Raw genomic sequence first — 144,179 nt, 5'->3', positions numbered from 1 at the left:
CATTGCACCTTTTTTTTCTCTAAGATGCCAATTTCAGTGACGGGGCTGGATGTTGAAGGACACAGCTGAAGATTGAAGCAGGGACATTTTGGAAGCCTTGCATCCATAGGAGGCTAGTGTACAGAGACCAGTGGAGGACCAGAGTAATATGGCCATGGAAGGGCCCAGGACAGTGAGTATGGTGGACTCTTTTATTACATAATGAACTGTTTCCCGCATGGAAATCAGCAGCTAAATCTCCATGGTTCAGTATGGCCAGTCACTATAGATTTTCTGCAGCTTTCTTGGAATTTGCTGCAGTAATGACTCCCTGCATATGTGGTACATGAGGACGCACCAGTATAGCATATAGAGGACAATATACAAATGCACTGAGAGCTGCACTATAATACATTGCAATCTATCTATAAAGTAAATAAATTCTATAAAAAGTCCAACTTTCTGAGACTTCCATGCCCACAGATACTGACAATGCTCAGAAAAACCGAGTCAGAAGTGAAAAATGAAACCCTGGAAACATCTAAATCGGAAACATGATTGATACAGGCCGGTTATCCATTAGGCGGTAATACAATGTTTGCTCTGCACCAGTCCTATGTAGATGACTTGAAGTGTTTGTACCTATGTGGCGCTGTGTGCGAAGGACCCATAAATCTTGGCAGTCAGATGCATTAAATCAACAGTAATGTCCTGTGGAAGGAGGCAGTAATAAAACCATCAGCCATCCCCCTGTCTGCACAGCCAGTTAATGCATCATATGGCGGCAGCGTAGCTTTGCCCTGTCTGCTCATCTCCCAGTTTAGTGGCAGCAGATCATTTATTTACAGCACAACAAGCCATTGCTATACTCAAGTAGTTAAAGAGTCACAGGGGAAGGTGAAAGATTACAACCCAACAGTATAGAGAGACCAACCACTAGACCGCCATATGCAGATGCAACCGTATAGAGAATTGATAAATGAAGGCACAAATGAACGCTCTACCAATGAAGGCGTCATAGTTGGGGAGGATTGAGGTAACAGATTGCCAGTGCCGACAAATTTGAGTACATACAGTCCTATGAAAAAGTTTGGGCACCCCTATTAATCTTAATCATTTTTTGTTCTAAATATTTTGGTGTTTGCAACAGCCATTTCAGTTTGATATATCTAATAACTGATGGACACAGTAATATTTCAGGATTGAAATGAGGTTTATTGTACTAACAGAAAATGCGCAATATGCATTAAACCAAAATTTGACCGGTGCAAAAGTATGGGCACCCTTATCATTTTATTGATTTGAATTCCCCTAACTACTTTTTACTGACTTACTGAAGCACAAAATTGGTTTTGTAACCTCAGTGAGCTTTGAACTTCATAGCCAGATGTATCCAATCATAAGAAAAGGTATTTAAGGTGGCCAATTGCAAGTTGATCTCCTATTTGAATCTCCTCTGAAGAGTGGCATCATGGGCTACTCAAAACAACTCTCAAATGATCTGAAAACAAAGATTGTTCAACATAGTTGTTCAGGGGAAGGATACAAAAAGTTGTCTCAGAGATTTAACCTGTCAGTATCCACTGTGAGGAACATAGTAAGGAAATGGAAGACCACAGGGACAGTTCTTGTTAAGCCCAGAAGTGGCAGGCCAAGAAAAATATCAGAAAGGCAGAGAAGAAGAATGGTGAGAACAGTCAAGGACAATCCACAGACCACCTCCAAAGAGCTGCAGCATCATCTTGCTGCTAATGGTGTCACTGTGCATCGGTCAACTATACAGAGCACTTTGCACAAATAGAAGCTGTATGGGAGAGTGATGAGAAAGAAGCCGTTTCTGCACGTACGCCACAAATAGAGTTGCCTGAGGTATGAAAAAGCACATTTGGACAAGGCAGCTTCATTTTGGAAACAAAAATTGAGTTGTTTGGTTATAAAAAAAAGGCGCTATGCATGGCGTCCAAAAAGAAACAGCATTCCAAGAAAAACACATGCTACCCACTGTAAAATTTGGTGGAGGTTCCATCATGCTTTGGGGCTGTGTGGCCAATGCCAGCATCGGGAATCTTGTTAAAGTTGAGAGTCGCATGGATTCCACTCAGTATCAGCAGATTCTTGAGAATAATGTTCAAGAATCAGTGACGAAGTTGAAGTTACGCCGGGGATGGATATTTCAGCAAGACAATGATCCAAAACACCGCTCCAAATCCTCAGGCATTCATGCAGAGGAACAATTACAATGTTCTGGAATGGCCATCCCAGTCCCCAGACCTGAATATCATTGAACATCTGTGGGATGATTTGAAGCGGGCTGTCCATGCTCGGCGACCATCTAACTTAACTGAACTTGAATTGTTTGTCCAAAATACCTTTATCCAGGATCCAGGAACTGATTAAAAGCTACAGGAAGCGACTAGAGGCTGTTATCTTTGCAAAAGGAGGATCTACTAAATATTAATGTCACTTTTCTGTTGAGGTGCCCATACTTTTGCACCGGTCAAATTTTGGTTTAATGCATATTGCGCATTTTCTGTTAGTACAATAAACCTCATTTCAATCCTGAAATATTACTGTGTCCATCAGTTATTAGATATATCAAACTGAAATGGCTGTTGCAAATACCAAAATATTTAGAACTAAAAATGATTGAGATTAATAGGGGTGCCCAAACTTTTTCATAGGACTGTATATCAACATAACAACCCATTATAGGGGCACACAGCACACCATTGGTTAGGATTGATCTGGTATGACCCAGTAGCAGAGAGACACAAGGGGCAGTGGTCAGCCATACCTGCACTCATTAGGGTGGCTGGTCAATAGCATCATGGGGTGGATTCATTTAGGGGTTTCTATTCCTTACACCACCCTATGACACTGGCCAGGGGGTTAGTTCAGCATGTCGTGCCTGATAAAGATGAGTGAACCCGTGTTTATGAATTTTTAAAAAAATTCAGGCTCAGTTGAACCTGAAAATTGTGGGTTCACCACATACGATTTACTATTCTGGGGAGCCCCCGGAGTATAAGAAGTGGAGGTCCAGGGAAGCTCCATAGTAAACACTCTTATTCACCTTCTCTCTCCTCTCCTCGGCTCCATCGTTGTGTCCAGCTCTCCATTGAGGCCTTCTTCTGTAAATTTCCAGCCTGGTGGGTGATATGGACTCTGGAGGACTTCTAAGGCCTATAGTTGTGTCTTTATGGTCACGTGGGGTGAGCTGACATCAATATGCACCCAAAAGTTTGTGACAACACCCAGGAGTCAGGAAGAAGCTGGAAGAAGAGCAAAGTGGACCACAATGGAGAAGTAAAGGACAGTGAGCATCATTGCTTATTATGTAGCCTCCGCTTACATCTGAAAAGACCACAGGGGACAACAAAAGCTCCTCTGCGGGGACCAAACAAGATCGGTCTGAAACAAAACAGGTAGGAGAACCTACTGACTATTCATAAGACAAATTTATCGATTTTTGCCCATACTCGAGGACGTCTACATGATGGGCTAATCTTATAAGACTCGTTTTGCGAATATTCACAAGGTTTGATTGGAAATTCTGTCCGAAACTGAATTGTGAGGTGAAGTCATTTACGAAACTGCCATAAAAGGTTATCCATGGAGACAACCTATATCCCCGGCAGTGGGGAGAGCTGTGACTAAACAAACACGGCCATGCTCATCCCATCTTGCTCCTCCTTTGAAGAGTGGTGGCTCCCGTTCTCCTCTCTAGGCAATGGTTCAGTAACTGTAGGATTATACATAAGGGATGAGTATAGCCATATTTGTTTAGTTCAGTTGCAGTTCTCCCGACCACTAGGTTGATTTTTTGTTTCCCCCGGATTAACTGGTTGTGCCATTGCAGCTCAGTCCCATTCACTTAAATGGAGCCAAGCTGCAGTACCAGACACAACCTGCGGACAGATGTGGTGCTGTTTATGAAAGCATCTCCTTCCTAGTCTCTTTTCCCAAACTTGCCTGAGTCTGAGTCACTTCAAATGTCAAACCCTGTGGATCAATTCTAGCTTGATACAGTATTGGCCCCATTCTAAATCTATTTTTTCTGCACAGGAGAACTTTGTGGTGCGGGAGACGCTTTCTAAAAGTGATCAATAAACAGAAAAAACAGCTTCAAAAATCTATGTGGGCACTTAATGCATCAAAGTCAACAAGCCGGGCTGATGTGTGCACTGACATGTGGCAGAACGAATAAATCTCCCAGAGATTTCTGAACAAATGTCACTTTCTACTTTGACTATTGTATAGTTTAGAAAGGTAACCACTCATTTACTGTAAAGGGCTGAGCCAAGATTAACACTTATCTCTGAGGCCTCGGACTCCCTAACATTGGGACTCTAGGGCATACTATGATCCCCATTTAAAAAGAGCAGCACCTGGGCATGGAGATGCATGATAATCATGGTGGTACGTCATGGTGCGTGATGGTGCCTGGTGGTGCATGATGGTACCTGGTGGTGCATGGTGATTCATTATGGTGCATGGTGGTGCGTGATCATGCATGATGGTGCATGGTGGTGCATGATGGTGCGTGGTGGTTCATGATGGTTCATGATGGTGCATGGTGGTACATGATGGTGCGTGGTGGTTCATGATGGTGCATGGTGGTTCATGATGGTTCATGATGGTGCATGGTGGTACATGATGGTGCGTGGTGGTTCATGATGGTGCATGGTGGTGCGTGGTGGTGCATGGTGGTGCGTGATCATGCATGATGGTTCATGATGGTGCATGGTGGTGCGTGATCATGCATGATGGTACATGATGGTGCGTGGTGATACATGCTGTTGCATGTTGCTGCATAGTGGTACGTGATGTGCATGTGGTGTATGTCGGTGCATACTGATGCCTGGTGGTGCATGGTGGTACATGGTGGTACATGGTGGTTCATGATGGTACATGGTGGTCGTTATAGTGCCTAGTAATCAGCTGTGCACCAGTGTCCTCATCACATGACCATGGACCGTAAATCACATGACCATGGTCAGAGTTTTATCCTCTAGAAGTAACAGAATTAATGACAACAAGCCGAAATCTAGAAAACCCTGAGGAATTGATACAGAAAGTATATTGGAAAATTGTATATCTTTTTATTGTACATTTGTTTGTCAATATTGGTCTGAAAGTGGCCAACCCCTTTAATAATTCAGGCGCATCTTGTGCCAGCGGAGTCATAGATTAGGGCTGGCCCAGGAATTATCAGTGTTAATAAATTCCCACCGATGTGCCAACGCCAGTCAGTGTCAGGATTACAGATCCATGGCAGATTTCCCCCAGATTCTGTCTCCCATTGTTTTCAAAGGAGGCAGAGATCACAGCAGAATGGTGAAACAATAAGTGTCCTGCTCGATCTCGCTGCGGATTTCACAGTGCGAGACTCCCTGCTGACTGGGTCTATGCATCCTATCATGGGTAGCCTGCGGGCGTAAAAAGGCGGAAATTCATCTCCATTTTCTGCCACGTGAACTTACCTGCTCAGACCCCAGAATATAATAATTTGGAGGCCCAGGGGAGGTGAGGCTAAATAGCAAATACGTAAAGGGGCTCTATCATTAGGAAAAGTCATTTTTAACTAATCACATACTTGCATAGGCTTTAGAAAGGCTATTCCACACCTACCTTTAGTATGTAAATTGCCTCAGTGGTTTTTGAACGAGACCGTTTTTTATTCATATGCTAATTAGCTTGCAGACAGCACAGGAAGTTCCCAGCAGCACTCGTCTCTACTATTCTCTCCTATCTGTGTGTGCAAACAGGAAGCAGGAAGTCAGCAGCAGCCTGTGCTGTACACATACATAGGAAGGAATAGGCAGAGGCTCATTCAAAAACTACTGAGGCGATTTACATACAAAAAGTAGGTGTGGAATAGCCTTTCTAAAGTCTATGCAAGGATGTGATTAGTTAAAAATTACTTTCCCAGTGATAGAGCCCCTTTAAACTCAGGGTCCTATAGGAACTGTATGTTGTAGTTTAGGAGGTACCTGAAGTAAAGAATCCATTGTCTGTCCTAGTTCTATACCCAAGTTCCATTGGTGCCCCCTGTAGACAGCATCTAGGACTGCACTAATCCTGACCCCTCTCTTTGCACCTTTTGTCTTCCCCTACTTTTCAGAGGTGCCATTGATCCTAATAGAGGATCCGTCACCTCTCCTGACCTACCTCTTTTCCCTTTTTCCTCTGTTATTCCTCTGAGAAATGTAGGAATTCATCAACAACTGGGTGTTATCATTTGGCGGGGTGTCCCTGCCCAATCTGACACACTGACCAATCAGTGCTGACTATGTCATATAGGACACACCCCTTTAATAGGGTATAATGGTAACTCCCCTGGAAATTTATTTCTAACTATCCAGGAGGAATAACAGAGGAACAGAGTTATAAGTAATGCTGCTCCATAATGGTTATCTCCTGGGGAATCCTATTAATATTATAAATGTGAAAGTTTGTGAGTTTGGATGTTTGTGGCTTTGTGTGTTCGGATGTTTGTTAGTCAATCACGCAAAAACCGCTCCACCGATTTGGCTGAAATTTTCTACAAACATAGTTAATACACCCCATTGCGCAATAGGCTACTTTTCGTCACAATAGCGCACATACGTTTTTCCCAGGACCCCCACAAACCCCAAACTCACACCACCATCTCTGCAATCTCACACACTTTGGACCATAGCAAGCCCCAAAATTCATATTGCCCTCTGCAGCCTCGCCCCTAACCCCACACAATCACATATACATAGACTTTACCACTTTGCCCCTCACCTTAACGATACTCCAGGAGGCTCTCTTTAACGCTCCGGAGCAGCCATGTTTGCCAACCCCCACCGCTCTGACAATCCGTGACACCGCCCACCCATGTCAATACCTCTAGGCGGTCTAATAAATGCAAAAAAAAAAGTTTAAAACAAGTAAAAAAATATTAAAAACAAAAAAAAAAGGATTAAAAATTCAAATCACCCCCCTTTCCCTAGAACACATATAAAAGTAGTTAAAAACTGTGAAACACATACATGTTAGGTATCCCCGCGTCCAAAATCGCCCACTCTACAAAGCTATACAAATATTTTTCCTGTATGGTAAACGCCGTAGCAGGAAAAATGGTCAAAAGTGCCAAACCGCCGTTTTTTCACTCTTTTGATTCTGATAAAAATTTTAATAAAAAGTGATCAAAGCAATAACATTTCCTGAAAATGGTAGAACTACAAAGTACACCCAGTCCCGCAAAAAAAGACGCCCTATACATCCCCGTACACGGACGTATAAAAAAGTTACGGCTGTCGGAATATGGCGACTTTTCAAAAAAAAAATTTTTTAACAGTTTTGGATTTGTTTTTAAGGAGTCAAAATGTAATTAAAACCATATAAATTTGGTATCCCCGGAATCGTAACGAAACACAGAATACAGGGGACATGTCATTTTGGTTGTACAGTGAACGCCGTAAAACCAAAGCCCGTAAGAAAGTCGCAGAAATGCATTTTTTCTTGAAATCCACCCCATTTTGAATTTTTTCCCTGCTTCCCAGTACATTATATAGAATAAATAATGGTGGCATCAAGAAGAAAAATTTGTCCCGCAAAAATTAAGACCTCATATGACTCTGGGAGCGGAGAAATAAAAAAGTTATGGGGTTTAGAAGGAGGGGAGTCAAAAACGAAAATCAAAAAATGCCATCGGCGGGAAAGGGTTAACTTCAAATACCTCTGTCCCAAAGTCACTATGTAAATTTTCTCACAACACCGTATATATAGCAGCTCAAATACAAAGTAACTTCAACACAAAAGTCTCACGTATTGTCTGAATTACAGCAACAACAAGATACAAACTTACATTTCATATCCCATACCTTATACACAGTACGAAAACCTTACCCGCGCCTGTATATACCCACTTCTACAATCACCGCAGACGAAGTCGCGGGTACCAGCTAGTATAACTATATAGTAGAACAGCCATGTCAGGAGAGGTGATGGTCCCTTTTAAATCTGCCCCTTTTAGGTTCATTCTATATATTACCTCCCCCATAAAATCGGAGGCAGACACTGCTGCAGGGTGTTTGTTTTATTGGCTCATTTTCTGCCACTTGGACGCTCTCATTGCGCCCTCTCGTCCCGACTGTGTCATTTTCTCGCCTCCATTGACCATTTATTCTTCACAGAGCAACGTGCAGCGAGAGACAAGGGAGGGCGGCCCCATAAATAAAGGCAGAGAACACGGCTTTGATGAGATATCGATTGATTGAGAAGTGGAAGGGGGTTGGTCCGCGATACTGCCGGTGAATTACAGCGACGGCCTCCAGCATTACTTCATCCACCTCACAATTAAATTATCACTGCCAAAGTGGCCGCGAGCGTATTAACCCCTTCCTGCGGACAGATCACTACTACATCAGCTCGTATCAGGAGACTATGGGAGGAAAGTTTGAGCCTTGTCCTACACATGTCTATGTATGAGATACCTGCATCCACCTATAGTCCCATAAGGCTACAGGCACACGACACATAAAAGACCGTTTTTAACCCCTTAGCTGATGGAAGTTGCGCCTCATTTACGATGCTGTGTACCCTCTGTCGGGCCTTGTGGGGGGGGGGGTTGCAGGTATCTGTGGCACTTGGTTGATATGATGGATTCAGATGGCATATTCTCTTTAGGCTGGGGCACCACATGGCAAATCCTGTCCACATATAGCAAAAAAATATGCGCAGCTGATGCACTACGATTTCCGAGACCATCGCAGTTTTGAAAATCGCAGCATGTCAATTATAACTACGGAAGCGCCGGCGGTTTCCCTATAGGTATAATGGAAGCAGAAAGTCTGTAGTCTCTCTGTGAAAAGCGCTGCGGGAACAACCGCAACGAGTTTCTGCTGCGTTTTGCGTTGCAGCCCACTATGTGGGACCTTAGCCTTAAAGGGGATTTTCTGGGACTTGTAAATTGATGATCTATCCTTAGGACAGACCATCAATTGAAGGCTTGACACATAAATCCCCGCTGGATTAGCTGTTTGAAGCGGCAGTGGAGATCCTTAAGTTCTGTTTCATTGGTCACATGGCCTGATCGCAGTTCAGTCTCATTCAAGTGAATGGGCTGAGCTGTGATAACAAGCACGACTGCCATACAAAAGTACAGCGCTGTGCTTGGTAAGTACCGAGGATGTAATACTTACAGGAGCGATACAACCTCTTTAAATGGTTGGTCGGTCATGGGACTTGGTGTCCTGACGATTTTTATTGACCGATCCTAAGGACAGGTCTTCAATTATAAAGCCTGGAAAACTCCTTTAAGACAAGAGAGGGGTCCCTGGACGATCCTAATAGGGGGTCTCCTATTACCGTTAAACCCCTCTGTAGAGAGGAGAAACCTGCCACCACTAAGGGGCGCTCACTACACACTGATTTATGCTGCTGCTTGCAGACAGAACTGCAGTCAATCTGTCTTGGGGTTATGTTCTGTAATTCTGACTGTCTATGTAGTTGAGCAAACCCTAGGCCTATCACAATACGTTTCAGGGTAAATGAAACCCGTTTCTTTTACACTATCTTCGATCACAGCTTAAAGTCTTCCATTTCCCTGCAGCACCACTACAGGTGAAACGAAGTATTACATGAGACACATAGTCATCAGTGGTTTGCCTGTGTAATGCGGGGTCCTCCAGAGATAGAAGTGCTCTTTCCAATGCTCTCTACTCCAGATAATGATTGTGATCTTCCACCAGAGACTTCCATCTATTATTCAGACTTTCCTAATTGGGTGTTTATGAATGGGTTTTCTAAATCAGTCAATCCCCTTTAAAATTCTCCTCCGCTGCCCTACAGGCATCCTCGGCGTAATAAAGGGTCACCAATGGTACTTCAGATATAAACTAAATACACTCTTCAAGGTGTTAGGAGACATCCATCAATATTGTAATCTTCCTGGATGAAGTGATGATCTCTGTCCTGGAGCCAAAGCAAAAATCATTATTAGGCTCAACTGCAAATGTAATATCTGTCAATAAGGAAATTTGCTAAATTTTGTTGTTCTACTAAGGCGTCTGTTACCACCTGATAATACAAAGAGTCAGTATACCGATACTGGAAATATGTACAAAAAGAAGCACAATCTTTCCCCCTGCCCTTCACAAAGCCTAATGCCACCACCAGGGGGAGCTTATTGAAGATTTATAAATCTGCCCTTAAATAGGTTTTAGGTCAATAAAGCTGACAAGCAGGGCAGAAAAATATTTCTATTGGTCGCTCTACAGTAAATATAGGAACAATATGCAGAGGTCTGTCTGTGGGGAGAGTGACTGAACATGTGTGTCCACCAATGACTGAGCATGTGTATCCACCAGTGGCTGAGTATGTGTGTCCACCAGTGGCTGAGCATGTGTATCCACCAGTGGCTGAGCATGTGTGTCCACCAGTGACTGAGCATTTGTGTCTAACAATGACTGAGCATGTGTGTCCCCCAGTGACTGAGCATGTGTATCCACTAATGACTGAGTATGTGTTTACACCAATGACTGAGCATCTGTGTCCACCAATAACTGAACATGTATGTCTACCAGTGACTGAGCATGTGTGTCCACCAATGACTGAGCATGTGTGTCCACCAGTGACTGAGCATGTGTATCCACTAATGACTGAGTATGTGTTTACACCAATGACTGAGCATGTGTGTCTACCAGTGACTGAGCATGTGTGTCCACCAATGACTGAACATGTATGTCTACCAGTGACTGAGCATGTGTGTCCACCAATGACTGAGCATGTGTGTCCACCAATGACTGAGCATGTGTGTCTACCAGTGACTGAGCATGTGTGTCCACCAGTGGCTGAGCATGTGTGTCTACCAGTGACTGAGCATGTGTGTCCACCAATGACTGAGCATGTGTGTCCACCAGTGACTGAGCATTTGTGTCTAACAATGACTGAGCATGTGTGTCCCCCAGTGACTGAGCATGTGTATCCACTAATGACTGAGTATGTGTTTACACCAATGACTGAGCATCTGTGTCCACCAATAACTGAACATGTATGTCTACCAGTGACTGAGCATGTGTGTCCACCAATGACTGAGCATGTGTGTCCACCAGTGACTGAGCATGTGTATCCACTAATGACTGAGTATGTGTTTACACCAATGACTGAGCATCTGTGTCCACCAATGACTGAACATGTATGTCTACCAGTGACTGAGCATGTGTGTCCACCAATGACTGAGCATGTGTGTCCACCAATGACTGAGCATGTGTGTCTACCAGTGACTGAGCATGTGTGTCCACCAATGACTGAGCATGTGTGTCTACCAGTGACTGAGCATGTGTGTCCACCAATGACTGAGCATGTGTGTCCACCAATGACTGCGCATGTGTGTCCACCAATGACTGAGCATGTGTGTCCCCCAGTGACTGAGCATGTGTATCCACTAATGACTGAGTATGTGTTTACACCAATGACTGAGCATCTGTGTCCACCAATAACTGAACATGTATGTCTACCAGTGACTGAGCATGTGTGTCCACCAATGACTGAGCATGTGTGTCCACCAGTGACTGTGCATGTGTATCCACTAATGACTGAGTATGTGTTTACACCAATGACTGAGCATCTGTGTCCACCAATAACTGAACATGTATGTCTACCAGTGACTGAGCATTTGTGTCCACCAGTGACTGTGCATGTGTGTCCACCAGTGACTGTGCATGTGTGTCCACCAGTGACTGAGCATTTGTGTCCACCAGTGACTGAGCATGTGAATCCACCAGTGACTGAGCATGTGTGTCCTCCAGTGACTGAGCATGTGTGTCCACCAGTGACTGAGCATGTGTGTCCACCAGTGACTGAGTATGTGTATCCACCAGTGACTGAGCATGTGTGTCCACCAGTGACTGTGCATGTGTGTCCACCAGTGACTGAGTATGTGTATCCACCAGTGACTGAGCATGTGTGTCCACCAGTGACTGAGCATGTGTGTCCACCAGTGACTGTGCATGTGTGTCCACCAGTGACTGAGTATGTGTATCCACCAGTGACTGAGCATGTGCATCCACCAATGACTGATCATGTGTGTCCACCAGTGACTGAGCATTTCTGTCCACCAGTGACTGAGCATGTGTATCCACCAGTGACTGAGCATGTGTGTCCCCCAATGACTGAGCATTTGTGTCCAACAATGACTGAGGATGTGTGTCCCCCAGTGACTGAGCATGTGTGTCCACCAATGACTATGTGTATCCACCAGTGACTACATAATGACTACTACCAAAAAAAAAAAAAAAAGCTTAACGGCTGTACAATTATAGGAGGAATGCTGTATCCTATCTATCCTATAGATAACATGATTAACGGGGGTTACCAGATTAGAAACAAGGTTCTTTTTTTAAACTTCCACCTATGTGTACAGACCATGTCCAGTATTACAGCTCAGCCCCAGTAAAGTAAAGTAAATTGGATTGCACATCCAGACACCCTTCAATCAGCAATTTACACCCTATCAGGGTAATTTCTTGAGTACCCCTTTAAGCAATTCCCTAACAAACTTCATGTATATACATAATATATAAATATAATATTTTGCATATTTAATACATAATGTTTTGGATTTTTTTGCATTTCCCGTAAAGTCTTGTCTTTCTATTTCACAATCTTATTGTTATAGATTTTTCTTCCAGATTACGTTAATAGAACAAGCAGATATCATTTTTTTGATCCACTTCCTCTGCCGTTCCCTCGAGTCCAGAACTGACCATACAAGTTTACTTGGCTTAAAGCCCACAAATCCTGGTTAAGTCCTTCAGGCCGAGTTGCTTGACCCAGTGTCTGAGTTTATCAAATCCATCTCATTAAATGCATCGCCCCTCACGTCTCCTGCACGCACGGCCTTCAAGTTATTGATCGTGCCCCCCAGCAATACAGATGCCTGGAGTTTTTCCCAAGCTTTCTGATGCCTCTAGCTTTAATCTGTAGTCCTATAGCTCTATGGCGGTAGAGCCTGAAAGAAAGCATCATCGGGATGAAAGAAGCGTAATAAAAGAATGGTGAATGCTAATATATCATTATGTATATACGATGAGGAGGGCGGGTTTTATTGTATTTATTGAAGTTCAGTTAATTCATAGGTCAGGTGAAGATAACATACTTTGCAATACACTTTAGATAAGAAAATTGCCCATTTTTATATACATTTGTCTTCTTCTGCCATTGATCAAATCAATGCAATAGAAGTCTATGGAGAGGAGAAGGGAAGAGAAGGAGAGCTCTTCAAACAGAGAGACTTCAGCAATATAGAGACAGTTCTTTCACAACACAGCTGGGTTGTCAGGAATTACTGTGGAGCCTTCTCCTAACAGAACTCATTACTAATATTAGTTTGTTCCACTATCACGCCGCAACAGCCAAACGGATTTCAATGAAATTTCTCACATACCTAGACTGTCACCCAGAAAAGAACATAGGTGCCTCAGAATCCATGTATATTGCCAGGTTTGCCGACCGTGGGCACCAAATTCGCAGTCCGTGTAGGCTGAAGGACCTCACATGACGTCACCATGTCAGGCGCGGGGCTCTGATTTGACCAGGCCACTGCGGGGGCAGAGCTATACAGTCACAAGCCAGCCGCACACTGACATGAACAACATGGCGTCGTGCATGCCGACAGCCGAAAGCCGCCGGAGCCCGGCGCACGGCGTGGACTGGTGAGTCCACCGGCGCCACGGGGGTCGGAAGGGGTAGATAGAAGGGTGGGGAGGGTGTGTACACGTAGGAACAGAGTGGTATAGGTGGTGTGAGAAGGGGGGGAGGGGCCCGGAGTTGCAGGCTAGGGAGGAAGGCAGGAGCAAGTGGGTAGGGAAAAAAGTGGAGAGTCCAGGGGTGAGAGGAGCGGTAGTGGGCCGGCAGGGCGCAAGGTCGAGGTCCATTGGCGCACTGATGTTGCACGGGCCCGCTGCGCCCACACAGTAAATGCAGGGCGGCACTACAGGTGGGGCACACAGACAGTCAGGGACCGCAGACGAAGTCGCGGGTATAGCTAGTGACTCATATAATGCTACAGACAGCCTTAAATCTCTGTCGCTCCTTCTCCTCCTTCCCCCTCTCCTCTCCATAGAGCCCATTGTAAACTGATTGTTTTTTTTGTACAGCATACAGGACAAAACCACTCAGATAAGACGTAAAGACAGGAATAATACACCTGCATTATAAAGTAATGAAAAAATGAATCAAAGTTTAATTAATCTTTAACAGCATTTAGTGATATGCTTTACAACATAGGAATAGCCAAAGGCAGCAACAGACTGGAGCCATTGACTCATTGGAACTGACTGTTCAGAGTGGGGAGTAGATGAGCTGGGACATCATCTATTGTCAGTAGTGGATGGTCAATGCTGTTATCTATGGATGTGTTATCTTCCATTGTGAATTGATATGGTCTAATATAAATGAGCTAACTGCTGCAAAGTGTCAGTTTATTTGGATCTTTATTGGCCAGTGTAAAAAATTGTAGGATTTGTAGGGCTCTGGAGGCTTGTTTAAGAATACCGCAGACTTCCTATAGGCAGAGTAACTGTAGTCAGAGAGCTTCCTTAGACGTGCCCTGTCCTCCCTTCTACCTCCAACCTTTCATGAGGCCTCGACAAAGTAAATTTTGCGTACATAATAGCCAATAACCTGTGATTTTGGATGGAAAGGGCAACGGAAAAAACAACTGACCTTCCTGTACTGAAACCTTTTTGGACAAATGGGGTCAGTGTCCCTTTAAATGTTTTAGTATAATGGATGTGTGATAGTCAAAGAAGAAATTAATGGGTTCATACAGCATGGAGCATAAATGTCTTAGCACCAGCTGCTCTACACCCAATGTTATCACAGACAGCAACACCGCCGCCTGTGCCAGACATGCCATTCTACACACTGGCACTTGGAGGTCACTAGGGATCTACAAGAGAAAACAGAGATGGCATTTCATCAAAATGGAGCCAGAATCTCAGAGAGTCCTACGTGGTGAGCTCTAGATCTGGCCTTCTAGAAATCATCAGCAAATAGCTGTAGTTTAGTGGAGATTGTATAGCCAAAGCGTACCGCTGACTACTGACTAACCTGACCCTGCACACCTGCTGAGGATGTGTAGAATTATCTATCTATCTATCTATCTATCTATCTATCTATCTATTCCATATCTATCTATCTATCTATCTATCTATCCATCTACTATCTATCTATCTATCTATCTATCTATCTATCTATCTCATAACTATCTATTAATTATCTATCTATCTATCTATCTATCTATCTATCTATTCCCTATCTATCTATCTATCTATCTATCTCATAACTATCTATCTATTATCTATCTATCTATCTATCTATCTATCCATCTACTATCTATCTATCTATCTATCTATCTATCTATCTATTCCCTATCTATCTATCTATCTATCTATCTATCTATCTATCTATTCCCTATCTATCTATCTATCTATCTATCTCATAACTATCTATCTATTATCTATCTATCTATCTATCTATCTATCCATCTACTATCTATCTACTATCTATCCATCTACTATCTATCTATCTATCTATCTATCTATCTATCTATCTATTCCCTATCTATCTATCTATCTATCTATCTATCTATCTATCTATCTATCTATTCCCTATCAAATCAAATCAAATCAAATAAAAAAATGCTTTATTGGCACGTCCGAATAGGTATTTGGCATTGCCAAAGCTAGTAAAGTGGGTGGGTGGGGGGGGGAGTTGGGTTGGGTGGGTGGTGGGTATGGGGGGGGGGGTTCGGTTATAACAGTCCATGGAGTCTCATCTTCCTCTTCGTTGGTGACTGCTATATGGGGAGGTGGGGGTGGGGGTGGGTGGGGCGGGTGTTTTGGGATAAATATAACAGTCCATGGAGTCTCATCTTCCTCTTGTTTGGTGACAGCTGGACACGTATTGGGCAGCGATCTCCACAGTGGCCTCTTCTTCTCCCAGTAGGATGTAGAGTTTCCTCTTCTCGTCTGCAGATATGAAGTCTGGGATGTGGGCAGAGAGTCTTTGGTAGTAGACGGCCCTCATAGCTGAGTATTTGGTGCAGTGTAGCAGGAAGTGGGTCTCGTCTTCTTGGGCCCTCTGGTCACAGTGCTGGCACAGTCTCTTCTCCCGTGGCTTGTACGTCTGTCTGTATCGCCCCGTCTCTATCTCTAGGTTGTGGGCGCTCAGTCTGTATCGGCTCAGGGTCTGTCTGTGCTTGGGGTGGCGTATTCTCTCCAGGTAGGTGGCCATGGTGTAGTCCCTTTGTAGGGATTGGTACACGGTGAGTTTCTTGGAGTTATTTATTTCGTTTCTCCATTCTTCAATGTACCGCTCTCTGTTTGCCTCTGTGGTCGCCTTTATTTCGGCCTTGGTTATCATCTGTTGGAGTTTTTGGTTTGGTGGTTGGCTGCTGTTTGGTTGTTGAATGTCTGGTTTGCTCAGGTGGCTTAGCCATGCTTGGTGGTGGTAGGAGTCAGGCTTGCTCCCCTGGATGTGTGCCTGGAAAGCTAGCGCCCTCTTCTGTATGGTGAGCCATAGGGGGAGTCTGCCTAGCTCTGCCCTGCAGGCTATGTTGGTGGTGTTGCGATGGACATGTAGCAGGTATTTGCAGAACTCCAGGTGGAAGTTCTCTGTTGGGCTGGAGTCCCACCTTGACTGGTCTGGGTAGGTGGCTGGGCCCCAAACCTCACTGCCATAGAGAAGGATCGGGGAGATGACAGCGTCAAATATCTTCATCCAGACCCTCACCGGTGGTTTGAGGTGGTACAGTTGTCTTCTGATGGCGTAGAAGGTTCTATCTATCTATCTATCTATCTATCTATCTATCTATCTATCTCATAACTATCTATCTATCTATCTATCTATTATCTATCTATCTATCTATCTATCTATCTATTCCATATCTATCTATCTATCTATCTATCTATCTATCTATCCATCTACTATCTATCTATCTATCTATCTATCTATCTATCTATCTATCTATCCATTCCCTATCTATCTATCTATCTATCTCCTATCTATCTATCTATCTATCTATCTATCTATCTATCTATCTATCTATCTATCTATCTATCTATCTATCCATCCATCCACCCACCCACCCACCCACCCACCCACCCACCTATCTATCTATCTATCTATCTATCTATCTATCTATCTATCTATCTATCTTTTCCATCTCTCTCTCTCTCTCTCCCTATCCATTTATCTCTCCACTATTTGCCTATATAGCTATTTACTGTATCTATCTCTAGATCACTTTCTCATCCCGCTCTCTTTCCTCTCAGTTTCATACTATTGTTCTGGATACTCCATTATATGTATCTCATATAGAAGCCGGGATCAGCACTCAATGAACATCTCTTCCCACCTGATCATTGCCTTTCCATATGTTCCCCCATCAGAACTGCTCTCTAATAGCCAGAGTATATTATTAACGAAAAAAAAAGCAACATGTACAGTGGCAGATGTTACATGACCCTGTATTACATGGCCCCCATTGTTGTGAATGTGCCCCACACTGATGTCTGGGTGTAGAGAACCTGCAATGATCAGCTGATGCCCAGTGCAGGTTCATTCAGTTTTCAGCCCCATAGTAGAGTACAGGCTGCCATGTACAGTGACCTGCATTCTGCTTATGAGAAATATGTAAGCCTCTGTAGTTTCTCAAGGGACTATACTGATATTAATACATTTGTGGTAAGGAATTGTTACTTAAGCAATTTTCTTACATAGTCTTATAGGATGGCAGCCCCAATCTCATACCTTACAGTATAATTTCTAAGCACAGGTCTCCGAAGACTGGCAAGCAATACATGGTCAGCACAAAAGGTTGCGTTCAAAGAGAAGACAATCCATCCTATTAACGGGGGAGTATAATGAACTTAAGGTTATTGTCCTTGTCCCCTCATCATTGGTCTACCAGAATAAAGATGTCTACACGGTACATTAACTAAACATCACCGCACAACCCCCATACTCCAGACAGCCAGCACAGACATCTCCATCCAACCAGAGCGGGGACCCGCAGGACATCACTTAACTTGGAGCATCCTGCGGAGACTTACTAAATAATGCAAGAGAATCTGAAGGAATGGGCTAACTGGCCCGCTGTAGACGGCCCTGGTGACTACCATCACACATTATATTAGAAAGGTTAATTCATGTACATACAGTGCAGGGGTATATTACCAGGCATGATAAACCAATGTAGGCACCACGAGTAGTCATATAAGTAGAATGCAAGTAACATGCCCCAAAACGTTACGTGTATAAACATGGGGATAAAATGTTCCAAATCCAATAACAAAGCAGGAAAGAAAAATCATAAAAAAATATTATTGTCGGCCGCAAAATCATGGGCGCAAAATAATGCGGCGTATACGCTCATAACTCCCATTGAAATAAATGGGATCTTTTTGAGCGCGCAATCTGCTGACACGTGTATACGTGCCAGATTGCGCTCCACTTTACTACATGTGAACGCACCCTTAAAGGGATTTACAAATATACATGACCTATCCTAAGGATGAAGCATTAACATCAGATTGGAGGGAGTCTGACACCCATCAGTTAGTTGTTCCCAGCAACTCATACACAGTGAATGGAGCAGGAAGCAGACAGCGCTGTTCTCTGTGTAGTGGCCAGATCAGGTATTACAGATCAGTTCCTATTTACCTGAATAGGAGGTAAGCTGCAATGACTCAGCTCAGCCGTGCCAGTCTCATATACTCTACGATGTCTATGGCACTGGCACTTTGGTGGCAATCTTTATAATAGACAATATGAAGGCATCTCAAGTGGAAGCACTTGGCTTGAGCTGGGCACACTGTCAAGGTGTTGTTGGCCCCATATCTGAACTGAGTATTAAACATCTAAGTTCACACTGCTGTTATCGAAGTCCATTGCTCTGATCTGTGATTGGATCAGAGCAACGGACTGAAATACCTACAGAAGGACTGATGCACTCACTGTAATGTAAAAATTATGACAAAAGCTTTCTTTCAGGCAGCACAGACATCTCCATCCTGCAGGTACAACTTCTGTTGTATTTTTTACATTACAGTGAACGTATATGGAAGGCGCTCTGTCTGCATCACACATTCTGTCTACACTTCAGTCTGTTGTTCTCACCCTATGATGGATCAGAGCAATGAACTTCGATGACAGCAGTGTGACCTACGCTTAGCATCACCTTTATGGTAAGTTTTCGGAGGGTGATTTCAGCTCTGAAGTCTGCAGAATTGTGAACGCAGCTGTAATTTGGAATCCATACAAGATAAATAATGCCATGTATTGAGGATTTTCCCATTCAAAACAAGTTGTTTCATATATAGAGATGAGAGAACAGTGTTCTATCGAACACATGTTTGATCGGATATCAGGCTGTTCGATGTGTTCAAATCGAATCGAACATCACGTGGCAAACTCCAAAAAAATTCCCCACACATTCAGCTCTACTTCATCGGGCTAATAGAATGCATTGGCCAATCAGCGCTGGCCAATGCATTCTATTAGCGTGAGCTGAGTTTGCACAGGGGTTCTAGTGCACCCTCGGCTCTGCTACATCAGATGTACATCATCTGATGTAGCAGAGCTGAGTGTGCATCAGATGTGTAGTTGAGCAGAACTGGCTCAGCACTGCTAAGTCTCTGCATTCGCATAGGAATGCATTCGCCAGCCTTCGGCCAATCAGCGTTGGCTCTGCCGGAGGAGGCGGAGTCTAAGGTCGGACCTGAATGGAGACTGGTGTGGAGCGATCTTAGACTCCGCCTCCTCCAGCAGAGCCAGCGCTGATTGGTCGAATTCCGTACTCTGGCCAATCAGCACTGGCCAATGCATTTCTATGGGGAAAAGTTAGCTTGCGAAAATCGCAAACTGACAGGGATTTCCATGAAATAAAGTGACTTTTATGCCCCCAGACATGCTTCCCCTGCTGTCCCAGTGTCATTCCAGGGTGTTGGTATCATTTCCTGGGGTGTCATAGTGGATTTGGTGACCCTCCAGACACGGATTAGGGTTTCCCCCTTAACGAGTATATGTTCCCTATAGACTATAATGGGGTTCGAAACCCATTCGAACACTCGAACAGTGAGCGGCTGTTCGAATCGAATTTCGAACCTCGAACATTTTAGTGTTCGCTCATCTCTACTCATATACATAGGATAGGGGATAACTTGCAGATTGTTGGGGGTCCGACCACATGTGAACACGCCCTTTAAATGCCTCATTTTGGTAAAGAAAAACTTTCAATATACTTTGACAATAAAAACCTCTCTCCTTTATTCTATGCACATGGGTATACACTTACCAGACAGGTGAGGTCTACAGAGAGGTCTGAATCTCTGCCTGTGTGCCTACGGGAATAGGGTTTAGGTAGAAACGAAAATGTTTAACTCCTTGAGGGCCAAGTCAAATTTCGCCTCAAGAACCAGAACATATTTTATTCCTTTATTTGACATTTCTTTTTGTTCAATGTAGCTGTATAAGGTTTTGCTTTTCTGCAGGTTGTCATTACTTGCTACATTTACATTACCATTTCATTTACATTAATATTTATTTTGGTATAAATGTAGAAAAAAAGCAATTCTGCAGGAAAATCATTTTTCTCAGTGGCATACTGTTTCCTGATTCTATAGAGGTGTTAGGTGTTCTAAATGACATAAGGTAGATAGGGGCCCTATTATAGATACTGCAATGGGAGCCAGTAACACCCTAACCATGGAGAATACAGAACCCATGGAGTGCTTCAATGGACCCTGAGCAGGTATGGGCTCCTAATGCATCACAGGGATTGCCTTGACGAGATCAAAGGTAGGAGTCCCCTCATTGTCTCCCTTGTTGCAAGCAGTGTTGGTAGAAGTAATTAGAGGGTTAAATAGCAGAAATCAGAGGTTCCGCTAATCTCCACCATTAGCACGCGCCCGCAGATGTGTCCACTATGGACCGCCTATATGGCTAAAGAATCTGAATTGTATAAAATTATTAGAAAACTTTACGATTTACGTTTTCCCTATTCTATGACTTCACTTTCATTTACTCTCTGTATGGCAACATTGTAATATATATAGTAACATTGTATATCACATCATTATCTTTTCTTCTATTTTTTGTCTCCTTTTCTCAGAGGTCACAGAGTATATTATGACCTTTTATGTGTATTATTTTTGTGCTATATTATCTCCATATTGTGACATCACCGTCCATATAGAATTTCTGAGCTATATCATCACTTTGCTATGTAAATTCTGTCTATTACCTTTACTCATTATATCTGTGCTGTAAACTCCTTGCCTGCATTATCCCTGTACTGTGACATCACTTTACTTTTTATCTATGTACCATGACATCATTATATGTATCATCCCTGTACTGTGACATCACTGTGTTTATTAGCCATGCACTAAGTCATCACTGTGTGTATTATCCCTGTACTGTGACATCACTTTGTATATTACCCTGTACTGTGACATCACTGTGTTTATTATCCCTGTACTATGACATCACTATGTGCATTATCCCTGTACTGTGACATCACTGTGTGTATTATCCCTGTACTGTGACATCACTGTGTGTATTATCCCTGTACTGTGACATCACTGTGTTTATTATCCCTGTACTATGACATCACTATGTGCATTATCCCTGTACTGTGACATCACTATGTATATTATCCCTGTACTATGACATCACTATGTGCATTATCCCTGTACTGTGACATCACTGTGTGTATTATCCCTGTACTATAACATCACTGTGTGCATTATCCCTGTACTGTGACATCACTATGTATATTATCCCTGTACTGTGACATCACTGTGTGCATATGTCCCGGATCCAGGATCATGTCCCGCAGTTCCAGTCGGCAGGATGTATGTCTCAGCTTCAACTCATCTGCGTCCAGAGGACGCAGATGAGTTGAATACAGTGTTGGAGGAAGCAAGAGCTGTTACAGCTCCTGCTTCTCCACTGTGCTCCGGCTAGGGGCGCGATATGATGACGTCACTCACCTCATACCCGCAGCTTTCCAGAACAGACTGAGACTACAGACAGGAGATCGAGGAAAGGTGAGTATCCGTGTTTTTATGTTAAACTTTGACGACAAATGGAGGAGGAACAGTAAATTAGGGGCAGAGATGGAAGGGGAATGTTATACTGGGGGCAGAGATGGAGGGAGGACATGAAACTGGGGGCAGATGAAGGGGGATATAAAACTGGGGGAGATGAAACTGGGGGCAGATGAATGGGGATTTGAAACTGGGGAGAAATGGAGGGGGGAGTTGAAACTTGGGGTAGAGATGGAGGGGGGACATGAAACTGTGGTAGATGAAGGGGGTCACTTAAACTAGGGACAACTGGAGGGGGCATTAAACCATGGGAGTAGCTGGAGGGATCCTGTATGCCTCTAGTTGCCCCAATTTATTGTTCCACTTCAGCTGCCATTAATTTTTTGTCCACCTCCAACTACCCCCATTGTTTAATGTCCCCCTCCAGTTGCTCCAGTTTCATGTCCCCTCTAGTTTCCCCCAATTTAAACTGGGGCACCAGGAGAGAGACTTAATACTGTGGGGCAGTTGGAAGGGAACATTATAATGTGGGAACATATAATGTACGGGTTGAGGATTATACTGTGAGGGGGCACATGAAAAATGAATGAGAATGGATAAAGTCAATGTAAAAGTGGGCGGGGCTATGCGCGTTGCACATTTTGTCCCTTTTTCTGTTTTTCAAAAGGTGGGAGGTATGCTGTGTGTATTATCCCTGTACTGTGACATCACTGTGTGTATTATCCCTGTACTGTGACATCACTATGTGTATTATCTCTATACTGTGACATCACTGTGTGTATTATCCCTGTACTGTGACATTACTGTGTGTATTATCCCTGTACTGTGACATCACTGTGTGTATTATCCCTGTACTGTGACATCACTGTGTGTATTATCCCTGTACTGTGACATCACTGTGTGTATTATCTCTGTACTGTGGCATCACTGTGTATATTATCCCTGTACTGTGACATCACTGTGTATATTATCCCTGTACTGTGACATCACTGTGTATATTATCCCTGTACTGTGACATCACTGTGTGTATTATCCCTGTACTGTGACATCACTGTGTGTATTATTCCCGTACTGTGACATCACTGTGTGTATTATCTCTGTACTGTGACATCACTGTGTGTATTATACCTGTACTGTGACATCACTGTGTGTATTATCCCTGTACTGTGATGTCACTGTGTGTATTATTCCCTATACTGTTACATCACTGTGTATATTATCCCTGTACTGTGACATCACTGCGTGTATTATACCTGTACTGTGACATCACTGTGTATATTATCCCTGTACTGTGACATCACTGCGTGTATTATACCTGTACTGTGACATCACGTTGTGTATTACCCCTGTACTGTTTCATCACGTTGTGTATTATCCCTGCAATGTGACGTCACAATGTGTATTATCCCTCTACACAAGCGACACTATAATAGATCTCCTGTTCTGACCTTGCGGGTGCAGATAGTCATGTAATGTCGGGTTCCTTTACAAGTTTTTGCTATGGAACCCCTTGGTTACTCATTCTATAAGGATGCTTATGACCTTATCAGATACCTCTATTGCACCATTGCTCCTTGGCTATCCTTGGTCTATTGAGCCCTCCCTCATACATTCCTTCATCCTATGCCCCCCCCCCATTCCTTCCATGTATTACATAGCCACAGCTCTGAGCTGCTGATGAAATACTCTCAGCAGTTTTCGTGCCTGTCTAACAGATTGGCTCTGAGTGTTACACCAAAGACCATCCATATTTATTAGCTACCTTTCCCGCTCTGCCTCCCTCCCACTCCCCCCATCCCTCTTCTGCTCTCCCTCCCTCCCTCCTTCCCAGCAGTGCTGATGCTCAGAGATCCTCGCAGGATAGGACGCATGTGTATGCGTTCTGCAGCAGCCTGATGAAGCACAGGTGCCCCCACAATCCTACGTCTACGCCTGGAGGTAGCATGCACAGCTAGTATATCTGCTATCCTCCCTGAGGATCAGCGCCCTAGCATCTTAAGAAGGAACCTTATTCTCTACAAGTATTTATGCCCTGGTACCCCATTATCTTGGGTAGCACTGGAAGGCAGCCCTGGAGAAGAGACTACTTCATAGGGGGGAGGGGAGGAGAAGGTGCACCCCATTTCTTGAAGATGAGGGGGGCAGCTACTGGTCTTATCCTCCCAATGTCAAGCCTCCCCCCTGTCTGTCACTCTGCACCCGCCATGGATTACCTGACCCCTTTGGATGGATAATTGACGGCTTTGACACTTCTCATCTGGGTCCCCCTCAGTTAGACTTGGATCCAGTAGACAGGGAATTGAATAGACATCTTTGACTGGAGATCAGACAAGATTGGGGGGTATTTAGCCCCCTTCCATCACAGACCTGCACCCTCTTCAAGCTAACATGGGATGTAACATGTGTGTGGTTCGGAAACCAGAGGAGCATTACAAAGTGATGCTGCAGGTAAGAAACGGCAATTACGTAGGTCGTTAAATGGTTAAAGGCGGCAATTAGGAAAGGGTTAACAGAGGTGTTAGAGGCACACGAATGGGGATGGATAGAGCAGAGAGCAAAGGGTGTGCGGAGGGGATGGAGGAAAGGTGCAGGCATGGCGAGGGCAATAACATAGTAAGACAATGGGGTAAACTAAAAGCTGGAAATATGGATGGCTTCGGATGATACAGGTGTGGAAGAGGGGTGTGGTGCGGAGTGCAACGTGTGCTATATAGGGGATTGGGGTATGTACCCTTATCAATGGGATGCAGTTAATAGAGGCACTGTGATATAAGGTTAGGTATGATATCGTATAGATATCATATGTGTGAGAGGTATAGAATGCGTATATCAAGCTGCAAGACATTTACATGGAAATATATGCAGTATATGGTATATATTATAGCTATAGACTATTCTGTCATGATGTGTCCACACGCTTACACGCATACAGGTTTCCACGCTAGCATGCATGCATACACGTGCGACAAAAAACACTCACGTGTCACGCAGAACCACTCACCTTATGAAGGAGATGGGCTTACATATAGAAGGAAATCTTGTCTTATTGTCCCTTAAGCATATATAGTGTTTCAGCTACTGTATAATACATATATATATTGTGTGTGTGTATTCCGTCAGATACAGAGAGCATCCTATAGGCATTAAGTACATGTTTGTATGAAATCTGTATTCCATATTGTACCTGTTATATGATCCTATACATGTAGAGGGCCATGGAGGGTTATCTGAATTTGGGTACGGGTGCATTACAACAGTGATGAAAGTATTAAATATGGAGGGGAAGGGGGTAAATTCACCAGTTAATTAATTTAGTGGGTGGTCTCAAGTTGGAATAGAAACTATAATAATATCTTCAGCCATTGAGGATGTCACCCTGTTATATCCATGGGTATTGATGTTTCAATGGAACATATCAGGTTTATAAAATGACCAATGCTAGTGTCCCCAATACTATGCTGCCCTTGGGAGAAACAATTGACTATTCTAAAATCCATCTATCTATCTATCTATCTATCTATCTATCTATCTATCTATCTATCTATCTATCTATCTATCCATCTACATATCTATCTATCTACATATCTATCTATCTATCTATCTATCTATCTATCTATCTATCTATCTATCTATCTATCTATCTATCTATCTATCCATCCATTCATCTATTAACAATGAGTGGTTCGTACCTGGACAATCTCACACTCTACAAAGGCCTCCAATCTCCATTCCATATGGATGCACTGCAAACTTTAACCCCCCCCCCCCCATGTAGATGTGTCCATACATTTCCCATTGGATCAGCCCCTTATCAGTAGGTTCCCTCTCAGTATAAGGCATGTGTATGCCTCTGTTATCCATTGTGCCTCATTTTCTGTTCTCTTTATCTGACCTTTCTCCTCCACACTCCTACCCTTTCTTAGAAGTATATTCCTCCTTGGTTCAATGTATTACTCTAAGACTCTACCCACACCCCATTGTCATTTTTCTAATATATCCATCCATATCCTTGGTTATATTTCACCTTTCATCCTCTTCTATCCTATTTCCATTGGTTATGTTTTTATAGCCATTGTTCTATGATCCCAATTCTGTCTATCTATCTATCTATCTATCTATCTATCTATCTATCTATCTATCTATCTGTCTGCCATATTTATCTATACCATATGTCATACCCAATATCTATCTATCTATCTATCTATCTATCTATCTATCATCTCTCATATTTATCTATCCAATGTATTATACTCAATATCTTTCTGTTTCTCTATCTGATATTTATCTATATATCATACTCTATATTTATCTGTCTCTCTATGTGATATCTATCTCTATATTATCTATCTATCTATCTATCTATCTATCTATCTATCTATCTATCTATCTATCTGTCCATCCATCTTTCTCTTCCTATCTCTCTAGCCCATATCTATCCATCCTCTCCTTCACCCCCAGCCACAATCCACTCTTTGTACTTTCTTGTGTTTGTTGCGCCTCCACTTTTTGCATTTCCTTTGTTTTTGCTCCTCTTCTTCGCCTTCATCTCTCCCAGTCTCTTCTTTGAGCCTGCTTGTGAGGTTTTTCCTGGCAGGGAGAAGAGGGTTTTATTATCCAGTTAAAGCCACCTTAAATCTTCTCTGAGATTTCGCTGGCAACAGCCCATAATAATGAATCTTGTGATTCGGATCCCGGAGCTCTGTGTGACTGGAATAGAAAGCTAGATCAAGGCAACTTGTGAGGAGGATAAGAGGGAACCTGGAGAGGATGGCTGAAGTATGATGGAGTATTGTTACCCTTCTGGACTGACAATCATACCCCTGTATATACCAGTTGCCACAATGTAATACACATATAGAATATACTATACATCTATGCTCTCTCTCTCAATGTGGCCACTTCCATTCTGACTGATCTATATGTCTAGTCCTGATACAACTTGACCTGAAAGTACCGATCCATGGCCATGGTTTCCAGTGTGACATGTTGCTGCTATGACAACAGTAATTCCACCTTATCAAGTCACGCTCTTGTATGATCGCTGGTAAGGAGCCGGCCCATACGGTTATCACAGCGATATCCGACCAAGCTGCCAAAGGTCTGCATGCTATGACTTAAAGGGGTATTCCCAACTTGGCAATGGCACAGACGCCTGACATCTATCACACATTTATGGGATATCCTGTATCTTTCCCTACCATATACAGATATTTGCAAGCAACCAAGACAATATACAAGAAAGCGACGTTAGTAGAGATCTGAGATCAATTGATTGATAATGTAATAGATTTCCTAAAGAAATTGCATAACAGACTCGGCTCTGCTACATCTGGATAGGAGGCGGTAGATGAATCTTGTAGACATTGGTAGCAGATGTGTCAAGACCATGTCAGGCAGACAACAAGCAGGACCTATTGTTTAGCCATTCCTGTTGACTACATAGAGGTCTGAGTCCATTACTAAAGGGAACCAATAGGAGATTCTGAGTAACCAGAGTAACCAGGACGCTCATATTGTGGTTACAAAGAGTGTCTCTCTCTCTGGAGGACCTGTCCTGTCCTTTCTTATATAGACAGCCCATGAATATGAATGCGTTTGGGTCCACGTATCAGGCTTCCGTCTTCTGCAGGCAGAAGACGGAAACCTGTCAGACCGAGTCCGGCCGTGAGCGCCGGGGAGTGTTTTATGCTCTCCGTGGCGAAACCGTTTTTTTTTTTAAACCGGACACAAAGTCCTGCATGTCCGACTCTGTGTCCGGTTAAAAAAAAAAACGGTTTCACTGTGGAGAGCACAAAACGCTCATGGGTGCTCACGGCCGGACATTTTTCAAACCCATTCAAATGAATGGGTTTAAAACATGACTGCTGGTTTCCGTTTCCTGTCCAGTTTCGTGCAGGAAACGGAAACCTGCATAACGGAGACCCCGGGCGCAAATGTGAACGATCCCTTAGTCTCCCCTGTGGTGGTGCTGAAGGAAAATTGAACACTTGCTGTCAGAATTCCCCACAGATTACAGGTGACCACTGGAGGGAGGCACTTTGTGATCAACTTGTCAATGGGTTATAGGGACTGTCTGAAGCGGAGAACCCCTTTAATGTTTAATTTCCTAAAATTCAAACTATGAATATGATAGCTTTAAGGGGTTTTCTACAAAGCTCCTCTTAAAGGGAATGCATCCCCATTTTTTTAGTTACTTAAACACGATACTGTAGGTGACATGTCCATGCCGCAGCTCAGTCCCATTCTTTTTAATAGATTGGAGCTGTGGCATTGCCATGTGACCAATGGACAAGAGGTCATTTCCTGAAGAAGTGAACAACCATGTTTTCAAAGTCCTGCATGACCCCTTTAACAGCATTTAGTGATATGCTTTACAGTATAGTCATGGCTATAGTCAGCAATAGTCTGGAGCTGACTCACTGAGGTCTATGGAGAGTTTTATAGACATGTCCTATACAGGGAGTGGAGTAGTTGAGCTGTAACATCATCTATAGTAAAAAGATGTTTTCTTGTATTGTAATACTGTCTGTGATATAAACGAGGTGATTTCTGCAAAGAAAACAGAATTGGCAAGTGCTGGTCTATTATTAGGCTTAGTGGTCAGAAGTGTATTGATCAGGATTTTAGTACTTTTTGAACTATAGATAACATTAAAATTTTAATCAAAAATTATTAAAACCATATTTATCATGAAAAGTTGGTCTTTTTCTGGTGACATATTTCCTTTAAGAAAACCACATTAGTGATCATCTCCTGGGACTTCTGATGTCATCAGCTTCTTCTAGTGTTCTTCAGTCATAAAGAATAATGTAGTAGTACGTGCTGGCTAATGAAATGAATAGTGGGCCATGTATAGCCCGAACAGGCTTGGCCTGCTAAAGTTGGAGCCACTCTGGTAAATTGTTGGGGGAGACGCCCTTTATGACATCCATGTGCCCTAATGTCTTTATGACACGTCCCTTTAAGAAAGCTTCTCTTCTGGAAGTCTGAGGCATTATGATGGAAAAAAAAATGATATTGGTTGTACAGAATGTGAACTTAATGGAGCAAGAGGTTCCTGAGATTGACTTAATAGAGGCCATTTAACACGAGTCTATGCCTATTGTCTTAAATATTTGCGAATCCAAGGCCGGCGATTATAGACGGTAGGATCAATTTGCTCGCTTCGAGTTTTGCTGCTAATCGGACCTGAGAATCAATGGAAAGATGGCTTTTAATGATTTTCTGGAAATATTTTTACAATTATACCAGTCATATATCATCACATGGATATGGACTATAGGGAAGGCCCCACTGTATCCCTTCATCCATATGTTAGTATCCATAGTATCCCCTGTACTGGAAAGCCCTGTATGGTACTGCTACCATAGAAACTGCTTACAGACACAATGGGGGGTAAAACGCTTCTCCTCGGGGGAGTGAGAATTAAAAAAAAGAGCAAAACTTTTATCTCAACTTTTTATCTTGAGTGGATGGATTGTAGATAGAAGAATCTAATCTTTGATGAAGCACATAGAAGAGAAGGGGCACATCGCAAAGATCAAATTCAGCCCCCATTATAATGACTTTCTTTTACAACTTTGTTTCCAACGTCAGATCTCCTCCATGTCCCTTGGGTGAACCATTACAGTTCTTCCCATTGGCGTTGAGATATGGTTGACTTCTCTGGAGAGGACATATCATGGCCTCATTGCTCGATTTAAGGGGGTGGTCTCATGAAAGGCAACCCCTTTAATCTGCATGTAGGTTACCTAGGCTTACTCCCCCAATAAAGTAAATAAAATACCCGCAGATTAAAGGGATTGCCTTTGATGAGACCACCCCCTTAAATTAAGCAATAAAGAGAATGTTGTATTACAGGTGGAGGTGGTCCATTGCAAAGTCCAACCAGGCCCACCAGAGCAAGAGCTGATGTTTATTAAAGGGGCTTTCCAGGCTTAACAATTAAAGACCTATCCTTAGGATAGACATCAATAGAAGATCAGTGAGGATTTTACACCTGGTCCCTCGCTGATCAGCAGTTTGATAAGACTGTGACTTTCAGAAGAAACTGTTTTACACTATGCAAAGCACATTGCGGTACATTTTACAGTCACTGTGTTTACTATCATAGCTTAGTCACATTCACTTGAATGGGACAGAGCTGCAAACAGGTCATGTGACTGAGGAATGTGACATCACTTGGCCCATGAAGCAAAAGCGGCGCTCAACTGCTACCTATGTAGATAGGGTAGGTCCTCGATTGGTAAAGCCTGGAAACATGTTTAATGGCTCCCCTGCCTGGCTCCTAAAACAGGAGCCTCAAAGAGGAGACCCCATCTATGACATCCATATGCTGTAATATTGTATATGGAAAAAGGTTACCGAGATGGTGCGACCCCTTTACCGAATTTAGCCTACATTACATTTACATGCATTTACATGAAGCCAAGCAATGCCAAACCCTAAAACACAATAGAATATGGAACAGGAAAACAAATGAAATTCTGTGGATTCTGGACTCAGTTTGATGTTATTATCTGTAATTTGGCTCCTAAGCTTTCAGCTTGTCCTTCGGTTTTATAGAAAATCCCATTGCAGAACCCAGGGAGCTGTCCGCAGTGCTGAACGCTATAACAATAGGGCTGGCCGCACACCGCTCCACAAACTCTCCTCTCCCGTCATCTTTTGCTTAGCAACAGCTGAGAATCCTGCAGGAGTCAAGGAGTTAACTTCCTAATACCCTGCCGAGGACGCACCGCTGTTGCTATTTTAAGTGTAAAACAATAACTCAATTCTTTAATTAAGAGGTGAGCTAATTTTATTATCGCCATCTCCCCGCAGGCCGATCACCTCTGTAATGCTTAAGGTGGTTCATGGAGATAGGAGAACTGCCTTGGTATAGACTTCATACCCTGGGAGCAAACGTAGCTCTATGGATGCTAATGGCTTGTGTTAGTAATAAGGAGGGGGGAATATTGTTGTAGCATGGGTCTTGTTATCTCAACATATACACATTCGATTCTCGGAAGAATCTCATCCCCCACCTGAGTCGGTGTTTTGACAGCCAGGGTTAAATGCTGATGGCACGCCAACACATTACTGACTGTCATTGATGGCGTGTGAGTGACGGGGGGAGAGCATGCACCGATAACAGTACAATCAGCAAGGCACGCACAGCTCACAACTCAAGAGGTTCCCAATCTCCAACAGTAATGTCAGCAATGCAATGGCAACAATGTGTTAGAATAGAGTTCTTCATGTTCTCATGTGGATTTCATATAGATGCAGTATACAGAGCCTCTCAGCGCTAGGTGTCTGTTCTCCACCAAATGGTCTACTGCAAGAGTGGGTAGTAGCTAAGGAAGACACTGGCAGAAAATGGGCTCCCAATATTGGGTGCCAGAGAGGGCGCCACTTTCGTTACTGCAAGCTTGTAAAGTTACAGGGGTTACGACACAATGATGTGACACAGGTGTCTGCAATGTTATAGCCCCTTTAAAGGGGTTGTCCCAACACAACAAATTATTACCTATCCACAGGGCAGGTGAGAAATGATAAGTGATCATTGGGGGTCCCACTGACCATGAGAACTGGGGTCTCTGTAACTCATTTGGATGGAACTGGGCACACATGCATACCACCAATCCACTTCATTATCTATTAGTACATTACTCCGCTATCTTTGTCAGTCCCGTGAACAGAGTGGAACAGAGTCATACATGCATGACTATGACTCCATCCTAAATCAGGAACATGGCTCCACTGTGTTAGTGATCAGTGGGACCCATGTGCATGGCTGAGTCTTTGTCTCAGGTGCAGGAAAGTCTGGCTATACTGTAGTACTATGTCATCTTCACTGGTGTCAACCACAAATTTTGGAGATTAAACTAAAAATATTGCTAAGGATAAATCATCGATATCAGATAAGTGAGGTTCAGACACCCAACACCCATACTGATCAGCTGTTCTCAGCAGTTGATACAAAAAGAATGGAATCAGAAGCAGACCTCGCTGTTCTATGTGTAGAGGCCAAATTGAGTAACTGCAGCTGATCTGCAATATCCTGGTCTGACCACACACACACAACGACTCACTGACAGTCAGGCAAATCCATTTATATAGAGTATATGCTTCATATTCATGCCCTGAACTGCAGCAATGAGTTCCAGGAAGATCATCTCACAGATACTCTTTCTTAAAGGGGGCTTGCTAAACCAAGTAAAAGTCCGCTAAGTGCTGCAGCCCTTTGTTATCACGATGAGGAGGATTGGACCTGTATTAATCCTATATAGCACATCATAGCCATGATTTATTATATGTGCGGTACCCTTATAACTCTGGGAGGGTTTTGATATTAATTTTACATTACTAGACAAATACTGTATATTGCATGGACTATTGAGTTGCTATGTGATAGAGCACTGAGATGCCAGATCTGAGTATAATGTAGTTATATGACCCCTGTATTTGTGCTTGTGTCTTGGAAATGAATGCTATATAAGGTGGATGAGTATTTGCTCTGCATAGATATGAAGACCGTCCATGTGGGCATCCCCCTCCCAGTAACACTTACTGGCAGGAAGGTCTGTGCAGGATGCTGCTGCCTTCACTCGCTTACATGTAACAGTACAGCTTCATTGCTATTGATTTCTTCCGCCTTCCCTGCAGAGGTTGTTGTGGACATTCCTATTTCTTTGTAGACTTGTACGCAGACTTGTGATTCTCCCTTCTCCTGCAAACTGTCTTGGATGTACTTTCTTCCCTTTGTGATCTGCATTTCCTGAAAACTTGGACGCTCCCTCTCTTTCTGCTCTCTGATCTGCCACTTATAACCTCCTGCCCTCCCTATTGCAATCTCTAAGGCTATATGCACATGAACAGGTACATGTGCAGGTCCATGAGAAAACAGCATGTATAGCACATGGATGATGTCTGTCTGTCACCCTTGACCTCCACAGACCCCTAGATTTCATTAATGAGCATTGGCCACAAAATGGTCAGGAATAGGGGAATATGGTCTTTTGTGGGTTTTGCTCAGGTACACAGATCCCTACACGACCCATATCGCATGGGCGTGTAAATGGGGAGATACAAAATAATATATCAGAGCATTAGCTGTTAAAAACATGGATAACACACTGATATGGGGGGGAGGGGGAGCATAGAGAGCTCACAGAGCGGGCATCAGCACACTGTCATATCTTTATCAGGTTTAGCAGGACAGCCAGCTAGAAGAAGGAGTTACACACACTCTGCAGCAACAATATGATAGGAATTTTTTTATAATAAAGAAAATGCTTTACTTTCATCTTTAAGAAATAAATCTATAATAAACAGTCTAACTATTAGGCATAATAAAGGCAAAGTTAAAGGAATTTTCCAGGACCTGAAGACAATAGATACCAATGCACAAAGAAGGTCATCAGTATCGTATCCGACAACCGGACCCCACACTGATCAGCTGATTTATCTGAAAACACCTTGTGGATAGGTCATCAATATCTATTACCTTCAGGTCCTGGGCAACCCCTTTAAGGTGTGTGATAGGAAGGAAAGCACTTTACTATGCTTACAGGCATGGATGGGCAGGCTGTCTGCATAATTTGTGTCCTGTAGATGAGGAAAGTCTCTTTAAGCAGATGGCGCTATACAGGCACCGATACAGATCGGACTATGTTAGGCTGCTGTATCTTGAAATGCTTCATGTTATTAGTCAATAATAACCAATAAAATTGGACAATATTTTAGACATACTTGAGTTTCACCCTTCTACCGTTATTATATTGCATAAACAGCATCTTCATTCCACCTACTTAGCATATTAATAACATAACAATCACAATTTTAATTGAAAATCATCATCCATATCCACTATAGAAAGATCCCTCTAAGACCACATATGATCCCTGCAAGGCTCAGGGTCAGAAATCAATTAAAATGTTCTTTGAAAACAGTAAATATCAAAAGAAATCTGAAAAGACCCCCGAAAGACCAGGAAATATTGATATGTTAAATTGATCACACATATGTCAATCAAAGGTCAAGCAGAGGGTCAGATCATTGGATCGACTCACCTGAGCTCAGGCTTGGATCTCTCAAAAACATGACATGACAATGTTCTCCTGCTGTGTTATAGCGGCCTCATCTATGTGGATCCATACAGCAGATATCATTCATGTGCCTTGTGGATAGACCTCTGGTTAGTGTAAGTGCTTTATGTGATGGTATCAGTATAAACATATGTATGATGTACAGTATATAATCTAGGTCTACGTTATACTGTATGCATTGTACTGGGTAATAACAGAGGGCTGCCTGCATAGAACCGGGATGATAGTAATGAGAAAGACTGAGTATGACAGATAGACGCAGTGTCATTATCCTTGTCCTTACTAGACTGCAGGATGGAGTGGATGGAAGATGTCTACATTATACCTTGTAGCCCGGGACTGTGCCCAGTCTTCAGCCATTCATCATGACTGAAACCAATTTAGAATATTCAGCCATTGTAATGCAATCCTATAGAGCTAATGTAACCAAAGTAGAATGTATCTGTTATTGCCTTCTAAGTACGTTTTAACATGCTACATGGGCATCTTTAAGACATGTGCACAGATCCTGTATGAAGATGCATGGAGTCTTCCAGCTCCATACTAAGAAGTTGTAGGCAGTCCATCTGGGTATGACCATAGTGTACCGCCACACAACTCTCCATAATATGCTATCTGATGGAACATACCATATAAATCAGTAGAAGTAAAACCTGTATGTATATATTCATGATATTGAACATACAGATGTAGCACTGGCAATGCGATCTCACAACGTGCTCCTGATCCCTGACATTCAGTGTACTTGTAAGGGTGGTCTGATCATTGCAAATAGCTGTATCTATGGATTTATACCTACCTAGAACAGCAGATCTGGTGCCTTGCAAAAGCTGCGATATGCCAGTGCTCTAGATATTACTAGAGGAGATATCACCATTTGCAAACACAAAATGCTGCATATAAAGATCTTATTCCCGACTGTGTCTTGCACTGCTGATATCTCCAGAACTGTGAGCATATGAAAGGAATAATAGCTTTTATGTGGCACCAGAACCAATGTGTTGGGTGTTATAAAAACTAAGATTTATTTGGAAGAACTCTACCAACCTCAGTCTCCTACAGTATAAGGAAATTGTGAAATGAACCTTCCGTAACATAACAAACATGCCATTGATGACTGCTGCATCTGGATACAGAGGAATGGTATGGCCCAATGATTCTAGTGGCTGCCATATTACAGCACCGTACAAGTAATATAAGAGATTATTCTAACCTGACAGATTTTGATATGGGTATGCAAGAAAGACCAAAGATCCCATCAATACCAAGTACGCAATGTAATCTTATATCTAAGGAAAATTTTCCAGTTTAGTCCATGGTTCAGATCTTAAGATTTAAAGTGTCCCTTTTTAGGCACTGCAACCTCTGACCTCCTTGTAGCTATTCCCCTATTCATTGGTATTAACACCCTCCTGACCTATTATATACTATTACATCACAGATAGGAGGGTGCTGTACTATTATGGCATTGCGAAGGCATTTGAGAAGGCGGTGCCCATTGATGATGGCATCAACTCAAACATTTGTAATATACAGCTGTTTAACCCCTTAGATGCTGCAGTCAATAATGACCACAGCCTAAGTATGGTGGTCCTACATAGAGGGGGGATGGAACAATAGCATTAGGAAGGTCAGCAGAGGTGCACTGCACAATAATACAATTCAAGAAACATCTAGAAGACTTCTGAAGCACTGTAGCCTTCTCATATCATATAGCCTGCACATAATAGAACATTGAAGACATTTACTAGGCTAGAAGGTCTAACCTTTTCTTACCAGAAACAGCGCCACCCTTGTTTACAGCCTGGTATTGTAGCATTCACATGAACAGGGAAAGGTTGCAATACCAGATACAGTCTATGGATAGAAAATGGCGCTGTTTCTGACAATAGAGAAGATAATTGAGTTGAATAGTGCTGGTTGCTTAGGAATGGTGGGGATAAAGAAAAAAAATTCCAACTGTGGCAAAATCAGTGGAGGGACAACTATTAAAGGATGCAAAGATCTGGAATTGATAGAGGTGAAAGGTCATCTGTAACCTCCATCCCCTTGTAGCAGAACTTTTTCTGCCCTTAGCTCTACAAGTTCTTGATACATGTGTTAAAATATACAATTCTATATGTTCTACTATCACTTAATAAGGAAAATGGTCTCCTAGGTTTTTACTCACATTAGGAATATAAATCGCACAGGTTATCGGGTTATGGCTTCCACCTATAAAGCAATAGCAGGCAGCTTGTGGTTGTACTACATGGAGGCTTCCTTAGGTATAGCATGCTGTGAAGTGTGAAACTGGGTGAGAAATGATGCTATAACACATTTTACCCTCTTAGCCACTCCATTGCACAGCGTAGACCTAACCTTAAGCTGTCCAGACTGATGACTGCTTTACTATGGGAAATATTCAATCACCAGCTGAATGTGTATAGCATTGTCAAGTCAGTTATACCCTATGTAAGTGTGATGTACAGGGTGCTAAGTATAGGGTATGCAGGGTACTGATAAAAGACTCCCTACGTCATGTTTAGGGGCTAGCTTTGACATATACAGTATGGCAGGGAATCTCCCAATGTATGCACCTGAACATAAAGCCCGTATGCAAAAAAAATATACCACACAATATGTTATTCCAGTTATCGATTCTTGCAACTATACAGAAATGGGAAAAATCTATACCTTCCCCAGATCATACATGTTTGGTCAATAACTGTTCCTCTTGACATATATATATATATATATATACTGTATACTATATATACTGTATATATATACTGTATATATATATATATATATATATATATATATATATATATATATATATATATATATGATAGATTGGACTGGTTGTGGGGTCTGAAGAGACCCCAGAGTATAATAATTTCACTTTCAACGAACTCAAAAGAGTTGAACCCAATGAACCCAAGATAACACAAAACAAATGTTCAGAGATCCGGCCATCTGTATAGGGCTAGAGGTATTGAGAAAGCACATGGAAAGCACACCAAGGATCAATCTAAGGCTATGGAAGAAGACATCATCCTAAAAATGGCCCTAACAGGTTCCAGTATGACTTACCATTGGAAAATATCCCATCATGATGGTATTAAGAAGTTTATTAAATGAAAACTGTCACATAGAACATATCCGATCCATCCAATGGCAGGACATGTAATGGGTCCTGTGACACCAAATTTCCATAGCTAATCATCTGGAAATGGTCTGGCCAGAGATAGAAGTAATGAAGGTCTCGCCTCTGTCTGGATGTTAGACAAGGAAACTGTAGGAGCTGCTTGTGCTTGTCGGTGGGTCAGATGATCCTCTCTACTGGTGGTTGGTCAAAGCAATTTGGAGCCTGTTCACCATGCGTGTGCCCTCAAGTAACTATTGCCCCTAATACCTAACAACTAGATCAGAACAGCCTAGATGGCGTATAATCCATCAAAGCTACCATCTTGCACACCCTACCAAAGTCTCAATGACTCTACAAGAGGTACACTACCCAAAGGTATTCTCTGAGAGCCTTTTTACAGATCAACAGGGGAAGCACTTTTACGCCCTCTTGTGGCAAGACCCAGTGTTTCCTCAGACCACACCTGTTATCAGTTACATATCTGCCTGAGACATAACTACATGGCAAGTTTTATAACAATCCAACATTTTTTTTTGTGAGTGTATATTCATTTAAACTTCATCTTTTTCTGGGATTAGGAGTCCAGTGGGCGGTCCTAATCAGTGATCAACATACAGAGATCACTGTCAATGATTGTGTGACCCGCCCACTGGACTCCTAAGGAAGTTCATGGATTCAAGTGAACAAAAATACAATCTATCCTGAATGTAATATATCAATCTTCTCAGCTCGTCCTTCTCTATAACATACTATACCTAGATTTACAATGTGACAGATTCCTTATAAAGAAATAATACAAGTGTCTTTGATGTGTGGATTTGACCTCTTCGCTGTGGTTCTGTGTACGTGCCTTTGCTGCTACATGCTATTCTCTGTCCTCCCATATTCTCGGCATGTCCTCGGTGACGTCGGTGTGATGCTATGCAGAGGTTAATTGTTTCCATAATTATTTGTAGCCCGTAAAGCGGCTTTTCATCTCAGAAGGAGCCATGCTTTTGTTTAGTTGTCTAAGTGTCTTCATTAGCAATAAAAATCCCGGCTTTCCACCACACGCCACCATTCTGTGCTCTACCCCCCTAATGTTTCCATTATTGAGCCCTTACCCCCTTCACTTGTTCCCACCTCTCCCCCCTGTCTGTCCTCTCCGTCTTTCCTTCCCCCCATTCCCTCCCTCTCTGCAGTGACACAGAGCTCTGCATTTTAAGCTGCAAAACTACCGCACTCCTGCTGCCCTTTGCAGGTTAATATCCGTCTTTATGTATTCTAACTCATTTTGCCCGAAATAGCAAGCGTCTTATGGAAAAATCAAGACTGTAAATCATGGAAAGTCCAGGCAATTTTCTCTTAACAAAATGCAGTGACACAGAAAACAGGTTTCAGCCCAGAACTCCCATCTCTACCTCAACACCTTGACAACCAATTCGTTGTGGCTTATTTGGATGCTGTAATGACCCCAGAGATCTACACAGCTACCCCCCCCCCCCCCCATGTAGACTAGAGGTCTTTAGCAAGTCATGGGTTAAATTCTTCCCTTCGGTTCCACAATGTAGCAATTGTAGATTAATAGTGATACAAGCATAAAATGTGACATAGGGCCATATATCATGTCTATGGTCACGAGCAATACCTGTGAATAATAGATGGGCCAATGAACAATGCACAGGGACCTATTGAAGTCACAGAGTAATACTTAAAGAGGTTGCAAAGGATGAAAAACATGGCTGTGTCCTACCAAAAATAGCTTCTCCTTGGGTTGGGTCTGATGTTAAAATGAATGTATCTAGGTGCAATGCAACATGTGGACAGGTGTGGCGCCATTTTCAAAATAAACAAGGCATTTATTTATTTTTTAAGTCCTGAACAGCTCCTTTAAGACATACAGCAGAGCTTTGTATATCTCTGTTCCTGATGGTTACCTATTGCAGTAACTTCTATGGAGGACCCTGGTGATGGTACCACCATACCCTGCCTTTAGTCTTTACTTCCCATCCTCCTTTATTTTAGATATGTGTTGTCTGATTTGAGGCTCTGGTTCATTTCTTTCTTCTTCTTTATGGTCCTACCGTTGGGTTTAATGAGCCCCCGGTCTATCATCATCTCCAGCTGTTACATATTACAAGCCAAGACCATAGAAGTATCTCCTTGTTAATCCCCATTTCCATCTGGGCTTTTCTAATTTATTGTGGAATAATCTCTAGTGGTCTCTGAATTGTGTATCTCCAGCTGTTGCAAAACTACTACTCCAAGCATGGTATGGTAGAAGTTGTAGCTGGAGAGTACCAGATTGGACACCATTGACCTACGACATGTGGACTTTCCTTCAGGCTTGCCATGCACAATAGGTAACTGATGACTAAATGGGGAGAGGGAAGAAATCTGCTGCCAGTAGAGATGAGCGAACAGTGTTCTATCGAACTCATGTTCGATCGGATATTAGGCTGTTCGGCATGTTCGAATCGAATCGAACACCGCGTGGTAAAGTGCGCCATTACTCGATTCCCCTCCCACCTTCCCTGGCGCCTTTTTTGCTCCAATAACAGCGCAGGGTAGGTGGGACAGGAACTACGACACCGGTGACGTTGAAAAAAGTAGGCAAAACCCATTGGCTGCCGAAAACATGTGACCTCTAATTTAAAAGAACAGCGCCGCCCAGCTTCGCGTCATTCTGAGCTTGCAATTCACCGAGGACGGAGGTTTCCGTCCAGCTAGCTAGGGCTTAGATTCTGGGTAGGCAGGGACAGGCTAGGATAGGAAGGAGAAGACAACCAACAGCTCTTGTAAGAGCTAAATTCCAGGGAGAAGCTTGTCAGTGTAACGTGGCACTGACGGGCTCAATCGCCGCAACCCAGCTTTCCCAGGATCCTGAATGGAATACACTGTCAGTGTATTCCCGTATACCCGATATATACCCCGATACCCGTTCCAACGGTGTGCCCCCCCACCTTCACCCCAGAAATACCCTGCAAGTCCCCTAGCAATAGAATTGGGGCTATATACACCCACAATTTTTACTACTGGTATACAGTGCCATTGTCTGACTGGGAATTCAAAGAATATATTGGGAATACAAATACCCTCATTTCTTGCTACTGCCATATAGTGCCAGTTTCTGACTGGTAATTCAAAGAATATATTGGGGTTACGTGCACCCACAATTTTTACTACTGGTATACAGTGCCATTGTCTGACTGGGAATTCAAAGAGTATATTGGGAATACAAATACCCTCATTTCTTGCTACTGCCATATAGTGCCAGTTTCTGACTGGGAATTCAAAGAATATATTGGGGTTACGTGCACCCACAATTTTTACTACTGGTATACAGTGCCATTGTCTGACTGGGAATTCAAAGAATATATTGGGGTTATAAATACCCTCATTTCTTGCTACTGCCATATAGTGCCAGTTTCTGACTGGGAATTCAAAGAATATATTGGGGTTACGTGCACCCACAATTTTTACTACTGGTATACAGTGCCATTGTCTGACTGGGAATTCAAAGAATATATTGGGAATACAAATACCCTCATTTCTTGCTACTGCCATATAGTGCCAGTTTCTGACTGGGAATTCAAAGAATATATTGGGGTTACGTGCACCCACAATTTTTACTACTGGTATACAGTGCCATTGTCTGACTGGGAATTCAAAGAATATATTGGGGTTATAAATACCCTCATTTCTTGCTACTGCCATATAGTGCCAGTTTCTGACTGGTAATTCAAAGAATATATTGGGGTTACGTGCACCCACAATTTTTACTACTGGTATACAGTGCCATTGTCTGACTGGGAATTCAAAGAGTATATTGGGAATACAAATACCCTCATTTCTTGCTACTGCCATATAGTGCCAGTTTCTGACTGGGAATTCAAAGAATATATTGGGGTTACGTGCACCCACAATTTTTACTACTGGTATACAGTGCCATTGTCTGACTGGGAATTCAAAGAATATATTGGGGTTATAAATACCCTCATTTCTTGCTACTGCCATATAGTGCCAGTTTCTGACTGGGAATTCAAAGAATATATTGGGGTTACGTGCACCCACAATTTTTACTACTGGTATACAGTGCCATTGTCTGACTGGGAATTCAAAGAGTATATTGGGAATACAAATACCCTCATTTCTTGCTACTGCCATATAGTGCCAGTGTCTGACTGGGAATTCAAAGAATATATTGGGGTTACGTGCACCCACAATTTTTACTACTGGTATACAGTGCCATTGTCTGACTGGGAATTCAAAGAATATATTGGGGTTATAAATACCCTCATTTCTTGCTACTGCCATATAGTGCCAGTTTCTGACTGGGAATTCAAAGAATATATTGGGGTTACGTGCACCCACAATTTTTACTACTGGTATACAGTGCCATTGTCTGACTGGGAATTCAAAGAGTATATTGGGAATACAAATACCCTCATTTCTTGCTACTGCCATATAGTGCCAGTGTCTGACTGGGAATTCAAAGAATATATTGGGGTTACGTGCACCCACAATTTTTACTACTGGTATACAGTGCCATTGTCTGACTGGGAATTCAAAGAGTATATTGGGAATACAAATACCCTCATTTCTTGCTACTGCCATATAGTGCCAGTGTCTGACTGGGAATTCAAAGAATATATTGGGGTTACGTGCACCCACAATTTTTACTACTGGTATACAGTGCCATTGTCTGACTGGGAATTCAAAGAGTATATTGGGAATACAAATACCCTCATTTCTTGCTACTGCCATATAGTGCCAGTGTCTGACTGGGAATTCAAAGAATATATTGGGGTTACGTGCACCCACAATTTTTACTACTGGTATACAGTGCCATTGTCTGACTGGGAATTCAAAGAATATATTGGGGTTATAAATACCCTCATTTCTTGCTACTGCCATATAGTGCCAGTTTCTGACTGGGAATTCAAAGAATATATTGGGGTTACGTGCACCCACAATTTTTACTACTGGTATACAGTGCCATTGTCTGACTGGGAATTCAAAGAGTATATTGGGAATACAAATACCCTCATTTCTTGCTACTGCCATATAGTGCCAGTGTCTGACTGGGAATTCAAAGAATATATTGGGGTTACGTGCACCCACAATTTTTACTACTGGTATACAGTGCCATTGTCTGACTGGGAATTCAAAGAATATATTGGGGTTATAAATACCCTCATTTCTTGCTACTGCCATATAGTGCCAGTTTCTGACTGGGAATTCAAAGAATATATTGGGGTTACGTGCACCCACAATTTTTACTACTGGTATACAGTGCCATTGTCTGACTGGGAATTCAAAGAATATATTGGGAATACAAATACCCTCATTTCTTGCTACTGCCATATAGTGCCAGTTTCTGACTGGGAATTCAAAGAATATATTGGGGTTACGTGCACCCACAATTTTTACTACTGGTATACAGTGCCATTGTCTGACTGGGAATTCAAAGAATATATTGGGGTTATAAATACCCTCATTTCTTGCTACTGCCATATAGTGCCAGTTTCTGACTGGTAATTCAAAGAATATATTGGGGTTACGTGCACCCACAATTTTTACTACTGGTATACAGTGCCATTGTCTGACTGGGAATTCAAAGAGTATATTGGGAATACAAATACCCTCATTTCTTGCTACTGCCATATAGTGCCAGTTTCTGACTGGGAATTCAAAGAATATATTGGGGTTACGTGCACCCACAATTTTTACTACTGGTATACAGTGCCATTGTCTGACTGGGAATTCAAAGAATATATTGGGGTTATAAATACCCTCATTTCTTGCTACTGCCATATAGTGCCAGTTTCTGACTGGGAATTCAAAGAATATATTGGGGTTACGTGCACCCACAATTTTTACTACTGGTATACAGTGCCATTGTCTGACTGGGAATTCAAAGAGTATATTGGGAATACAAATACCCTCATTTCTTGCTACTGCCATATAGTGCCAGTGTCTGACTGGGAATTCAAAGAATATATTGGGGTTACGTGCACCCACAATTTTTACTACTGGTATACAGTGCCATTGTCTGACTGGGAATTCAAAGAATATATTGGGGTTATAAATACCCTCATTTCTTGCTACTGCCATATAGTGCCAGTTTCTGACTGGTAATTCAAAGAATATATTGGGGTTACGTGCACCCACAATTTTTACTACTGGTATACAGTGCCATTGTCTGACTGGGAATTCAAAGAGTATATTGGGAATACAAATACCCTCATTTCTTGCTACTGCCATATAGTGCCAGTTTCTGACTGGGAATTCAAAGAATATATTGGGGTTACGTGCACCCACAATTTTTACTACTGGTATACAGTGCCATTGTCTGACTGGGAATTCAAAGAATATATTGGGGTTATAAATACCCTCATTTCTTGCTACTGCCATATAGTGCCAGTTTCTGACTGGTAATTCAAAGAATATATTGGGGTTACGTGCACCCACAATTTTTACTACTGGTATACAGTGCCATTGTCTGACTGGGAATTCAAAGAGTATATTGGGAATACAAATACCCTCATTTCTTGCTACTGCCATATAGTGCCAGTGTCTGACTGGGAATTCAAAGAATATATTGGGGTTACGTGCACCCACAATTTTTACTACTGGTATACAGTGCCATTGTCTGACTGGTAATTCAAAGAATATATTGGGGTTATAAATACCCTCATTTCTTGCTACTGCCATATAGTGCCAGTTTCTGACTGGTAATTCAAAGAATATATTGGGGTTACGTGCACCCACAATTTTTACTACTGGTATACAGTGCCATTGTCTGACTGGGAATTCAAAGAATATATTGGGAATACAAATACCCTCATTTCTTGCTACTGCCATATAGTGCCAGTTTCTGACTGGGAATTCAAAGAATATATTGGGGTTACGTGCACCCACAATTTTTACTACTGGTATACAGTGCCATTGTCTGACTGGGAATTCAAAGAATATATTGGGGTTATAAATACCCTCATTTCTTGCTACTGCCATATAGTGCCAGTTTCTGACTGGTAATTCAAAGAATATATTGGGGTTACGTGCACCCACAATTTTTACTACTGGTATACAGTGCCATTGTCTGACTGGGAATTCAAAGAGTATATTGGGAATACAAATACCCTCATTTCTTGCTACTGCCATATAGTGCCAGTTTCTGACTGGGAATTCAAAGAATATATTGGGGTTACGTGCACCCACAATTTTTACTACTGGTATACAGTGCCATTGTCTGACTGGGAATTCAAAGAATATATTGGGGTTATAAATACCCTCATTTCTTGCTACTGCCATATAGTGCCAGTTTCTGACTGGTAATTCAAAGAATATATTGGGGTTACGTGCACCCACAATTTTTACTACTGGTATACAGTGCCATTGTCTGACTGGGAATTCAAAGAGTATATTGGGAATACAAATACCCTCATTTCTTGCTACTGCCATATAGTGCCAGTGTCTGACTGGGAATTCAAAGAATATATTGGGGTTACGTGCACCCACAATTTTTACTACTGGTATACAGTGCCATTGTCTGACTGGGAATTCAAAGAGTATATTGGGAATACAAATACCCTCATTTCTTGCTACTGCCATATAGTGCCAGTGTCTGACTGGGAATTCAAAGAATATATTGGGGTTACGTGCACCCACAATTTTTACTACTGGTATACAGTGCCAATTTCTAACTAGGAATTCAAAATGCGCAAGGCTCCCGGAAAGGGACGTGGACGAGGCCGTGGGCGAGGTCGGGGGAATGGTTCTGGGGAGCAAGGTAGCAGTGAAGCCACAGGGCGTCCCGTGCCTACTCCTGTGGGGCAGCAAGCATTGCGCCACTCCACAGTGCCAGGGTTGCTTGCCACATTAACTAAACTGCAGGGTACAAACCTTAGTAGGCCCGAGAACCAGGAACAGGTCTTGCAATGGCTGTCAGAGAACGCTTACAGCACATTGTCCAGCAGCCAGTCAGACTCTGCCTCCTCTCCTCCTATTACCCAACAGTCTTGTCTTCCTTCCTCCCAAAATTCCGAAGCTTTACAGAACAATAACCCAAACTGTCCCTGCTCCCCAGAGCTGTTCTCCGCTCCTTTCATTGTCCCTCAACCTGCCTCTCCACGTCACGATTCCACGAACCTAACAGAGGAGCATCTGTGTCCAGATGCTCAAACACTAGAGTCTCCTCCATCTCCGTTCGATTTGGTGGTGGATGACCAGCAACCCACCCTCATCGACGATGATGTGACGCAGTTGCCGTCAGGGCATCCAGTTGACTGGCGCATTGTGCGGGAGGAGGAGATGAGACAGGAGTTGGAAGAGGAAGTGGTGGATGATGAGGACACTGACCCGACCTGGACAGGGGGGATGTCAAGCGGGGAAAGTAGTGTGGATGTTGAGGCAGGTGCAGCACCAAAAAGGGTAGCTAGAGGCAGAGGCAGAGGTCAGCAGCTTAGGCGAAGCCAGGCCACACCCGGAATCTCCCAAGATGTTCCAGTTCGTACCCAGCCCCGAAAAACTCCCACCTCGAGGGCACGTTTCTCGAAGGTGTGGAGTTTTTTCAAGGAATGCGCCGAGGACAGATATAGTGTTGTCTGCACAATTTGCCTCTCGAAATTGATTAGGGGCTCTGAGAAGAGCAACCTGTCCACCACTTCAATGCGCCGTCATTTGGAATCCAAGCACTGGAATCAGTGGCAGGCAGCAACGGCAGGACAAAGGCCGCCTGCCGTTCACGCCACTGCCACTGCCTCTGCCTCTGCCTCTGCCACTGCCACTGCTGACTGTGCTGGCGATGCACTCCAGAGGATGAGCCAGGACACCACTTCATCTGCCTCCGCCACTTTGTTGACTTCTACCTCATCCTCCCCTGGTCCTGTCTTATCTCCTTCTCCTGCACCATCAAAGGCACCATCAGGCGTTTCTTTACAACAACCCACCATCTCTCAGACATTGGAGCGGCGGCAGAAATACACTGCTAACCACCCACACGCGCAAGCCTTGAACGCCAACATCGCTAAACTGCTGGCCCAGGAGATGTTGGCGTTCCGGCTTGTTGAAACTCCCGCCTTCCTGGACCTGATGGCAACTGCGGCACCTCGCTATGCCGTCCCTAGCCGTCACTACTTCTCCCGGTGTGCCGTCCCCGCCTTGCACCAGCACGTGTCACTCAACATCAGGCGGGCCCTTAGTTCCGCGCTTTGCACAAAGGTCCACTTGACCACCGACGCGTGGACAAGTGCATGCGGACAGGGACGCTACATTTCACTGACGGCACACTGGGTAAATGTAGTTGAGGCTGGGACTGCTTCCCAAACTGGCCCGGTGTACCTCGTCTCCCCGCCTAACATTCCTGGCAGGGACACGAGAAGAACACCCCCCTCCTCCTCCTCCTCTACCGCCTCCTCCTCCGCCTCCTCCTCCGCCACCGCCTCCTCCTCCGCTGTTAGATTGACCCCAGCTACGAGTTGGAAACGTTGCAGCACTGGCGTTGGTAGACGTCAGCAGGCTGTGCTGAAGCTGATCAGCTTGGGGGACAGACAGCACACTGCCTCCGAGGTGAGGGATGCCCTCCTCGATGAGACGGCAATATGGTTTGAGCCGCTGCACCTGGGCCCAGGCATGGTCGTTTGTGATAACGGCCGGAACCTGGTAGCAGCTCTGGAGCTTGCCGGACTCCAACATGTTCCATGCCTGGCCCACGTCTTCAACCTAGTGGTGCAACGTTTCCTAAAGAGCTACCCCAATGTTCCAGAGCTACTGGTGAAAGTGCGGCGCATGTGCGCCCACTTTCGCAAGTCGACAATAGCCGCTGCTAGCTTAAAATCTCTCCAGCAACGCCTGCATGTGCCACAACACCGGCTTTTGTGCGACGTCCCCACACGCTGGAACTCAACGTTTCAGATGTTGAATAGAGTGGTTGAGCAGCAGAGACCTTTGATGGAATACCAGCTACAAAACCCTAGGGTGCCACAAAGTCAGCTGCCTCAGTTTCACATCCATGAGTGGCCATGGATGAGAGACCTTTGTGACATCCTACGGGTCTTTGAGGAGTCCACAAGGAGGGTGAGCTCTGAGGATGCGATGGTGAGCCTTACAATCCCGCTCTTGTGTGTTCTGAGAGAATCCCTGATTGACATCAGGGATAACTCAGATCACACAGAGGAGTTAGGGATAGCATCCGATCCGTCACAGCTGGAGAGTAGGTCCACACATCTGTCCGCTTCACTGCGTTTAATGGAGGAGGAGGAGGAGGAGGAGGAGGAGGAGGAAGAAGAGTTGTCCGATGATGTGATGGTGATACAGGAGGCTTCCGGGCAACTTCGAATCGTCCCATTGTTGCAGCGCGGATGGGTAGACATGGAGGATGAGGAGGAAATGGAGATTGAACTTTCCGGTGGGGCCAGAGGAGTCATGCCAACTAACACTGTGGCAGACATGGCTGAGTTCATGTTGGGGTGCTTTACAACCGACAAGCGTATTGTCAAAATCATGGAGGACAACCAGTACTGGATCTTTGCTATCCTTGACCCCCGGTATAAAAACAACATCTCGTCTTTTATTCCGGTAGAGGGGAGGGCCAATCGCATCAATGCTTGCCACAGGCAATTGGTGCAGAATATGATGGAGATGTTTCCAGCATGTGACAGTGGCGGCAGGGAGGGCAGTTCCTCCAGTAGGCAACCAAGTTCTCACCGGTCCACACAAACGAGGGGCACACTGTCTAAGGTCTGGGACACCTTGATGGCACCCCCTCGCCAAAGTGCCGCCACGGAGGGTCCTAGTGTCACCAGGCGTGAGAAGTATAGGCGCATGTTGCGGGAATACCTTTCCGACCACAGCCCTGTCCTCTCCGACCCCTCTGCGCCCTACACGTATTGGGTGTCGAAGTTGGACCTGTGGCTTGAACTTGCCCTATATGCCTTGGAGGTGCTGTCCTGTCCTGCCGCCAGCGTCCTATCTGAGAGGGTGTTCAGTGCAGCCGGTGGCATCATCACTGACAAGCGCACCCGTCTGTCAGCTGAGAGTGCCGACCGGCTCACTTTGATAAAAATGAACCACCACTGGATAGAGCCTTCATTTTTGTGCCCACCTGTGTAAAGCACCCCAACATGAAACTCCATGTCTGTACTCAACCTCTCCAATTCCTCCGCATCCTCATACTCATCCACCATAAGCGTTGCACAATTCTGCTAATACTAGGCTCCCTCCAACATGATTTCCCCCAACTCTGCTGGTTAGAGGCTCCCTCCACCCTGATTTCCACCAACTCTGCTGGTTAGAGGCTCCCTCCACCCTGCTTTCCCACAACTCTGCTGGTTAGAGGCTCCTTCCACCATGAATTTGCCCAAACTGGGCTGTTTAGAGGCTCCCTCCACCATGAATTGGTCCAAACTGGGCTGGTTAGAGGCTCCCTCCACCATTAATTGGTCCAAACTGGGCTGGTTAGAGGCTCCCTCCACCATGAATTTGCCCAAACTGGGCTGTTTAGAGGCTCCCTCCACCATGAATTTGCCCAAACTGGGCTGTTTAGAGGCTCCCTCCACCATGAATTGGTCCAAACTGGGTTTTTTAGAGGCTCCCTCCACCATGAATTGGTCCAAACTGGGGTGGTTAGAGGCTCCCTCCACCATTAATTGGTCCAAACTGGGCTGGTTAGAGGCTCCCTCCACCATGAATTGGTCCAAACTGGGCTGGTTAGAGGCTCCCTCCACCATGAATTGGTCCAAACTGGGGTGGTTAGAGGCTCCCTCCACCATTAATTGGTCCAAACTGGGCTGGTTAGAGGCTCCCTCCACCATTAATTGGTCCAAACTGGGCTGGTTAGAGGCTCCCTCCACCATGAATTTGCCCAAACTGGGCTGTTTAGAGGCTCCCTCCACCATTAATTGGTCCAAACTGGGCTGGTTAGAGGCTCCCTCCACAATTAATTGGTCCAAACTGGGCTAATTAGAGGCTCCCTCCACCATGAATTTGCCCAAACTGGGCTGTTTAGAGGCTCCCTCCACCATGAATTGGTCCAAACTGGGCTGGTTAGAGGCTCCCTCCACCATGAATTTCCCAAAACTTGGCTGTTTAGAGGCTCCCTCCACCATTAATTGGTCCAAACTGGGCTGGTTAGAGGCTCCCTCCACCATGAATTGGTCCAAACTGGGGTTTTTAGAGGCTCCCTCCACCATGAATTGGTCCAAACTTGGCTGTTTAGAGGCTCCCTCCACCATGAATTGGTCCAAACTGGGGTGGTTAGAGGCTCCCTCCACCATTAATTGGTCCAAACTGGGCTGGTTAGAGGCTCCCTCCACCATTAATTGGTCCAAACTGGGCTGGTTAGAGGCTCCCTCCACCATGAATTTGCCCAAACTGGGCTGTTTAGAGGCTCCCTCCACCATGAATTTGCCCAAACTGGGCTGGTTAGAGGCTCCCTCCACCATGAATTGGTCCAAACGGGTTTTTAGAGGCTCCCTTCACCATGAATTGGTCCAAACTTGGCTGTTTAGAGGCTCCCTCCACCATGAATTGGTCCAAACTGGGGTGGTTAGAGGCTCCCTCCACCATTAATTGGTCCAAACTGGGCTAATTAGAGGCTCCCTCCACCATGAATTGGTCCAAACTGGGTTTTTTAGAGGCTCCCTCCACCATGAATTTGCCCAAACTGGGCTGTTTAGAGGCTCCCTCCACCATGAATTGGTCCAAACTGGGCTGGTTAGAGGCTCCCTCCACCATGAATTGGTTCAAACTGGGTTTTTTAGAGGCTCCCTCCACCATGAATTGGTCCAAACTGGGCTGGTTAGAGGCTCCCTCCACCATGAATTTCCCAAAACTTGGCTGTTTAGAGGCTCCCTCCACCATTAATTGGTCCAAACTGGGCTGGTTAGAGGCTCCCTCCACCATGAATTGGTCCAAACTGGGGTTTTTAGAGGCTCCCTCCACCATGAATTGGTCCAAACTTGGCTGTTTAGAGGCTCCCTCCACCATGAATTGGTCCAAACTGGGGTGGTTAGAGGCTCCCTCCACCATTAATTGGTCCAAACTGGGCTGGTTAGAGGCTCCCTCCACCATTAATTGGTCCAAACTGGGCTGGTTAGAGGCTCCCTCCACCATGAATTTGCCCAAACTGGGCTGTTTAGAGGCTCCCTCCACCATGAATTTGCCCAAACTGGGCTGGTTAGAGGCTCCCTCCACCATGAATTGGTCCAAACGGGTTTTTAGAGGCTCCCTTCACCATGAATTGGTCCAAACTTGGCTGTTTAGAGGCTCCCTCCACCATGAATTGGTCCAAACTGGGGTGGTTAGAGGCTCCCTCCACCATTAATTGGTCCAAACTGGGCTAATTAGAGGCTCCCTCCACCATGAATTGGTCCAAACTGGGTTTTTTAGAGGCTCCCTCCACCATGAATTTGCCCAAACTGGGCTGTTTAGAGGCTCCCTCCACCATGAATTGGTCCAAACTGGGCTGGTTAGAGGCTCCCTCCACCATGAATTGGTCCAAACTGGGTTTTTTAGAGGCTCCCTCCACCATGAATTGGTCCAAACTGGGCTGGTTAGAGGCTCCCTCCACCATGAATTTCCCAAAACTTGGCTGTTTAGAGGCTCCCTCCACCATTAATTGGTCCAAACTGGGCTGGTTAGAGGCTCCCTCCACCATGAATTGGTCCAAACTGGGGTTTTTAGAGGCTCCCTCCACCATGAATTGGTCCAAACTTGGCTGTTTAGAGGCTCCCTCCACCATGAATTGGTCCAAACTGGGGTGGTTAGAGGCTCCCTCCACCATTAATTGGTCCAAACTGGGCTGGTTAGAGGCTCCCTCCACCATTAATTGGTCCAAACTGGGCTGGTTAGAGGCTCCCTCCACCATGAATTTGCCCAAACTGGGCTGTTTAGAGGCTCCCTCCACCATGAATTTGCCCAAACTGGGCTGGTTAGAGGCTCCCTCCACCATGAATTGGTCCAAACGGGTTTTTAGAGGCTCCCTTCACCATGAATTGGTCCAAACTTGGCTGTTTAGAGGCTCCCTCCACCATGAATTGGTCCAAACTGGGGTGGTTAGAGGCTCCCTCCACCATTAATTGGTCCAAACTGGGCTAATTAGAGGCTCCCTCCACCATGAATTGGTCCAAACTGGGTTTTTTAGAGGCTCCCTCCACCATGAATTTGCCCAAACTGGGCTGTTTAGAGGCTCCCTCCACCATGAATTGGTCCAAACTGGGCTGGTTAGAGGCTCCCTCCACCATGAATTGGTCCAAACTGGGTTTTTTAGAGGCTCCCTCCACCATGAATTGGTCCAAACTGGGCTGGTTAGAGACTCCCTCCACCATGAATTTCCCAAAACTTGGCTGTTTAGAGGCTCCCTCCACCATTAATTGGTCCAAACTGGGCTGGTTAGAGGCTCCCTCCACCATGAATTGGTCCAAACTGGGGTTTTTAGAGGCTCCCTCCACCATGAATTGGTCCAAACTTGGCTGTTTAGAGGCTCCCTCCACCATGAATTGGTCCAAACTGGGGTGGTTAGAGGCTCCCTCCACCATTAATTGGTCCAAACTGGGCTGGTTAGAGGCTCCCTCCACCATTAATTGGTCCAAACTGGGCTGGTTAGAGGCTCCCTCCACCATGAATTTGCCCAAACTGGGCTGTTTAGAGGCTCCCTCCACCATGAATTTGCCCAAACTGGGCTGGTTAGAGGCTCCCTCCACCATGAATTGGTCCAAACGGGTTTTTAGAGGCTCCCTTCACCATGAATTGGTCCAAACTTGGCTGTTTAGAGGCTCCCTCCACCATGAATTGGTCCAAACTGGGGTGGTTAGAGGCTCCCTCCACCATTAATTGGTCCAAACTGGGCTGGTTAGAGGCTCCCTCCACCATTAATTGGTCCAAACTGGGCTGGTTAGAGGCTCCCTCCACCATGAATTGGTCCAAACTGGGGTTTTTAGAGGCTCCCTCCACCATGAATTGGTCCAAACTTGGCTGTTTAGAGGCTCCCTCCACCATTAATTGGTCCAAACTGGGCTGGTTAGAGGCTCCCTCCACCATGAATTGGTCCAAACTGGGTTTTTTAGAGGCTCCCTCCACCATGAATTTGCCCAAACTGGGCTGTTTAGAGGCTCCCTCCACCATGAATTGGTCCAAACTGGGTTTTTTAGAGGCTCCCTCCACCATGAATTGGTCCAAACTGGGCTGGTTAGAGGCTCCCTCCACCATGAATTGGTCCAAACTGGGGTGGTTAGAGGCTCCCTCCACCATTAATTGGTCCAAACTGGGCTGGTTAGAGGCTCCCTCCACCATTAATTGGTCCAAACTGGGCTGGTTAGAGGCTCCCTCCACCATGAATTTGCCCAAACTGGGCTGTTTAGAGGCTCCCTCCACCATTAATTGGTCCAAACTGGGCTGGTTAGAGGCTCCCTCCACAATTAATTGGTCCAAACTGGGCTAATTAGAGGCTCCCTCCACCATGAATTGGTCCAAACTGGGTTTTTTAGAGGCTCCCTCCACCATGAATTTGCCCAAACTGGGCTGTTTAGAGGCTCCCTCCACCATGAATTGGTCCAAACTGGGCTGGTTAGAGGCTCCCTCCACCATGAATTTCCCAAAACTTGGCTGTTTAGAGGCTCCCTCCACCATTAATTGGTCCAAACTGGGCTGGTTAGAGGCTCCCTCCACCATGAATTGGTCCAAACTGGGCTGGTTAGAGGCTCCCTCCACCATTAATTGGTCCAAACTGGGCTGGTTAGAGGCTCCCTCCACCATGAATTTGCCCAAACTGGGCTGGTTAGAGGCTCCCTCCACCATGAATTGGTCCAAACTGGGTTTTTTAGAGGCTCCCTCCACCATGAATTTGCCCAAACTGGGCTGGTTAGAGGCTCCCTCCACCATGAATTGGTCCAAACTGGGCTGGTTAGAGGCTCCCTCCACCATGAATTTGCCCAAACTGGGCTGTTTAGAGGCTCCCTCCACCATTAATTGGTCCAAACTGGGCTGGTTAGAGGCTCCCTCCACCATGAATTTGCCCAAACTGGGCTGTTTAGAGGCTCCCTCCACCATGAATTGGTCCAAACTGGGTTTTTTAGAGGCTCCCTCCACCATGAATTGGTCCAAACTGGGCTGGTTAGAGGCTCCCTCCACCATGAATTTCCCAAAACTTGGCTGTTTAGAGGCTCCCTCCACCATGAATTGGTCCAAACTGGGCTGGTTAGAGGCTCCCTCCACCATGAATTTCCCAAAACTTGGCTGTTTAGAGGCTCCCTCCACCATGAATTGGTCCAAACTGGGCTGGTTAGAGGCTCCCTCCACCATTAATTGGTCCAAACTGGGCTGGTTAGAGGCTCCCTCCACCATGAATTGGTCCAAACTGGGTTTTTTAGAGGCTCCCTCCACCATGAATTTGCCCAAACTGGGCTGTTTAGAGGCTCCCTCCACCATGAATTGGTTCAAACTGGGCTGGTTAGAGGCTCCCTCCACCATTAATTGGTCCAAACTGGGCTGGTTAGAGGCTCCCTCCACCATTAATTGGTCCAAACTGGGCTGGTTAGAGGCTCCCTCCACCATGAATTTGCCCAAACTGGGCTGGTTAGAGGCTCCCTCCACCATGAATTGGTCCAAACTGGGTTTTTTAGAGGCTCCCTCCACCATGAATTTGCCCAAACTGGGCTGGTTAGAGGCTCCCTCCACCATGAATTGGTCCAAACTGGGGTTTTTAGAGGCTCCCTCCACCATGAATTTGCCCAAACTGGGGTGTTTAGAGGCTCCCTCCACCATGAATTTGCCCAAACTCTGCTGGTTAGAGGCTCAATCCACCCTGATTTTCAAAACAAATGTTGGTGCCAACCTCAACTTACTACAAGGGCCAAATTCACTGCTGGTGACAAGCTCTCCTCACTGCAAGTGCCAAATACACATGTTTCAAGGTGTTTTCCTACTGTCAGAGAGGTGGTATTGAGTGTGTAAAGTGTGTAGTTGTTAGGCTGTGATGTTGGGGTAATAGAGGGTCTTTGGTGTGTTAGATGCCCCCAGACATGCTTCCCCTGCTGTCCCAGTGTCATTCCAGAGGTGTTGGCATCATTTCCTGGGGTGTCATAGTGGACTTGGTGACCCTCCAGACACGGATTTGGGTTTCCCCCTTAACGAGTATCTGTTCCCCATAGACTATAATGGGGTTCGAAACCCGTTCGAACACACGAACATTGAGCGGCTGTTCGAATCGAATTTCGAACCTCGAACATTTTAGTGTTCGGTCATCTCTAGCTGCCAGACATCTCTGGAGGTGGCTTATGTCCATGCAAAAATTCATCCACCCTTCTCGAAATCTGTCATCGTAGGAGACCTCGCAGGTCCACCTAAACGTTAGATGGTTGTCCAATCCCACTAAAATCAGGTTTGGCAGACATTAATGTAATATGTATGGCCAGCTTTTATTCTGCCTTTGGCTACTTATCTTCATGGCTTTGACTTGTTCTTCTGAAGCTTTAACAATCTGATTGTTTCTTGATAACTTATGCGGTGGCTTGTCCTGGATGCGATCTCTATCTTCACAGCACATTTTTCTGCTTGGTCTTCCTCGTCTAATGTCTGCCCACTCATTCTATCCTTGTGACCTTTTCCCATGTTGCTTTCATCCTTCGCCCACTCTACCCATTTATTGTGACCTTCCATCTCAATCCCATAAGGACGTTTCTCTCTAATCTTTCTACTCATTGACCAGTCCTTCTTTAAATTTTACTTTGCATTCTACTATTATTATTTTATTCTACCCTCATACACAAATTTGCCATTTTTATTGTATACACCTTGTTTAAGAAACCTGAATATAAAGCTCTAGCTTTAAGGTGCCCATACACCTTCAATAACTTTAGGGCAAAGGCTTGTTCGGCTAATTTTTACATAAACGCGTGGGACCACCTTAGTCATGGGAAGACGGGAACAAGCCACTGCCAGCCACCTCTGAAGATGCCTTTACTCCCTTAAAAAAACTTTTAGGATATGTCAGTACTTAAGTCATTGTCCCCACAATCCAATAGCAATAACATGGCCAGAGATATGAGGTCCATGTCAAGTACAATCACCGGCCCAGTTTGATTCCATGAACTAAAACCATTAGCAGAGTGAATGTATTCAAGTTTCGACTACACCACACTTAAAACTCTGCAACCCCCTATACCACTGAGTGTTAAAGAGTAGAGATGAGCGAACAGTGTTCTATTGAACTCATGTTCGATCGGATATTAGGCTGTTCGGCATGTTCGAATCGAATCGAACACCGCGTGGTAAAGTGCGCCATTACTCGATTCCCCTCCCACCTTCCCTGGCGCCTTTTTTGCTCCAATAACAGCGCAGGGTAGGTGGGACAGGAACTACGACACCGGTGACGTTGAAAAAAGTAGGCAAAACCCATTGGCTGCCGAAAACATGTGACCTCTAATTTAAAAGAACAGCGACGCCCAGCTTCGCGTCATTCTGAGCTTGCAATTCACCGGGGACGGAGGTTTCCGTCCAGCTAGCTAGGGCTTAGATTCTGGGTAGGCAGGGACAGGCTAGGATAGGAAGGAGAAGACAACCAACAGTTCTTATAAGAGCTAAATTCCAGGGAGAAGCTTGTCAGTGTAACGTGGCACTGACGGGCTCAATCGCCGCAACCCAGCTTTCCCAGGATCCTGAATGGAATACACTGTCAGTGTATTCCCGTATACCCGATATATACCCCCGATACCCGTTCCAACGGTGTGCCCCCCCACCTTCACCCCAGAAATACCCTGCAAGTCCCCTAGCAATAGAATTGGGGTTATATACACCCACTATTTTTGCTACTGCCATATAGTGCCATTGTCTCACTGGGAATTCAAAGAATATATTGGGCTTACATATAACTTCAATTCCAGGGAGAAGCTTGTCAGTGTAACGTGGCACTGACGGGCTCAATCGCCGCAACCCAGCTTTCCCAGGATCCTGAATGGAACACACTGACAGTGTATTCCCGTATACCCCATATATACACCCCAAATCCCCGTTCCAACGGTGTGCCCCCCCACCTTCACCTCAGAAATACCCTGCAAGTCCCCTAGCAATAGAATTGGGGCTATATACACCCACAATTTTTGCTACTGGTATATAGTGCCATTGTCTCACTGGGAATTCAAAGAATATATTGGGGTTACGTGCACCCACAATTTTTGCTACTGCTATACAGTGCCATTGTCTCACTGGGAATTCAAAGAATATATTGGGGTTACGTGCACCCACAATTTTTGCTACTGGTATATAGTGCCATTGTCTCACTGGGAATTCAAAGAATATATTGGGGTTATGTGCACCCACAATTTTTACTACTGGTATATAGTGCCATTGTCTGACTGGGAATTCAAAGAATATATGGGGGTTACGTGCACCCACAATTTTTGCTACTGCTATACAGTGCCATTGTCTCACTGGGAATTTTAAGATTATATTGGGGTTATGTGCACCCACAATTTTTGCTACTGCTATATAGTGCCAGTTTCTGACTGGTAATTCAAAGAATATATTGGGGTTACGTGCACCCACAATTTTTGCTACTGGTATATAGTGCCATTGTCTGACTGGGAATTCAAAGAATATATAGGGGTTACGTGCACCCACAATTTTTGCTACTGCTATACAGTGCCATTGTCTCACTGGGAATTCAAAGAATATATTGGGGTTATGTGCACCCACAATTTTTACTACTGGTATATAGTGCCATTGTCTCACTGGGAATTCAAAGAATATATGGGGGTTACGTGCACCCACAATTTTTACTACTGGTATACAGTGCCATTGTCTGACTGGGAATTCAAAGAATATATGGGGGTTACGTGCACCCACAATTTTTGCTACTGCTATACAGTGCCATTGTCTCACTGGGAATTTTAAGATTATATTGGGGTTATGTGCACCCATAATTTTTGCTACTGCTATATAGTGCCAGTTTCTGACTGGTAATTCAAAGAATATATTGGGGTTACGTGCACCCACAATTTTTACTACTGGTATATAGTGCCATTGTCTGACTGGGAATTCAAAGAATATATGGGGGTTACGTGCACCCACAATTTTTGCTACTGCTATACAGTGCCATTGTCTCACTGGGAATTCAAAGAATATATTGGGGTTATGTGCACCCACAATTTTTACTACTGGTATATAGTGCCATTGTCTGACTGGGAATTCAAAGAATATATGGGGGTTACGTGCACCCACAATTTTTGCTACTGCTATACAGTGCCATTGTCTCACTGGGAATTCAAAGAATATATTGGGGTTATGTGCACCCACAATTTTTACTACTGGTATACAGTGCCATTGTCTGACTGGGAATTCAAAGAATATATGGGGGTTACGTGCACCCACAATTTTTGCTACTGCTATACAGTGCCATTGTCTCACTGGGAATTCAAAGAATATATTGGGGTTATGTGCACCCACAATTTTTGCTACTGGTATATAGTGCCATTGTCTGACTGGGAATTCAAAGAATATATTGGGGTTACGTGCACCCACAATTTTTACTACTGGTATATAGTGCCATTGTCTGACTGGGAATTCAAAGAATATATGGGGGTTACGTGCACCCACAATTTTTGCTACTGCTATACAGTGCCATTGTCTCACTGGGAATTCAAAGAATATATTGGGGTTATGTGCACCCACAATTTTTACTACTGGTATATAGTGCCATTGTCTGACTGGGAATTCAAAGAATATATGGGGGTTATGTGCACCCACAATTTTTGCTACTGCTATACAGTGCCATTGTCTCACTGGGAATTCAAAGAATATATTGGGGTTATGTGCACCCACAATTTTTACTACTGGTATATAGTGCCATTGTCTGACTGGGAATTCAAAGAATATATGGGGGTTACGTGCACCCACAATTTTTGCTACTGCTATACAGTGCCATTGTCTCACTGGGAATTCAAAGAATATATTGGGGTTATGTGCACCCACAATTTTTGCTACTGCTATACAGTGCCATTGTCTCACTGGGAATTCAAAGAATATATTGGGGTTATGTGCACCCACAATTTTTGCTACTGGTATATAGTGCCATTGTCTGACTGGGAATTCAAAGAATATATTGGGGTTATGTGCACCCACAATTTTTACTACTGGTATACAGTGCCATTGTCTGACTGGGAATTCAAAGAATATATGGGGGTTACGTGCACCCACAATTTTTGCTACTGCTATACAGTGCCATTGTCTCACTGGGAATTCAAAGAATATATTGGGGTTATGTGCACCCACAATTTTTGCTACTGGTATATAGTGCCATTGTCTGACTGGGAATTCAAAGAATATATTGGGGTTACGTGCACCCACAATTTTTACTACTGGTATATAGTGCCATTGTCTGACTGGGAATTCAAAGAATATATGGGGGTTACGTGCACCCACAATTTTTGCTACTGCTATACAGTGCCATTGTCTCACTGGGAATTCAAAGAATATATTGGGGTTATGTGCACCCACAATTTTTACTACTGGTATATAGTGCCATTGTCTGACTGGGAATTCAAAGAATATATGGGGGTTACGTGCACCCACAATTTTTGCTACTGCTATACAGTGCCATTGTCTCACTGGGAATTCAAAGAATATATTGGGGTTATGTGCACCCACAATTTTTACTACTGGTATATAGTGCCATTGTCTGACTGGGAATTCAAAGAATATATGGGGGTTACGTGCACCCACAATTTTTGCTACTGCTATACAGTGCCATTGTCTCACTGGGAATTCAAAGAATATATTGGGGTTATGTGCACCCACAATTTTTACTACTGGTATATAGTGCCATTGTCTGACTGGGAATTCAAAGAATATATGGGGGTTACGTGCACCCACAATTTTTGCTACTGCTATACAGTGCCATTGTCTCACTGGGAATTTTAAGATTATATTGGGGTTATGTGCACCCATAATTTTTGCTACTGCTATATAGTGCCAGTTTCTGACTGGTAATTCAAAGAATATATTGGGGTTACGTGCACCCACAATTTTTACTACTGGTATATAGTGCCATTGTCTGACTGGGAATTCAAAGAATATATGGGGGTTACGTGCACCCACAATTTTTGCTACTGCTATACAGTGCCATTGTCTCACTGGGAATTCAAAGAATATATTGGGGTTATGTGCACCCACAATTTTTACTACTGGTATATAGTGCCATTGTCTGACTGGGAATTCAAAGAATATATGGGGGTTACGTGCACCCACAATTTTTGCTACTGCTATACAGTGCCATTGTCTCACTGGGAATTCAAAGAATATATTGGGGTTATGTGCACCCACAATTTTTGCTACTGGTATATAGTGCCATTGTCTGACTGGGAATTCAAAGAATATATTGGGGTTACGTGCACCCACAATTTTTACTACTGGTATATAGTGCCATTGTCTGACTGGGAATTCAAAGAATATATGGGGGTTACGTGCACCCACAATTTTTGCTACTGCTATACAGTGCCATTGTCTCACTGGGAATTCAAAGAATATATTGGGGTTATGTGCACCCACAATTTTTACTACTGGTATATAGTGCCATTGTCTGACTGGGAATTCAAAGAATATATGGGGGTTACGTGCACCCACAATTTTTGCTACTGCTATACAGTGCCATTGTCTCACTGGGAATTCCACAAATAATTTGGGGATTCATTCACCCTACATCTCAGGCTCTTGCCATATTCACCCAGGTTGTCAGTGCTGCACCAGCTCGTTCCCAGACAGCTCGGCCCGAAAAACACGTTACCTATATAGAGGATTTGGACAATGAAGACAACATGTTCTAAATCTAATGTCTGCACCTTCTCCAGAATTAAAATAAAGGCAGCGTTTAACTTTCAAATAGCACTGCACAAAGGAAGAGCTTATCAGCTTGTCTCATGACATGCTACTGAAAAGTGTCATTTGTGTATCTTAATGTAAATATAGTTGTATAAGCTTTTTGGGTTTTAGGCACTGCCAAGTTATTTATTACCACCTGCTCCCTTATAATGATGATGACGCCAAAGTCACTGTGGGTGTTCAGAGCTCACAGCTTTGGTTGACATTTGTCTTGCTCTCTGTCGGTACCAGCTGTCTTTTTGGATACCGTAAAGTTATGTTGACTTTATTAACAGCTATAGAAGCTTTAGCCAGGTTGTGACGGTGTGTAACCCTAACAACACTAAGTGGGATACACATTAATAGTCAGTCTATGTACGCTAAACGTATCACTGAAGTAATTTTTTTTCCCTCTCCCCTAATATAAGAAAGGAACAGACATTAGACCTAGACCGGGGTTTGAGGCTTGTAAAAATCCAGTATTATTTGTTCTTCATGATGTGAAATATGTGTTGAAAAGCAACCCAAGATGAAGTCAGCCATGTGTGCCAGTGTGTTACTTGGCATGCCTTTGCTGGCCCCAACTGTAAGGGTCACTCTCCATTTCCTCCATTTTCCACTCCCCTTCACACCATTTGTGGTGAAGCAATGAGATGCACTGAAGTGCACCCTCTAGCCTCGTGTGGGACAGGGACATCAGATGCCACTCCAACCCCCTCGTCTTCCTCCGCCAGCCAACGGTGCGAAGATGAGAGGAGTGTGCTCTGAATGTTTTCTGCCTAGCAGAGGCTAGTTCTCACTTACGAAAATGGCCCCACTTTGACCTGTATATCAGGCACAATGGTGTAGGTTTCAAAGAAACATGGCACCAACAAGTTGGAAAACGTGAGCCATGCGTGGACCGTGTTTGAGTCTGGCAAGCTCCAGATCTGCTACCAGGTTCCAGCCATTATCACAGGCGCAAAAATGCCAGGCCCCAGGTGTAGCAGGGAAAAAAAAATGCCATCTCAGCCAGGATGGCATCCCTGACCTCGGAGGCACTGTGCTGTCTGTCCCCCAAGCTGATCAGTTTCAGCACGGCCTGCTGACATCTCCCCATGCCAGTGTTACAGTGTTTTCCGCTAGTAGCTGGGGCGGAGGTTGCAGCTTCGTAGGGTTTCAGTCTACTCCTGCCATGAATTTTGGCCTGGGAGAGGAGATAGGCCACCCCGCAGAGCTCTGGGCCCGACTGATGTTATGGGACACATGCAGGCGCAAGGCAGGGACAGCACACCAAGAGAAGTAGTAACGGCTAGGCCCAGCATAGGGAGGTGCCCCAGCTGCCATCTTCTGACGGAAGGCCTGGGTCTCCAGAAGCATAAACAAACACCAACATCTCCAGGGCCAGCAGTTTATCGATGAGGCTGTTAAAGGCTTGGGCATGGGGGTGGGTTGTGTTGTACTTCTGCCTGCAATGAAAAGCTTGGGAAATGTGGAGTGGCTGGGAAGAGGCGCATGATGGTGCAGGCCAAAAGGGCGCATGAGGGTGAACTCCCCAATGTGTCAGAGATAGGTGTGTAGGTGTCCTTGCATCATATACTTGCACCATATTTGGCTTTGGAAGTTAATTTTGTGCCAAAAAGTGGTTAAGACAGCGATCCCTCAGCTACTCCCGTTACACTGTCTAGTGAAATTACCATCTTTGGAAGTGGACCACCACTTGTAAGATCCCAAAGGAAGCAGGCAAGAGATGTGCGGTGCAGAAAAAAAGATGAGAAAATATGTGTAGGCTGTAGAGCACAGAGGGATCGGAGAGGACAGAGCTGGTGTCGGCCAGGTATTCCCACAACATGCGCCTATACTTGTCCCTCCTGGTGACACTAGGCCCCTGAGTGGCAGTAATTTGTCCAGGGGGGCCATTAACGTGTTCCAGACCTAGGAATAAGTCTTCCAACAGGGTAGAGTTTTGCATGCCTTTGCTTCTACCCACTGTTTTTGCTGCTTAGCTTCCCTCCACATCTACACTGCTTTCACCCCTAAACATCACCCCAGTTTATGCCTTTGTTTCTACCCTGTTTTTTTTTGTTGAATTAGCTTCCCTCTACATCTACACTGCTTTAGCCCCTGTCCATGTGGGGTCGGTGGCCTCGTCATCCACCAACTCCTCTTCCAATTGCGCACTGGCCCCTTACTGCAAACCGCACATGACCACAGCTTGCCCTGATGGCAACTGTGTCTCATGATCCCCACTTAGGTCCAGACAAGTCGGTGGCGGGTCCAAAACCCCAAAATTGGAAGGAAATGGCAGATGCTGCAGTATTTCTAACACCTGTTCCTGGTGCTCGGGCCTGGTCTGTGTTGTACCCTGCACCCTGCTTAACGCAGCTGCCATATCCGAAGTTGTGCTGAGCGCATGCTAATGTTTCGTGTCCAGTGCAATGGATGGGATGGGATTTCACATAAGCATGCCACCCATGGCCACTCATGGTTGAGCAACTGAGGGAGTTGACTTTGACGAACCCGAGGGTTTTGGAGTTGGAACTACATCAAAGGTCTGTGCTGCTCACACACTCTGCTCAACACATGATATGTTTAGTGCCAGCAGTGTGGAGACGTCGCACAACAGCCGTTGTTCCAGCAGGTACAGGCGTTGTAGGAGTGCATAGAGGCTAGAGGCAACTATAGACTTTAAAAACTATCCGCACAAGCGCCACACTTTCACCAGTAGCTCAGGAACATTGGGGTACCTTTTTCAAAAGATTAGCAGCAATGAGTTAAAAACGTGGCCCAGGCATGGAATATGTTGCAGGCTGCCAAGCTACAGAGCCAATCCCAGGTTACGGCCATTATCACACATGACAACATGCCTGGGCCCAGGTGCAGTGGCAAAAACCACATTGCCGTCTCATCGAGGATGGCATGACTCACTTTGTAGGCAGTGTGCTGTCTGGCCCCCAAGCTGATGAGCTTCAGCACGGCCCGCTGACGTCTCCCCACACCAGTGTTGCAGCGTTTCCAGCTCGTAGCTGGGGTCAATTTAACAGCGGAGGAGGAGGGTGGTGTTTCAGCCCTCCTCCCAGGAATGTTGTGTGGGGAGACAAGTCAGGCCACCACATTTTGCGACCCGGTCCACGCCTCAACTACATTCAACCACTGTGCCCAAATTGAAAGGTAGCGTCCCTGTCCGCATGCACTTGTCCATTCGTAACTGGTCACATGGAACTTTAGGGCTAAGCGCTGAATTTAGGGACCGCCTCATGTTTGGGGGAAAGTGCTGGTGTGGACGGCACAGTGCGGTGGCGCAGTAGACACTCTGCCCAAAAAGGGCAGAGTGTCCCCCAGCCGGGATTCCAACATCTCCTGGGCCAGATTTCTTGAGATGAGGCCGTTGAAGCCTTGGGCATGTTGGTGGGTTGCGCTGTACTTTAGCATGAAATGAAAGGCTTGGGAGATGGGGAGTTGCTGGGAAGAGGCGCATGATGGCGCGGGCAAAAGGAGAAATGGCAGGAAAAGGTGAGGATAAGGGTGAACTCCCCAAAGTGTCAGAGGCAGATGTGGAGGTGTCCTGGCTGCTGGTCTGGACTGCAGCGCCAGCCCTGTCAACAGTGGGAGAGGCAGTGGCCGCCAGGCCAAACGACGATTATCCTGCGCTTGCTCTCACCCACTGAGCCCAGGGCTTGCCTTCCAAATGATGGCACCCACAAGAGGTGGTGAGATTCCTCTCCGCAGATCTCCAAACCATCTTGGACTTGCAAATTGCACTAAATTTGTCATGTAACTGACATGTATATGATGAGTCTATCCATTGTCTGTTCATTTTGGTGAAAGTCAGCCTGTCAGCTGACAGACAGCTGTGCTTGTCAGTGATGATGCCACCGGCTGCTTGTACCCCCAGTTTTTCCTGCTTAGCTTGCCTCCGCATCCACACTGCTTTTGCCCCTAGACATCACCACAGTCCATGCCTTAGCTTGTACCCCCACTTTTTCCTGCTTAGCTTGCCTCCACATCCACACTGCTTTTGCCCCTAGACATCACCCCAGTCCATGCCTTAGCTTGTACCCCCAGTTTTTCCTGCTTAGCTTGCCTCCACATCCACACTGCTTTTGCCCCTAGACATCACCCCAGTCCATGCCTTAGCTTGTACCCCCAGTTTTTCCTGCTTAGCTTGCCTCCACATCCACACTGCTTTTGCCCCTAGACATCACCCCAGTCCATGCCTTAGCTTGTACCCCCAGTTTTTCCTGCTTAGCTTGCCTCCACATCCTCACTGCTTTTGCCCCTAGACATCACCCCAGTCCATGCCTTAGCTTGTACCCCCAGTTTTTCCTGCTTAGCTTGCCTCCACATCCACACTGCTTTTGCCCCTAGACATCATCCCTATCCATGCCTCTGCCCCTAGCCATAACTCTGCCACCCCTGGAAACTCATGGTGCAGAAACTTTGGGAGCTGACTTTGAGGAACCCTTGGGTTTTGTAGATGGAACTCCATCAAAGGTCTGTGCAGCTCACACACCCTGCTCAAGATATGGTATTGTAGGGTTTCAGCGTGTGTGAATGACAGACAACAGCCTGTGTTTGGACAGATGTAGGCCTTGCTAGAGTGTTTTTAGGCTAGCAGCGACTCCTGTGCACTTGCAAAAGTGGGCGCACAAGCGCCGCATTTTCAACAGTAGCTTCGGTACATTTGGGTATGTTTTAAAAAAACTTTGCACCACTAGGTTAGACGTGGGCCAAACATGGAACGTGTTGGAGGCTGGCAAGCTCCAGAGCCGCTACCAGGTTCCAGCCATTATCACAGGCGTAAAAATGCCAGGCCCCAGGTGTAGCAGGGAAAAAAAAATGCCATCTCAGCCAGGATGGCATCCCTGACCTCGGAGGCACTGTGCTGTCTGTCCCCCAAGCTGATGAGCTTCAGCACCGCCTGCTGACGTCTCCCCACACCAGTGTTTTAGCGTTTGCTGCTAGTAGCTGTGGTGGAGGTTGCAGCGTCGTAGGGTTTCAGTCTACTCCTACCATGAATTTTGGCCTGGGAGAGGAGATAGGCCACCCCAGTTTGCACCCGGGGAACAGACTCCACCACATTCACCCTGCCTGTCATTAAAGATAAGCACTGCAGCATCCCTGACCACAGGTGCTTGTCCAAGTGTCGGTGGTCAAGTGGACCTTGCAGCAGAAGCGCGGAACTAAGGGCCCACCTGATGTTGAGTGACACGTGCTGGTGCAAGGCGGGGACGCCACACTGGGAGAAGTTGAGACGGCTAGGGACGGCATAGTGAGGTGCCACAGTTGCCATCAGGTCCGGGAAGGCAGGAGTTTCAACAAGCCGGAACGCCAACCTCTCCTGGGCCAGCAGTTTAGCGATGTTGGCGTTCTAGGCTTGCGTGGGTGGGTGGTTAGCGGTGTATTTCTGCCGGCGCTCCAATGTCTGAGAGATGGTGGGTTGTTGTAAAGAAGCGCCTGATGGTGCCTTTGATGGTGCAGGAGAAGGAGATAAGACAGAAACAGGGGAGGATGAGGGAGAAGTCAACAAAGTGGCGGAGGCAGATGAAGTGATGTCCTGGCTCGTCCTCTGGAGTGCATCGCCAGCACTGTGAGCAGAGGCAGTGGCATGAACGGCGGGCGACGTTTGTCCTGCCGTTGCTGCCTGCCACTGATTCCATTGCTTGGATTCCAAATGACGGTGCATTGAAGTGGTGGACAGGTTGCTCTTCTCAGGGCCCCTACTCGATTTCGAGAGGCAAATTGTGTAGACGACACTATATCTGTCCTCGGCGCATTCCTTGAAAAAACTCTACACCTTCAAGAAACGTGCCCTCGATGGGGGAGTTTTTCTGGGCTGGGTAGAAAAGGGAACATCTTCGGACATTCCGGGTCTGGCCTGGCTTCGGCAAAGCAGCTGACCTCTGCCTCTGGACATGTCTCTGCCTCTAGCTACCCTTTTTGGTGCTGCACCTGCCTCAACATCCACACTACTTTCCCAGCTTGACATCCGCCTTGTCCAGGTTGGGTCGGTGTCCTCGTCGTCCACCACCTCCTCTTCCAACTCCTGTCTCGCCTCCTCCTCCTGCACAATGCGCAAGTCAACTGGCTGCCCTGACAGCAACTGCGTCTCATCGTCGTCGATGAGGGTGGGTTGCTGGTCATCCGCCACCAAATCGACCGGAGATGGAATGGAGGAGACTCTACTGTTTGAGCATCTGGACACAGATACTCGTCTGTTAGGTCCGTGGAATCGCGAAATGGAGGGGCAGGTTGCGGTACAGTCAAAGGAAGGGAGAACAGCTCTGGGGAGCAGGGACAGTTGGGGTTATTGTTCTGGGAAGATTGGGAATTTTGGGTGGAAGGAGGACAAGACTGTTGGGTAAGAGGAGGTAGAGGCTGCCTGGCTGGTGGACAATGTGCTTTAAGCGTTATCCGACAGCCATTGCAAGACCTGTTCCTGGTTCTCGGGCCTACTAATCTTTGTACCATTCAGCCTAGTTAATGTGGAACTTTTGTGCAAAGCGCAGAACTTAGGGCCCGCCTGATGTTAAGGGACACACGCTGGTACAAGGCTCAACTCACCCTAAGTGCCAAAAACACTGCTGGTGCAAGGCTCTACTCATGCCAAGGGCCTCAATCTCTGCTGGTAGCTCAGCTTAAGGTCCTGTAACTTTGTTTGGAAGGGCTCATGTTAAGTGCTAGAAAAGTGAATTTTGGAAGGTCTTACCACATCACACACACACACACACACACACACTCAAAATGACAGTTAAGGGTGAGGGTTTTGGAATTCCCATTGCCTATTCCATTTGTGGTTGTCATGGGGAACGTGATTTAAAGGGGTGGTTGTTACTGTTTGTTGAGCTTAAATTGGGGTTTGTGTCCATCCATTTGGGGAGTAAAGAAGGTTTCCAGGTATTTTCCCACTTTGATAGAGGTTTTTTTGAATGTGGAAAGTGTGTAGTTGTTAGGCAGTGATGTTGGGGTAATAGAGGGTCTTTGGTGTGTTAGATGCCCCCAGACATGCTTCCCCTGCTGTCCCAGTGTCATTCCAGAGGTGTTGGCATCATTTCCTGGGGTGTCATAGTGGACTTGGTGACCCTCCAGACACGGATTTGGGTTTCCCCCTTAACGAGTATCTGTTCCCCATAGACTATAATGGGGTTCGAAACCCGTTCGAACACACGAACATTGAGCGGCTGTTCGAATCGAATTTCGAACCTCGAACATTTTAGTGTTCGCTCATCTCTATTAAAGAGGTGATCAGCTTGACCTGTCTGTCCCATTAGTACCCATTTTTGAGCCATGATAGATGTCAGGATTTTTATGCTGACAACACAAAAGTCAAGGCCCCATCTTTGATATGGGCCCCAAGTTTAGTAGGGCACCAGCACAACTTGACCCCATGAGGTTCCCTACACTTTAACCGCTCCATTTAACATAGTATTTAAGGTAGCATGGAGCACGAGGCAACAGGAGGAGGGTCCTATTTCAATTTTTACCATGGGGCCTATATCCTCTATGCTTTTGTCTTAACGTTGGATTAACCATCATTTCCATCATCATGTCTGCCATCTGTTCCATTGTCTTATTTGCATATCACGTATACAGTAGCAACAGTATCAAAATGGCCCACCTGAGTATTAAGGGTGCCCAACTCAATAATGGCTCCCCAGAGTACAGGGTACTTCCCAGGGTACCCCATGAATTTGTTGGAAACTCCATTAGTTTGGTGGAAGGTGGACCCCCAGAATTGTTTTATCAGATGGGGCCCCAGAGCCTCAGTAGTTGAAGCATACAGTTCCTGTCTATTGGGTTTTTAAGTTGTGCTTTGTGATATTCATGTATTTTTAAATATTTTTTTTTGTAATCCTCCAAGCTAAATTTTATATTAAGCTGGTAACATTCAGTTTCACTGTATACTGCCATGATCTGATGAGAAGGCATATTCCTGAACATTATATTCCATGTGTATATGAAATGATGTTTTTATCTATTATCCATGACCTTCACCGATCCATATAGGAATGAAAAGGACAAGGACAAGTAATCAGCTGCTTTCTTCTGCATCTTCATTCAGTTTTGGCAGCGATCCAGCCCGTAGGAAAGCTGCTTGGTATGTGAGCGGCATATCAGACCGCACCGTGACTTGTGAATATTTCTGGAGTCTCTTGATTAAAATCAACTAGGAGACTAATAAAGCGTAGACAGGGAAGAAGGGGCACATGAGCGGGCACTTCAGAGAGCTGTCTAACTCAAATTCTAGACACAACCATTGAAAACAGAGACATAATATCACGTTCACAGCTAGCACATCGACAAACGTTGGTAGTAGTAGTGGTCACATGGAATCCCACCCTTGACAAACAGTTCCAACAACCCTTAAATAGTGCCCTTCACGTTGAGGTGTCTTCTGATGGGCCATTATTCCGTAAGGCCCACTGGAGGATCCTCTGGTATACTGGTGGGTTAATCTGACACTGAACACAAGAATCGGGTTTTCCTGGTTGAGCAGCTACACATAATGTGCTACACTCAAGTGTGGGCTCGGGTTGTATTAATCCCAATACTGGACTCTATAGGAGTGGAAATGTGTTCTTTAGAGTGACATATAACATCTAGCAATCTGATGGAAATTTACCTATCAAATGTGTCTTCTGGAGAATATTGTGGAGGAGGAATGTTGATCTGGGACTGGTTGAGGATTTGGCCCATCATTTCCAGTGAAGGTTAATGTTAATCAATACGTGGACATTTTGCAAACTTGTCACCGTTTTGAGGAAGGCTCTTTCTGGTTCAAGTAAGACTACCTCCCTCTGAGCTCCATAGACATAACGTGATGAGGTTGATGTGGAGGAACTTCACCTCAACTCTATCAGGGATCTATGGAATGGATTGGACACCACCGACCTCTCTGTCTCTCGGTCAATTCCCATGCATATGAATGGCTGATTGTGATAGATATGGCCACACAAATAGGGGAGATGCCCCCTTCTATTAAGTTGTATAGTTGTGGATGTTACCTAATATTCTTAGAGTGGTTCAGCAATATGTATTTTAGCGACAGTTTACACTGAGGAATATGGAGAGGAATTTCAGGCAGTATTCCACCTCGGCCTCCTCTCCATATTCTTGCACCCGCTTCTGATTAACCTCAGACACAACAGAGTTAATCAGCTGTAGTTTATGATCGACCACAGAATCCATGGCAAGAATCAGCAGACACTTCTGTTTTAGGCGTCATGAACATAAGTAGCGTCTGATGGCGCTACCTCCCATTGAAAGCAATGAGGCAGATTCCAGGCGCAATTTGGAGCTCAGTTTCAGGTGGAGTCTGCTTCAAAATTATATCCAATTTCCTCCATGTGAACGGCCTCTCATACTCTTTCTGCCCCTCCTAGAATAAAAATCAACCCTGTGTACATACAAGTCTGTGATAGACATATTTATACACAGCAGCCAATCAGAGAGAAGAATTGGAATATTAAAGGCAGGGGTCTGCGCTCACTGGTAGATCTCTAGTAACGGCCACAAAAATAGATGAAATAGTAAAAAATGGATTTATTGAAAGTAAAAAGCACAACGCGTTTCGGACCACCACGGGTCCTTTCTCAAGTGCAGATTTTGCTGGGTCAGCCGGGCTGACCCAGCAAAATCTGCACTTGAGAAAGGACCCGTGGTGGTCCGAAACGCGTTGTGCTTTTTACTTTCAATAAATCCATTTTTTACTATTTCATCTATTTTTGTGGCCGTTACTAGAGATCTACCAGTGAGCGCAGACCCCTGCCTTTAATATTCCAATTTTTCTCTCCGGTTCCCCGGTGTTTGTGTTGGTTCTGCTGCCACTCCCACCTGGATTTTCACTCTATATGTGATAACTAAGACATACATTCTTCAGGTGAGAGGTCTACTGGTATTATTTACTTCAATTTGTAATTTTTTCATAATAATACTACACTCAGAGCGCTCGGTGTCTCTCCCTTTTAATCAGAGAGAAGAGGCAGGGAGAGGGCAGCAGCCTGAACCAATCATGAGGCAGGGGGTGTGTCTCAGACTACTGCAGACTCCCTGTAAGCCTGTAGCTATGTGTAGTCACATATTGTAGGTAAGCTATAATGTGACGTAGCTCAAAAGAAGTAAAGCAGCACGGACTGAGGGAAACACTAGCAACCAGAACCTGTAGTGATTATTAGAGATGAGTGAGTAATGTTCGATCGAGTAGGTGTTCGATCGAATACTGCGGTATTCGAAATACTCGTACTCAATCGAACACTACTAGCTGTTCGAAGTTTAAGGTTCGATGCAGAACCAGTGTTGATTGGCAGAATGCTATACATTCTGCCAATCAACGCTGGTTTTTCTCCTACCTTGTCACTTTAGTTACGCCACAATTGTGCCTCTTCTGTACCTACAAAACACAGCACCATCCAACACCATAGATCATTCAATCAAACCACGTGACCAATGAACATGGCCTGTGAAGCAGAAGTGGGACTAGGAGGGCACCACTGCCACTTCAAGCAGCTGGTCGGCAGGGGTCAGACTCCACCAATCTTCAATTGATGACTTGTACTGTGAGTAGGTCATCATCTAATAAATTCTTGAAAACACCCGCAGAAAAAACTAAAGCGGAAACGCAGCACATTTTTCCCAAAACATTTTTCACAACGTAGGACCCCGGCCTGATAGGGAATTGCTAAGATCAGTTACAAAACAGATCAGCCATAGGTCCCAGGGTAGTGAGAGTCTTATTGTCTGAGGTTTTATGAACATGACTGACTGTGCTCTCTGGGCTAGATTCTGATGCTCCGATCCGATCTGATCATTACTGCGTCCCCGTGCAGCGTCCCCGCCGCGTCTTCCGGCTGGAATTCACTCTGCCTAGGCATCCGGCCTAGGCAGAGCCGACTGCGCATGCCCGGGCATGCCCTCGCATGTGCAGTCGGCTCTGCTCAGGTGTCAGGCCGGGCAGAGCAGACCGCGCTTGCGCAGTCGGCTCTGCCTAGGCCCCAATGCCTAGGCAGAGTTAATTCCAGCCGGAAGAAGCTGTGGGGGCGCTGCGCCGGGAGAAGACTTCAAGGGGAATCCAGCCCGACCGTCACTCGTGGACTTGGTAAGTATAATTGTATCGAATTTTGCATACCCCTGAAACGAGCATTTCCCCCCATAGACTATAATGGGGTTCGAAATCCGTTCGAACAGTCGAAAAGTGTGCGGCTGTTCGAATCGGATTTCGAACCTCGGACACTTTAGTGTTCGCTCATCTTTAGTGATTATGCATACATTTTTATATAGTATATTGTGTGAAGTTACATATTATTTCGGAATTATTTTTAGCAATACAGGATTCACCTAACATCTATGAACTATGTGTGGTGTATAGCTTGGTAAAGTTCTCCGCATGAAGGTAGTTATATGGGGTTGCTACCAGTCCTGGACCCTAAGGGTGTTGTGAAGTATCTGATGGACTTTCTGACTGATTTTTCTGCTTCGTCCCTGCTTTATTATCAAACCAGTAACATATATATTGCTGTATATGAATTTCCCCTAAAGCTATTAGTGTGAATTTCCAATATGAACCTAGACTATATGAAATACGCTTGTATTGAACCAAACTAACCCCTAAAGGGAATCTCCCTGTATGACTAGCCATATTACAGTGCCTATAGCATAACATGATCAGACCATGAGCATAGCGTTCACTTCCCTATGACAATCCCTGATATTAATCTATAGCACGTTCCACATTCTCATCTGCCCATAGTCAGAGCCCGGGGTGCAATTCTGCACCTTTCTAACTAAGATTCATCTACAATCTCGGCTTTCTAATATGATTTTTTATGAGCTTCTGTTAAAGATTATAGCAAGTGCAGAACTGCCAAAAATCCTCTGCCAGCCAAGATGTAGTGTCTGGAAGATGCTCACAGTTAGGGCTATCTGATATGAATTATTGAGTCTGCCTTCTGGCCCTCGCTCGTGTCTTCTTTTTATCAGATAGGCTTACTTGAGAAATCGTACTAGTGTACCGTCAACAGATAACGTCTTATACATCTATATGTAGCCTGTAATGGATACCGCTTGAGCATACTCCATGGCATTGTACAGTGAGATTGAATAAGACTTCATGCTGCAGGACTAGTGGGTGCCAGTTTTTTAACAGAAGGTTCCCGGATCACACTCAGATGACATCCGTGAGTGTCTTCTGTGATTCATTCATCTCTATGGTGGGTTCCTATTCTGTAATGATCAGATCGGATCACAGCATCAGAATCTAGCCCGGAGAGCAGTCAGTCATGTTCATAAAACCTCAGACAATACTCACACGGAGTAACACCGGGCGTGTATCACAGCCGTACACGCCGGCGTTACAGCAGACTGCCGAACACTTCCCATTCACTTCAATGGGAGCGCTCGTAACAGCGGCGTTTACGAGCGCTCCCATTGAAGTGAATGGGAAGTGTTTGGCAGTCTGCCGTAACGCCGGCGTGTACGGCTGTGATACACGCCCGGCGTTACTCCGTGTGAATGCCCCTAAGACTCTCACTACCCTGGAACCTATGGCTGATCTGTTTTGTAACTGATCTTAGCAATTCCCTATCAGGCCAGGGTCCTACTTTATGAAAAACGCTGTGGAAAAAAATGTGCTGCGTTTCTGCTGTAGTTTTTTCCGCGGGTGTTTTCAAGAATTTATTAGTTGATGACCTATTCACAGTACAAGTCATCAATTGAAGATTGGTGGAGTCTGACCCCTGCCGACCAGCTGCTTGAAGTGGCAGTGGTGCCCTCCTAGTCCCACTTCTGCTTCACAGGCCATGTTCATTGTTCACGTGGTTTGATTGAATGATCACGTGAATGGGATGAGATGCAATACCAAACACAGTCAGTTGGTATGGTGCTGTGTTTTGTAGGTACAGAAGAGGCACAAAAGGTGGTGTAACTAAAGTCTTGTGGGCCCCGGTGCAAACTTTAATCTGGGACCCCTTCCCCCAATAAACACTTGATATAATAATAATAATAATAATAATAATAATAAATTTTATTTATATGGCGCCAACATATTCCGCAGCGCTGTACAATTTGTAGGGTTCAAATACAGACAGAAAGATACATTACAAAGAAAGTCATTTCACACCCTGGGACTGAGGGCCCTGCTCGCAAGAGCTTACAATCTATGAGGTAGAGGGGGTGACACAAGAGGTAGCCGGGGCGGCATTGCTTATACAGAGGTCAGACACTTTTGTAATAGAGGTGACATAAAACTTTATGAGCCGTCAACAGTCGTGTCCTTTAACATGTGGATAGATCTTGGACACATAAAGTTAGCATGAGATGACATCATATCATGTGCGGTAATCTGGGTGCAGGGACAGAGGAGGGTTAAATTTTGGGGATTCTAATTCTAGTATGGAAGGGTTTACGTTAGAAATTGTGATAGGCTTGTCTGAAAAGAAGCATCTTTAGTTTGTGTTTGAAACTGTAGAAATTGGGAGTTAATCTGATTGTCCGGGGTCGAGTATTCCAGAGAAGTGGTGCAGCTCGGGAGAAGTCTTGTATACGAGTGTGGGAGGTTCTGATAATAGAGGATGTAAGTGTTAGGTCATTGAGTGAATGGAGAACACGGGTTGGGCGGTAGACAGAGATGAGGGATTAAAGCACCCCACACAGTATAATATGCTCCACAGTGGCCACCAGATAGTATTATATGCTCAACAGTGGCCCCTATACAGAATTACATGCACCAGAGTGGCAGCACACACAGCATAATATACTCCCCACAGTGGCCCCACAAAGTATATGCTCTACACAGTGGCCCCATCCAGTATTATATGCTCCCCACAGTGGCATCCACGCAGTATTATATGCTCCTCGCAATAGCCCCCACCCAGTATAATATGCTCTGAACAGTGGCCTTCCCCATTATTATATACACCCCACAGTGGGCTTCACCCAGTATTATATGCTCCAAAGTGTCCCCCACCCAATATTATATGCTCCACAGTGAACCATACCCAGTATTATATGTTCCAAAGTGGCCCCCACCCAATATTATATGTTCCACAGTGAACCATACCCAGTATTATATGCTCCCAACAGCTCCCCTCTACTTCAATGCACTTTATATTCTGGGGTCTTCTCACCTTTCACTAGGGGAAAGTGCTTTAAGTATCCTGCATTTGCAGGAGATTGACTAGGAGCATATTATAGGATTTACCAGCTTCCTAAAGGGCCAGTGCACACACCTTATGGGCAGGGATTTGTGGAGGTTCTGGTGGCTCCTGAAGCTGAGCACCTGGCAGTCAGCTGATGGCAACCTATACATTTTATACATTGTCAATTGTGGTGTGCAATGTGAAAACACATGATAGGAAAGGGAAGTGAGGATAAGGTAAGAAATAGGGTTGAGCCGATCTTGGGATTTCAGGATCGATTTAAAAATCCGATTTCTGATCATTTTCCATTCGATCCCAATTGTGAAATTTACTTGATCACCGATCGGAATCTGATCTTTTCTGATCTCGAATGCTCAACCGTAGTTACTTTACATTTATGGAGTAGGGTTGAGCCGATTTTGAGATTTCAGGATCGATTTTAAAATCTGATTTCCAATCATTTTCCATCTGATCCCAATCGTGGAATTTACTCAATAGCCGATCGGAATCCGATATTTTCCGATCCCAAATGCTCAACCCTAGTAAGAAAACAAAAATGGTGGCGAGGAGGAAATCAAGAAGGGTCAACTGCAGTGGAGATATAGATGATGTTATGGAGGTCCAAAGATGTAGAATCTGGTTGACCGTGATCCTGTATAGCCCCATTTACCCTTCTCCATGTTAGGGCGGCCAAATGCAAAGCGACAAAATAAAACTTAAATCTGCAATATATTCTGCCCCCCCCCCCCCCCCCCATCTGTTGTCAATTCTATCTGATCAATTTGGTTCTCCTCAAATCCTTGCATTAATCCTCTATTTCGTATATATCTCTACTATTTTTGGCTCTTCTACCCAATCCGGCAGCACGCCTTAATGATAGCAGGTATAGATTTCAGCTCTGCAGCTTCCGACAGTAAAAAATGAGGATATTATTGGAAAAAGGAGCAAAATTAACTCCGGAACTGTATTTACATATTGAAATGCAAGGATGCAATAAAATCAGCTGATCATTAACCCCTGTGCACATTGTTCCTGTGGTATCCACCCTGGATCTGGGTTATGGATTATTGGGACCTGCGTTAGGTATGGTTGACATGTACAGTTTATGGGGTTGATTAATGGCTTTAATAGATCATGTCTTATATATTATCGACTGGAACACCAATGAACCCTCAGGGATCATTTAATGGACTATTCAAGACATCCCTTCATAGACTGCAGATGAGGCATTCCTTGACAGAGTTGTAGTGGAAGTGGAAGGAGTGTAATGCTTGTACGTCATATTGGACCTACGATAACCTGGGTGACCTGTAGGCTACCACTAGTAGTACAAAAGAACAAATATTTCAGTAGAATTCCAAGTATATAGGCCCAAAAAAAACAGACGGCGGAGGAGATTCATTAATCCCTCTATAACATAGAGGGATGATATTGTGGCGGACATTCTGCGCATGAACCTTTCTTAAGCCAAGCGTGCACCACAAGAAAACTATTGTGAGTTATAATTCATATGTTGGGTTGAGGTGTCTCCGATCCATTTACACAATGAGGCGAGTGAGGCTCAGATCGGGCGCACCTTGACCCAACATATGAATTATAACTTATTTTAATCAGATTTACCCATGCGGGGAGAGAAAGAGGTAGTCGATCCCACACCGTCACCTTCTCACGAACAAAAGAAAGTAAGGGGAGAGCATTGAGACTATAATAATCAGAGAGAGATCTAGAGACACGCACTCCCAAATAGGTGATCTCAGAGGAGACCTGCAATGGCTGGTTAGCCTCGGAGGCGGAGGGCACCATATAGTCAACGTGTAGGATATTGGATTTTGACCAGTTAATACGTAAATCGAATGGGCACCAAACTCATTAATAATTCCCAGTACCTCCGTCAACGAGTCCCCAAGTATGACAAAGTATCATCAGCATAGAGACTGGCCACCTCCTGCAATGAACCCTGTACCAATCCCCTCACACTCAGGGACCGTCGTAGTATAACCGCCATGAATTATAACTTATGCTAGTTTTCTGTTGTGAGTTATAATGGATCTCTGGCGTAGATTTCCATTCTGGCGCTGTCATTTGCCACTGATTTGGGAAAAGCCCGCAGCCTCTTGTCCCCCGTACCAGCTGGGCTTTTATTAAGACTGGCATACAATACGCCATTCTTAATAAATCTGCCCCAGTGATTGCAAGTTAAACCAGTCCTACAATATTGCCAATTACTGTACAACACTGGGCAGTAAGAGGGAGTCCTTCTATGTTCTCCATATACATACTAGTTAGTATATGTTCTCCCTTTGTATACATATATGCTTTTTTCATTCTATTTGGTGCATGTACTTCAGCCCCCAGGCCCAACTGCCTGCATAAGACTTCATGGTTCTTTCTCCAAATCTACAATAGTGACATACATAGCATAGTTATGGTGTCTATCACAGTAATGCACATGCTGGAGGCTGCTGTGTATGCACGGAGAAGGTGATAGACTCCCTTTAATTCTTCATAATAAGTTATTAATATGACAGCTTATTAGAGGTCCCTATCATCAAGAGATGATCTCCATATCAGCTTTAATGGTATTGTCCTCTACTGAACCCTTGGGACCCCTTATTGTGTTAGAACCTGGGCACACTGCAGGATCTTCTGATATCCTGGTACGCCAGTCTGACCAAGACCAGAAACCAAGATAAATAATGATTTTGCAGGAGAACTTGAGATGTTGTCCTCCTACAATCAATGGATGACCATTTGTGGTTCCAATGGTTGGACCTCCTGCTATCAAGTCGCAATCCAAACCAAGGTTTTCCCATCACTCCCCAGCTCATGGATTTACATTTCCAGGATTTTTAGGTTATTTTCTAATATTATGCTGTTTTCTCCCTGTTCATCTAATAATCGCTTAGTCGGCGACGTTGCTAATGAAGTTGCTATTTTTACTTTTCCTCCTGATATTTTAGCAAGCAGCGGCTTGTGGGATCCAGACGGTGTGGGAAGACATTCATCGCAGAATATGGCTCTTTTAAAGGTTATTCCACCAGCCGGTCACCTTCCTCCCAGAACGCATTGTCCACAAATAGAAGCGAGAAGAAGTGTAATTATAGTGTGATATATAGAAATGTCAGTGCGTACATGTTACCCGGGACATGGAGGCAGAGGTGACTACTGTGTATGTCCTGGGGAGAGCCATGTAAGCCGCTATAGGTTCTATAATGTAATCCGGTCCTGTACTAAGAGCTGGACTGGTACTTTAAAGCCCAGGAGGGTTGCGGAAGTAAATTAACTTTGGTCGGATAGACCGAGCTTTGTATGTATTCAGTAATTTACTGGGAAACTAAACACAAAGGAAAGAATGCCAAGATTTAAAAAAATTGGACAAAAAGCAGGGAATCTGATCAAATGTAAAAAAAATTATGCTTACTTATTGAACTCCCATTTAGTGGTCCTCACCAGTCTCTGTTTACTTGCCCTTAGAGGACATACGGTAGTCATCACTAAACAGAGACTGGTAGGGGCGACAGGTACAGTGGGCAGGACTGGTGGGTGATGGAGCAGGTGAGTTTGGATTTCTACGGGGACCAACACTTGAGAACTCTGCAGATCACCGGTACCGAGACAGTGTGGCTAGGCACCCTTGAGTCAGGTAGCCATGAAACACACCATCAAAACCTTAAGTGGTTGTTCACATGGCAAAAAATGAAGAGGAATTCCAGCATCCGTGACAAGATGGAGCAGGATACTTATTTTTTCCCCGTCCTGCTGCAATCTCTGCCTTCCTTTGAAAATAATAGGAGGCAGAATCTCGGCAGAATCTGACGGTGATTTGGAAGCAGAATCCGCCCTGAAATCAGAGTCAAATTCATATGTTTGAATGAACCCTGACAGGTTACTTTAGCTTACACTATGGAGCTCTAATACTGGGGACACACGGGGGAAATGATGGGGTTTTTGCTGCATTTTTGATGCTGCAGAGACTCTTGCAGAAAAAAAGCAAAGTGGAGGAAATTTTAGTAAATCTGATCTGCACATTGCTGAAAACACCAACAGAAGAAACTGACCTGTGGGGCGGATTTACAATTTGCATCATGTCTATTTATGTTGCAGATTTTCTATGTGGATTTCCCTCCTTGTCTAGCAAAGGATGTTGCTATGAGGAGAAGGAAATCTGAAGCAAATGTGACACATTTCTGGAAGGAACACTAGAGATGAGGGAATCTACCAAGATTTGTTCCATTTCGGGATCAGGTGGCCCAGGTCCTGATTCATTTAGGGTCAAACAAGTTGGGATAGAACCAAGTGAAATTATTATACCCTGGGTTTTTTTTTTGGTTTTTTTTAAATGTAGATTGTGAGCCCCATATTGGGATTACAATGCACTTTTTTTTCTCCTATCAGTATGTCTTTGTAGAATGGGAGGAAATCCATGCAAACACGTGGAGAGCATACAAACTCCTTGCATGTGTCGTTCCTGGCAGGATTCGAACCCAGCACTCCAGCGCTGCACGGCTGAAGTGCCAACCACTGAGACAACGTGTTGCCCTATTATACCCTGATATTAAGGATGGGGCATCAATATCTAAGTAGCAGAAACTCCTTAAATTAAAGGGATAGTCCGTTTTCATCCAATGTTATTCTTTTATTCTTGTACAAATATCGAGGTCACCACTTGCAGTCCTTCAATAAGAACCTTCACTGCTGCTATTGAATCACATGGAATGGACTTGACTAAGAGCAGAGCTACTTCCGACCCTGTATATAGTTTGCTTGTATACAGCTTCCAGCAGTCACATCAGCTGATCAGTCCCGGGTCCAGGTGTCGATCCCTGCATGATCACATACCATTGACTTATCCTAAGGAAAGATCACTAGGATTCAATAGACTGGGGTCTTGGCAGAGGTGTAATGACAAACATGGCAAAAATATCCTGAGTGCATAAAGCCTAGACCATTGTAACAAGAGACCCGGCGTCAGTAGCTTGTGATTAGATTGATATGTCAGCGTGTCACTAAATATTTATTACATGTTATTGCATATTGTTGGATTAATGCACCATATAATAGACACCAGACTGTAGAGGAGCCTTGATCTGTTTTATGGTTATTGATGCATCTTCTGGAGAACTTCCTGAGGATGAGGAGGAGGAGAAGAAGGTGCGGCGCTCATCTACTCAAGAAGGCTTTGCAGCACAACAAATTGCATCTGACAGCATGCATAAACTGTCATGTGTGGTCCCTGGTGGCATCTGCGATAGAGGCATGTGACAGTCCAATAAAGTTGTATTATGGTGCAATCTAACAGTGTCAGATCCATGACATGTGACAAATTGGGTCCAATCTCGTAAAGGAGTCACAATTATGTTACTGGAATCAATGCAGGCTGGGAATCTCAATGTAGTCTTAGCATAAGAAGAAAAGGATTTACATATTTTATACTATGATATAACATGGAGGTGAATTTACTATTCCCTCTACGCAGAAAAACTTCCCTCTTTCTGTACCCCACCTGCCCCTTTTATAAAAAGTGGATGGAAAGGGGCAGAGATCAAGACGGGTCAGGCATTGCCCATGTGATGTACAGATGAGATGGAGATGAGTCCATCCTTCAGTCATTGGAATGGACTGAAGGATGGACACCGAGATATACTTGTTTCATATGGTATCCTGCGGCAAATTTTCCCACAGATGGCACCTGGGCCTGTCGATCCTACAGAGGTCCTACCCTATTGTCACACTTTATTGCATTTTCTCGGTCTCTGGCAATTGCGAAGGTTGATGCAGTTGAAAGGGTTAACCTTCCTTCGCTCCTTCTTGCTGCATTTTATTGCCACATTGCAGAATGTGAGAGACACCTGCTCGGATTCTTGTAACCGCCTGAATACATGGATATGGGTTAGTTATGCCGTGTTTTACTTTTTGCTGACATGTGTGGTTTTGTGCGGTCTATGGATGCTATGATGTGGAGTATTGCATGTGAAGGCATCCCGAGAGCCACAAGAGAGGACTTAACCTCTGACCCCAGTCATCACATGATGCATTTCTGCTATGGTAATAGGGTGCAGGGTGACAGCTGCTGAGCTGAGGATATTGAACTCATTAGTCACTATGACTTGGTGAAGAGAACAAACAGGATAGAAAATGAGGGAGCGAGAGATCGCCTGTGGAGAAGAAAATATGATGAGGAAAAGCTTTGATGTGCTAAAGACTATGTGGATGGCGCACAATATGAAAGCCTGCAGAGGTTTCATGTTTTCGCGCTATCTCCGAATGCCAGAAGTGACAACAGGCGACGGTAAAAACTCACAGACTTTCATGTCCCACCTGGTTGTTTATTCCAAGTGTTTTACCTCAATCTCCTAAACAAATGTGTTCATTAAATGTGCGTCGTATGGATCACGGGGATCGGGAGGTAATGTAAAGGGAGTCTATCAGGTCCAAAATGTCTACTAAACCCATAATAGTGCTATGTGTATGCCTTTAATAGCAGCAGAAACTGATGGAGCAATGCAGAGTTAATCATCTTTTAATGCATATGCAAATTAGTCTGCAAGTGCATCATGGGCGGGGCCTGATTTGCAAACTTTGCCCCTAGACAGCTGCAAGTGTTCCTCTGTCCTCTGGAATTACCGTCCCTTTAACTGTGAATGACACTGTCTGTTTTATGGCCGTCTGTAGGCAAATCAGGCTCCGCCCCCAGTGCACTTGCACTTGCCTGAGGCAGACGTCAGAAAGCCCCCCCCCCCCCCGGAGGAGGGGGCGGGGCCAAGCGGAGGGGGAGGGGCGGAGCAGTGCGAACGTTGTTAGCAGGCAGAGAGCAGGCAGGGAGAGGACCTGCTCTCTGCCTGAGCATGAGGGGAGGCCGCTGGAGCAGCGCTGCGTCCACAGGGCCGCCCCAATCCACTGCTCGGTGACGGTGATGCTAAGCCAGTCCAGGACAGCTTGTCCTGGACTGGCTTAGGTCAGCAAAAATGCTGCCCTCCCCGGGGCCCCGGCACAGCGCCGCCTGAAGCGGTTGCTTCAGGTCGCCTCATGGGAGGTGCGGCGGTGCGGCGTATTCCCGGAAGGCCCCATGTTGCAGAAAAGCTGATTTTTTTTGTTGCAGATTTCAACAAGTCAAGAGTGGCTGGAAAAGGAATGGAAAATATAAGAACTTCTGGATGAAAAAATACAGCAAAATTTGCATCAACAAAGCAGTTTTTCCGCAATGTGGGGCCTCAGCCTAACACAGAGAGGAGCCCTATATCTGACATACCTACTTTCCTGGTAGCTACCCCAATGGGTATGTTGCATTATAACCCAGTAAGGCATGGTGCTGAAAAGCCAGAACTGGTTCCAAAAAGAAGAAGACGTATAGAGGAAAGACTTGTTGCTTCTTTCCCTTTTGTATCTACTTCTGTATCTGTCTCAGAAGCTGCATGTGTGGCCCCAGCCTAAAGGGGAGATCAAATGTACTATAAATGAATGGCAGCGGATCAAGCAGAAAAATAATGAGAAAAGAAGTGATAATGAATCTAATAATGACTGTGATAAATATTCATCACCTGAGGCCCAATCATTAATAATTGAGAGCGACAAATGAGGTGGACCAATCGCTCCGTATCTGAGATCAATACATGTCTGTGCGGCTGTATGAAGGAGCTGGCGCAGCACTGCGGAGAACAGGACTCGGAAATTACTGTGACCACCGGCCTGGTAATAAGCTGAACAACGAGATTATTACTGCGCATTAGGTAAAAGCGGCTCTAAATGACCATAAGTGATCGCCGTATGCATCACCCCTCAAGTCATACCCATAGTCTATTGAACTTTATATATGTATGTGTCTCCGTACTGGAAAATGTGGGACATTATTGGACGAGAAGCAAAGGGTTCTTTAAATGTGCTCTTGTGGGCTATGGATTCTTGTCGGACTATGCAATTTAAGGAAGTCTTCCACCTCAGATTGGTCTTCACATACCAGCCCTCTGTAACCTGAAGCAGAAAACAAAGATGGAGCTTCAGCTTTCTACTTGTTGGTTAGATACAATAAGCCTTGCACCACTCACTCCTCCAACCTCACCTCTCCATAGACTTCTAGGTGTGACCCAGTATCAGATAATGAAGCTATTAGAGATAAGAGACTGAGTGAAGATGAGGACCCTGAGCCTGATAAACCATAATATTCTGTAGGACTTGGCCTCCTCAATGCTCAAGAGTCAAAACACTTCTAGTACAGCTGAGCGAACTGGTTCAAGCCAACATTATACTCTGGGCTCTTCCGACCCCAAAATATATTAAGTGGAGACCTAGGGGATGTGCCGAAACACATAAACAGTTATACTTAACTTTCCCTCACCTCTCCTGAGCATCCTTGTGCACTCCCTCTTGTAGTCACCTCTGGCCTCCAGGGTGACATCACACACACAACTACTGAGGCCTATAATTGGGGGCAGGACAAAGTCTGAAGAAACTCAGATTATAATAATAACACTTGCGGTTCAGGTAGAAGATGGGGTTTGACCCAAAACCAAACTTTTGAAAGAATCATCCAAACTCAAAATGAAGAGAATAATCAAAGGTTCTCCGACATCTAACTTGAAGAACTTGTCTTGACTTGTTCTTTTTAGCCATTCCCCTGACCATTTGGGCAGTAGAATAGGTGGCCACAAAGGGATCTGTAGAGGGCTGGGCTTTTTGCATTACTGAGCAACCTTAAGATGTCTTTGTACAACCATCTGGACGCTGCTGTATATGTTGAGGAATGAAAGTGGAGGAACTACTACAGGAGCCAAGAGACCTATTCCAAAGACATGGTTGGGAGACGAGCTTCAGAACTGCACCAGAGTGTGTAAGAATAAGGGGCAATTAAATGAATGACCACCCTTGCTGGAGGCTACCTTGGGCACCAAATTTGCTATTCATTGGTGTGAACTCAAAATTAACCAAAAAGGGAGTATCAAAAATTGACTTTAAACCATAAATCCTATTGAGCCAGGCCAAGCTATACAGAGACACATCTAATCCCAACACTGAGATTAGGAAACTTCTTCCTGACAATACTTCCCGCACACAAATCGTAGATAGACGTGTCAATGTATACAGCTTAAGGAACGCATACAGATATCATCTCAAGCAAATTCAAAGGAATTGAAGAGGTAATGAACAGACAGCCAAACGAATGGCAGCGACATGACAGGGGAACTTGTTGCTCGAAATCTTCCAATCTCAAAGCCAGAGTCTGTTGTTATTCAAGGCAGGTTGGTTGTAAAGAATATCCCCGAATTACAGAAGGATCGGTAAAATAGACATTACTGACATAGCACATAGCTGGAAGGTGTTGGATGCAAGAAGTCCTGCTGAGATTCTCTCCGGGGATATGGGCAAACACAGACAAACTACTAGAGCATTTAGAATAGAATAGATAGAATACAGATCCCTGCCGTTACCGCTATGGTAAGCACTAGCTTCTGTGCTGGAAAGGAAATTTTCCCCATTAGAGCAGGAATTGGATACATAATGCTTAAAATGGACAATTTTAATATATTATCGTTATTATCGTCTGAGGACTCCATCCTTTCATTATACAGTATATACAAGATAGTTGGCAGCCGAAAGGTATTTTAGCTACAACCCCTTTTCCTACCTGTGAATATTTTGATATCTCATCTTTATTGTGCAGGCAGATTTCTATAGTTGCCCATCATGTCCAACCTTATTGCAGCCTTTTAGTGCATTTTTGGGGTGGGGTATCTTCAAGACACCTAGTACCCAATCTTAACTCTAGAAAAACAGCAAATATGGGTTACCCATGATCATGAATGCATTGTGTTTGTGTTCTATTGTATAACTATAGCCTAATGTATATAAAATTTTACCTAGTACCCTTTACAGATCAGTGTAATGTTAAGTTCACACTAGCATTCCAGTTTCCGTTCTTCGGATCCGCTTGAAGGACTTTTCTCTCCGCATTTTTCAAGCAGAATAGGGGATGAATTTTCCCAAACAGAGAAGTGTGAACCTAGCCTAAGATTGCTCCTTGAGATTCATATCAAATAGCCTCCCTAAGGCTAGGTTTACACAGTGAATTTTGAGGTATGACCCACCAGTCAAAATTAGGGTTGAGCGATCGGGATCGGAAAAGATCTGATCCCGATCAGCGATCGAGCAAATTTCATGATCGCGATCGGCTGGAAAATGATCGGAATTTGGATTTTGACATCTCAATATCGGCTCAACCCTAAAAGTGACTTTTCTCATAGAGAAGTATTGACTAGGGTTAAGCGATCAGGATCGTGAAAGATCGGATACCGATCGAGCAAATTTTACGATCCCAATCGGGATTGGCTGAAAAATGATCGGATCAGATTCTGATCAGATCAGATTTTAAAATTGATCCTGAAATCTCAAAATCGGCTCAACCTCTAGTCAAAATCCACAGTGGAAGCTTCCTACCAGTGACAGACTTCCTACTCATATTTAGCTTTGGACAGAATTTACCCGAACATTGAGCAGGAAATTACTTTCCTGATTTTTTTCAGCTATGCTTAGGAGTAGGGAGGGGGGAATTGGCTCGCAAGAGCAGGTTTCATCCGAAATATTCCAAATTGTTCGGTCACTTACAAAACCGAACAAATGGAGATGCGTCTAGGGCTAAAATGGCCACTGCATTATACTTTGGTGTCTCTTCAGACCTCAGAGTAAAATAGGTGGAGGCCCAAGGGAGGTGACAAAAATTTAAAAGAAAAAAAAAACACTTATACTCACCTTTCATTTCCTTTCTTGGGCCTCCTCCTGGCTCTCGGCGCTTTTCTGTGATGTCCCTGGTCCAGGTTTAGGTCTAAAGCCTGTGATTGGGTGTTACCATGTTACCACTGGTGCAACAACCACAGCCTCAGTCATGACTCCCGGGCCGATGACATCATAGAAGAGTACTGGATGTTACAAGAAAGTGCCAGATGTCGCGAGGAGGCCCAAGAGAGGTAACAAAGGTGAGTATGAATGTTTAATTTTTCTTTTTATCTTTTACACATAACTTCAGCGGTGTTAGTCTTAGAGCGGTATATATTAGATAGCTAGGTTCCTAGGAGCACTGAAAGTGTTCTACACTATGTTTTATAGATAGATTCCTAGGAGTCCTGAAAGTGTTCTAAGCTATGAATAGAATAAACAGATATTTTAATGAAAAAATGTACCTCATACTGAGCATTTCCTCAAAGATCTATATGTTAACATGTCCAAATCCTATAACAAGCAGACAGCTGATGCAAAAATCTTCTGTGGTGCCTTAAGGATTCACATAAGATTAGAACAGACCTGAGGAGCCTCATTGTGCAGTTCAAGGAAATCTAAGACTGCACAATCAATGCCATTTTCTGATTCAGAACATTAGACATCAAGAGTCTATATGAAAAAAAGTGTGTGTGTGTCCATTGATTTCAATGGGTCTGTGTGCATTCCATCAGATTCTTCTAAAAGGACCTTAAAGGGTACCTGAGCCTTCATGAACAGTTGAGATATCTGTTCTCTGGCTGTATAAACCTTCATACATGGTGCAATATGAGATTTTCTAGTTCTAATATCTCCATTATAACTACAGCACATTTCACTTATCTCTTGTAGGCTGTGGCCATGTATGATTAGGAGCAATCTGCTGCTTCCCCCATCTATTAATATTACTGATTTCACATGTAATTCTGCCAGGAGTAACTGTAAAATAGCAAACGGAAGAAATGAAGATACAGAAAAATAGAAATCTGAGCACAACATGGAAAACTTCTTATTGTTTTCGACAAACAACTCATCAGCAATAACTAATCTTAAGTAGATAGAAGTACATAGTAAACTTTCCTTACATTGTAGAAGCTGAAAATTTTTCTTAGTGCCTGCTGTGAACAGAGAAAGCTATCTGCAGTTGTGTAGAGACTGTCAGCAGAAAACCTCACCTCCTCTCTCTAATCACTGTGTGAAGGGAGCCGACCATCCCCCTCCATACACTGTGACCCTGCCTTAAGCCTATGGACAGAACTTCCATAGGAACAGGGAGTGACCAGCAATTTAGCTAAAGAGAATACATTGTCTGCAAAGATAGTAACCATTTCATAGTCCCATGCACTGTAAAGTTCAGTTCAGACCTATATCTGACAACGGGTATAGTTCATGCTTGCAGGTTGTATCTGAACCACCCTCTCTGTTTATATATATATATATATGTCTTTTTTTTTTTTTGGAATATGGGATGGAAATCCATGCAAACACAGGGAGAACATACAAACTCCTTGCAGATGGTTTTTTGCCCATGGCGGGATTTGAACACCAGGACTCGAGCGCTGCAAGGCTGCAGTGCTAACCACTGAGCCACCGTGTGGCCCCTTCCCGCTCTGTTTATATTTGCTTCTAATCTACGCACAACCTATACAAGGTGCAAAGTCATCAAAATGCATATATACAATATAGTAAGGACAGAAAGAGAAATGGGATGAGGCAAGTGGAGCAGAAAGCTCTTGTCCTATCTGTGAAGCATAACATCACAATGTAAAGACTCGCTATTGTGACTGACAGAAACCTTGAACCTTCATACGCATCCGGCGAGCGGTTTTGCTGTGTAAGGCATTTCGATTTCAGTGATTTCAGCTGAGATTGGAAAAATACAATTGATCAGGATGAGTTAACAAGAGAAGAGAAACGAGGTGGCGAATACCATGAGATACTGTATCAAATAAGTCTTCCTGGCAACATAGAGGTTAAATCGTGAGGTGCCTGGGCCCAGATTAATTTTGGAGCAGACAATAGTGGGATGAGATGTACTGGTAGCTCCTGGGAACAGACTGGATTCCTCGAACAATAGGAAGCAGTAAATGAGTTTTTCATTCTTCAGTTTCTTGTTTATTTGTCTGATCTCCGGTGCACGGCGCGAGCCGCATGGTTCTTTTCAAAGGCAAGCTTTGGGGCACGACTGCAATCCTAGGGACACCACGTACTACCTGCCATAGCGTTGGTAATAAATGTGAGATTGGGGGCAGGGTGTCGAGTATTGACTTGTGTGTTTTATAAGTCCACCATATGCCTAGTAATGAAGAGGTTAACTCTAATTGTGATACCTGGGCAGAGAGAGAACTTCATACGACTTTAATATTTGGATCTATGTGGGTGTCCTCCACCAGGGAGACTGGCACAGCTAGAAGCGGCACATCAATAACACATCCAGTCCTAGGGCTGTGCCTAAGGAGGTACATGAACATTTTTAACATTTCCCATGCCTTGCACCATGTATATTCTGCTTTCTTCTCAAAGTAACACCGACAACTGCCAGTTTTATGGACTCCATACTAGCGGTTATTTTATCAAATGACCCCTTACTATTTGTATAGTAACTTCTACAAAGAAGGAGAGGTCTGTTCCCTTTTCCACAGGTGTCTTCTTTCAATGATGTTACCAAAGGCCTTAGGACCCTTTTACAGACCACCTGTCTTTGCTGAAAGAATCCCCATTAACCCTGATGGCCCAGGCGTTTGGAACTTACACCTTGATCCTATACCTCCTTTATTTCAAGTTCATTGGTAGGACAGTGTTATTTAGGCAATTGTCTCATAGAAATGTTACTAGAACTCCTATGAACTGTATGAATCAGTGTTAATGCTGCTGTAAGCACAGAACCTTACTAACTATTATGCTTCCTAAGCAGACCTACAGACGGCTTGTAGTAACCTGGACAGATAAAATGTTAAAGACACGTCACCGCTTCCGCTCTACTTTTTTGTTGGTTTACAAGATATCATGCAGCATCTCATTATTAGTCAGTGTCAATGCTGCTGTAAGCACAGGACTTTATTAACTTACACCTTGATCCTATATTTCATCTATTCCAAGTGGACAGCGTTATTAAGACAACTGTCTACTGTCTTCTAGAAATGTTGCCATCTTTTTAGTTAGTATACTATGAACTGTATGAATCAGTGTCAATGCTGCTGGAATCACAGGACTTTAGTAATCAGCATGTTTCCACTGACCAGTGTAAGTAAGATATTGAAGACGTCATCACTTCTAGCCTCGCTTTTCCCATATCTATGTACAGATGTAACAATTCTTAAAGGGGTATTCCCATGTGGCATACTCACCAGTCTTCACTGCTGTAAAATCTTCTTTCTTCCTGGTTTCCTGCATCATTTGGTGGGCGGGGTATCACGTGCACCCTGCCGTTTAGCTCCACCCCCAAATAAGTGTGTAGCTCCGCCCACCACATAGCATGATCCTATGGGGCGGCTGAAGGGCCTGTGAAGTCATACAAGGTCCGCAAACAACACTATATGCACAATGTTGGACTATGAAGTACAGGCAGGAGCAACTCCATTCTGTGTTACATACAGAGACTGCTTGTCTCTGCCATAATGAACACAATTGAATTAGCTAGCCTGATAACTGGGAGAACAGAAGAAATGAAAGCAGCTCCTCTCCTCTATCTGACTGCAGGAAGCTAGGTCACGTGGTGTAGACACAGGAATAGCTAGATACACAGGCTCGCTCCCTGCACTTAGCCCCTCTTCCCTCCCCACTGAGAGCAGCAGATACATCACTTGACTTTTGAGCAGATAAGTCAGGGCTGTGGCCACAAAGAATTGAATAAAGTAAGATAGTGGACAAACAAAGCAGTTTTGCTGAAGCAGTGTATTTAGGAAAAGTCTTAAATCCACATTAACAAGCAGTATAGATAGGATCCTTGTGATGGGACAACCCCTTTAAATCAGTAAACAGTCGCAATAAACATTTACTTGGCTTTTTTTATGGATTTCATTTTTCGTTATGTCACTCATTTGCTAGTTTTCAGATGTTAGACTGCTTCATCTGTATCTTCTGCAGCTGGGAGGAAGTAAAGGGCTTTAGTAATACAAGTCTCTTCCTTTTCTGGCCAATATTGAGATAAATGAAGCACGCGGCATACAATTGAGTAAAGCTATGACTTGCTGTAGCATAGAACACCCAATTGTAATTCTATATCAGTGAAGAATCGGCACCGGAGAGGGTGCTGCCTACAAGAGGAATATGGGATAGGCAATATCTTTGGTATATCTGAATATGATATTTATATAGATATTATATACTCATATTACTAATTGTTGAGGATTATCTAGCTTTTAAGGTTTGTGGTATGCTAAATTCCTATAAATGACTTATTTCTCTACCCCGGTCCTCACTTATCAACCAAATTGGCCATTTTTAGTCCTCCCTACAATCTTGAAGCTCCTCTGAGTAGCTGCTAACCACATTACAGTGGGTTGTTTATGCAGGTCTACTGAAGCTGCTATAAATCTCACTGCAGGATACAGTTGTCTCTGGGGAAATGGAAACACAGATTTCTGTGCCTTTCAAGGTAGTTCTGAGAAACAGCTGGAAGGTGCAGCTTAATCCCCGAGCACATCCGCGGCGTCACGTGTTACCCTGCCTGCCAGGCAATCCAGCACCGCCGGGCAATCCAGCTGTGTATTATTATTCAGACAATGACATCATGGGGTAATATATGGCTCGTCCTCTCGGCTATGAAAGGAATTAATAATATTGGAAATGGTAAAACATTATATTCATTGCTCTTGCAGGCCCGGAGCTTGACATTTCATGAGCCTGTGTGTAGTGAGAATAAAGATGAAGAAAATTCAAAGGTCTTTTTGATGAACCCAAGGCTCACAACTTGCCCGAGTCCCTTATAAATAGAACATTATTCTAGCTATATCCTTCACTTCTATCGGTTTCCATTATTTGCAGTATTTATTGGTTACGTCTTGATGTGTTGATACAAAAATACATGAAAAATGTGAGTACTTGGTACTTGTGGCAAAGCATAGTGTATATGAGCAACAGGAAAGATCTATAAGGGATCATGCATAAGGTAACTCCATGAGGCTTGGTGTTATATAGCCCTGTATAGAGGCAACATGCCAAGCTTAGAACTTGGTGTGCCACCATATGTTATCTCTGAATGGAAACTTACAGAACTGCACTAGGGTTTTATAGGTTTCTACAGGTGCCCGATTCAGGAACTTGATGGGATGCAGAGGGTGCAGTTGCACCGGTTCCCAGGAGCCTTAGGGGGCACATAAGCACTCGCATTAGTATGGAGATTGCATCTTCCATCTGGCCCATAAGCCAAGGAGCCCCACAGATTCCCCTAACCACACTAAGGTTGATTAAACTCCTTAGTACCCATAACCATCACTATCAATAATACACTGTAGGGATGAGGTAGGGGGCCCCGGACAAAAGATTGCATCGGGGCCAACAAGACTTTAGCTATGCCACTGCCCTGTTATACCTTTGCACAATTTAGAGGTTATATGGAATAAAAAGTTGTGTTGTTTAAGAGTATCCACATAGACTAACAATGGCCAATCCTAACAATTTTGACAAATTCAGGACCAACTATTTGGTGTGCATAGAGGTTATCCCACAGATGAAGCTTGCATAAAGAAAGATCAGGCATGTCGCATTTTAGATGCCCACTTTCTTTGTTCTCAGAGCACAAGCTGCTGCAGAGGTCTCTGATAGTGACATACTTCTATCTCCATATACACAACACATGGATGCTCAGTACAGCCAAACAAGCAATGTCCGACTGACATTATTGGGCCCACCAGATAAAATGAATCTGGGGCCCCACCTTTCAACATCCCTAGGAAATATGTGAGTGTCTTTTGCTGGACTAGTTATGTGTTAGAGCCTTGGTCCATCAGAAGATCTTCTGGTCCTCTGGTGGGCCAGTCTTACACTATGAGCATGCATGTGTATGTGGGGGTTAGGAGGAATAGCTTCTGACTGAATACACTTTCACCCTACAATGGTTGAAGCTATTGGGGCACCACAAGTGTTATCTGACAATTCAATGACTTTGACGTAATTGGGAAATCATTGATATAACACAGAACAGATGGACTCAATAAAGTCCTCAACATTCATTGTCTCCAGTGAGGTTGCAGAACAAGTCAGTGATCGACCTGTACTGTGCAGGTAACCTTAGTTCCAGATATTTCCAACTAATTCTTAAAAGGGAGTCTGTCACCAGAACCCAAAATATGAGCTGAGCCCCAGGGATAGATCAATGTTTTCCCTAGTAAATTGGTGCTACCATGTGTGAGATATTGCTGTTTTTATCAATAGGCAAATGAGCTCTTTGGAGCAATGAGGGAGCTGTACCCTTACCTCTTTGGGGTAATAGTAACGCCCTTGTTGCCGCAAATGGCTCATTTACCTATTGACAAAAACAGCGATATCTTGGCAACGGATTCACAAGGGCAAAATAGTTTGATTCATCTTTCCCTAACCTATCTCATGCACTGCTGGGTGCAGATTCCCTTGAAATGCGTCCTGTTTGGTGTTATATGGGCAGCTGCAGGACAAAAGTGGTATTACAAGGCACCCATTGAAATGGCTGAAGAAGTTGACCTGAATTTTGAATCGGATTTCCAGTATTGCAGAGAAGAATTCTGACATTCTGACAACTCTGAATGACACCAATTAGCAGTAGCAGGGTATATGGATTATATATATATGTATATATATATATATATATATATATATATATATATATTACAATATATTACAATATTCCTCCCTAAATATATATATATATATATATATATATATATATATATATATATATTCTGCAACAAAAATAAACAGCGAGTAAATGAGAAATCTGAACTTGTGCCTTTGCATTGTGCCCCGAATACTCGGATATAAGCGTCTCTAGCTCTTGTTTTGTTGTGCACTGTGTACACTCGCGGGGCTCCGGATGGGGGAGGGGGAGTTCTTTATTGGAAAAAGAAAAGCAAACAATCAAACACAGCTATTAAATCTCATTACCGATTATCTTCATTTCCTAAAGTGTCCTAAATGGATTACATGCTTACAGCTGGAGCCGCCGAGCAGTGTAATGTCAGGGAGGGCGGCGAGAGAAAGGAATCTGTGTGCGATAGGCCTCTGTGCCGCAGCACGTCTCAGATGCCATTGTTGTTATTAGTATGTGTGCTATGTGTTCTACCTTCATGTTTGTGTGTTGGTTACAATCTCAGGCCTCAAGGGGATAGCTACGTGCCTGTACAGACCTGGTACGGGGAAGTCATTGTGGCATAACCAAGTAAATATTGTCATTGTATTTTCCAGAATTGGGTAATTATTCGCATGTAACTCAAGTCTCCTTATTCCTCTCTCCTTGTGGTGTAGTGATCTGACGCCGCCGCTCCTCTCGTCTCCAGCTCAGGGTTTCTCCGCTCCCTAATGACAACCTGTCTCTCTGACATGCTTAGTTCTGTGTTTTCGGCACCCGCCGCCTTCCCCAGTGACTTTCTTCCCAGCTTGGCTTCTGTCTTTTCCATATCAACAAATCTTCTTAAAGTGTCTCAGTAATTTTCCTTGTCTATGTTGATCGTTCTTATCCATCAGTCTATATTGGCCAAGATTGGAGAAAAATTACCCAGTACTTTAGATCAATAATGCAGGACTTTATGGAGGGGAAGCAGCATCGGATACGGCCACAGTATCCAATGGTGAATTGGCTCAGCCTTGGTTTGTAGGAAAATTTTGCCAAAATTGGAAAACCTCATTGTTGTTTAATTTGCCAAAGAAAAGCAATGGGGCAGATTTATGCAATTGACATTATTAAAGTGGACTTCGAAAACATGGCTGCTTTCCTTTTCTCAGGAAGTGACATCAAGTCCATTGATCACGTGGCCATGCTGCAGCTCTTTTTAATGGGACGGAGATGTGGGATTGTTTTCGAGTCCTGTGCAACTCCTTTAACATCATCATGACCCTTGACTCAGTGGAGGTTGCGATGTCATAGATGAGCATGACGGGAAATGTTTACCATCTGATTGCTGGCACACCCTCCTTGCATAGAGATGGGCATACCTCCTTAGATTCTTTAATTTTGGATTCGGGTGACTCGGGTATCTGATGTGTTTTTTGGGTTGAACAAGTTTGGTACAGACCGTAAGTATAAAAAGTAAAAAAAAAAATCATAATCGATTTATGATTGGCGTGCTCATGTGACCACTATGGCCAAACACAGTGACATGGCCCAAAAGAGGTGAGGGAAGGTGAGAATAAATGTTTTTTGATTTTCTTCACCTCCCCTGGGCCTACGCCTAGTATACTAAACCGAACCATTTGGGGATTTTCGGGTCATTTCCAGCTTGTGCCAAAGTGATTCACCCATCTCTATTCCTGCCGATGGCCCCACCCCCGCACATCCTCAAAATTTGCCATTATTTGAGCAAAAATCCAATTTACACAGAAAACTGGCTTACATGGCATAATAAATCTGGGTCATTGATTGTATAGCCAATGGATTAAAGTAGATGTTTATAATTTGACTTTTTTTGCCATGCCAAAGGCTCCTTGGGGGACCCATGGCATTCTATGACTCTCTATGTCACACGATATACACTGGCAATTATTGGAGAATGAGTGTTCCTATGAATGATCATTCAGCTGATAACTAGTCCATTTAAATGGCCCTGAAAACTTTAGCTGAGAGGGGGCTGCAATCTTCATACAGCCTGTAGCCCATGATAATCTCAATCCACTCCTTATGGGATAGCACACTGACTATTCTTGTAGTGACTTTTATAAGATCCAAAGAAAAAGAACTGGGTTTCATGTGCAGCAGCCCATTGGGGGAGCCAATCATTTTTACTCCCCCATTCACGCTCCCATATAGTCCAGCCTCCACTACCATCTCTAGGTGGCACTGCACTTACATCACAATGCTCGAGAATTCCAGGACACTATGGGCGGCCTATTTGGGGGCCATATAAGAGGGGGTGGGCAAAAAATGAGGTCATATAATGGGGATGGGCAAAAAAGAGGGAGTTATCTACGGTATGGGGGCCAAAAAAAAAGTGGTTGTGTACCGTGTGCGGGCCAAATAGGGAGATTTTCTGATCTGCAAATGGGGGTGTGCCCTACAATTTTTATTACAGGGCACACAACCAAAGATAGCTGGGTTAGGTATCTGTTTTTTGATGAGGGGGCGCCTTTCTATAGTTCACCTCAGGCAGCAGAGAGGCTAGGCTTGCCCATAACAGTATCACATGGTAGTAGCATTGTTTTCCTTTGGGGTACATCCTAATGGTTGTAAGCCTCCCTGAGCCTGATTGCAGTTAGAGTGCCCATGGTGGTCATGCAAGAAAGAATAAGATTCAGGAGACAGGGTTTTGAAGAAGAAAGTAACTCACAGTGTTTAGTTGAGGTAGAACAAGGACAAGGTAACTCAAACTATTCCAACAACCTCCAGATATTGGAGTTACAGTTCCACTTCCTATTAAAAGGATAATAATTTGTTTACATGTGGTCGATATGCTGTAAAGACTCCATCTCTGGATTAGTGCATCCTTTGACTTCATGCTAGGAGAGAGGAGAGGGGGCTGCCTCATGCATAGTCTGCTACAAGATGTTCACAATTTTTTGACCATGTATTTTTTGTTTCCAAAGCCTTGAGTAATGGCTGTGTACAGTACTCTAACAAATACAATATATTGAGATAAAAAAATTACATTGGGCTCCAGGAACCGATATTAAATATAATCCCATAGAGTATAGACAAGTAGATTGAGTCTAGTGCACAGCAGCTGTAGTCCATTACTTCCAAAGGGTAGATTCATTACAGTCAAAGTGATTCAGTCACTGACTCGAATGTTTTATTGCTTATAACACTCCACATAAGTGTTCCACATTTGCATTCAATTAGACACACGGCAGTCCGGGCCGCACTGAATATTTCAGAATTTTTGCATTGTAAACATAAATAGAACCCATTATGAATGTAAATAGAGCCCAACGGGCAAACTCCTGCCCACGGGCAGGCAAGTAATGGTATGGTGTGTATGTACACATGTACCACCATCACATTTGTGACCCTGTACAGCTGCAGTTTGGGCTTATTTGTCTAATGATTTACAATAGGCAAAACATGACACTTTTTGAATGGTCGCAAAATTAGATATGGCCTTAGAGGACCATTAATAATAAGGTTAGGCTCCAGTCAGAGATGTAAGCTGGTTAGGGCTGTGGGTCAGGCACATAGAGGGGGCTGGATTTTATTATAGTGATGACCTATCCATTGGATACAGCAAAAGTATGTGATTTATGGGGGTTTGACACTTGGACCCCACACAGATCATCTGTTACAGCAGCATCTGAGCTCTGAAAGCCACAGCAGTGAATGGGGAGCAGGTTGCTTTTTTTTAAATAATAGGACATGCGCTAAAGCCCCCTCCTCTGCATAGTGGTGGATCAAGGGAATTGCAGTGCCACACCTATTATGTGAATAGGAGCAGTTGGTACGTTCCCCCCATCCCCTGCTGAAGCTTCTGGAGGTACGTCCACTTGTGTCATTTTGGATTGGATTGGAATTGATATTACTACAATCCAGAGTCTCTTCAAACCACAGAGTATAATAAGTGGAGGTTCAATGGAGTAGGAGAAACATAATAAACTCTTATTCTCCCTTAATAAACTCTTATACTCCCTTTCCCTTACCTCTCTTGGGTTCCCTCATGGTGTACAGCGCTCCTTCAGGTTCCTCTTTGGTGGTCTTCTATCCTCCTGGGTAATGTCCCATGTCTCAGAGGACCACTGAGGACTATGGCCTGGTGAACTGACATCATGGTGCTATCATGCAAATGTCATGTCGTTGCGTGACCACTGAGGCCAAATCACACGGGTACGTGACGTCATTCAAGAGGCCCAGAAGAGGATGGAAGACCACTGAGGGAGCACTGGATGCCGTTTGGCAACCCAGAAGAGTGAGGGAAGAGGACCATAAGTGATTATTAGTTTCCAAACTGCCCTGGATCTCTGCTTATTATACTCTTTGGTCTGATAATGTTGGGATTATTGGGTGGCGAACTTCAAAAGTTTTAGGTTTTGGTCAAACCTGAAACACTTGGAAAATTTGGATTGATTTAATTTCATTCCAGACTGGTTTGCTCATCCCTACCTGTGAGGAGGGGTCATCCATAAGGTGATAACCCATGATTATACCAGCAGCCCATATGTAGGCCACCCATGAATGTTTCTTCCTCTTGTACAGTTTTTCAACGTTTGGTTTCCTCCATTATTTTATGAATCCTCTGGCCTCTCCTTTACCTCTTACTGTCAATGATACTCTCCCCCGTTTCACATCAATCTTCTTCCCAATCCCACCCTTGTTCTCGCCGAAGAGACACCAGAATACACATTGCTCCACTGCCATTAATAAAGAAATTGTTCTATTATCTTTTGTGAGAAACCATTACTTCACGGCACATTACTGGAGTATAATTCATCAAACATCTCCGACTGATCAGTGCTCGAGGAGAGAGCCCCACAAGGATCACACAGTTCCCGATAATATCTCTCATTGGGTTCCAACCTGGAGAACTGCAGCTGTAATTAATCCCAAAACCGAGGGCCAAATCTAATTTCGAGCCATGAACCAAAATAACCTGAAAAAGGTCACGAAGTGTAACCTCGGAGGAGTTATGGTATTGTAGTATTGATTTTAACTTGTGTTCAGGCAGATAATAAAACATGTTTATTCACCTTAAGTAAGCAGCTCTGTCAGGATGATGGACGCCGCCGAGTAATTATTTTTCCTCTGTTTTTGTCACTACATTCTTTGCATTGTAAATACAATTCTTCCCCTTGTAGAATGAAACATTTACAATCTAATATTTGTTGCCTCGGGCACAGACAGATAATGGGGACAGACCTAGTGTCTCTTCTGGTCTTTATCAGAAGGAAAAATAAAACGTGTGTGACTACAGAGAGAAGGCTGGATAATGAATTTCTCTGATTTTGTATAGACTATGGAGCGGTCTGTGGGAGATACTTTGACCTCTGGCGTAGGATGTGACGATACAGTAGAGACAGAAATGAAAAACACAATAATGAGATATGGACGCCTTGAATGCATTCTCTTTCATGAATCATGAACAAAGCAAATAGAACAAAAGTACAATAAATTTCATATGTTTGGACCGAGACGTACCAAAATGTAGACAACAGCAACAAAACAGAATTCCTTGATAGTCTACGACAATAATTTCCAATGGGGGTGTCTTGGAAACCCAGAAGGGGTGACGACACAATGGTTGGGTGATCGCTTGCCTTCATACAATGTTATCTGCATCCTTAGGGCTGTTCACATGACAAAATTCCTTTTCATTTTCCAGCCGCCATTTTCAGCCTAGACTCCGCAGCTAAATCAGCCGCGGCCTCCAGGGTGAGATCAAGAAGGATGATTAATTTTTAAGGCAGAAACTTGCTGGTGCTGAATTGAAGGCAGAATCTGCCCCAACGTGTGAACACCCTCTTAGGACTTTTTTTGGTTTTATGGTAAAAATTATTGGGTAGGGAAGCCTTCAAGAAGCATTTTTTCCAAGGGTGTCCTGAGTCTGAAGATTGGGAAACACTAGTCTATGGTAATACTCCTCACTTATCAATCAAGAGGAAATCAATGTCTATGATAATGCTTTTTGACTAGGTGGTCTAGGGTTTGGAAAGGGGTTCCTTGCTGGTCTAGGGTAGAATAGAGGGTTACTAGTTAATTTATCTTTTTCCCATTTCTATAGCTACCGCCATGAAATGCCTTCTTATTACCCAAAATAGTGCTCCATTAATACTCACAAGACAATTATTTATAAATAAATCCCGCCCTATAGCACTAGTTCTAGGTTGCCAGTGCCAATATAATACTTCTATCCACAGTACTATTAGTATAGACTCACCCATATTAGACTCACCACTGTGAAAGTTCCTATACACCAGGGGTGCTCACACTTTTTCAGCATGTGAGCTACTTTATAAACTGACCAAGGCAAAAGATCTACTACCCACTTCTAGTGGGCGGGGCCAGGGGGTGTCTGTGGATGGGGTGTGTCTGTGGGCGGGGCGGACATGTGGGCGGGGTCGGGCGGAGCGTGAGAGCAGGAGACAGCGGCGTTCTGTGGCCGCCCAGGAATCCCCGGTGTCTGCTTGCTCACAGCGCAGGCTAAAAGTTATCTCTGGACACTGGCAGGCTGGGGCTGCGGCAGCTCCGCCTGCCAGTGTCTGGAGATGACTCTCAGCCTGCGCTGTGAACAAGCAGCACCCTGGCTCCCTCTATCCCTAAGAGCGGGGAGCGTGTCATCCCCCGGAGCTGCTGCTGCCCGGCCTGCAAGTGTCCAGAGTGCTTGTCACAGCGCAGGCTGAGTCGACTCTCAGCCTGCACTGTGAACAAGCAGACACCGGGGATCCCTGGCTGCATCCCGCGATCAACCCAAACGTCCTTTGCGACCGGTAGATGACGATCAATGTATTGGGCACCCCTACTATACACCATTCATATCTGTTACTAACTGCCTGGCTGTACTTCACACACATAAAATTACGATTGAAAACTGCAAAAAATGTTTCTTTTCGATTTTTTATTTTTTTAGCACCATTATTTTTCGAAGGGGCTACCAAACGAAGCTGACTCCATATAGATAGCGTCAGCCAAACACACAGCCTTAAGGATGTAACTGTGTACACTGCAGAGCTGCAAAGAGCACTCACAGCTGGAAGCTTTTAACACCATTACACTACTATACTTGAGGTCCATATGATTTTGTATGAGTGCCAAACACATTTAGAAAATGTAATTCGTATTTCGAGACTAGTAAGGCGTGATCTGTACAGGAATGCTTCACCTTTTTTCCTCTAGAGTTGGATTATAGCATTAAATAAAGAAGCACTTGTAGCGAGGCTTCCATCACTGCAGGGCGTTGACTACTCAACTCAATGGCCCGAAAAGGCTGTGCTATGTAAAAACTATGACATTTTATAGAACTGTAGGGTGATATTATGTCTTCACACCATTACTATGTAGGCACTACTGTACCTGATACTGTTATTGAGATGGTGCTGAATAGGTAGCATACAGTGCTGAAGGTGGGGTCATCTCAAAATGGTATTGCCACGTGTTCAATATCATATTGACCAGTCACATAAATCAAAGAATAATTAAGAAAGATACTTTATTGAAAGAGGTAAGTGGCATTGACCACATTTCTCCAAGAATGGTGGAGGAGCCAAATCTCGAGACAAAGGCACTGCTTGATTTAGGTGGCCCTTACCTATCCATCTGTGGGGCCAGGTTGATCTGCTGTGTTCTGGTGGCAGACTCTCTTTAAGATGCCGCCTATATACATACAAGCCACATGAATCTTAAAGTGTTGAGTTAACAGTCTTGTTATATCTGTGTCTCTGTGGATCTCAGTGTGAAGAGGAGAAGAGTGGAAATGTTATAATTGAGGAGATTTCCATTAATAAATTATAAATGAGAAGAATATAACTGGGCTAAGGACAGTAGGGAAGGCTATTCCCCAGATATACGGACCTTTATTTCATGCTGAGTCTGATAAATTACAACAGTAGTTTCCAAAGCAGTGTCCTTTCATCCTGTGCTATGTGCTCCGTCCCTTGGTGCTCCGTGTCTAAGTAGAGTGCTTCTTTCATCTCTGTCTGAGGAATTGGAAACTTCTCCATTATTGAAGGACACAAGAACAATGAGGATTTTTCCTATCCAAATCTTAGGTAGTAAGTAACCTGTGGAATGAATACTCGGAGGGACACATCACATAGGTTTTAGAAACCCTTCCACTTCTGATATATAATTGAAAATAGTAATTGGAATAAAACATAAAGTTTCAAAACTTTAGGATATGGAATGTTTAACTTGGAGCAAATTTACCAGGCTTGGGTGTCATTTTGGTAGCAAAAATCAAAACTGGCTCAAAATCACAATAGCTAAGAGGCGGAGTGATATTTAGGACGGCCCCCTTTCCTTATTTGGTTACATTGCATCAGTTCTGGTGAGAAGAAGTTCTCCATATCTTCATGGTCCATAGGGATTGTTGGCAAAAAAATCTTGATCTGTGGCTTCTAATCTCTGGATCACTATAGGGCTCGTTCACATCTGTGCCCAGTCTCCGTTCTGCAGGTTTCCGTTTCTTGCACAAAACTGAGCAGGAGACGGAAACCTGCAGGAGTCTCTCACCCATTCATTTCAATGGGTTTGAAAGATGTCCGGCCGTGAGCGCTGGTGAGCGTTTTATGCTCTCCGCCGCGAAACCGATTTTTTTAAACCAGACACAGAGTCGGACATGCAGTACTCTGTGTCCGGTTTTTTAAAAAAACGGTTTCGTGATGGAGAGCATAAAACACTCACTGGCGCTCACGGCTGGACCTGGTCTGACAGCTTTCCGTCTTCTGCATGCAGATCTAGAGAGGAGTGCCATATGAGGAACGTGAAATTGGATGAAGAGTCCACGGTCTAGTTCACTTGGACTCTGTTGACTATGGGTGCATTCCTCTCAGGTGGAGAGTCTCCATGGTCCAGCTAACGCCAGACCCTGTTGACTATCGATGCCTCTCTCTCTCATTCTCCTGTGGAGAGTGCATCTAGAGAGGAGTTCCATATGAGGAACATGAAACTGGATGAAGAGTCCGTGGTCCAGTTCACCTGGAGCCTTTTGACCACTGATGCATCCCTCTCTGGTGGATTCTAAAGGACTGTGCCCTGGATTTCATGAGGTGAACTCCGGAGACCCAACTGGGTATTATAATTCTGTTTCTAATCTTTTATTCTTTTTATCTTACTGCACTGTAACATACCTTTCTGTACCCATATAAGCTTGTATCCGCTAGCATATATCTGTATGTATGTTGGATGTCTAGTATCGACCCTCTTGGGTTAATAAATATAAAACTTTAGAAAGCTCATCTCTTATTATCCTATAGGACAGAGGCTGAAAGTGGCTTTGGCGAGGCGAGATCCTTCACAGATGGGATGTCCACAGTCCTGTCGGTCAGGACACTGTTGACCACTGTTGCATTCCCCTCTGGTTGGGGAGCTCATCTAGAGGAGATTCCCATAAAAGGAACCTAGAACTGGTTGGAGATGACCATGTCGTCCGAGTGATGCAAGCTCAAAGCAATTCACCTGGCTCTCCTGCATTTTTGCTGCACTTCTCTTCGGAAGAGCAGTGAAGAGCCACTCAGACAATTTAACTAGGGTCTTCTACCTTAATATTCAGGGGTCACCATCCCTTAGGTAGTGGGACCTCATATTCTCTCGGGCAGAGAAGAACCTGACGCATCTCTCAGCGGTGCACATCAGGGGATCCTTAACCCCTTCCCGCCGATGGCATTTTTTGATTTTCGTTTCTGACTCCCCTCCTTCTAAACCCCATAACTTTTTTATTTCTCCACTCCCAGAGCCATATGAGGTCTTATTCTTTGCAGGACAAATTTTTCTTCATGATGATACCATTAATTAATCTGTATATGCAGCTTCCCATTAGTATAGGCTTAAAAGGTGGAGGATTGGTCCAAGAAGAATATAGTAAGTAATACTGAAGGGAGATTGTTTTAAGTATCATGGATAAGGAATATACAAGCAGACCTCCTTGGTGGAAAAAAGGAACTTGCTATAGCAACACCTTTAACAAGGTAGCTCCCTATAGGTCAATTCCTGTTTTTTTGTGAAACCTAATTGCATAAACCAGAAATAAAGTCAAGCCAGAATATAATTTTAGGTTATTCTCTCTAATCAGTGCAGAAGTAGCCATTGCTACCAGGTTCTGAAGCCTGAGGGATCTCAAAGAATTCTCTAAAACATAAGATGACACCAGCACATGATAAATGGGGGCCCATTACAGATTTTACATTGGATCCCAGGAGCTTCAAGTTATGCCCCTGGTTGGAGCCTTCTTTTTACATTAAGTCTGCAATATATAACTTACTAGCTGGTACCCGCGACTTCGTCTGCGGTGATTGTAGCAGTGGGTATATACAGGCGCGGGTAAGGTTTTCGTACTGTGTATAAGGGATGGGATATGAAATGTAAGTTTGTATCTTGTTTTTGCTGTAATTCAGAGAATACGTGAGACTTTTGTGTTGAAGTTACTTTGTATTTGAGCTGCTATATATACGGTGTTGTGAGAAAATTTACATAGTGACTTTGGGACAGAGGTATTTGAAGTTAACCCTTTCCCGCCGATGGCATTTTTTGATTTTCGCTTTTGACTCCCCTCCTTCTAAACCCCATAACTTTTTTATTTCTCCACTCCCAGAGCCATATGAGGTCTTAATTTTTGCGGGACAAATTTTTCTTCATGATGCCGCCATTAATTATTCTATATAATGTACTGGGAAGCAGGGAAAAAATTCAAAATGGGGTGGATTTCAAGAAAAAATGCATTTCTGCGACTTTCTTACGGGCTTTGGTTTTACGGCGTTCACTGTGCAACCAAAATGACATGTCCCCTGTATTCTGTGTTTCATTACGATTCCGGGGATATGAAATGTATATGGTTTTAGTTACATTTTGACCCCTTAAAAACAAATCCAAAACTGTTAAAAAAAATTTTTTTGAAAAGTCGCCATATTCCGACAGCCGTAACTTTTTTATACGTGCGTGTACGGGGATGTATAGGGCGTCTTTTTTTGCGGGACTGGGTGTACTTTGTAGTTCTACCATCTTCAGGAAATGTTATTGTTTTTATCACTTTTTATTCAAATTTTTATCAGAATCAAAACAGTGAAAAAACGGCGGTTTGGCACTTTTGACCATTTTTCCCGCTACGGCGTTTACCGAACAGGAAAAATATTTGTATAGCTTTGTGGGGGTCCTGGGAAAAACGTATGTGCGCTATTGTGACGAAAAGTAGCCTATTGCGCAATGGGGTGTATTAACTATGTTTGTGGAAAATTTCAGCCAAATCGGTCGAGCGGGTTTTGCGTGATTGACTAACAAACATCCGAACACACAAACCCACAAACATCCAAACTCACAAACTTTCACATTTATAATATTAATAGGATCTGCTTGTTCAGAAGATAGTTATAGTTAGATCCCATGCCTGAGCCTCTGCTGCGACTGCCTTTTCCTACCTTCCTGTTGTGTTCCTGTTCTGGTCTCCTTGTATGACCTTGCTTGCCTCCTAGACCATCTCTTCTTGACCTGTGATTCGGATTCCTCTTGACCTCCAGTGTATGACCCAGCTTCCCTGAAGCCTACCTCTCCTTGAACTGCGACTTGGTACCTCGTGTCCTCCATTGTATGACCCGGCCTGTCTGATTACTCTTCTGGTGTACCCTCTGATACCTTGTAACCTCTGGTGTAGGACCTTGTTTGACTACGTCCTGACTATCCCTGGATACTGCGTGACCTCCTGAATACTGAACGGGCCTTTATGACTACCCTACAATGCTTCCGCCATCTCCTGGTGACGCCATTTTCCCCTGACACTGGTTGGATGAATGTTAGCCATGCATCATGTACACAGGGCCGCCGATAGGCCAGTACTACTGCTACTGGCGTCAGGGGCCCAGCCAAATTTAAAAATGGGGGGGCCCGGGCCCCCTGGCACCGGCAGCAGTCGACGCAGATCTGAGTTGAACACATACGCGGCTGAAGCAAGGAGCTGACACAGGTCAGCTCCTCGCTTCGCCGCTGCCGCCTCTCTCGCTGACATCGCGTCTACACTGCCGGGTAGCCAGCGGCAGCGGCGAAGCGAGGAGCTGACACAGGTCAGCTCCTCGCTTCAGCCGCATATGTGTCAGCTCCTCGCTTCGCTGCTGCGGCCTCTCTCGCTGACACATATGCAGCTGAAGCGAGGAGCTGACCTGTGTCAGCTCCTCGCTTCGCCGCTGCCGCCGGTTACCCGGCAGTGTAGACGCGATGTGATGACGTCACATCGCATCTACAACTGTGCGCCAGTAAGAGAGAGAGGTGCGCAGAGAGCAGCGGAGGAACGAAGGAGAAGGTAAGTCTAATGTGGAACGTGAAACTGGGGGCAGATGAAGGAGAGGACGGCATGACACTGGGGGCAGAGATGGAGGGACATGAATCTGGGGGCAGAGATGGAGAGGACGGCATGACACTTGGGGCAGAGATGTAGGGACATGAATCTGGGGGCAGAGATGGAGAGGACGGCATGACACTTGGGGCAGAGATGTGGGGACATGAATCTGGGGGCAGAGATGTGGGGACATGAATCTGTGGGCAGAAATGGAGGGGACATGGATCTGGGGGCAGAGATGGAGGGGACATGGATCTGGGGGCAGAGATGGAGGGGACATGAATCTGGGGGCAGAGATGGAGGGGACATAAATCTGGGGGCAGAGATGGAGGGGACATGAATCTGGGGGCAGAGATGGGGGGACATGAATCTGGGGGCAAAGATGGAGGGGGGACATGAATCTGGGGGCAGAGATGTGGGGACATGAATCTGTGGGCAGAAATGGAGGGGACATGAATCTGGGGGAAGAGATGGAGGGGACATGAATCTGGGGGCAGATGAAGGGTGTATATGAAGCTGGGGGAGAGACGGAGGGGGGACATATAATTTACGGGTGACTGTAGGAGGATTAGGATTATACAGTGTGCGGGCACATGAAAAATTAATGAGTGGGCGGAGTCAACATAACAGTGGGTGGGGCTAAATTTCCCGTGGTGCGCAGAGAACTGCAGGCCCCCCTTTTTTTTTAATGGCCAGTTCTTCGTGCAGGGATAAGTTGACAGCTGATTCTGACTGGTTACCAACGTATCCCGGCAAGGGAGGCCAAAAATGCAATGTGAATAAGCCCTGAGGATTTATTAAGAGGGCTCTTATAAATGGTGTTGGCTCTCTATAGGCGCTGTCACACGTAGCAGATTTTACCTGCAAATAGAATCTGATTAAGCCTTGTAATGCTGCTAAATAAAGGGAAATGTAATACATAATTGGTATGACGCAAAATAAGGTAGGGGGGGGGCAGACACTTAGGCTGTATGGGGCCCCAAAATTCCTGATGGCGGCCCTGCATGTACATATAACATGACCAGTACTGCCCAACTTATGCTACTGTTTGGACTAAGGGAAAACAGATCATCTACATAATCCTCCATTCCCCTTGCGTCCAACAGCAGCACAGCTCATGGGGATTTAGCAAGTAACTCCCTTAGGGGGGGACCCCTTGACATGCTGTTGACAAGACTGAATGTCCGAAGGCAGTTGCCTCTGAACTACGCCAATCCAACCTATCATGTCTAAAAAGGTTAAATGAGCTTTCCAGGTAGCAACAGGACAAATCTGTTCTAGCGAAACTGAACATCCTTCTGCCCAAGAGATAGAAACCGTTCTGGTGGAGTGGGCTCGCCCACATTCTGGGACGGAGAGCCATTGAGAACGGAAGGAGGAAGGTAATGCCTCCTTTATCCATCTGGACAAAGAGGGAGAAAATCAGGAAGGAATCTCAGGTGCACCCCGTCTGGAAATAAAGGAAAAGAGAGATAAAGGTAGTGCAGCTTGAAGCTCACCAACTCTCTTGGTAGAAGTGACCACCTGGAGGAAGGTCATCTTGTAGGACAAGAGTTTAAAGTCTACCTCCTCCAGAGGCTCAACGGAGGTCCGCAGAGACCCTGAAGGGCCTCATACAGATCCCACTAAGGTACAGGGGCCTGCACACAAGGCCGTAGCTTAGTTGCCCCCCTTGAGAAAACAAGAGTCAAGGGGCTCCTGAGATAGGGCGTTTGCCTAGGAAAACTGATAAAGCAGACGCATGAATCTTCAGAGTGGTAAGAGTAAGCCCTTTGACCTAGGCCATTTTGGAGAAATTCTAAAATAGATTCTGTGGTTCTGAACCAGGTTCTGAATTAGTGGAATATTCTCTCATTAAGGGACCACTCGCCGGACACCGCGAGACCCCGACATAGCTGATCCATCAGAATGTTTAACCCTTTCCCGACATCCGCCGTACTAGTATGGCGCATGTCGGGTGTTTAACTATGGCGGCCGCTAATGCCTCCGATCAGTTCTGGCCAGTAAAAGCTCCCGGCCAGTCTGCAGTCTATTTCTTTTGCAGGCTGGTCTATGCAGCCTGCAAAAGAAATAATGATTTTTTGCAATGCATTAGCATTGTAATGCATTGCATTAGTGATCAGACCCCCTGGGGTTCAATACCCCTAGGAGGACTAATAAATGCAAAAAATAAAAATAAAAAAAAGGAAAAAAATATATAAAAATTTTAAAAAGTATTAAAAATTCAAATCACCCCCCTTTCCTTAGAACACATATAAAAATAGTTAAATACTGTGAAACACATACACATTAGGTATCCCTGTGTCCAAAATTGCCCGCTTTACAAATCTATAAAAATATTTTTCCTGTACGGTAAACGCCGTAACGGGAAAAATAGTCAAAAGTTCCAAACCGCCGTTTTTTCACTCTTTTGAGTCTGATTAAAATTAGAATAAAAAGTGATAGCATAGCATTTCCCAAAAATGGTAGAACTAAAAAGTACACCCAGCCCCGCAAAAAAATACGCTGTATGCATCCCCATACACGGACGTATAAAAAAGTTATGGCTGTCAGAATATGGCGACTTCTAAAAAAAAAAAAATTTTGACACAGTTTAGGATTTTTTTTAAGGGGTTAAAATGTAAATAAAACTATATAAGTTTGGTATCCCTGGAACCGTACCGAAACACAGAATACAGAGGACATGTCATTTTGGCTGCACAGTGAACGCCATAAAACCAAAGCCTGTAATAAAGTCACAGAAATGCATTTTTTCTTCAAATCCACCCCATTCAGAATTTTTTTCCAGCTTCCCATCAGCTTCTACAGTGCCTCAGGACTGTGATGAACAACTATCACCCAGGGAATCCTGGCCTTCAAGAAGTGGTTGACCCCTACAAATAATAGCTGACTGATGAACCATAAAACCTTTACATTTAACTTTCAAGGTTCTTGCCCTCCTGGTGGCTACGTAGTCTATTGTGCTACTTTTTTTATTTTGAGAACTATGGATAAGTGCTGGTCTGCCATTAACCATTTCTTGACCTAGCTAATTGTTTTCCCAAAAAATATGATGGCTATAGTCAGGGCCAGTGTTCTACACTATTTTTTATCGATAGGTCCCTAGGAGCCCTTGCAGTGTTATACACTATGTTTTATAGATAGGTTCCTAAGAGCCCTGACAGTGTCATACACTATGTTTTATAGATAGGTTCTTAGGACCCCTGACCTTGTTCTATACTATGTTTTATAGATAAGTTGCTAGGATCCCTAACACTCTACACTGTTTTAATAGATAGGATTCTGAGAGCACTAAAAGTGTTATACACTATATTTTATAGATAGGATTCTAAGAGCCATGACAGTGTCATACACTATGTTTGATAGATAGGTTCCTAGGAGCCCTGACAGTGTTCTACATTATGTTTTAAACCAATTTAAGGTGTGGTTCGTACCGAACTTGTATGACTCTTAACAAATTTGGAATCTGAGCCACCAGTACCTGAAACAAAAGGAATCCTGATGGGTTAACTTACCTCTAATCTCTGGTTATGGCTAGTACGCATAGCCTTAGATGTGTCTACTGATTGGAAATGTTGGGTCTAGGATTGCCATATAAATGATACATGGGATCTCTAATTAGAGGCTATGTTATTGGCTTTTCCCCAGTAATAAGCGCCTGTAATGTGCACACTTGATATAGTTAGCAGTTTTTAGAAAGATTTAGGCCATCTTCTTGATTTGGGGAGGAAGGTGTTGATTGTGTCTCATTTCTCTGAGTGGATAAACCACTTGGGTATGTTATTTATTACGGCGGAATGGGAGTTCTCCAATATCTACCCTGTAGAGATGACGCTGATGATGGGGGATTTTAATTTATTGAGGGTACGGAAGGTCCCGTTGTAATTAGAGAGAATCTATTCTGGTATCTGGGTGGTTGGGAGCGCTCGCTCATTATGCTGAAGGTTAGCGTTGAATAGAGCAATTGATTGTCGGTGAGAGGACAGATTTCTTAGCTAGATTAATATGGAGGAGTGATGGCTCCATAGTAACCTGCACTAGGAAAATACTGGCGGGTTTATCTTACTGTACACACAAGGATTTAGTCTTTGTCATTTAGAAGAAGTGGATGGAAAGACGAGGCTTCGTTCTTGGGCACAGATATCTTGATTGTAATCTTGGCTTTTCAAAGGGAGTTTTGCAGCAAATAAGAACATGTATCACAAAGCTAAGTCTGGTCGGGCTTAATGGGACAACATTATAGCTGTATTTATATGGTTATGCGGCTGGTGGAGACACACAGTGACTGTCAATTGAATTGTCAAAAGGGATAAGGGCCCTCTATTGTGAGACTGTATTCTATTACATAGTAGTCGCACACTTCTTTATGGTAAAAGGAACCTGTCTCATTGAAAATGAGGACAACAGGAGAAATAATAGGAAGAACTGAGCAGATTAATATATAGATTCATGGGAAAAAAAATCAATAAATCCATTCATTTAATCCTCTAGTTTCTTAGGAGTCCAGTGGGCGGTCCTACTCAGTGATTGACAGCTATTACTGTGAACACATTTACGCAGGGGACTGAGTAGGACCGCCCATTGGTATCCAGAATGATGACTTAATGACAAGTTATACCGAGGAGATGCAAATAAATCCTCCCTGGTAGAAAAAGAAGAACTCAATCTAGCACCACCTTTTGGAAAGTAGCTCCCTATAGATCAATGCCTGATTTTCCCCAAATTTAGTGGCATCTAGGCTTTATCTTAGGGCTGGGCATTTATGATCTAAATAACCTGGGCGATTAATCGGGTATGTTACCTCGATTCTGATTAATGGAAGTCACACCTGTTTTAAGCCATGCTCCCTTTACAGTACGGCTACGTGTTGGGCGAGCCCCGTGAGACTTATCTCGCAAGGTTCACCCAGCTGTTTCTTTCGTACTGGACACGGCCAAACTAAAACTGCTATTATACTGTGGGGCCTTCTTATACCCCTGAGTATAAAAAACGGAGGGTTAGGGGAGGTGAGGAAACCTAAAAAAAAGTGTTACTTACCTCTCCTGTGCTCTGGTGTGACTCCCAGCTGTCTTCAGCACTTCTGGCTGAATCCAAGGATCATTGATTGGACCTCAGCATCATGTGGTTTAGTGAAACATAGACACCTGCATTGTGACCCAGCTTGATGTCAACCAGTCTCTGGATAGATAGATAGATAGATAGATAGATAGATAGATAGATAGATAGATAGATAGATAGATAGATAGAGTGGTGTAACTAGGAATGGCGGGGCCCCGTGGCGAACTTTTGACATGGGAACCCCCTCCCAACCGACGCCGAAGACCTCGACCGACCCCCTCCTCCACACTCTATTATGTTCCTTAGTAAGCCCTGCACATGGTATTATGTCCCTTAGTGGCCCCTGCACACAGTATTATCCCCCATAGTGGACACCCATAAACAATTATTATACTCTGGGGTCTTTTCAGACCCCAGAGTATAATAAGCGGAGACCCGGGAAAAAAAACATAAAAAAATTACTGTTTCTTACCTGTCCCCGGCTCCTACGCTGTCTTCTCCGCTGCCGTCCTTGTTCTATGACGTCGGACGTCACATGTCCCAGGAAGCAGGCTGGGTTCATGTGATGTCAGACAAGAAGGAAGGAGGCCTGGCAGGATCGTGGAGAGGTAAGTAACAGTGTTTATTACCTTCTCTAACCTTATACTCGGGGGTCTGCAAAGACCCCGAGTATAATGATAGCAGCGGTAGCGGCTGTCACCGGGCCCCTAATGTCCCGGGCCCTGTGGCAGCTGCCTCTGCTGCTATGGCGGTAGTTACGCCCATGGATAGATAGAATTCCTGTGTGTGAGGGGGCCACACGGTGGCTCAGTGGTTAGCACTGCAGCCTTGCAGCGCTGGAGTCCTGGTGTTCAAATCCCGCCAAGGGCATAAAACCATCTGCAAGGAGTTTGTATGTTCTCCCCGTGTTTGCATGGATTTCCATCCCATATTCCAAAGACATACTGATAGGGAAAAATGTACATTGTGAGCTCTATGTGGGGCTCTCAATCTACATAAAAAAAAAAAAAAAAGAATTCCTGTGTGTGTCCTATCTTTCTGCTCTATAAGACCCTGTGCACAGACTTGTCCGTATTTTCAACATGGCAGGTTTCCTTCTAAGACTCAGGCATCACGTTACGGAAATAGCATTTTTTTGTTGTTGTTGCAGACTTTGCTGCGGTTTTTTTAACCAAAGTGAGGAGTGTATTTAACACAAGGGAGAACTATAAGAACTTTGTACATATGTCTTTTTCCTTTTGTAGCCATTCTTTGTTTCAGCTCAAAAAAATACAGAAAAAAATCTGCAACAAAAAAGCAGCTTTTCCGCAACGTGCCCCACCAGCCTATAGAGGTTTCCCATGAATATAATCATAATTAAATTTGTAGACATTTAATTTGAATAAAAGTTCCAGCGTTCATGGTGGTTTCTATTGCCAACCTATCAAAACCGCAGACTGTCACCACTAAGATGGTTAGAGAAAATCTATAAAACTTTGCAAAATTTTTAACTATTGATATTTGCTAAATATTTTCACTTTTAGTTCTCTATGGAATTAAAACTGGTTCTGTTCATGGGAAACCCCTTTAATCACTGATATAATACATCATTGGTGCTTCCCTAATTTGGACAGATGGATTGTATACTCCGGGGGTAATCTACTGTATGAAAATTCATGATTCACATTGACTGGAGCTCCAGATTAGTTCCAGTCAATTTAAAGAATTTACATTGTTCTTGTTTTTTTGTGAACTGCACCAAGTGATGATTATTAGCTGTGATCTTAGGGATTACGGCAGCAGGAGAAGGGGAGGGGGTCATTGTACATAGTTTATTGGGGTAAGGTTAGGACTATTAATTGACTAATTCCTATAATTGTATCCAGAGTCTATTGTACAATTATTTAGTTCCTATTTATAGAGAACAAAAGAGCACTTTTAAGCCATTTCTGTCACGTTTCTAGCTCTGGGTGGCATAGCACAGAGGGAGAAACAGTCAGCATGAAAATCTATTGGTTTTATGATTTATATGTAAAAAACACAGTAAATGCTGCTAGGACTCTTACAGAAAGCCTGTGAGTCCTGCATCCCCAACCACCTATAGAGATAAATAGCAAATACATGGTAAACTAGGAAAACAGATCCCACAGTCCATACATGACAAGCAGTGCCACCCACAAAGTCAAAAATAGGCTGCAAGTAAAAAAAAAACTGTGCCCTGACAACAGATAGAAAACCCAAGAAAAGGAAGCAGTAGCACTCCGAGTATATGGAATAAAATACAAGTAGTAAGAAGACACAAACACTACTATTACTACTCTATTTTATTATTTGTCAATAAAATTTGTATTTTATTCCATATACTCGGAGTGCTACTGCTTCTTTTTCTTGGGTTTTCTATATAGAGAAAGCCTGTGAGTCCTGCTTCCCCCACCCACCCATAGAGAAAGCCTGTGAGTCCTGCTTCCCCCCACCCACCTATACAGAAAGCCTGTGAGTTCTGCTTCCCCCACCCACCCATAGAGAAAGCCTGTGAGTCCTGCTTCCCCCCACCCACCTATACAGAAAGCCTGCGAGTCCTGCTTCCCCCACCCACCCATAGAGAAAGCCTGTGAGTCCTGCTTCCCCCACCCACCCATAGAGAAAGCCTGTGAGTCCTGCTTCCCCCCACCCACCTATACAGAAAGCCTGTGAGTTCTGCTTCCCCCACCCACCTATACAGAAAGCCTGTGAGTTCTGCTTCCCCCACCCACCTATACAGAAAGCCTGCGAGTCCTGCTTCCCCCCACCCACCTATACAGAAAGCCTGTGAGTCCTGCTTCCCCCACCCACCCATAGAGAAAGCCTGTGAGTCCTGCTTCCCCCACCCACCCATAGAGAAAGCCTGTGAGTCCTGCTTCCCCCACCCACCCATAGAGAAAGCCTGTGAGTTCTGCTTCCCCCACCCACCTATACAGAAAGCCTGCGAGTCCTGCTTCCCCCCACCCACCTATACAGAAAGCCTGCGAGTCCTGCTTCCCCCCACCCACCTATACAGAAAGCCTGCGAGTCCTGCTTCCCCCACCCACCCATAGAGAAAGCCTGTGATTCCTGCTTCCCCCCACCCACCTATACAGAAAGCCTGTGAGTTCTGCTTCCCCCACCCACCTATACAGAAAGCCTGCGAGTCCTGCTTCCCCCCACCCACCTATACAGAAAGCCTGCGAGTCCTGCTTCCCCCCACCCACCTATACAGAAAGCCTGTGAGTCCTGCTTCCCCCCACCCACCTATACAGAAAGCCTGTGAGTCCTGCTTCCCCCCACCCACCTATACAGAAAGCCTGTGAGTCCTGCTTCCCCCCACCCACCTATACAGAAAGCCTGCGAGTCCTGCTTCCCCCACACACCCATAGTGAAAGCCTGCGAGTCCTGCTTCCCCTCACCCACCTATACAGAAAGCCTGTGATTCCTGCTTCCCCCCACCCACCTATACAGAAAGCCTGTGAGTCCTGCTTCCCCTGCACAATTCACAAAGAAGTATTCACTGCCAATCCTTATGCCAACAAATTTTGCTTAAGCTTGGATCATTCATCTCTCCATACGTTCATACCCTTCATTATCCATGCCCCACCTTTCCCATATGCTAGCCTCCTCACCATCATTAAATCAGACAAAGCTGTCACTGCTGTTACGTATTCTAATCTGGTCCATTTATCTAATTCTACAAAGATGAATGTAATTGCATCATGTAAAAATAATACACATTATGCATTCACTTTTGCCACTTAAAGGGACCTCTTTGAAGTGACATCTTTGAGACCTAATAGAACAAAAGTAGTTTGTGAAACTAGGAGGCTCCTCAAAGTTTGCCCTTATAGACACATATCCTGTATTTACAAGTTAGGGGATGTATGTGATCAGTGGGGGTCTCGCCACTAGGTAACCCCAGTGATCAGGAGAATAGAGGTGTCCATGTGCGTAGACCACTTAGGCTTATTCTCAGTCATTGCTCCACTCACTTCTAGGAGCAGTTTGGGACTGTGATATTGTATAGTCCCATTGAAGTGAATAGGAGTTGGAGTCCCATTAGTCGGTCTCCCAACAATCACATACTTATCCCTGTCCTGTGGATAGGGAATATGTGTCAATAATGGAAGCCTCTGGTGTTCTATACAATAGAGTAATACCACTGAACCCCTCAGATGTGCCAAAAGTAATGACATACAGTGGTGTTTTAATGGGTAAAATGGGAATACGCCCTTTTTTGCCAATGCCTTGGAACTCCCATGTCAGCAATCACTATATTCAATTGTTTATGCATGTTCCAGGTCCTAAGGAAAGGTCATCAGTATTAGATCAGTGGAATTCTGACACCAGGGACTCCAATCGATCAATTGCTCTCAGCAGTATATTTGCAAAAAATGTCACAGGAAGCAGACAGCTCTGTTCTCTGTGTAGTGGCCAGACTAGGTACTGCACATTGGCTCCCTCTCATGTGAATAGGAAGTAAGCGGCAGTGACTCGGTTTGGCCACTATGCAAAGAGTTGTGCTGTCTTCTTCCTGCCCCATTCTCTGTATCTCAGCTACTGAGAACTGTTAAAGGATGGAGTGTCGGCTGTCAAACCTCCACTGATATTAGTGGTCTGTCTTTAATGTAGGTAATCAATAGTTTTAACCTGGAATATTCCTTTAATAGTGAGTTTCATTGTAGCAATCCAGACGAGTGTATACTCTTTCATGGATTCCGTTCTCATTCTAGACTCCATACATGGAATGCTAACTATGGCTTATAGAAATATGATCTATTAGTCACCATAGAATAAACTGGAGGAGGAAAGCAAATATTCTATTGGTTGTTCCAATTTATGCAAACCTAATTCCTACAGCAGAGTAGAAGTAAATGAACCCTAGAGAAAGCCATGCAATTCTAGAGACAATATCCACATAGTCAGCATGTATCGGGAATGAATGGAAATCATCGCTTCTTTGTCTCACCAGGAAATGGCAAGTACAATTCACTCTCATGATATGCTGAATGGGCACATCATCACTTTAGGACATCGGGTATCCTGGTTAGAAAATTGCGGCCTTGTAAAATGCCCATAAGACAGTCCCTGTAGAGAAGCAGTTATATAGAGAAGAGACTGCCAGGCAGAGAATGGCAATAATAAGGTGCCTTCAACCTAAGCGGTACACGATACAGCAGACTGAACACCGCCGTACGTGTAAACCCAGCCGTCTGCCTTGAGAGTTCACACAAAGTGTTCCTGATAGATAGACTGGTGCTATGTCTCATAATATCTGGAAATGGGGTTCTGTATTCATTGCAAATAGTAATGGTTAACATTGCTGATATGACGATAGCCCAGACTTGAGACTTTGCAATTTTAAAGGGATTGTTGTAAATTTTTCAAAAATTGTCCAAGGGTAGAAGACTGTGTAAAATAAATTTTCATCAAAATGCCACCAATTTGGTTCCTACTTTTGTCGCACTTGTGGTGATGACGTTACGATCACCATTGAAGTGACCACCGCAGACAATTATTGTCCTTAGGAGTCAGGTGCTGCACATACAAGGTCGATGGTCACACAGGGTATGTATACCGCCCTAGCTATAAGGAATCCAAGACTTACCATGACAATAACCAGTATGTAATATTAATTACCGTATTTTACGGACTATAAGGCGCACTGGACTATAAGGCGCATTGCCCATGAGTCCGTCTCGGTTCATATATAAGGCGCACCGGACTATAAGGCGCAGTCCGGTGCGCATTATATGTTATTGAAAGCGCGGCACGCAGACTTTGCCAGCGGCCGCTTAACCCCCCGCATGCCAGCCGCTTCTATTGGAAGCGCTCGGCAGGCGAGGAGTTAAGGGGCTCTATCAGCAAAATCATGCTGATAGAGCCCAACCGTAAAAGTTATATTAAACTACCCCCCCGTTTTAACATAAAACCCTGAAACAGAATGTGAAACCGAGCGGTGCAGGGTGGGTGGCAGGCATTCAGGCCTCCTCTTCCTCCGATGTTCCGTCCTCCTCCTCCGGCGCTCGCGAACTGATAATGGCCTGGGTGCATGCGCAGTAGCTGTAGTAGAAGCATTATGATATTGCGCATGCGCCCAGGCCATTATCAGTTAGCGAGCGCCGGAGGAAGTGGTCAGGACATCGGAGGAAGAGGAGGCCTGAATGCCTGCCCACCCTGCACTGTTCGGTAAGTTTCACGTTCTGTTTCAGGGTTCTGTTTCACGCCGGCGTGACAGCAGGGCTGCCGGACACTTCCCATTCATTTCTATGGGAGCCGGCATGCGAGCGCTCCCCATAGAAATGAATGGACTGCTTTTTTCCATTCATTTCTATGGGGAGCGCTCGCATGCCGGCTCCCATAGAAATGAATGGGAAGTGTCCGGCAGCCCTGCTGTCACGCCGGCGTGTACGGCTGTGATACACGCTGGCGTTCCGTAGTGTGAATGCACCCTTACGGTGCCTTTTATGTATGTATGGAAGCGGCACGCAGACTTTGCTGCCGCTTCCATCCATATATAAGGCGCACCGGACTATAAGGCGCACTTACAATTTCTGAGGAAATCGTAGGTTTTTATGTGCGCCTTATAGTCCGGAAAATACGGTATATAACAGTATTTTATATACAATTTGTCACCATAATGGCCTATTCTTTTAAAGTTTTTATGAGAAACATATTTTTTCAGAATTTTTGCTGATTTTATTTTTACTTTTCCATATCACTGTCTACAGTATTTAGGTTTTTTTAAAAAAGTACAATAATCTGACAATTTCATTCTGGCCACTAAACCTAATAATAGCCTGACACTTGCCAATTTTGCTGAAATATAGATAACACCACTGATCCATCATTGTATCCACTACCATCCGTAGATGTCACAGCTTGTGTCCCCACCCTCCCTGCACAGAGCTTGTCTAGAAAACTCTCCCATAGACCTCAATGAGTTGCCTGCTGCCTATGGCCATGAGACTGCTGTAAGGCATATCACTAAATAACTAACCAAAGCTTAAGCAAGAAAATAAATGGAATTAAAAAATCTACAAATAAAACCAGATTAGGAGAAGTCTCTCGCCCCTGATCCAAGAGCCCTCTTGGTATCTGTCAGTACTTGGCTTAAAGGGATCTGCCTGTCCATAGTCTCTGGTATGTTTCTATGGACTTTTGTACATTAAGAGAGGCTAGATTAATTATTCTAAATCACTGTGTAACAATAATTTATAATAATCCTGAAATCTTCCCATTTTTACACTGATGACTGAACCTCTTAATAGAATGACACTTCCTGTTCTGTAGAGATCACTACTTAGTAGTCATCACATTATCATCACAGGCAGGATTACAATGAAAGCCTAGGTAACACCTAGAATAACACAAGATCTACTACTGACATAAGGTTATGGATACAGCTCACCTTCTCCCCATCCCTATACAATGGCCTGTAAACAGGTCACAGAGCATGCCCACAACATTTTCCCATAAAACTCATTATTAGACTACAGGCTTATGTAGCCGATATAAAGCATATGTTTGAAAGCTATTGCCGGCAGTTTAAAGGAGTTTTTCAAGATTGATGGCCTATACTTATGATCATCAATATCAGATCAGTGGGGGTCCAACATCCGGGACCTCCACCACTTAGCTGATATCAGTATCCACATTGTTGGCAAAAACACAGTGTACAGAGCCGGAAGTAGATGGCTCCATACACTGCGTAATTGCAATGCATTTCACTGCTCCAGTCAACTTTACTTTGCTAGGTAATGTAAGGTCAGGAGAGGTATTTAAAGGTGCATGAGATGCTGGCACGTCCCTTTAATTACTGCCATGTTAGGTGAGTAATTAAAACCAAGCAGGATACGGAGAGACTCCAATCAGCTAAACAACCTGCTTAGATTAGATGTGTCAGGAGTGTAATGGTAATGAAATACCTGAGATAGAAACCCGAAAAAGGGCGAATGTCCCACCTCGCAATTACAGGTGCTTAGAGGTGCACCCCTGGGTACAAAGAAATAACAAGACTGTTAACCCCTTAACCACTTCAAGATGAGACCATTTTCACTGGACATATTTTTTTGAGTTTTTTGAAGGCTATAACATTTTTTTTTTTTCTTCTAATTATGGGATTTTTTTTTTTGACAGATACAACTTTATCTAAATCTTAATAAATGGGGGAAAAAACAAGTTTAGATTTTTCAGTTTTTTCTCTGTTGTAACAGCACAAAGTTCTAGTAGCGGCTCAGGCAGTTATCAAGGAGTGGAACAATATGTACCAATAAAGTGAATGAGAAATTATTTAAAGGGGTTGTCTAGGACTTGGAGAAAACCGGCCAGGGTGTGTGTAAGACAAAATAAAAGCCATACTCGCCTATTCCTTGTGCTTTGTTGTATGTTCCCAATCCCCATTCACGTACATCCCAGGGCTTGTCGGGGTGAGAGCCGGGAAGCTCACATGATGGCTGAGCCCAATAAGTGGCCACTACTGAGAAATCATTCTGTTAGTTTCATCATCTAATATGCTAATCAGGCTCTTTAGTGACATGTGGGTGGTACTGGGCTCTCTCATGACCACCCAACTGACATTAGACAGTCCAATTAACACATTGGGTGCTGCAACTAACATCACCAAGTGTTCAGGAATGGTGGGGCTAGATAAAAAATTCCAGCTGTGCCAAAATCAATGGAACAGCATCTACATTAGAAAGCAAAGAATTGGAGTAGGGGGTGGTGGAAGACCCTACTTAATACATGTACATTACACTACAGAATCCCAACCTGTTCTATGACCAGCTGTACAGTGCTATATTCTGTCCATTCTCCAGTTCATGTCCTCCAGCACCCCTTGCTTGTTCAGTGTCTTCCAAGAAGCTTGCTCAGGTGATTTTGCCTTTTGTGCTCATGTAGAACCTGAAGAATGTGTTAAACTCTAAGCTTTACAATATGAGCAATAGCAATTTACATCAGGGCGAAGGAGCAAATTGTTTTTGCCCAGTTGGTATATGGATTGCTTTAAGCAACGTGCAGTGGAAGCAATCTTCACATACGGCACACGCGAGGCTCTGCTTTTATGTATCTCGCTGCATTTTGTTATCATGCACCTTTTATACGACTCCATATAAAGACTGAATAATCTCAAAACTGACAGGTTCTCTTTAGGGCAATTGTGGAGCATAACAAATGTGTTTTATAAGATAATAAGGAAAGAACAAATCTCACAAAATTCACAAACCTTAAACTATTATTTGGTAATACAATTGACAATTGTATGCTTGGGCATGAAAAGAAATGGAGCAGAAAACATGGAGGTGGAAGGTGTTGAGTAAGCAATGCTCATCTTCCTCGCCTATCACTCATGTGGACGTTTGGAGTGGCAGAGAGAGAAGAAATTAACATATTAAGATGAATGTGCATTTAGCCCGAGGACTCCCCGTCCTCTTACTGTACTGAGTCTTTACACCTTACAGCCTGTCAATTACATGGAACTGTAGACATGGCTGGAGGTGATGGCAGATGGAGGAGTTAGGCTATGCCACGGTGTCTACTTCTCGCCATATTACACCCCTGAAGACCGTCACAGCTTGGGAAATGGGATAAAAGGAGGAATAAAGTGATCATTGAATTGTTTCACCTTTGGAAAGAGTCAATAATTTTATTATGTACGTCATACAGAGATATACAGGCAGAGATAGAGATAAAGAGAAGAAAGAACCTTCTAGAGGGTACAGATAAATTTTGGCAGAAGCATCAGAATATCTTATTATATGGGCAACTACACTTATACCCATCTGCAGTATGGTCGATAAGTGCTTAGTTATTCGGGATCCCAATATTGGGGAAATCGTCAAGTACATAACTCAGCTCTCTTCATCAGTCCAACTAGAGGAGCGATGAGAGATGAGACAACCCATGATTCATTCAAACAGAGGACATGAAATCCCCATTCTTATGATGGATATCAACAAAAAGGACCAACAAAAGAAGCCTCATAGACCCAAGGTTGATTATAAAATGAATTATTTTATTCCAGAACACACAAATAGGATACGCAACGCGTTTCAGGATATTTTGTACCACTTTATCAAGTGTGTAAACCACTAACAGAAAAAGACATAAATATGAGTACCTGAATAAACAGCAAAGATAAAAAAATAAAGTGGAAATAAAGGACTCCCTTACGGTGGAGGGGTAGAAGGGAAGGTCATAGCCACCAGCAAACTACAGTCAGTATGTGCACTGTAACAAGCTGGTTAATACAGCATCAGCATAGGAGGAGTGCATATGGAGTCATAGAAGGAGTGCCTAACCAAAGACAAGTGTTCAATAAAACCAAAATGGCCCCATGAAACAGAGGGGAACAAATTCTGCAGCTTACCTTTATGCCATTTGTTTATATGGAACGTCCACATTTGCTTTGCCTTGATCTAACTCTCCAAAGAGTTTTCTCTATCTTTCCCTTTTCACATGCATACTTGGATCAGTTGAGCATTTCTGTATTCTCAGTAGGGAGAGGGGCGTAAGCCACTGACATTTGTTGACCTCTATCAGTGACCTATGTCTCCTAAAGATGACCATATACTTTACGCAGCAATTATCTGAAAATGTGTTTAGCTGACATATATTCCTTACAAATGCTCCATACATATGCCCTTACACGTGCATGCTTGGTTCAGCCAAGCATGTGTATATTACCAATAGGGAAAGGGGAGTAAACCACCGACAAGACATCTCTGGCGGTGGTTTATCTTCCAGGGGAACTAAGGATCAACTATGATAAAATTTACCTGATTCTTTTTACCCCCAACATATGCAGAATGAATCTCAACCAACCATATATATGGCCACTTAAGGACGAGGCACTGAAATTCAACATGCTAGTGTAGATTCATCCTCGGCAGATATCATCTTTGGTGGATAGTCAAGAGGGCTCCATACACAAAAGACAGCGGACCAGTCTTACCAAAAATTGGTAGGTTTGGCTGACTTTTCTCTTCTGTGCCTGGAGACCTTTCTACTACTCGCCTGTCACCCATGTAATAACAATACAATGTTGATGAGGTAGTAGCTGGATAATGGAAGGTCTTCTTTATGAGACGCGTCTGCTGTTGATGTGAAGTACAGCTGTGTTAAACTCTATTTTTGGTAGCTTTTTGTATCCAGACTGATGGGTACATTTTCCTGGAGGATGTACTTATAAAAGCAGCAATTTATTGTGCGGGGAAAAATGTCATCTGAAGGTGCAGCGTGAAATCTTCATCTATTGTGTAGGCAGCAAAGTATGTGATGTGCGGAGAAGAAACTGATCCTTTTCACACCTGTTATGTATTTACAAGTTCTTCTATTGAAAAGGAAGACGTACATGTTGGGTTAGGCGGAGGAATTATCACCCATCGGTGTTTTTTGTGTCTTCATTACTTCTTCTGTTTTATGCGACACCTTAAAAAACAAGTCTCAAATATTTAACAACTACGCAGATAGGCATTTGGCTCTTCAGGTCAAATCTAAGCAAATCATGTCTTACTATTAGGGTCAGTTCACACGTGAACTGCCCGCGCGGGTTTTGACACGGAGAGAGACGCGGTGAGCCGCGTCTCTCTCTTGTCAAAACCCGCCTGCCGCGACCATCGCTGTCGCGGCTTAACCCTCTGCTGTCGGCTCAAATGAATGAGCCGACATAGGAGGGAGCTGCCGGGGGCGGAAGCCGCGCGGCTGAGCCTGTGCGGCTTCCGCCTGAAGAAAGGACATGTCCTTTCTTTTCTCCGCTAGCGGTAGCCCGCCGCTAGCGGGAAAAAAAAGCCCAGTGGTCTACATAGACCACCATTGTAAAGGGGCGGATTTTGAAGTGAAATCCGCTGTCAAAATCCGACCCTTTGTTCACGTGTGAACTAGCCCTTAGAGGATGGACTACTATGGAATCACCTCACAATCATAGGGAAACCAACCAGTCATCATATGGATCTTGAAGGCTCAGTTTATGGTCTCTGATGATCATGAAGTCATCACTGTATATGGACCACCCTCGGTTAGGTAAAGATACAGTAAGTCCAACTTTGGATGACCATACGTATCCATCGACCTAAAGGCCTATTGTCTGTTACAGCTCTAGGGTCCAAGCAGGAATACCATATGCATGGTGTTCTCCCTATATTTATGTGAAATTCTCCACATCCTAAAAATATACCGATAAGTTTATTAGCCCCTTATTAAATTAGCCGCACATTACCCATTGATGGTCTACCAGGTGTCCTTCTTTGGACATCTTTTGCATACCAGGAATATCCCATGAGACCTGCTATTTTGGTAAAGCTCTTAGATAATTGTCTATTTGGTTCTTTATGCGGTTTCATATGTCTATCTGATTCATGTCATCTTCTCCCACATCCCAAAAATATAACAATGACTTCATGAGCCTCATATGATATTGGCCACCCATAACCCTTTGGTGGTTCACCAGTTGTCCTTCTTTGGACGTATTTTGGTAAATACTACCCATTGTATACCAGGAACATCCCATAAAACCTGCTATTATGGTGAAGCTCAGAGTCAGTTGTCTAATTGGTCTTTTATTTGTTTACATAGTTTTCTCCCACATCCCAATAACATACCAATGACATTGGGCTCCCATATCCTTTTGCTGGTTCACCAGTTGTCCTTCTTTGTATAACTTTTTATACACTGTATACCAGGAACATCCCACAAGACCTGCTAGTCTAGTTCATTTCTGAGCAAGTGGTCTATTTGGTCCTTGTCAAAGTCCCTCAGATCCTTCTGCTTGTCCATTTTCCTTCTTCCATTACAGTGTGAATGACTGCTGGATTATCGAATATATGGGATTATTAAATGCAGAATGACGAGAACTACTCCATATATATATATTCTGTGCATGTGGTCGTAGTACAAAGCATAAAATTACCCATATTTCTACCCAGAACATGTGTAATGCTAGATGAAAAGGCCGCTATATGCCCTCGACTGCCCTATTTTGTGTCATTTGATGCTTTTACCCTATTTGTGTACATTGCCAGTGTATGGAGATGTGACAGGCTGAAGGAGAAATTAATTCTTCCTCTAAAGTGCTTGTAATTTTAAGGTGCTCGGAGGAAATAAGAGCATTAGTAAAATGGCAGCGCAGAGCGAGGAGTGCGGAGGGCGGAGCGCCAGTCATTAGTGCTTCCCAGCTATTGAAATGCTTCATTGAGAAGAGGCCTCAGGGAGACGCCAATGCCTGGACGTGATAGAAATATCTATAATCTGGTTTAATAACGCAGACCCTCATGTATACAAGAACAGCCGGGATGTGCAAAGACGTGCAAATGATCATCAGTTTCTGTGGGATTTCAACATTAATACTAATATCACCAAAACATCTGTCCAGGGCATATAATCTACATGGGAGGTGTATACCCAATAATCTGCATGGGTTGTGTATCCTATTAATATTATAAATGTGAAAGTTTGTGAGTTTGGATGTTTGTGGGTTTGTGTGTTCGGATGTTTGTTAGTCAATCACGCAAAACCCGCTTGACCGATTTGGCTGAAATTTTCCACAAACATAGTTAATACACCCCATTGCGCAATAGGCTACTTTTCGTCACAATAGCGCACATACGTTTTTCCCAGGACCCCCACAAACCCCAAACTCACATCACTATCTCTGCAATCTCACACACTTTGGACCCCGATTTGGCTGAAATTTTCCACAAACATAGTCCCTACACTCGATTGCGCAATAGGCTACTTTTCGTCACAATAGCGCACATACGTTTTTCCCAGGACCCTTTGGATGTTTGGCAGTCAATCACGCAAAAACCGCTCCACCGATTTGGCTGAAATTTTCCACAAACATAGTCCCTACACTCGATTGCGCAATAGCTACTTTTCGTCACAATAGCGCACATACGTTTTTCCCAGGACCCTTTGGATGTTCGGATGTTTGGCGGTCAATCACGCAAAAACCGCTCCACCGATTTGGCTGAAATTTTCCACAAACATAGTCCCTACACTCAATTGCGCAATAGGCTACTTTTCGTCACAATAGCGCACATATGTTTTTCCCAGGACCCCCACAAAACCCAAACTCACATCACTATCTCTGCAATCTCACACACTTTGGACCATAGCAAGCCACAAAATTCATATTACCCCCTACAGCAGAGGTCAGCAACCCCTGGCACACATGCCAAGAGTGGCACTCCTGCCATATTTCACTGGCATGCCAGCAGCACAGGACCTGCAAGAGTTAAATAAAGTCTCTGCTAGAGCTGAGGCATAAGGACACTCCCCTGTGAGAGGTGTGCAGGAAACCCAGGGGGTGGAGCTTAATCGCTCAAGTCTCTGCCTGCCATAGTGATAGCTCCTGCCGAAGCTGCTAGCAAACTGAAAGTAAGAAACACACAGCTACCTTCCTTTACTTCCTATTCTCATTAATGTCAGGCATGGGGTTATTAGTTTAGTGTTAGTAACTCCATGTACCTCACATTAATAGGAATACCCCCCATCATGTCCCTCATATTAACCCCTGTGTGCCCCATATAAAGGTTACTAATATGTGAGACATGGAGGGACTAATAAAAGACCTCAGTAATGAAGATACTTAATTATTACCTCCAAGTCTCTCACATATCAGTAACTAGAGATGAGCGAATACTGTGGGGATCAGCCGATCCGAACAGCACGCTCCATAGAAATGAATGGATGCACCTGGTACTTCCGCTTGGACTTAGCCAGCGCGCTTAACCCCCCGCGTGCCGGCTACGTCCATTCATTTCTATGCGAGCGTGCTGTTCGGATCGGCTGATCCCAACAGTACTCGCTCATCTCTATCAGTAACTCTTACACTGGGGTTAATGTGAGGGACATGATGGGGTTAATTGCTATTAATAAGAGGCACATGGAGTTACTAAACTGTCATGCACAGGGCCAGACTTTATGTTGCTTACTCAAGAGTATCCTGTGCCCAAAACTTACATGTACTGGCGGAAAATAACAAATCATACAATGTCGTATATCGAAGTATATTAACCTGAAATACCTCTGTCCCAAAGTCACTATGTACAGTTTATACCAACACCGTATAGCAGCTGAAATACAAATTACATTCAACACAAAAGTCTCATGTGCTCTCAGAATTACAGCAACAACAAGATACACAGTTACATTTTATATCCCATACCTTATACACAGTACGAAAACCTTACCCGCGCCTGTATATACCCACTTCTACAATCACCGCAGACGAAGTCGCGGGTACCAGCTAGTACTCAATAATCTACAAAGGATGTGTATGTACAATAATCTACAGGGGATGTGTATACTCAATAATCTACAAAGGATGTATATGTCCTGTACAATAATCTACAGGGGATGTGTATGTACAATAATCTGCATGGGATGTGTATGTACTATAATCTGCATGGGATGTGTATATACAATAATCTGCATGGGATGTGTATATTCAATAATCTACATGGGATGTGTATACTCAATAATCTGTATGGGATGTGTATAGTCAGTAATCTGCATGGGATGCGTATGTACAATAATCTGCATAGGATGTGTATAGTCAGTAATCTGTATGGGATGTGTATGCTCAATAATCAGTGGGGGATGTGTATAGTCAGTAATCTATGGGATGTGTATGCTCAATAATCAGTGGGGGACCACATGGGGCCATCTTTAGATACTTCTTCTGGTGCTCCACCCCAAGATCTGGTTTGTGGTGAGGGGAAAAGAGTGTGTCTGAAGGTGTGAAATGAGGTCTCTGGGATATGTATATAATTCAGACCTTTAATTCTTAAATGCAGCATGATAGCTACAGTCTCTCACAGTCAGAGATTGACACAGACACTTAAGGGCCCCTGCACCCTCTGTAAGATCTAAGCATAGAGCATCCCTTTACGTCTCTCTAACAATCCTTCAGTGATCATTAGCCATGAAGTTCATGAGTTTAAGCATTTACCAGCAATCTAATAGACAGTAGAAAGCTGATGTTTAGGTGATAGGGCCCCCTGACCTACTGGGCCCGTCTGCAGATGCACAGGTTCTACCAATGGTAAGTCCGCACCTGCTAATAATCATACATGTGGTTCATAACATTCTAGACAAGCCACCCCTTACATACTTACTTGTAGTGGCCCCGTTTTCTGTGAATGTAACCCACTTACATGGGACCACTTTCACATTCTTGCCAGGATCAGTTTAGATTCCCAGTCCGCCTCTGTGTATGTTCATTAATCTGCATGGCACACGTGTTTATTGGCTTCTATGATTTAGTCCCATTGTGTCGCGGAATAAGCAGCAAGCAAACCCTCTTTGTAAGGAGGTAGTTGAGATGTCAGACCACATGACATCCCTCTCCAAATTCTGCCTTCTGAACATAACCTAATAGTCCAAGATGCTTTCACTGTGCCTCCTGCTATGCCAGCCTACCCAAGAGGATGAACAGAGTAGTCAGGTCCCCGGTACTACAATACTTCTGTAAGTGAGAGCAAAAAAGCACACACAACTGTCAGGCGATGTTCTCCCTTGTTGTCTTCTAGTATAATAGGGGTTAACAGAAGTTGCTCTGGTACAGCAATGGTTAACAACAGTTTCTCAGTATCTTCTTAGAACATAACACCATCCAACGGCGCTGGAGTCGCAGTCTCGCACCAACACACAACAGCTTCCTTGCAGTTCTGGCCTCCAGAGACACAGACAAACCAAAACTTGTTCCACCACAAAAATGTACTATGCTGTTGTAGGATCCTACGTAACCTCACGTGTCCATTGTGGGACTAGACCATCGGATGGGGTTCAGGCTTATTATTAGGTTAGAGATCGATAATAAGAAAAAGATGAAGGGGTGGTCCGGTCTGGAGAACACATGGGGGGGGGGTATGAAAACCGCATGACTCCTTACAAATTAGACCTCTCCCAGGGGCGTATGTCTCATAGCAGGCATAGAATTCAGCGTTTGCTGGTATAAGTACTAAGAGATGTGACAGGGCCAATGGCCCACACAACGCAATTTCAGGAAAGTGGCGAGGGAAGTGTAATAGAGAAAAAGGGTAGAATTTTTTGTGCAAAAAATGTGATATTTTAAATTCTTGTATGACTGATAAAAATGAACAATGATAAATCCACACCATTGTCTTGTAACTATTTGCCCAGACACTTGGGACATGTGAAACTGGGACACTCTACCTCTCTACTCATATCAGAAACAGGGGCATAACTATAAGGGGGTGCACAGGATATGGTTGACTCGGGCTCAAGACCCTAATAGGGCTTATAAGGGTCAAATTTCTTCCCTATATGAGGAGATCAGTACGAACCAACACACTGGTGAGGGGTATGGGAGTGTCAAAGGGGTTGTCTCACTAAATATTTCATGACTTATCACTTAAAGAAGTTCTCTGCAAAGTTTCATTTACCATACTTCCTCCAGGGATTTAATCAATTTGGACCTGGAGGTTTTGGGCTGGTTCCAAACCCCTGCACAAGTGATCGGAACCAGCGCCTGGCCCTGGGTTGCTCAACCTCCTCCCTTCCCTGGTGTTTGCATGCGGGCACCAGCCCAGAACCCAATCTCCAGGTTGAATAAATCCCCACAGCAGGTAGGATAAATTAAGCTTTAGAAAAAAACCACCTTCGGCTAAGGATCCACATAGCGTCCAGCAGTAAAAAAGCACTGAGAAAAAAAACGCGGCGGCATTGCGTTTTTTTCTCGTATCACTTTTCACCTATGCAGCCTTTCTGCTTCAATTATACCTACAGGGGAACTGCTGGCATTTACACCACATCGGGCCTTGGCCTTAGGCGGAGGTCCCACAAAATGAAAACACAGCTTTTTTGTTGCAGATTTTTGAGCCAAGACTTACTACCAAAGGAAGGGGAAATATAGAGGAAGTTCTTATACTTCTACCTTCTGCTCAGCCTTTGGCTCAAACGTAGAAAACTCTGGAACAAAAAAAAGATGCGTTTTCTGCAACATGGAGCCTCACCCTTAAAGTTTGATAGCAGACCGGCACCTGGCCCCCCAGCTGATCAGCTGCTTGAAGAGGTTGTAGAGTCCCGGTGAGTGCTGCATCCTCTTCAGTACTTACCAAGCATTAGTATAGTGTCTGTGTTGGGGAAAAAATTGTTCTTGTCATTAATATCTAATAAACACACATTCATTTTTTGTGGGACATATATAGGAGTATATTTGTATTTGTTTGTATGTTCCTGCTTATGGGAGTTTACTGAAATTTTGGTAGGATCATTCACTTGAATGGGGCTTAGCTATGATCAGGCAATGTGAGCAATGAACATGGTATCTCTTGGCCAGTGAAGTGGAAGTTGCAGCTGATCTGCGGTGGTCCTGGGTGTCAGATCCCCAAGTATCTTCAACTGAAGATCCATCCTAAGGATAGGTCATGAATTAAGAAATCCCAAAACTCCTTAAACCCACACCGGGAAGGATCCAATTTTGTAATAGCGGCTGCCCCTCTGTGTAGGCCCCTGCTTGTGATACATTGCCTTTGTCTCCTCTAATCTCCCTGTACATAATATGTAAGTAATGTTTCCATGTTATAAAGCCGCCTGTAAGCTATGCTAATGTCCTGCCAATCCTGCCGATGATGTACATGCCTATAATTACAATTTTCCAGTTCTTGGTCAGTCGGTTTCAGCTGATGGGGTCCTTGTTTATTGCTATATTATTACACCATTCTATCTTGTCAGCCGTACTCTTCAGTTACCACCGTCATGGAAGAATGTCATCACCATAAATGTCACTTGGCCTATTCTTATAATACACGGTTATCCCGTGCCGCTGGATAATAATACCTGCTATGTTTGCTATTTCATTTTTATTGGTGCACTCCCTTTAATATGGCGCGGAATTGTTTTTTAGGAATCCGTCACAGAGAATTGTGGGAGTGTGTGTATTTTATTATAGCGGAGACAGATACATATAACTTATGTTTATATGAGACATAGCTGTCCTCCGAGTACATAGGCCCTAGAAGTTATATATTCTTTAAAGACGACCTGTCAGCCTAATATGCTGAACTATATAAGGGCAACATATTATAGCTACAGGTCTGATGTGTTAGTAATCGAAATGGCTCATAAAATGTTGTATTGTTTGGCTGCTAGCAGTGCTCGAAAAATACACCGGTCTCATAGCTGGCTGTATTTATTAGCAGAGTGATGACCACACGTCCTCCGCCCTTCATGGCAGTGATTGACAGGGTCATGCAGGGGCGTAACTTGAGGGAGTACAGAGGGTGCGGTTGCACTGGGCCCAGGAGCCTTAGGGGGCCCATAAGCACTGGCATCAGTATTAAGATTGCAGCTTCCATCTGACCCATAAACCAAGGAGACCCACAGATTCCCCTAACCATACTAAGGTGGATTAAACTCCTTAGCACCCGTAACCATCACTGTCAAGAATTCACTGTAGGGATGAGGTAGGGGGCCCCGGACTAAAGATTGCACCAGGGCCAACAAGACTTTAGTTACACCACTGGGGTCATGTGTAAATGAGTCTGGTCCTTAGGGGTCAAGTAGAGAAGGAACAGGTAGCGTAAGGCCTCAAATTCCTCTGAAAATGATGTCATGTGAACCTATCCTTAAATGACAACCCATATTGCACAAATGCAGAGCTTTGGACGCGCCAAGAACTTTGCTTTACAGAACCTGCAAAGTGGATGGGATTCTGGTTCAAAAAATCTGCAGTGAAAACGCTGAGATTTTCCATATAGGTATAATATGGGTAGAAGGTCTGCAGACGTTCTGTGCAAACCAATGCGGATAAAATGCGATGCTCACCGCATTTTTTCCACAGTGTTTTTTTTGCTGCATCTCACTAGGTGGGGCCTTAGAGGGTAGACAACTTGCTGAATCATGTAGGCTAGAGCTACAACAGATTGGTACAAGAGACGTGACAAAAACATTCGCGTGTGATTCGCATGTGGCTGCAAATAGTGAAAAACTTTATTGATAAATTCATGGACAAGTCACAGCCGCATGGCGCTTACTTTAAATCTATAGTCACATTGTAGCCGGAGACCAACATACAGCATAACACCCCTGAAATCATAAGATGATATAATGTGATATTTCCGCCACGCAACACCAGCCGCCATGTAACTCTCGCCTTCCATGCTCAACCAGGCCACATCTCTCCATCCCTGACCATCTTCCATAGCTTGCAGGAAGATAACTGCAGGGTAAGTCGGGGGTCAGTTTCCATCATCTCTCTTTGAGAGGGTCATTATTGGAAATTGAAGTCATTCTGAGCCCAGACAATTGACCCATGTCGGGTGCGGTATACTTATGTGCTTGTGTAAAATATCTTTCTCCTATAGGAGACGGTTGATATTTCAGATATCGGGTGAGAATCTCTAAACCCTTGACTTAATTTTTTTTGTTTTTTTATAAAACCTTCCAGACACGCGGGGCCGAGGCACAAAGTCAGAGCAGATGGAGGTGAAATTGCTGTCACTTCCTGAACCCTCTTCTGCTTCTCTTCTAATAGTCTATTTTTCGCGGCCTGCGATGTCCTCGCTGTCTTCCTTTCAATCTTTTTGTCTCTCCTGCGCGCTCATTAACTCTCCCTGTCACTGTTCCTCTTCGCAGTGTCCTGAAGCTGTCACTGTTACACGGCTCCTTCTAATAATTACACAAGCGCCGTGCCCCCATCACTCCCTTGTCCGCCGCCGCACACCTCGTCCCACATCTCCTCTGTCCCATCCCCCCACAAAAAAAAAGAGAAAAAATTCCTCCCTGTTGCCTCCCAACTGTGTTTCGTTCCTTCAGCAAAGGCCCAGTTTCCATGGCAACGGCTGCTGTGTATCAATAAGACACAGTAAGCAAGAACGCCATTGATCGGTCTCTGATAGAGTCGCAGGCTAATGGCGGTATGTTGTGATGAGCGAGGTGGGAGGGGGGGACCCAGTAATATCTGCGGCGAGTGCAGCCGAGACGTGTCAGGGGGTGAATGAAGGATAACATTAGCAACCCCTTCTAACTGAACATGGAGCAGACGGCAGCTCGTGGCCATCATTGATATTATTGTGCGATAGAATAACTCAGAGGATTTGGGAAAATTTGGGAAAATTGTCAAAAAGAGACGGCGCCTATGATGCCTATAGCAACCAATCACTTCATAGCTTTCATTTCTTTAAGAGCTAAGTAAGAAATGAAAGCTTGGCTGTGATTGGTCGCTATAGGCAATAAGGACAGTTTTTACATCTCCCCCATTATATACCATCAATATCATATCATATATCCATGTGGTATATAAGATAGAAGACCTGGGTTGGGCAGAAACAAGATAAGAGGAGTATTCCAAAGGAAACCATGTATTTTAGTAGAAAAATCCAACAATCCAGGAAAGCATTCAGTGGTTGTCTACTAAGGCTACGTTCACATCTGTGCAGCGTGTCTATCATCCGAGCGCCTGCCTGGAATCAGCCGATGAAAAGTCCTGTACACATGTTCTGTTTTGGGTTTTTTTAATGTAGATTGTGAGCCTCATATAGGGATCACAATGTACAATGTCTTTTGTAGAATTGGAAGAAATCCAAGCAAACACGGGGAGAACATACAAACAATGGGATTGTTCCTGGCAGGATTCGAACCCAGGACTCCAGCATTGCACAATGGAAAGATCTGGGATGGGTCCTTCCTGCGTGGTAGTCATGGCTGCATCAATTGTCTTACCATGCAGTGTGGGGTCACTTCCAGTAGTGAAGTATCCCCTGACAGCTAGAAGTGCATAACATTATCTTACTTTTTCCATGAAGCCCCCCACCTCCCTTTTACTACTAGTCCCCCCAGTCCTGTATCCTCCGTGGCTGGATTATCCTGAGATCCAATAGTAGCTCCCTGTAATGGATGAGTCACTTAGTCATCGCGTGTGTTGTAGCAGGATACATATGTTGTGGCAGGATACGTATGTTGTTGAGCTCTTCAGACATCTATTTGTAGATAAAATCACAATTTTCCACCATACATGTTGCCTTTCTGCAAATATTTGCTCATTTTGCAGTTATGTATTTAAAGAAACACTCCAACATAGAAAGAAAAACCCAATGTAGAAACAATAGGGGAGATTTCTCATATCTCCTGCAAGAGCGAAGAGCGCCCCTCATTTATAACAAGGTGCATCCCTCCCAATAAATCTGTAGGGTCGTGTGTGTGGTCTGAAATCTGTGCCAGCTCAAAACTGGCATAGAGTTCAGGGACCATTGCATAAATGATAGTAAATCTAGATATAATTATTAATAATTGTGTTGCATCTTGGCCTATCCATGCACAAAATGGTATGGGTAAGGGTTAAACACAGTCATTGTAAGACGCTCAATGACCATGAGTAACCCATAAAGCAGCAAATGATAGGGGTGGATTAAACTGCCCGGGGTACTGGAGGTCATTGACCTACTTTCAAAAGTAGAATGATGCTGAGAGCAGAGCACTGTGGGGGCCATATCATCACTTCCAGGACTCCTCCTCCTCCAAAGAGCAAAGGTCACACCAAATATTGTTGGGATTTATTTCTCTCTTCTTCATTCACTTCATTTGTTAAATTCCAAAAATTAATACAAAATTTTAAACAACTAAACCTTGAATTTTGGAAAACATTCTAACTTTACGGTATTTTTTTCTACAACAGTTTAAAACAGCGTTTCTCAACCTGTGGGTCGTGACCCCGGCGGGGGTCAAACGACCAAAACACAGGGGTCGCCTAAAGCATACCTCCCAACCGTCTCGGTCGGTGGGAGGTATGTCCCGGTTTCAACTGATCAGCGCCTGGAGGACGCTGATGAGTTGAACACACAGGCAATTAAAGCAGGAGCTGTCACAGCCAGCGCCTGCTTTAATGCTGCGCTGCGAATTCTGCATGTGTAGCCGCGATGTGATGACATCACATCGCGCCTACAACTATGTGAGTAAGCAAGACTGCGTAGAGAGCGGCGGGGGAGCGTTGGAAGGTGAGTATAAGAGTTTTTTTTTTTTTTTTAAACATTAAGGTGGAACATAATGAAGGGGCAGATGAAGGGGGACGGCATGACACTGGGGACAGAGATGGAGGGACATGAAACTGTGGGCAGATGAAGGGGGGGACGGAATGACACTGGGGGCAGAGATGGAGGGACATGAACCTCTGGGCAGAGATGGGAGAACATGAAACTGGGGAACAGATGGGGACATGAAACTGGGGGAAGAGATGGGAGGACATGAAACTGTGGGCAGATAAAGGGGGGTACGGCATGACACTGGGGGAAGAGATGGGGGGACATGAAACTGGGGGCAGAGATGGAGGGGTTATATGAAACTGGGGGAGAGATGGCGAGGGGACATATAATGTACGGGTGACTGTAGGAGGATTATACTGTGTGGGAGCACATGAAAAATGAATGAGAACGGGTGGAGTGAACATAAAAGTGGGCGGAGCTAAATTCGCTGCGGCGCGCTGCGTGTACCGCATATTTTGTCCCTCTTTCTAATCTTCAAAAGTTGGGAGGTATGCCTAAACCCATCAGAAAATACATATTTCCGATGGCTTTAGCCACTCAGAAGCCACGCTACTGTCTGCAGCAGCGCTATTCAGCTGGAACGCACACCTTTATGGACGCACATTCCAAACTGAATTGAGTCACCACAACATGAGGAACTGTATTGCGGGGTCACGGCATTAGAAAGGTTGAGAACCACTGGTTTAAAACCTTTGCATAGTTCTGTATTCGAGTAGGACGTACTTGCCTTAAGAACATTGAGAATTAAGATTCCCAAAAAGTAAGGACCAGGTAGGTGGCCCTTCACACTTTACCCTGTGCCAAGAAGTCCCAACAGGCCTTTTACAGGAGAATGTTTGTCCTCTTCTAAAATCCCAGTGGGTAACATGTAGGTGCCACTTACCCAGATGCCCCTTCGGCTATTTTCAATGTTCCGCTAAATTTTGGCAACGGCAATGTTCATTTCTCTGCATGATATAATATTCTCCTAATTAAATTACGACAGCGATTTTCCGTAGAACGTTTTCCTTCTTATGTTTTATTCCCATTAGTGCTCCACCGCTCAACCTTCACCCTTTTACTTTAAGAAAAACAGACTTCTAAACAATGAAAATTAATTGGGTAATTGGTTTGCAATTATAGAAGTGCCAACTCAATGCCATATCAGCAGCGATGGAGCTTAATAAGAGCACCCTCTATAAATGGAGGCATTTCATTAATTGTTATAATCTCAACCAGGACTGAAAAGAACTTAAGGGTGAATATTTTAAAAAAATTATGCCCCCTCCGTGATACCCCCGCTGTCCCCCATTCATATACAAAATAGCATTTCATTCTAATAAGCCTATCTACGGTTGGCATTAGTAACCCATTGTTCATGGGTTTATGAAACCAATATGTGTATAGGATTGACACATTCTACGGTATTATAAAGACCCAAGGCAAGGCGGTTTTACCTGTTTCCTAAAGAAGTTTGAGAAAGACCCTTAAAGGGTTTGTCCAGGATCTGAAGATTTTGATAGGTGATGAGTATCATATTGGTTGGGGTCCAACACGCTAATCTCAAACTGATCAGCTGATGCGGCCACCGGAAGCCATATACTAAGTATACGGCAGGCCTGTTCCTAGTGAAGGAGGCCTGAGCTGCAGTTCCAGGTGCCACCACTACACTACATGGACCAGAAACGCTGTACAATGTACGCTGTAGCAGTGGCAACTGGCTGCTTCTGGCCGTATACCATATAACCATATACTCCTATAATCAAGAGTAAGTGGGCACACCATACCATATATAGAGGTACAGCATTTACACACAGGGGGTGATACAGAACCAGATTCATATATACACAGAGTATGGATGGATTAATATGCCCAAGAAATTTCAAAGGGAGGAGATGAATTCTCAAAATGTGAAGAAGAAACTTTACCCCTTTTGAGTCTGAGGTGGAAGTTCATCTTCAGACCCTTTGGATGCTCGGAGTATCTTCACTCCATTCATCATGGGCTGTATCTATGGCTTCCAGCAGCCACACCAGCTGAACAGACCTGGTAAAATTTAGACTGGTATCTGAGTCTTCTGATCTAATTGTGTGGACTTCTCTACCAAATCTATATGTCTAACACAACAAAAAAGCTATATACAAGTGTCAGAAACTAACCTGAAAATGAAGAATCTTTTGCCCACTGGGATGTATCATAAATTTAGATGATGTTTCTATTTCCATTGTTCCATAGGTGAATGGAAAGGAACTTTCGCGACTCTCCCAGGAGCAGACACTTGAGAATTTACGCGCCAGTAAAGATCCTCTACTGATTCAAGTGCTGAGACGCAGTCCTCGTATGAAGGGATCGGCATTGACAGCTTCTTCTCATGACCTACAATTTGTGGACAGTGGAACCCAAACAGATATCACCTTTGAGCACATCATGACAATGGGCAAACCTCGACCCCCGAGCCCCGCCATGGTTGTTCTAGAACCGTATGTACTATCAGAGCTGTGAGTAGAGACTCTGCTACTAATGTGTGATATGTATATGTCTGTCTATCGTGACGTAACACATACAGTAGCTGCTATCTAGTAGTAGCTCGTAGGGACGTTTAGTTTTCACATAAACAAGAGGAGGAGGGCTACTTGTTCAAGGCATACGAAAATTTATCACCGAAGGCTATGACTGCTAGGAGCCCAAGAAGGGTGACAATCACAAGAAGGGTGGTGGAGAGATGCTTGTGCATGTGCCTTGCCCTTTCAAAATCTGAAGCCTGATGAAGGTAGCCAAGCTATGTACTATGCTATATCTGTCAATTACAGCTGTCACTTCATACAGACAGGGGACAGAGTGTTCCATTCTCATGATTTGCGTGGTCTGAGCAGTTGGACCTTCAGTATCACATGTCCCCGGATGGATGATAAATGGTGCCTGGAAGCCGACTCCTTTGTCTTAGACCATAACATATAGTATAGAAATATAGACATCACCCAAGATCCACCCTTTATACTTCCAGCCCTGTTCAGGATCCTGGCACAATACTTAACTTCTATACAGCGCCTCTACAGGATAAATAAAGCATTACAGAGTTCACTTTGAAGTCAATGAGTTGGCCATGTAATACAAGGACATGAGTAGGAAAGTCACTCTTTCTACCAATATTGGCTAATATACAAGAGGTCTAAATGGGGGACTATCAACTCAAAGTCACTTATTATTGTTGGAATTATATAGTTAATATCCATAAAATACAATCTAGCCAGCTAACTATAATAGTACAAATGTGACAAATCTCTACTAAGTATATTATGGGAATGTGGCATCTTGGATAACTACTTTGACTTACCATGTCAGTCTTTCTCCTTTCACAGCCCTCCAATTGGGAATGAGTTCTATGAGCAGTCTGAGTTTATGGATGGGGTGCAACCCGAGGGAGAGCGCACAGATGAGTTGGAGTATGAAGTGAGTTTTCTTGTGCCTCTTTATATCCATTATATATATAAAGGAACCATCGGCACAACATGCCAGCCATATAAATGAATGTCTCTTCACGTTATATATGGATAAGGGGATCTACCAGAATAAGAGGTGTCCTAATAGCCAATTGTACAGGGGACAGAACTTATGTAACTCCCCTTCTAGTTCATACAATGTGCCTTCAAGGCCTCTCTACATAGAGCTATATAAAGGTGTTTTTATCCTCTTCTTTTATATGTTTCTTCTGGGATTAGGGAGCAGTAGATCAACTAAAAGATGGCCAGTGAGTCGTTGAGAGATCTTGGCAAACCCACAGTATTGATTTGGACCTGGTTACCATCCTCTTATCATCCTCTTACCATCCTCATTGGCATTGGTGCACCATCACCTCTCTAGGAGCCAGCATAATTCTGCTTAACCCATCCTACATAACTAGCACGTCCATTTGATACTTAAGGGAGTCTGTCACCAGAACCCAATAGATCAACCCACCCAGATGGATAGATTAAAGGGTAACATTCAGGGTTAATGTCTATGTACTTTTTATATGTGACTATTTGTTATTGCCTTTTAATTCTGTATTCAGGTTGACTATGACCCCTGTGACTGAACTTAAGTTATCCAGTCACTAAAAATGTGTGAAGGTAGATTAAGGGTATGTTCATACAGTGGAATCTAGCTCTCATTGTCATGGACGTTCCACCTCCAAATTCCACCACCAATAGTTTTAATGGGATTGGGAACCAAAGATTGAAGCAGGACGCTGAAAAAAATAAGATCCTTGCTCAATCTTGCCATATATTTCATGACTGACTCAGCCCTAGAGTTCACTTGTAAGACACTCCACGGATTAGGCCTGTTCATCTGAACCCAATGAGTGAGGAAAAACTGCAATATGGCTGGAAAAAGAATAAAAATATGAGGTGGATGTCTGCCTCAAATTCCTCTTAATTTTCTTCCATGAGAACTTCCCCCTCGAAGACATTGCCTTCTATGTGGCATGAAAGACTACGGCAGATGCCAGCAGGTTGCAGACAGCTACAGAAAAGTGGTCTGTTGTGTTGGACTTTTTAAGGCATGGTTAGGTACTATTGTTGGCGTTCTTCAAAAGTCAAACTACCAATGGGCACCGTGGTGCATGCCAACCCATGGGGTGGGATGAGTTTAGCTCAGTCATCTCATCAATAGACTCCAGCTTGGTATACAATCTGCCAAATGCTGGTGGCAACCCTCACAGACCAAATGTGAATGGCAAGTCATCCAACAAGTGTCCGTCCTCGATCTCTAATGTATGGCCAGCTTTAGATCCAAGGCCAATTACTGGTCCTCTTTTTCTCCTCCAGGAAGTAGAGCTGTGTAAAATAAACCATCAAGACAAGCTTGGCCTAACAGTTTGTTATCGCACCGATGATGAAGAAGACCTGGGGATATACGTTGGAGAGGTACGAGACTGTGAATCTTTCTCAAGCCGAATTACTCTTGCTTTTCCAACATTTACTCTATCGAGTTAATTCCTTTCATCTCAGCTTTTTCGTATTTACTTCCAAGCTTGCTAAGAGTTTCATCTGTCACTAGACTTTTATCTCTGCAGGTTGTGGGAGTTTTAAGAACAAGTGCATGATGTGTAGAAGTCGATGTGCAGCTATAGAAACAGTAGGTGTAGGAACGGGGATTATATATTTTATCTCAATGATTTTTCTTAAAGGTGAATCCAAACAGCATTGCAGCAAGAGATGGGAGGATAAGGGAAGGAGACAGAATCCTACAAGTAAGAATGTAACAATGGCTACATAGAATGTACAGAGTATAACATGTATAACGTGCATTGACTTGACACCTCCACACACTACAACTCCAAATTTGACAAATTCAAAATAAAAAGATGAGTAATATACAACTACCATGTTTCCCCGAAAATAGGACGTACCCCGAAAGTAAGGCATGGCAGACATTTTGCTACCTTGCCTAATATAAGGCGCTCCCCCGAAAGTAAGACCCCCCGAAAGTAATAGAAATGAATGGAAGTAGCCGGCAAGCAGGGGGTTAATCGGCGTGCCGGGCGCTTCCATTAATTTCTATGGGAGCGTGTGTGGGCACTGGAGGCATTAGCGCTGGATGTCTGCTGACACCAGGCGGCTATGGTGGCCGCCCGACTCCCGGGTGGCCGGCATAGTTAAACACCCGGCATGCGAGTGTTTAACCGACCGTGGGCATTAACCCTTCTGGCGCTGGTGATCGCCGGCACCTGGAGCATGCTCCAGGGCCGATGTCACGTTGGCATGACAGCTGGGAGCCTTGTAAAGGCTCCCCGGCCTGTCTGCAGTGCTTTTCTTTTGCAGGCTGCTCTATGCAGCCTGCAAAAGAAATGACGATTTTTTTGCAATGCAATGCAATTGCAAAGGTCTGATCACTAATGCATTGCATTGCATTAGTGATCAGACCTTTGCAATTGCATTGCAAAGGTCTGACGTCAGGCAGAGACGTCACATCATGGTTGAACATGATAGCATCTTGTGGCATGATGTGGCCATACTTTTACTGTATAGAAGCCCCATCTATGATGACGGTGAAACTTTTCCAGCTGTAGACCTAGAGAATGCCCCATTGTCGTGAAATGAATGGTAGCTGAGCAGTAGTAGTGTGGCATGGTCACTGTACAGTGTACAGAGCTGTCTGCTTCTGGCTCCGTACACTGTGCAGAGGACATGTGACCAATGTGGGGGTTGGATGTCGGACCCACTCTGATCCACTTAAATCAATGACTTACCTTCTGGACGGATCATTCTTTACCAAATGTAATTTCTTTCTTCTTCACAGATCAATGGCATGGATGTACAAAACAGGGAAGAAGCCGTAGCAATTCTGACACAAGAGGATAGCACAAATATATCCTTGCTGGTTGCCCGTCCGGAGACAGAGGTGAGACAGTTTCTTCAGCTTCCCATATATCTCTTATGTTATATAATCGACAAATATACATCAAATGTTCAGTCTCAATATAATCCACCTTTATAGACCATGGTCTGAGATAATAATTGGTCCCAAAGGTCCAGAAGAAGACAACTCTATTCAAGTTTGGAGCCAGTCACTGGTCACTAGACTTGGTCTTTTCATTGTAGGATGATCCATAATATATATATTCTTCTTTGCTTCTTCTAGATGGGCAGAAGATGGAAGGATAGTGACCGGGAAGACTTCTTGGATGATTTGGTATCTGAAAACGAAGAAGAACTACAAGCACAGAGGCTGAACTCGCCACCACAGCAACAGGTACTGCTGATCTAAAGCTGACTATACTGTATACTCAAATAACTGGGCCGAGAGGGTTTACTCAGTAGGGAGAAAACAAGAAGTGTCTGCCAGAAAACCCTATAACAAAAGGATCAGGCATGTTGAAATTCAACATGCTCAACCCTTCTTCCTAGTAGTTGGCCAACTGCAAGGAAATTGGCAGGTTCTCCTTATGTGAATGGATACTACTTTAACACTAAGAGAACATCAGCCTATGCCTGCAGATAGATAGCTTAGAGTCACCTGAATCAAACAGTCTTCCCCTTGTGAATCGCTGCCCCCCTTGTCAAGATATTGCCATCTTTGAACCAATGAGGGCCTTATTGCTTTCATATTGGAAACATATTGCTCCAAATAGCTCATTTGCATATTGAAAAAAAACAGCACTATCTCGGCAATAGAGGCAGCAATTCACAAGGGTAAGAAACAGTTTGATTCAGGTGAGCCTAACCTATCTATCTGCAGGTACAGGGCGATATGCGGCATAATTTATGTCCCATAGTGACCCCTGCAAAAAGTATTACGACATTGTGCATTGGCCGCTATGGGGCATATTTATAATACTTTGTGCAGGGGCCACTATGGGGCATAATAGTTTGTGCAGGAAAGCGGGGGGGGGGGGATTGTCTGTCAGGGTGTTCAGGGGAGGGTGGGGGGCAGCCATTATTCCAGTGTTCCCCCTAAAATTTTTCCCGTTTTAAGCACTCTACACACCCATTTGACAAGGAAAACAGTAACTCAGCTGCCATATTATTAATATATTTCTTAGAGGAATAATCGAGGAATAGCACAACGTAGAGATCTAAGGAAGTCTGATTATTAAAAATGATTTCCTGAGGAATATAACTATTCACTATAATAAACATTCCAGGAGAGTTAGGAAGTAATTTTTAAAGGGGTATTGCCATCTGGGCATATTTGACAAGAGCCATAGAATATATCATAAATGCCTATCATCTTGAGAATGGAGGTCCACTGGCTCCCATCCAATGGCCACAGAGAAGGGATAGATGACCATACACGTGCGAGTCTCTACATTCATTTGTACAGGAGTTCCAAAAATTGTCAAACAGGCAGTCCCAGGAACTACCATAGAAGTGAATGGAGAGACCTGGACATGTGCAGACATTTCTTTCTTGACTGCAACCCCAAAATGGATTCAGGGACCCCATCTTTTGGACATTTATGACATACCCTGTGGATAGAACCATAAATACCTCTTAAAGACCCACGATTATTTAGTGAAATCTGAGTTTTTGACCATGTTCACATTGTACGAACAGCTTAATGGAAGATCATTTTCATCCAGTTTACATACACGTCAGTGTTAAATATAAAAAAAAAAAAAAAAGTATCCGTTTCTGTCTGTTTTTAATGGGTCTGTTTTAGTGTCGGGTAAAAAAAAATGACATTGAAGTCTATGTAGAACAGATGTAAACAGATGCATATTGGCTAAGCAGACAGTAGAAACGCAATGTGAACATAGCCTTAGATTGATCTATATTACAGTTAAAATCAATGTAATGCAATAAAGTTCCCTTGCAAATGCCCAGTGGCCATTGGGAATGGCCATCATTCACCCATGTGCCGTCCATGTACCAGCCATGCTTTCGGGCGAATAGGAACGAACGGGTCAGTGTGTGCTCTCCGGGCCGTAGACAAATCTACAATATTTGGGGCCAATACTTTTCACCTTGCTGCATAAATATTATATAGATGTTTTATGGACCTGTGTTCTAAGTTATTTTCTTTTCATTTTAGGTTGAGAACGAAGACATTGAGGGTAGCCCTAAGTCTCCTCGACCTTTCCCTCATCCAGCAGGTTTAAGCCGTAGTCAGGAACTGGACAGTGGAGTAGGAAGGACAGATGAAAGCACACGTAACGATGAAAGCTCTGAACATGATATTCTGGGTGATGACCAAACAAGCACTGCAAATACCCCAGGCAGTCAACGTCGTCTGCGTTTCTTACGCGGGGACTCACAGCATCCTCTTCAATGTCGTGAATTTCACCATAGTTTGGACTCTTTACTGGCAGCTGATGGATCAGCACCTTACAATGAGGTTCTGCCACCAGGCGCAGGATTGACCGATGAAGAGTATGAGAGATACCGAGAACTGCTGGAAATTACTTGTCACATGGAGAATGGAAATGGACCTGATTTTCTCTATGCTTCACGACAGGGTGGTCTAGATGTGAATCGTAATGAAAGTGTTTTGCGTGAAATGGCGGTACTGGAGGAGGAGCTTCGGCATCTGGAGTTCAAGTTTCGCAATGTCCTAAGAGCACAAAAAATGCAGCAATTGCGAGAACGGTGCATGAAAGCCTGGCTCTTGGAAGAGGAGGACAGTCTTTATGAGTTTGTGGGTGGGGGCAGTGGTAACAATGATGGTTCCACAAAGCTTCCAGATATCACAGAACTGCCAGAAAGGTCAGATAAGGACAGTACCAGTGCATATAACACTGGTGAGAGTTGTCGAAGTACTCCACTACTGATGGAACCTCCATTACCATTAGACAGTCCATTAAGGAGAATTAATGACCCTTCTGGTGCATTTTGCCAAGCAGCGGAGGGAGTTTCATCTAATTCTAACATCAACAGAGGACACGGCAAGAATGTGCCTCCATATCCTGGTAGTCCAGAGCCTGTGCCATCAAAATTTCGGTCCTTGTGTCGAGAGGGTCGGCATCCAACCGAAGAAAGGTTAAGAAGAGCAACAAAACCAGGGAACGAGTTAGACCGTGGAAGTCGTGAGAACAGCCCATACCTCAGCAGACGCCAACGCTCCCAAAGTGGAGAACGTTACCGAAGTTGCCTCCAGTTGGCCCAACAAAGAAGTTTAGATGAACTAGATGTAGACCCTACATGTGGAAAAGCTATGGGGGCTTCACAAGGCAGCCATTCCCAAGTAGAGCCAAGAATGGAATGGAAAGTCAAAGTAAGAAGTGATGGAACCCGTTATGTTGCCAAACGTCCAGTTAGAGATCGCCTCCTGAAAGCAAGAGCCATGAAAATCAAAGAAGAACGTAGTGGGATGACCACTGATGATGATGCTGTGAGCGAGATGAAGATGGGGCGTTACTGGAGTAAGGAAGACAGAAAACGACATCTCATGAGAGCTCGGGAACAAAGGAAGAGAAGGGAATTCATGATGCAGAGTAGGTTAGACTGCCTGAGAGAACAACAGCAACAGCAGGGTGCAGATGGTAAAGGTGAGATGAGCATCATTGCCCTCAGCCACCGCAAGACAATGAAGAAGCGTAATAAGAAGATCCTGGATAACTGGATCACCATCCAAGAAATGTTGGCTCATGGGACACGCTCCGCGGATGGAAAGCGGGTTTACAATCCCCTGCTCTCCGTTACCACAGTGTGAGGAGCATCCAAAATGCCAAGCAATCCTTGCCAAATCAGAACCTCTGTAATTTCTGTCTGTGTGCCACACCAACCATTCTTAGATGCCCTTCTTTCAATCAAGACTTTCTTACTTTCTATGTTTTCCACTCAGTTACATTTTCTTAAGCCTTTTCTCCTTTCCTCTGTCTTTGAGGATATCTAAGAGGTACTTAAAACACAGGGTTAACTTTTAAACCAGCTCTTGCTTGTAGATTTCACAGCGTCAAAGACATTTTCAAAGTTCTCGAATCTGGACCTGTGCAGTTGGGGAGAAGAAGTAAAGCAAATAGGTGGAGGTGACAATCCATGATCAAACTTATGCCAGGTGGAACGAAAACGGAGCACAATTTTGTTTATAAATACTAATGGGTGGACGAATACCATTGCATTTGCCAGGGGTATTTCTTTCTAAAGGTGTGGTCCTTCCACAAGGCTTTGTTGAAAAATATGGTTACTGAACCAGTGAAATACGAAAAATAAACTAAACACTGCCACCTGGTGGTGAAAGAGCACATAGCAACGGCGACTACTTGCGAGATAACCGTCAACGAAGAACAATAGTAGCACAGGGATGGAGGTTGTTATGAGATTTCGATAAAGATTCTGCCTTTTATCTTGTGGACACAACTGCACATTGCCAGGCGTGGTGCAGGCTCATGTCTTAGAGAATTTTACTTGTCTGTTGTTTCTAATGTGATTGTGACCTCGGATCTTATGTTAAGCTGTTCTGTTTCCACAATTCTGTTTGACATTGAATGTGTGAGCCTGAGGGAGAGGAAAGTGTTGAGTCTGGTACAATAGGTGCATGACATGGAGGTATTTTTGATGGGAGTAGAATGTCTTATTCATCCATTTTTCTAATATTTGGAGGCGCCTCAATGACTTGAAAAATGAGACACAAATATGTTACTTTCTCACTTTCTTCAGCTTCACAAAAGCAGAAAGCATAAGTGAAAAAATTTGTATGGGCTCGTCCCTGGATGTGGATAGCTTTAAAGCACTATTATTACTTGAGACCTTGGTGCAGGTTGTTGTAGAGAAGAGAAATCTTTTGTAACCCATTATATGAACACATTCATGTTCACAAAGGGTTCTCTGTCTATCACGTCGGTAGCTCTGAACATCCCAGTACTAAACCCAAGACTCATCCAAAACTAGCCAGACGCCAATCAAAAGCCGTAAGCACTGTGAAAGAAGGGCAACCTAAAAAGCGGGAGCGAGCCGTCTTAGAGAGGGAGTGCTGAATAGAAATGTTTCACATGATGAACCCCTAACATCCCTACTCTCTAACCAGGCACCCAATATTCACCCCCAAAACATTGGCTGTTTTTGGTATTGCAGCTAAGCTTCACTGAAGTTCTGTTGGCTACCAACCTTTGGCTGTTATTTCCTTTAAAATGTTTCCATTTTAGGCAAAACTGATATGTGTTCTGTTTTGCCTAGTATAGGATCCTAGGGGGCGGTACCTGACAGAGGAATTCAAAAGAGACCAATGAGAGTACACCTGTGTCATGCTCCACCCCCTAAGATCTGGTTCTACACATAACACAGTGATAACTACACTTATAGATTGTTCCTTTTTGTTAGGAGCTACTTCAGTGAGAAATGACAAAGTACAAAATTATTCCTAAATAAATGGTCATTAACAAAAAAAATTGACAAAAATCCTGCAGTTTAATTGCCTCATCCCTCCTTTTCCCAGGGGTCATGTAAGCACAGTGCCGTAGAGAGAGCTGTACTTGTCGATCTCTGGCAGTCTCACCACTGCTTCATTCCAACCCCTTCAAAATGGGGGACTTGGGACCCCTAATCTTGTGATTGTCCGCTTGTTGTCAGTGGGACTTCTACTGTAGTGGCCTTTATCACCTTTCCTGGGGATTTATGATAAATGTATTTTGTGGGAGAACCCCCTTTCCAAATACCTTTGAGGGTTTAAATG

The 144,179-nt window shown here is 44.1% G+C and overlaps 1 protein-coding gene across 2 annotated transcripts; it reads left to right on the top strand.

Moving 5' to 3' along the window:
• Positions 1–23,883: 23,883 nt before the first annotated feature.
• On the top strand, positions 23,884–143,134 carry PDZD4 (PDZ domain containing 4). 2 transcript variants are annotated; one of them, XM_075260188.1, is made up of 8 exons: positions 23,884–24,515; positions 134,322–134,566; positions 135,446–135,536; positions 136,895–136,993; positions 137,257–137,319; positions 138,369–138,470; positions 138,711–138,821; positions 140,604–143,134. In XM_075260188.1, exons 1-8 carry the CDS (start codon positions 24,456–24,458, stop codon positions 142,218–142,220), a joined length of 2,388 nt encoding a protein of 795 aa, XP_075116289.1. In that variant the 5' UTR covers positions 23,884–24,455; the 3' UTR covers positions 142,221–143,134. The 2 variants fall into 2 exon arrangements, with proteins under 2 accessions (XP_075116289.1, XP_075116287.1); XM_075260186.1 differs by having other exon boundaries at positions 23,885–24,515; positions 134,322–134,584.
• Positions 143,135–144,179: the final 1,045 nt, after the last annotated feature.

The sequence above is a fragment of the Leptodactylus fuscus genome, chromosome 11, assembly GCF_031893055.1.
Source record: "Leptodactylus fuscus isolate aLepFus1 chromosome 11, aLepFus1.hap2, whole genome shotgun sequence".
Classification (NCBI taxonomy): Eukaryota; Metazoa; Chordata; class Amphibia; order Anura; family Leptodactylidae; genus Leptodactylus; species Leptodactylus fuscus.
Note: the sequence above shows the minus strand (reverse complement) of the source record. Positions and strands in the feature narration are given on the sequence as shown.

Bases quoted from the DNA above. Each gene is read 5' to 3' on its own strand.
- PDZD4 (XM_075260186.1), top strand. From the start codon at position 24,456: ATGGGATGTAACATGTGTGTGGTTCGGAAACCAGAGGAGCATTACAAA. The intron at 134,585-135,445 runs GTGAGTAGAGAC...CTCCTTTCACAG, and splicing joins CCGTATGTACTATCAGAGCT to CCCTCCAATTGGGAATGAGT. The intron at 137,320-138,368 runs GTAAGAATGTAA...TCTTCTTCACAG, and splicing joins AAGGAGACAGAATCCTACAA to ATCAATGGCATGGATGTACA.